Source organism: Phycodurus eques, chromosome 3 (assembly GCF_024500275.1).
Source record: "Phycodurus eques isolate BA_2022a chromosome 3, UOR_Pequ_1.1, whole genome shotgun sequence".
Taxonomy (NCBI): Eukaryota; Metazoa; Chordata; class Actinopteri; order Syngnathiformes; family Syngnathidae; genus Phycodurus; species Phycodurus eques.
Window position 1 is genome coordinate 16266367 of NC_084527.1, and position 116812 is coordinate 16383178.

Genomic DNA, 116812 nt, shown 5'->3' on the forward strand with positions numbered 1-116812 from the left:
ACTAATGAGAGGGAGCGAAATTAAATTAAATGTGCACTACATAGGGAAAAAGGCAAAGCACCTCAGTTCCTCCACAAACCACAACCGCATGCTGGGAGAAGTGACTTTTTTTCTGCTTCGCATCATCCAGTGAATGCATACCTTAATCCTACATACATTTCATCAATATATCACACGGTATTCTCAACTTTTGTAGCTAGATATCAAATATGCACAGATGGTTTGGGTTAAATTGTAAATATAAAATGTAACATCAACAATAGCAGGCAAGCTGGAATTCAATTGAATGTGATTTGTGTTCCTTTGGATGCACAATGAGAGAGTCACTGCAGGAGTCGTAAATATATTAGCAGTGCTCTGCAAGGCAGAGGCCAATTTTCCAACAAAACGAGTGTCATTCTGTTCAATGCACTCAACAGTTTCGCTGCCACTCGGCAAGGCGCGCTGACAATATTTTGCTACAATTTAATTACAAAAAAAATGCATAAAAATGTTTTCTGAGATAATGTCAAAGTGGTTAGGACTTAATCACTTGCAAAAAATTTGATTTTGTTTTTTTTTTACCTTGCCTTGTTTCCTGCTTGTACATTTAGTTGTCATGTTTGTGTTTAGTCCTTTGACGGTTCATTCTGTCATGGGGTCAGAATGAATCTGAAACCTTTCAGAAACAAAAAGATAGATTGGAAAAATTTGTTAGTGACAAAGAATACAAAGAATGAAGAATGCCATTTGTCCCACGTTTGTCCACCCCCCCACCCCCACCACACACACACACACACACCCATCCGACACATATTGAAATCCAGCCAGGAGCAAATGTTTGAGCTTAGACTTTGGTATGAACAACCTAACCCAGGGGGTGTAATACAGACTTTAAAGCTATGCTCCATAGCAGCTCTTGTAAAACGGAATGTACTTGGTATGTAAAATCCTATATTGAGGGAATTATACAGTTTAAAGATGAAAGCATTCTGTGTTCAAAAGTAAGGATGTGTATGTTTTGGTTTTTTTTCTCAGCAGACCTAGATTTCCTCCTTTCTGCGACATGTACAGTACAGCTGAAACCTCATGAATGTAGACAGGTCACTCCAGAGTTGGACATTTTCTGTCCCCACAATGCAATTTCAAATAACCTATGCACAAAATACAGAAACACGCACTTGTGTAAATTATGTAACAAAACGTAACTGCAGAATATGTCGTCCTAGAAATTGATTGAAGTACAAAATAACGCTTAAGTGCCCCCTAAAATGGCTGCTTTCTCATCCCTCCTCATTCATGGCCAACTTACAAATCAAATATAAGAGATAATATGTTTTAAATTAACTATTTTTTTTTTTAATATTGTCTTCCTTGTCATTGTTAAAACATTGTTTTGTCATATTTTAAATATTAGCAATTATGCTGGGAAATTACATTTCGCAACATACATGACACCTTGTTACTTAAACCTTTAAGCCATTTAGACTAGAGGAAGTGAAAACAGTGACCTGCGTCATTCAGCAGAAATGACATCAAGCTAATTACTCAAACCCTAGGGAGACCTAAGCAATGTCCCCTTGTGTAATTTTCATTTAAAAAAAATTCCAGCTGAAATGGAGTGTGTCATTAAAACTAATGCAGTTGTTACTCATGCTATCAGAAAAAGACAAAAATAATAATATATATAAGCAGTGACAAATACTGTAAATTGTTGTAAAAAGTGGCCAGTTGCTGGCTGAATTGGACAAATTGTGTTTTTCATGAAAATGACAAAACACTGAGATGGCTTGGACATGTGCAGAGGAGGGACACCGGATAGATCGGTAGAAGGATGGTGGAAATGAAGCTGCCAGCTAGAAGGCAAAGAAGACCAAAGAGGGGATTTATGGATGTGGTGAAAGAAGACAGGCAGACAGCTGGAATTTGAGCAGAAGAGGAGGATTCACCCTCAAATAGAGCGAAGCCAAAAGGGAAAGAACATAAACACCACAGTTATGTTTTTACTGTAATAAGAAATGAAAAAACAAATGGCATCATGACAAAAAGGAAACCTGGTCAAAGGAGATCAGCATGCTAAAGCTTGATCCTTCCATTGTAATTACTTCATCTTACCTTATAGTAAAAATAAATCAGAAATGTCAAAGCTGCATGAAATATTGCTGCATACTGCAGAATGGAGCAATTGGGTGTGAATTTGTAACCAAAAATTCTGAGCACAGCAGAGTGTGAGCAGTGTGGCCAAGGTTTCTGCCACTAACTTTATACAACTGAAAATTGCATATAGCATTTAGTACCAAACAATTCTCAATACAGGTATAACCAGTGACCATTTAAAAAAAAATTACCACGTTTGGACTGGCAATACAGTTATAGGTTGGTAGCTAGTTAAAGAATTACAAAAAAAAATAAATAAACAAACATCATGGTGTTAATGACTGGACCATTTGATACAGTAACATGAGTCACATCTGTGAAATATATATTTTTTTTATTATTGTATCAGTACAAAAGAATCACCTACATACAAAACACAAAGAGGCTCATATTCCAGTCCAGCACCAAAATACAAGTCACTAACAGTGCAGGTGGGAATCAACAAACATGGTGCAATTCATGACTATATACTTGTGAAGACCGACAAATTCAATATTGTGATAGAATCGTTTTTCCCCACAGTTAAAGATAAAATAATCTCAAACATCACATTCCAATGCTTGAATTCAAATTTAAATATTGAAATTGTTCGGACTAACATGGAAACAAAGTTGTGTAGACATGCCTAAGTGCTTGTTTGAACATTTTGGATTTTCATCTCTTCCTAAAAAGGTATTTTAAAAACTACATTGGTACAAAGAATAAAATACTGCTTAAGACCAGGGACACAATCTTAACATTTTCATCTTTTCTTAAAAGAATGTTTGCATTATGTCTCTTCCCTCCTACTACAAACGCAAATTAATGCAAATGAACACAAAGAAAGTAGCTTCATTTCAAGATCACACCAATCTGGCAGTTAAACTGTGGCGAAAAGTGGTACAAACCTGGTTTGATTTAGTGTCTATCCACAAAATGTGCCTAGCTGCTCAGTGCACTTGTTTTGTAGCTTCTTTCGACTTGTCGTTGGCCACAATGTTGGTGAGCCGCACACTCTCCTCTGCCTCGGCGTTCTTCCGGTCGCGTACTTCTCCCTCCTCGTGGAAACCAACCATAACTTGGTAGATGATCACGCCGATGATAGTGCCGAGGAAGGGGGCAAACACGGGTACGAGGAACCAACCATTTCTGACACTGAAAAAGACAATTTCAATGGACTGTGAGCATTTTGGAAGTGTTGTCAAGAAGCGCTCCAAAAGAAATGAGAATGATAATTCAAAGGAAAATGTGCACGCTTACGTGAAGACTTCTGTTCCCCACCCCGCCATTGCAGTAAAAATACGAGGTCCGAGGTCTCTGGCAGGATTGACCGCGTAGCCAGAGTTGAATCCCATAGACAAGCCAATGACCAGAACCACAAAGCCCACAGTGAAGGCCTCCAATCCTTGTGGGATGGGGTTATTGTAGGGATCAACAATGGCCAGGATACAAACGATCAGTGCTGCTGTGCCAATAATCTACAATTGAAAGGGAGAGATGGAAATTGTGAGTTCAAGGCATTCTGATGCATTTTATGACGGTCGTTGCTCAAAATCTTGCCTGATCAAAGAACCCATTGACGAGGGTGAGATGTTTTCCAGGATAGGTGGCAAATATTCCAGCTGTGGCATTTGGGCCAGTGACATTGAAAGCACCAGGACGGTCCCACAAGGCATCTGAATGGGTAAAGAAAATAAAACTACTGATTACCTCTGCCCAAGTGCTTTCCTTGTCATTCGTTTAGTTTGAGTGTTTTCCTTCCATAGCTCGACAAACAAAAACCCATGCTTATGGAAGCCGTGTATAAGGGTTTCTATAAAGATGTACAGTTTGGTGCTGATCCAAGTTAGGATTGCTTGGACGTGGCTGTGGTTTGGTATGTTTGTGTTGTTTAGTTTGTTTGTTTGGAGTGTTAGAATATGAAAAAAAAAATAATCAGGCTGGGGCATGGCCCAAGAAAAAAAAGTGACTCCATGGTTTAGTTAACAGTTCAGTCGGAGGATATCGTTTGCCATAGAATTATCTTTACTTTAGGATTTTGCTTTTTATTATGAGTAGTGTGGATAGTTTTAGGTATGTGTTGTAGCTTGCAGGGTAGTGAAAAAGAAGGAAGTATCCAGCATGTAGTATCCGATCCAAAGTTTGGTAGCACAGATGAGGTGGGTTTTGTCATTTGTTTTCCCTCGATGTGTTGAGAGACTTGGATAGTGTGAACTACATACCGCTTATTTAAAATATTTGTATGGGTTCAATATAGATTTTACGGGGAATATTTTAAAAGGCAAAGGCAGGATCCTTACCTACAAAACCACAACAAAGTATAAATTAAGGATAAGGAACACAACAAACAAACTATTCCATGAAATAAAAAGCCCTTTACCAATAAACACGTGCCATCTTGAAAATAAAACTTGACCTTTTGTAAACTGATAATACTGAATAACAAATCGGGATTCATCCTTACCATAGTACATGCCGAAAATGATGGCTGCACCGAAGAAACCGCCGATTGTCTGAAAGAGGAAGTACATGGGAAACTTTCTCCAGCGTTCCCTGCCGAGCAGGCACAGCGCAAACGTCACTGCGGGGTTCAGATGTCCTCCTGTGACGAGTGCATATACATAGTCAGTGAACAGCGGAGCTTAAGCTAACGCAAAACGTGAAAGACAAGTGCAAACCTGATATTTGGCCACAGACCAGGATTCCCAAAGTGGCGGCAAAGCCGAAGGCAAAGTTGACCGTCAGAAACAAACCGTGAGAACCGCTGCTCAACACCAACTGAGCCACGGCACCGCAGCCAAACATCTGCAAAACAAGTCGACGTTATGAACTACATCGTGTAACCTTTAAAGTCGAATAGTTTTACAGAATTCAATCAAAGACAAATTAAGGGGTTGTAAAATATGCAATTAAGGGTTACAAAGTTATGCATCATATCAAGCAACACTTAAATTTGCTGTGGATCAAATTGAAAAAAAAAAAAACATTGCGACTTAGCAAAGTGGTTCATGCATCATGGCTGCTTAGTATGTTGAGTTCCATCCATCCATCCATCCATCCATCCATCCATCCATCCATCCATTCATCTTTTGTACTGTTTATCCTCATCACTAGGGTCACGGGCGTGCTAACCCATCTGATTTTGGCCGAGAGGCGGGGTACACCCGGAACTGGTCGCCAGCCAATTTCACGGCACATATAGACAAACAACCATTCGCACTCACATTCACACCTACGGGCAATTTAGAGTCTTCCATCAACCTACCAACGCATGTTTTTGGGATGTGGGAGGAAACCAGAGTACCCGGAGAAAACCCACGAAGGTACGGGGAGAACACGCAAACTCCACACAGGCGAGGCCAGGATTTGAACCCCGGTCCTCAGAACTGTGAGCCAGATGTGCATACCAGTCTCCCACCATGCCGCCTATGTCAAGTTGAACAATATATATTAAAAAAAAACAAAAAAAAACTATGGCATCTACACACAAAAAAGTGTGCGCATCTCACATTCCCATACTTCTACATGTCCGGTAGATTCAAAATGCTGCTGTTAGCCTTTTAACTGGAACACGCATGAGGGAGCACATAACATATTCTGTTCTCCCTCTACTGGCTGCCTGTGCACTGCAATCTGTTTTCAAGTCTCTAAATGGCCTCGCATCATCCCTACACTCCTGCTCGGTGCCTCAGGTCAGCTGACCAGCTGCTCCAGCATTGAAAACCCAAGTGGAAGCTCAAAGGGGATAGAGCGTTTTCGGTTGCTGGTCCCGAAGTGAATGGATGGAATGGAATGACCTCCTGGTGCAGATTAGACAAGCCCCTTCACTTTTGATTTTTAAAACCTGCTTTTTAACCCATTTTTATTCCTTGGCTTTCAACAAACTTGAGACTCTCATGAGACTCTGCACTTGTTTTAGTGTCTTATTTGTTTTTGTTTTGATCTTTGTTGCCGTTTTTATTTTATGTACAGCTCTTATAGTTCGTGTGAACCCAAATCCTGCAGCACTTTATTTCCGCCGCTGTTGTTTTTAAAAGGGCTCTATGAATAAAATTGATTAATAAAAATGAGTTGAGTACATGTTCTTATACTTAGTATATACTTATACTAAATGCAAGCACATTTCCCAAAATGACTATTGCAAAAGCATATCAGTAGGGTAAAACTAACCTGGCTCATAATGGCGCTATGAATGCTTTGCCACCGCAATTAAAATAAGGGCTTAAATTTGTCCTGTGGTACAACTCCGTTTATTTCCATTTTTCTCATCTCCAATATCTGAGGCTAATCAGCACCATGGAATGGATTTTGCGTCTGTCTCTCTTCAGCGGTTCCACTCTATGTTATGATAATTTAGGGGGTGTTGCACTTGTGTAATTTGTTAGCCATTCAAGGTTAAGCCAAGGTATGATTATTATCAGTAAATCCAGAGGAACAAAAGCCCATTCAAAAGAGCCAGCTCAGCATTATAGAAGCTCCATTGTATCCATGATATCATGTCACGAACACCACCCCAAAAAAATTTCATGAATGTAAATTTGGTAGTGTGTCTTGAGCAGATTCAAAACAAGTAATTCACTGCGGATGAGGAAACAAACGCCTATAACTTAAAGATTGCATAATGAGAGTATGTCTCTTTACTGGTATAGTTAAAAGAAATGTGTGACAAGAAATTTTGCTAGAAGACTACAGGAAACATTAAGCACCCAGACTTGTACCACCTGGAGTTTATCATCTTAACAACCTTCTCCACTCTTTAAAAAAACAGAAATGGTGCCTCATTTCTGCTGCTTTTTTTCCCCAGTGCGCACAAAAGCAAGATTCAGGCTGCACTGGTGAGTTTTGAAAGTTTTTTAGTAAGTTTGAATATTGCACACAGGGTGGAATGTTTTCCACCCTGTGTGCAATATTCAAACTTGTTGTTTTCAAAATGTGGTTAGCTCAGAGCACCCCACCAACCGAAGTCGGCTGATTCAGCAACTTGTGCAGTGGTGCGGCTACAGACAAGCTTCAGCACTGGGGACGGACACACACACAAAAAAACGGTGTACCAAAACAAACATCTGGGAGTTTTTTTTTTTATATATATATATATATATATATATAAAGAGTACTTCAGCAAGTTAAAATTAAAACCCAAAACTGTTCATGTCAGATGCCGATGAAGGTCAAAACAAGAGAAAACAAACAGTGGAATTTTGTGTGCGTGTCAGTTTTGAAGTTCCTTAAATCCCCTAGCACAATTGATCAAGTCCATTTCCACCATTGAACAACATCGGTTGAAACACATCCAACATCTCCATATCAACTTGGTTGCCCTGAAGTTAAGCTTTTTTTTGGGGGGGGCAAACGGTCTTTAAGAAGGAAAAAAAAAAAAGTTCTGCAAATAAAGTACACTCACACCTACAGTGCCCACACCCTTACTTGTCCCCGATCCAATTGTTTACTTTGTCACCAGCAGATACTAAAGTTCCATCACAAGAGAGGATGTTAAGTGACAAAGTATATCATGCATAAGATGTTTCTACCTCCACTCCTCGTACTTCCATTGACGTGTATCACCGTTCAATGTGCGTACCACACCTTTTGTGTCATTACACTAATTATTTTTATTTTATTTTTTTTAATTAAAATCTAATCTCGAGTTTTAGTGTGTTTTAAATTATTAGGTAGGCCCAATTTTGGCACAAATAAAAGCTATTGTATTCCATCTTATATTGGTGATAGAATTCAAGACCTGTAAAGGACAGAGGGAAACAACAGAGTGAATAATTGAGAGCCTGTTTCATCTGCCCGTAAGCAAGGCACCTTACGTCCCAATTCAAGGTGAGAGAAATTGTCCAGCCCCCTCATTCTGAAATGTCCCCCCTCTAGTACGTGTCCATTCATTTTATTTTTTTCGCAACCCACTACTGATTACATTTGTACAATGCCTTGAAAGGTACATGGGGTGTGGTGGGGGGACTTTAGCCTGTAAAAGCTAGCCTGAATACTTTGAGCTGTTTGTGGTTTCCTAGTGATTAAAAAAATGTATAAATATAATTTTCCATAGTTGACAAGACAATTGGTGAAACACAGTCATGTGCCATCCCTTGGGATCCTGGTTTATTATATATAAAAGGCAGGCAAACCTAACATTTACACTGTTACAATAAAGAATGCTCGTTTTGTTGTGTGCGCTTGGCCTATACATAACTTGCAGTTGACTTTACAGATTTACATCGCAAATATTGCCACAGAAAATAAAGGAATTGATTATACTGATGTACAATAGAAAATGTACAAAGATGACTCTTGAGAGGAGGTGGAGCATACGGTTTAAACATTAACTTGATGTTCACCTTTCCATTAAAAGCCTGGCAGTGTTGATTACAATGATAAAATACATCCAAGTTGTTTTTCCTTCTTGTTTTGATTAATAATTATTTTAATGCTGCTCTTTTAGTATTAGTATCTATTAATTCTTTTTTCCTATATTATTAATACTAGTCTAGATGTATTGCTGCTGTGTCAACTTAATTTCCCTCGCGGAATAAAGTGCATTTATCCATACATAAGTCTATAAGCACTTATCACTTACCACAAGGATGAGGGTGCCCAGACATTCTGCCAAGGCCTGGCGAAGCAGTAGGTTGCGGATCTGGAAGGTCTTGGACAGTTTCTCCAAATAGAACTTTTGTCTGCCCATGTTGTCTTGTTAGCAGGCAGCAGAGAAGCAAGGAGCAGGTTTCACCAAAACAGATGTGAAGCTGTGGAGCTGGAAGGACCAGACTGGTCTTATAAAGAGCAGAGTCTTGGACTGGGCCACTGCCAGTCCTGAGGGCAGCCCCACCTCCTGCCACACACGCCTACATGCGGCACGTCACTATGATTCACAGACTGGTTTAGTGAACATGCTTTCACTCGCATGCATTTCCTATAACTGACGTTCATGTTACATGTACAATATTTCCTATGTATAGCTTTGTTATAAAGCAGTACGATTTAAGTAAATATTTGTTATACACCAACATACACTAATACACCGAAATCGATATTGGAGAAAAACAAAACACTACATTTTTTTTTTTAAACGTTTTAAAATAGAGCACAATCTGATTTCACAATTTCTAATTTTCCCCTATTTTTTTTCCCCCTCACCAGATTTATTCCTGAATATATTAATGGGGTTTTGTATACATCTTCATTTACTTACATTTTATAATCTGTGCCTACAAAATAAGATGTGCTTTCAAAAAAATAAAAATACATTGTTTAACTGACAGTATCCCATGTCAACAAAGCAACCAAGTGAGCATTATCACCATAGTAAGGGCATAATTCACTTGTCAGTATGAGGTTGAACAGGTGTTCCCAATGTTGTGGCCACTGAGTGTTTAATCCCCTTTGAGACATTCTTGATCAATCAGTATTTTCAATGTTGTTGTTCCTCAGCCCCCCGCCCCCCAATTTTTTCATTTATTTATTTTGTAATTTTTTTTTTTTAAATTGGAAATGTGTCTTTTACAGGGAAAGGAATAATATTTGCCAAGCAGACTCATGTACCTCATTGGAAGGCAGTAAATAAAAATGTAAATGCAATTAAAGACAACTTCAATATTGGTATGTACAATATTACATTTTAAACACTGAAAAAAAGTTTAGTAATGCACATATAATTCCAAGCCCCTAAATTTTAAACCTGTCAACATCCATTCTGCATGCTTCCTTCTCACCTGGCTTCGTCCAACCTGTTTTCTTTCCGGTCTCTGAAATTTCATCAGTTCACATTATCTTCCATGTTCTTTCTCTGGTTTCAATCGAGCTGTGAAAACATGTCAGGGTTTAAGCGCTCAATGTAGTTAATGTCTTGATCACCTGAGATCTTTTACTCTCTTCCCTTGTGTTGGATTGGCTGTGCCAATTTTATTGTCCCACACATAAAAGTAGATTAGGAGAACTGCAGCTTTTGTGCACAGAAAGTACACTGAAATATCACCACTGTCTGATGAAAAGCATTTCCAAGTTTTGGGATTACCCCCCACCCCCATTGGGAATTTTTTTTTTTTTTTTAAATAACATCCCACCCCCCCCCCCCCCCCCACCCCAAAAAATAAAATAAAATTTCAGTTGACTAAAAAGCTCATGTAATCAAAATTGAGAGTATATCTGAGGGTTTTAAACAAAATTGTTAAAGGGAATTATGAATGGAGTGACGTGCATCACCATTAAAAAGCCCAGAGGGCATATGAATCATCTAAATCAAAGCAGAAATGTGTCAGGCTGATTCAGTTGCAATAAGGCAAAGCAAGTTCAGAAGATTGTACTAAGTTCTTTCCCTGTCTGAAATATAACAACGGGTGGAATAACGAGAGCATGTGGATCTGAGGAAGTTCTGTGCAGGTGTGAAACCTGGCCTTACTTACAGACAAGTAAAAGCCTGTGACATAGCGAGCGTTTTTTTTTTTTTTTCCGTCTGTAAGGTAAACACAGATTGATTCTGAGGCAAAGGGGGTTCTGCCTCAGAGTGCGAATCGCACTGTTCCACCATGATTCACGTAAACGAGTCAATCTGAAAACTTCTGTGCAAGGCCGTGGAAACTTCGTGCTCGGTCATGTGACTGCCTGGCTCCGTTTTGATTGGTGAAATGGACCCAAATGTTGCTGGTGGTTATATTGGATTGGTTTAACAGTGGCAGAAGTCTCTCTGACAAACCAAAACACATATCGATCACGCAAAGATACAAATAAAAGTTGCGAGCAGAATGTAGCTAGCTTACTGAAACGGAGTGAAAGTCAAATTGCTGACACTACCTAATAACTTGTCAAGGATAAGCAGTGAATTATTCCATTGATTTACAGCAACAGAATTATACACTCTTTTTTGGGATGCACAGTGTGACATCATAAGAATCAGTAGGATAGCGCTCATGAAGATGTATGGCTGCAGTTACACACAAATGTTGCGGGGCAATAGAAGTACAGCAGGTGAAAAAGTGAATGGAAGTTAATGAATTTGTTAAGACTTACAAAAACGTTGACAGGAAACAACAGGAGGAAACATTCAAACGTGCACCAAGAAGCAGAAAACAGGTCAACTACTTGCAGTCAGCATAATTGCCAAGACATGCACAGGTGAGTCGGACACAAGGAAGAATCAGATTGGCTGACACAGAAGGAGCTGGGATGAGACCAGGTGTTAATAATGACACTGAGTCAATAGAAGGAGGAATATTTTATGATAGCGAAAAGTTGAGTTTTTCAGCAAATAACTTAAGATAGGTGGCCCCTCTCCCAAAAAGCAAATATATGGGGGAACAGTGTTGGCCTTAATTCATTGTTGTCTTTGTGCTCTTATTCAGCTAATATGTACTAATAAATACATTAACATTGGGTCTTTAAGTGCTGCTTGTATATACATCGCCTACTTTCAAGGTCAAACATATTCCATCCCGGAAAACCAGAGGAAACGATCTGATGGTTTGTTGTTTGCTCTTTTCCAGGAATAATTTGGCTAAACAAAGTACTACAGGGAATTTGAGAGTGAAAACAATGCTTGTGACCACAACTATTTTGAAAAGCACAATGTAGAACAATATGTCGGCCTAGGTGTTGCTTGTTGCGCTGTGAAAAGGGTTTCAAACGATTGATGAGCATGTGTCAACCAGATGTTTTTCTCTAGTGGGGGGAGGAGGGGGTACCAGATGTTTTCAATTGTCATAAAAATTCAGGTTGGCACAACCCTTCAGGAAAGGTAGACAGTTTGAGGAACAAAATGGCAACCTTTTTTGTTATTAGAATGCGTGATAAGTCTTCTTAACATAAAGTACAGCTTTACGTAAGAATTAATGAAATGTGGTTGTGTAATAGATGACAAAATATGACAACATAAACTGTGTAAAAGGGATCTCAACTTTAGTGACTAATGGCATCAGCAGGCAGCAAGGCCCACAATTAGTGGCTGCTTCTCATTCCCTTGACACATCTGCTTCCCGGTATAAAACATTGTTTCAACACTCACTCCAGCAAATTGGGAGGGGGAGGGGGAGGAGGGGTGTCAGGGTTTGTACTAATAAACACGTTAACATTGGATGTTTTAAGTGCTGATTGCATATACATTGCCCACTTTCAAGGTCAAACGCGTTTCATCCAACTTTGCATTAATATTCACACATTCTGCATTGTTGCCCAAGACAAATATATATTAAAAAAAAAAAAGAAGCAAAAAACGAGATCATGCATTGTGCAATTCAGCTATCGTCACACAACTTTATAGCATTGTTGATGTCTTTACTTGCGAACACACAAAGCATGCGTCTAGTACATTTCCACTTTCCCTATAATTAAGCAGGGCTGATGCAGTCAAAACAGACATTGCCCATCAACAGCTGTTACATGCTTTCACACCCCGTGACACCTTAGTGTCAGCATGATGAGAAACCCTCCTCTATATGCTGTTGACGATGTTGAACAATTAATGATTGGCCTAAGCAAGCAATTTGTCTGCTACTAGTCAGAAATATGCCAAGCATTTGTGATGCAATGCAGTATTTCATTCACATCTCACTATTGTACTGCAGGGATAACGCCGTTTTTTGAACACTTCAGCTGAACCATAAAGGCGAAACACAATCTGTTACATGTGAATGAAGTGAATCAATTAGTTCTATAACACCTGACGTTTTATCATTTTAACATGTTTTAAAAGGAAAATTAAACTATGCTCACCCTTCTTCGAAGACCTGACAGCCACAGAATAAACGGAACAGGAAGGTGCTTTCAGAGCAGCAATAAAACCATAGATCCGGGTCATGATCTTTTACTTGAAATTCACAGCTGTTAAATTGAACCCTCAGCGTCTAAAATTGTGTTGCCCTTTCACCAACCAGCAGTAGCTTTTCCCATGAAATCTGAGACCAAAATGCCAAAAGCTGTGCCAACCAGCTTCATATAGTCAAGCATAAGCTCACCCAATGCACACTTTAGTCCATTCGTCTATTTTTTTTGTACCACTTGTCCTTATTTTGGTCACAAATGAGTTGGAACTTATCCCAACCGACTGGGCGAGAGGCAGGGTACACCTCGGATTGGGCACCAGCCAGTTGCACACTCACACCTTCGTCTCATTCCTATTTATTGACAGATATTTGCAGATTTACTTTAAGACACTATCCATCCATTTTCTATACAGTTTATTCTCATTAGGGTCAATGGGTGAGCTAGAGCCTTTCCCAACTGACTTTGGGCAAGAGGCAGGGGACACACCTCGGCTGTTTGGGGGACTTCTGAATTTATCATCATCTGTGAATTTCTGCATTTGATGCAAGTAAAATGTTTCATCACCTTCTGATACCACAGTGTTGTGAAATATCACAACCGTGTTTTGTTTCCAAGTAGAGACAAAATGCTGGTGAGGTTTCAAGAGCTAAAAGGAAGAGAAATAGTTTATATTTATTAGATATGGTTCAACATGATCAAAACATTACAAATGCATGATTGCTTTATTGTGTTTTCCAAATGTATGGAAAATGGAGTTGAGAATTAATGTCAAACTAAAATGACCATCTTTCAGTCCTGGCCTCCACCGATTTGACCAAATCCTTTCCAATAATGCGGAAGTCCTCCAGTATAGCTTCCACATTGGGAACCGTGTTTGCTTCTTCGCCAGTTTCCTTGACACTTCTGGCAGACAACTGGGACGTCTACAGGAGGTGGACAGAAGAAACATTTGTCTGCAATTGTCATCCTTTTTGGCTGTGCTAAGAAGGCAGGAAAAAAAATACTTCTGCTGATCCAATAGGGTTTCCTCAGAAGATGCTATTGATGCAAATATGATTAGGGCATATCATTTTCACATGACTGATGATAAGTAAAAATGTATGGTCGTACCACAATGTATCCCACTGGCATCCTCCATTGGCTTTTGACACTGGAAATGTACAGTCCATTAACTGTTTATTGGGCCAAGACACAATGTAAGGTTTATGCCAAAGCCCCTAATAATAAATAAGCAGCACTGGTAATAACCAAAATATTTTTTTTTTACATTTCTATGTAGAAGCTCTTCAGCCGAAATCCTATTTTTATTATTATAATTATCCACCAAGTAAAACAGTCTTTATTATTAAGACGTATAATTATAGTTGCATAATATGCATATCCGAGCATAATTAGTTTTTAGTATTTTATTTATACACCAACTCTAAACTTGGACAGGTTATGAATCATTCTGGGCTTAAGTTAAAATGTCCGCCTTCTTCATCTTCAAATGAGAGTACTTTAGGTGTGAGAGAACATGTTGAAGATCCTCTTGGGGGTGTGGAGCATGAACAAAACCCCGTACAAAATCCAACTTAATACTCAGTTCTTCATCAGTTTACATGAGCCAGGAGCCACTGGCAAATAAAGCAGCCTGGATAAGCCTTGCTTCTGAGTGTTTTACCTTGAAGGGCAGAGGGGCGAAGGCCTTGGGCTTCCATAAAACGGCGATCACTGATCCTCCATAGGGATCGCAAAAGAAAAGGGCCAGGTCTCCAAATGCGTCCTAAACATGCAGTTAGATGATGAAAAGGGATATCATAATACAAAGTGAGTGTGCAAAAGTGAAAGAGCAACAAGTTATCAACCTTATACCACTAATTCAATTGGCATTAGAAATGTAATCTTTTGACCATGCAATCCTTATTGTTTAAGTGTTACTTTTGTTAATGTGCAGCAAATGTATCAGGAGTACAATGCAGCCTTCAATCTATGAGAAGGGAAACGTGAAGGAGAATTGTAATTGTGGGCAAAGGCACCTAATTGGTTTGTGTAATGTGTATTTTTTTATTGTTTGTCGTTCAGTTTGTTGGCAGGAAGCCGCTAGCAGTTGCCAGAGCTCAACTTTCATGCCGCCCCCTTCTCAGCACATGAACTCAAATCAGAATCATCTTTATTTGCCAAGTATGTCCAAAAAACACACAAGGAATTTGTCTCCAGTAGTTGGAGCCGCTCTAGTACGACAACAGACAGTTAACACTTTTGAGACATAAAGACTGACAAAAAAAAACAGTCACTGAGCAGTAAAGGGTTGCTAGTTATCTGGCAATGCCGTACATTTTTTTTTTGGACAATTGTGCAAAAAGATGCAGAGTCCTCTAGCACTTAGAGCAGTTCGAATGACTAATATTGCAATAGTCCGGTGCAATGACCATTGTGCAAAGCGCGCCGAGAATTCAAGGAGTGTATGCGGTTTAAAGTGACGAGTGGTGCGATAATCTGGGACAATGTTGGTTGTGCAAATGTTGCAGATAAGAAGATGACAAGACCAAACTCACCCGCAGCTCTGCCAGGTAGAGGGTCACAGGATTGTAGTCAGTGACGGGCATCTTCCCTCCCGATGAGACCACGTTGCCGGTGAGCACGCCCCTGCTGAAGTTGACGGTGGGAGGGTCCACTGCCTGGCCGAGCAGGGGAACCTGCTTGGGGTTTAGGTGGATCAGTACATCGTAAGCATCCAGAGGAGGACGCATGGCCACCTGTGCATTTAAATGCATGTATTAAAACATGATCTCAAACATGGTCTCTTTACTGAGTGTTATTAACCCCCCCCCCCCCCCCCCCCCCAACTAACCCTAACATCTTGGATCTGACTGCCATCCATCAGCTGATGTTCCAGAACCTTGAGACTTTCAGCAGCCACCATCACCACTCGCTGGAGTATCTGAGGAAACGCACATACAAAACAGGCATTTAGAAGATCAACTATAATGTGTCTGAATGCACAAGTTGAGACAGGTGATTTCTGAAAGGTTCCCAGGATGAATAAACTCTGACCAACGATTACCTAATTTGTTTCAACTTGTCTAGTAAAAGGAAACGCGCAAGCATTTGAAGAGGTGACTCAGTTTGTGCTTGGGGCCAAATTGAATAGAGGAGAAACTCTTAACTCAAATGCCTCTTAAGTCATACAATTGAATAAAAGGTTTTATGGTACGAGATGCAGTGACAAGTGTTTCTATTGGCACTGCTGGCACATGGCAAGCCTAACCAAAGGCAGGCGAGCTACAAATCTTCTAGCGGTTATTTTTAATACTACCACAAAACCTCCACTGTGCACACGCCAAAGTAACTGCCTGATACAACCACAGCCAGTTGCGTGTCGGTGATTGAAGGCTCCATACCATGCATAGCATCCAATCCATGGAAGCGAGAGGGCCTTTTTCTCTTTCTGCCCTCAGTGCTTCTCCTTTGTCTCTTCATCTCAACCCACAGGCAGTCACAGTTCCACACGGTTCTGTTTAAAGTTTCTTCCTGAGTGCTACTTTTTTCTTAACCTTGGTAATTTGGGGTTCATTTGGTTTTCTTTCTGTGAGGAGTGTAGTTCTAGACCAGCTCCATATGTATAGGTCAGATATTTCTGTTGTGAATTGGCAATATATAGTGTTGACACAACCCTTAACCGCCACCTCAGACAGGAACGTGACCAAACACAAAAGTTCCTGCCTTCTGGCACACGTATAAGAGGAGGCTGCTCAGAGGCTCCTTGTTATGTTTTGGGGAAGAGTGAGGTGGAGCACATAACGCTTATCTAGGTCAGCTACACACCATGAGAGGCTGCTCTGTGTACCTTTTCTGCACGTTCGTGTGCATCACCAAACGCTTTTACGCCGATTCTGTGATCCAGACGGAGGAATACAAAGCGAAGGAAAGACATTTACGATACTTCGTGACGAGGGACGGCAACGAAAAGCAACTGGTGAGAATAACCTTTAACCGTTCTGATCATGCTCAGAAAGGTTCTCTGCACATGGAAACTGTGGAGCTTGGTGTATGATAATGCGAAAATGGTAATTTCTGAATTTCCAGATCAACGATTTACATGAAGTTCTGGATAGACTTCAGAAAAATCAACTTTCCGCTCTGAGAAAAAAATACGGTCACCTGCCCATGGTATGTGATATGATGAAGCCCGCTAGAGAATACCTGTAAGTAAAACAGTACAATAATTAAACTCTGGCTATATTGTTTATTTTCTTTTTCTAAAGTGTGATCCGGGAGAACAGTGTGCACTGAGGAAAGGCTCCAGGATTGGGAAGCTGTGCGATTGCTCGCTGCCAAGAACATGTAACTCTTTCTTCCATCGGTGTTTATGAGCTGATCACATCTAACGTCTAACCTCGCGAAAATAAATAAATAAATAATAACTGAAGCTTAAAGCTCACATTAACTTAACGTATTCAATTGAATGTTTGACGTAGCTATAAATCCATAAACAAAAACTTTTTGTTTTAGTTTTATAGCGTGAATGTATTTATGCTTCATTTAATAAATGATTTCTACTGAGTAAGTGTTGGTTGCACTTGTATTTGTTGGTCTACTGACCTGGACAGTGGGGGCTCTCTTGGTCCACATCGAAAGTTTTTTGTCTCTAGGCGTTGCTATAAACATGACGGGTAGGTACTCCCTGGAGGCCATGAAGTCATTCTTGATCTCTGTGTAGTCGGCCACTACACGTGAGGAGAGGCGCACAACAATCACAACGAGCAGGATGTTAAAGTATGTCAGATGTGTAAATAGAAAGAGATCAGCAACTGTTTGTTTTGCACGGGTATGTGTGCGAGTGCTTGCCTGTGAGCTGCTTGTTGAGGTTGACGACCAGCGGGTTGTTCCTCCAGTCAAAGGAGGAGAGCAGATGAAGGAAGCGGAGGAAGCCCACCTGAGGAGAACTGAGGAGGATGGGGAAAACACATTCACATGACCAACATAGCAAGAAAGAAAAAAAAGAAGAGCAAAGAAACAAACACGGCTCATAGGGTCAACACGATTTTTGTTTTAGAAAAAGTTACCCAGGAGGGGGGAATGGTGCAGGCTGCAGAAAGAGGGACGCCACCAGGAGGTCCGCTGTGTCCTCTGTGATGTCTTCGCTGAAGAGTTGGGCCCCCAGCCAACGTTTGGCCAAGCGACACACTGCTCCGAAACACGGGTGTTGCTGCTGAAGCCTGAAAACAAGGAGAAACAGTACATTTTCTCATCTGCTTTAGGCCAAACATGCACCGGAACATAAGTCATCTTAAGGTCGCCACACACTGAGGGACACAGCCCAACGTGACTGCACTGGACAATCACAAACAAAATACAGTTGGCGTATCCCCGCCGCACACCTTGCACACCTCTCTGCAATAAAAAAACTGCAATCCCTGGTTTTCATATCAGGAAACATTTTGAGGTGCCACAAATTTTATTGAACCACACACAAAATTCTGCGATTGTCAAGGTAAAGGCGTGTTTTACTGGCTGCTGTACCTACTGTATATTAATACAAAGAGAAAATGGGCGAGAAATAAAGGTGAGATTGTGGATATTTCACAGGCTATTTGGAAATGATAGACCCAAACGTTGACTGCATTTATTTTGGCGACATAGCCTCTCCGCACTTTTTACCCAAGGGTACATATTAAACTATAATTATAGTTAAGTATTACTGCAAATCTAGATACTGTACTGGTATGACTTGGTAGCATCCGGAACTCACTTTGTATGTCATGTGATACCACATGGCATTTTTGATTAGGTGTTAAATCTGCAACATTATGACGATGTTCACCTGTGATTGTACTTTTGAATCGCAGCACAACTACTTGGCCACTCATGAGAACTAGTTACACAAGCCCGCACTGTGCGGTACAGTTCAGTAGCATTTGGTTATGTCGCTTTGTGTGTGGCGGGCTGAAGTCCTGCATTTTCCAAAACATTTGAGGCGTACTGTCTCACTTTTCAGCAGATTTTGTTTGGGTATTGGTTGCAGTGGTATGATACAGTATACTAGTATATGGTGGAACTAAACACACTGCTGTCCATTGATTGCTCCAAAGAGAATGTTCACAATTTAATGTCACAAAGGAATGGGAAGAAAATAAACAGTGCTATTTAAGCAAGAAATGCAAGGTCATAGATGACCACAATGGACCAGGCATTTGTTTATGATACCGTACATATAAGGTGATGTGCACGTGGCTATTACTTTACTCTCACCTACAGCTCAAATGAAACGTCGCATAACTGTCTGTTAAATTACTCTGCACCTAACAGGTTGTGTTTATTGTATTGAAATTATAACAGCAATGTCTTGTAACATGTTGCCTTCCTCTACTGTCTGTGTTTAATTCAATGGCAAATTACATTCTGCTGTGCTTCTATCATTGGACACTATTTACATCCCCCACCCATCCATCGCCATCCCACCAACAGGCTTTACCTTTAAGAAAAGAATTGAACGGTGTCACTTGGTGTGACATTAAATAGATTAATTTGACTTTTCTGACCCCCCGTGCAATTGTTTGTCTTTTAAGCAACTAGCCACTTCAATTCCTGCTGAGAAACAGACAACATAAGTGGAATCATTTTGGCATTGTGTAGGTCTATGACAATTTTTGACGTGATGAATACAACTTATTATGTTTTGATGATGGGGCATTTCCATTTTCACAATATCTATAAAGGAAAAATATTTAATTCTATTTTTACTGTGGAAGTGGGTGCAAGTTTATCCTGGGAAAAAACTCTTTCAAAGCTTATTTAGTATTAGGGGGAATAAAGCAAATCCCAGGAGGGGGTAAAAAACAGAACAAAACCTTAGACACTTCTTTTTCTGATAAGCGAAGGAAAAAAACAAAAAAAGACTAAAATCAGAAATCCGGGACATTTTTATTTTAAGGCCATATCGCGCAATCCTAGTGGGAAGAAGCCGGAGTAAGAGACTGGAAATGTGTGTGTGTGTGTATATATATATATATATATATATATATATATATATATGTTTTACCCATGCAGTGTGCTGGTTAGTAGAGGCTTGTGTATGGTGCTCATCTCCAAGCTCTGAGCCTCCTCGTTGTCCCTGACGACCAGCAGCCCCTCAGGACTTACGCTCTCTCTCAGTATCTGGGGCTCTCGATGGTATGCCACCTGGATGCGGAACACAAAGCCATCCTGGAATAGACAAATAAATAAGTTGACGCTACAAATTTCCAGTCGAGTTCAAGATGATATCTCAGCGATGCCTGTTCCTCACTAACAAATAAAAAGTACCTTCCAGACGTCCAGGTGTGTGGCGCAGGGTTTGCACGTGTAGTCATGCTGCACCTTAAGTAACTCTCCCAGTCGAATGTGGAATGCAGCTCGGATGTGGTGAATGGCGAGGCGGTCGTGAGGCCACTTTCCACTTCCCTCCATGTGACAGATCACTGCAGGTTACCATAGCATCAATCATATCTTGTGGTGCTTAGACAAACCAGTAACCAGGTGACAGTGGTGATAATATAAATCAGTGGTGACCATATAAATCTTGCTGAAACTAGCTTAAATCTTGTTGAAAGCATTATGATTAACACATACCCCGACAAAAAAAATAGCTTGGATGACATACTAACCTGTGATGGGGTTGACATAAGCCGGGCACGGTTTACCCTCCTTTGGTACCAGTAGTTGGAAAGCCTTTCCTTTGTCAAAGAAGGAGTAGTCGAACTTGAGAGGGAGAGGAGGAAAAACCTGGAGAGCACAGGGTGTCAATTTAAGAGAGAGCACAGGTTGTCAATTTAAGATAAAAACCACGCTAACAGCCATCAATGCGATTGTACTCAGTTGCAATTGTATTGCGGTATGGATTCCTTATAATAGGGGTTTACCTGTGTGTATCTGAGTGACGGGTGGGCTCCTTGCACTGATGTAATAGAGAGCGGAAGACCTTCAAGTTTCCAAAGTTTTCTGCTCAGGTCATCATAGGACTGAACCACACGCAAGCTTTCCTCTTCTCCAGTACTTGGCACCTAAATATAATGAGAGTGAAATAAACAAGATTAGGTACAGCGCTTTGCAAACGGTACTGCTTCATACAAAGAGTGAGATGTGTTTTAACATTTTCCCCCTCTTGTTGCGATTACTGCCATCGAAATGCTAGAAACTGCGCTCAGCAGTGCAGTTCTACATCAACACAAACTACAAGCACAACAAAGACAGTGATGGTTATTTATTTATTGCTATATTTTTAAAGGCATGACCATAAAATCAACACATGCACGTTTATAGATTGGCTTTGTCAGTGTGTAATGCATGCACATTGATTATCAATTATTATTATCAAATTATCTAATCAACAATTGTCCTGGCATTACACCGACATTACAGTATAAAGAAAGGCAAAGCGTTTTGACTAATAATTGGATTTGATGTGAAAACAAAAAAGAATGTTCAGAAAAGCCATAATTTATTTACAAACAACAAATCAAAAAACAGTTACTGCGGTTAATTTTTAAAAAGTTTTAATTTAATTCCTAGTTACGATATCAGATCACCCCACATTACTCTAACAAATTTAAGGAAGGCTTGCCCATAAAATCTATTTGTCCCTGTAGGTTGGATTTATAATTGTATACTACAGCAAGTCATTAAATTTAAAATCCAAATTAACTGGTAAATATTTAAATAAAGTTTTTACCTGACTTCTCATTTTGATGACGTCCTCAACAATTGCCCCAACGTGTCGCACACAAGACTCAGGGATGTCTGCATGGCTGTTAGAAAGGGTAATACATTTGGGGCGTGTGGGGAGTGAAATACTGTCAACATTTGGTTCATTTTATACTAAACTGTATTTGATGTCATTAGGCCTTTTCACACTGGAGGAACCACAAAACCACGAACTTGGAGTTTTCACACCACAAATAAAAGGTTCCTGGTCATTTTGGTGTGTAAGGGCCTTTTGTTGTGCCTCCACACTGGGGGTGAAAAAGGACTCATTCCCCTTGTACCAGTCAGATTCAACATTAGCTAGCTTGCTCATTAGCAGCAGAGAACACGTTTGGCCAAAAAGAAGAGGAGATTTGTGAGGAAATGTGAAGTCACATGGGTGAGATGAAACACGGCAACCTGCTTACACTGTATGGAGAAAATTCTTGGGAATCGTTGTCATTAACTCTGTACAGGGAGTAAAAATGCCATTGTCTTCTACTCCTTTTGATACATGTGCAGGGTTTATATGAAGGAGATTTTTATTCTATGCATCCAAAAGAACATTTAATAAGTCAGACATCACTGATGCTGGAGACTGATGATGGAGGGCCACAACGTCTTGTTGTTATATGACACTGAATTATAAACCTAATAAAAAAATATCTGACCAATCAGATGCAAAACTAACAATGGCTGAATTAGCAGTGCAAAGTCATGGTCTTAAAACAATACAATACGCACAGTTGTAGTAGGTATGTGATGATCTGTTGTGGTACCAGCCGTTTCTGGCACATGCTGTCTCCTTGCCACAGGACAGCTTCAGTGATGGCGCCGTCCTGAAAACGACGGAGCTCCGAGCGAGTGCCCCAAAGCTGCCGAAAATCAGCAGCCTAACAGAAGAAACACCAAGTGGGAAAAGCTTTAAGCATTATCATGTTGGGAAAATACACTCTGAGTCCAATTCAATACAACTCTGTTGTCAAGCCCATTTGTTAAAATTAGAAATCTACAAGATTTACTGGAATTATTTTGTGTTTCTTTTAAATATGTGGAAGTGTCCTAATTATTGAAGTGAGCAAAGTTACCTTAGGGCTGTCTGCTGGAGGTCCTCGTTCCAAGACAGAGGTTGCCAGCTCAGGCCACAACAACAAACCAAAAGTGAGAGGTGGCTGGGCTTTGTGCTTTGGGGGTTCGCTCTCCAGCGACCACTATCACAAAATAATTACAATTACCCATCATCAATCATTTTTTTTGTTTCACCAATCAATCACAGGACACAAAGACAAACATCCACGCATTCATATGGTCGCCAAGTGGGAATTGAATATACACTGCATGCGATTGAATTGAATATACACTGGGCGATTATGTGATAGCGATCGAGGATCGTGCTAATTTTCTCGTCAATCTCGATTATCAGCTGTGTGCGTATTTCCTCAATCTAACAAGGCAGAAATGTGCGTAAAAAAAGCCAATCAGTCGTCTTTGAAATTAGTAACAATGTTAACAGGGTATGTAGCTTCATAACTAGAGAATGATAATGTTTACAATCCAAGGTGTCGCCATTATCTCCGAAGGGGTAGTTTGTTTATTTTGTATCTTGTACCTCCAAAAATACTCAGGAATTCAAACTAGTGCACTGCTGTTATAATTTTCTAAATTCGCAGCACTGTTAACTGAAAATTGTTCTGATATTTTTCTGTATTTATTTTACTTGCTTTTTATGCCAATATCATGTTGAGGTTACTGTTTTAAATATTGACTAAGAGTGTTGTTAACAAAAGCCATGAATACAATTTTGAACTACTCCCTAGATTCTTTAGTTTTCAGTACAGATGCTTTAAAACTGGCAATTTAAAAACGTTTAAAAAGTATATCGTGATAAAAATTTAGATCCAATGATCTGAAAAAATGTATGGTAATCATTGTTTTTTTTTTTTGCCAGATCGCCCAGCCCTAGCAGTAACTATATCATCAGTGGCTCTATGCGTATCATAAACTTTGATCATGGCTTTGTGGACAAATGTTTTGTACCTAATGTAAGTCCCATTTCAACAAGTACATTGTACACACAGACACAACAAAAGCATTCAGAAACAGATACCTCAGTTTTTTTCAAATACCTCATATTAGCTGTTCTTTCCCACTTGCTCACACTTTTTTCAGATTTTTTTTCCCCGTATGGCAATTATAATGGGTGTCAAATATTTCACTATTCGCGGTCGGCCCGGTGCCTATCCACCGCAAGTCGTGGGGGTCCACTGTATGTAAGATAAGGTTTTCCGGCCAATGCTTCGCTAACTTTCTTCCTCCCGTTCCAAGCAGCTCTCTCTTTAAACTGCACTGGAAATATCAGATTTACAGAGGTCATGTCTGCGGCGCAGTTTATGAGTATTTTAGTACAGACATGGACCGTGACACATGAAGGTATGTATCTGCATGTGTAAAGTTATGCTTTTCGAAGAGGAAATGCCAATTTGACATGCTGCATTTTCAAGGTTTTGTACAGATTTTCAATCTATTAAGAACAGGATAGGTTACGATAGGATAGCACTTTATTGTCAGACCTCAAATATGTCATCATGTGTTCATGTATGTACATGCACACAATTAAGCACCTAATAATAGGATAAAGACACATCACCCACCTCAGGTTCAGGGGAAAGGGAGTGGGTGAGAAGGCTGATCCTTTGGCCGAGTCCTCTCTGAAGCAGCGACAGTATAAACGGGAGAGCTGTGTGCACGTAGTTTCCACTGTTGTCCATCAGCTCACTGAGGAGGTTCAGCTTCTTACAGCTGGCCTGAAGCTTTGAAAGTTCACATAATCTGGGTAGGATGTGAAGAACATAGAGACTCAACACGGGAAGTTCAGAAAAAGAGTTGAATATTTGGTATTTTAGTTATTGATGGACAGCTATACTGGAAGACGTCGTCACTGGTCCTCATCATAGTTTTGGGGGTCATGAGGAGGCTGTGGAAACCATCCACAGTGGGGTCGTCCCAGAACTGCATGGACACTGACGCCTCATGCTGCAGCTAAGAGATTTGTTTCAAGTGATTAAAACATATTGGCCCCTTGAGCAAAAAATAATTTTAGTGTACAAACTGTACCTGCTTGTAGGTGCATGCCGTCATGTCGGCACACATGTTGAGGTGTCCTGACGGATCAATGAATACAACCTGGAATGCATCGTGAAAGTCTGCCAGCGATGGCTGTGGGACACAGCAATTAAAGGGACACAAATAGCAAGTGTGTAGGGTAAACGCATGAATATGAGTGTCGTAAAAGGTTTATATGCTTTATGTTCAATCTAGCTAACTCACAGCTGTCGAGTCAGGTTCTTTGGCCAAGCTGATTCCATTCACTGTCATGTCTGTCAATGCTGGGAATTAAAGAAAAATTAATTCTGCTCTAAAATCTTATTGATTTTAACCAACCCTCATTGATATGCTCAGATTACGGCGTTGCATTAAAGGTTGTCAGCAACATACCCAGAAAGTTTAAGGTGTTTCGCAGTAGCTGATAGGCAGTCATGTTGTTGCTGATTCTGTGCATCGTCAGAAGGTACGCCAAGAGCATGGAGGCCAGAAAGCCATTAAAACACCCAGTGCCCTTAAAAGGATATGAAAGAATAGAATTTTGTATAAAAATGGGTTAGATGAGTAATGACAATGTTATTGTTGTATTTGTTATTGTTGCAGTATATTCTTCTCAACTGCAAAAACATCAGAAAAAGTAAAATTGTTGCAAAACTTTCTGTTGTAGTTAAGTATTGGTTATTAGCTATTTACAGCCATAAATTTTCTTAGCACTTATCATCAATAGGATGGCTGCACAATTAATCACATTTTAATGGAGACTATCCTTCTGGTTGGTGAGAGACAGGGTACACCCTGGACCACTCACCAGCCAATCGCATACAGGCATATATAGACCGACAACCATTCACACCCACGTTTATTCCTAAAAACAATTTTTAGTCTTCAATCAACCTAACATGTTTTTGGAATGTGGGAAGGAAAGCAGACATGCTAAACACTTACCATAAAAAAATAAAGCACTTGCCAGATGTTTAAACATTAAACTTGCAAGAACGAAACAGAATCTCAAGCAACCATGTGGACCCAGAAGAAAACACACCTGGTCAAGCTCTCGCTGACGGAGCCAGACTTTGAGCAAAGCCACCCCGTCGGGAAAAGCGGAGCACCGAGTGCTCACAGCAGACAAAAACTGAAGATGAGCCCTGGGGAGCAGATCACCCAGAAGGGTGCTATTGTAATGTGGAGTGGGAGGCTCACTGATCTCTGGGGGGGGGGGAAGAAAAAGAAAAAAGAAAAAAGAAAAAGGGGGACGAAAGACTTTTTATGACCCGACTCCACATGGCAAATGTGATAATATTCAGTAAAAAGTCACATATCTCACCAGATTGTGTGTTGTTCACCCCGGTGTACCAGCCTGTCCTGATGTTATTCACCTGAGGGTGGAAACGCTTGGGCTTGAAAAATCCAGGAGGTGGACAAGCATGAAGGCGGACAATCAAGGCAGATGAGTCTTTACCTGAAGGATGCGACAGAATGGATCACTTAGTTACATAATGCATATGCTGAGACACACAAAAACACAAACTGTAACTTCAAAAGTTGCACGTACAGGGATCCCTTGGTTTAATGATGGAGTTCTGCTCCTATGGCAGCCACGTGACTCAAATTTGACGCGAGTCTGGTCTATTACTAACTTACGCAAATGCAAAATGAAAGTCATAATTACAGTAAATTATTATATGGGAACACTAATACGTCAAATATATATATTTTTTTTTAAATCAAGCGAAAAACAGTAAGTACAGCAATAACTGAAAGTGCCAGGTGCTGCGTTACAAATGACGCTGTGGTCTATCAATAACCTACGCTAACACAGAAGTAAAAAAATAAAGTAAATATTAAAATCACTAAGCCATGAATATTGAACAATCAAATAAAAAAAATAAGTATGGTGGTAACAGAGCAGGCCTTTTGTGTTAAATGATGAGGTAGCTCTTCACCTCTTGAGGACCTGACTGCACACTGTTTGTACCTCCAAACCTCATACGTCGGGACTGTTGTAAACCATGTACAGCAAATAGAACAATGAATAGTGAATCATTTTGACTTTGGAAAAGATCATTTATATTTCCATTATTTGCTATGGGAAACTTTTTTTTTTTTTTTTTTTTTTTTTTTTAAATAAATGGAAAAACAAATCTGCGATTGGTGTCCTAGAATGGATTGTGTTTGATCTGAGAGATTATCTGTATCCTATGATATAAACCATTACCAGGAGGACTCAGCAGCAGAATGGGACGAAGCCGATTCCCATGAAGGCAAGAGTAGGACATGGATCCTATATCTGAAGAGGCTCTCAGATACTGAGCCAGACCTGCCAGGTAGATTGCTTTTTTCCTGGGATACCTCTGGTTTAAGAAGTCTTTGTGGTAGAGGATACCCTAAAAACAAGAAACCATACGTGTGACTGTCCATAGTCAGACATTTAAAACTGGCTGTACTGCTCAACTCTGAAACGCATGTGTGACTTACAGCTGGGATTGTGACAGCCAGGTCAACCACGACGCGTGGTTTGGTACAGGTTCCCAAGGGGTAACTTCCAATTAGATCAACAGAAGCGGGAGGCGCTATGTGGAACTTGCTCTTTTGTGTTTTTGGTAACAGGAGGATAGGAACCTTCACATCATTGGATAGCCATGACAGGTCATTTACCTGAGACAACAAAAATATTATGCAGTCACAGGTGTGTTGCTAATTTAGTAGGGCTACAATGGGGTGGAAAATTTCATGTAAACTTCCATGGGAAGTTAAAATTGAAAGGATGAATCGAAAAAGTAATATATTTAAGTATAAAAATAAGAAAATGTGTTTTGTCATAAGCAGTCATGCAAAATACCATTAAAATATTTATTTGTAAGTAGAACTTGATCAAGTTTAAAATATTTAATTAAACGGGCAATTATTTTATGGTTTTAACTGTACTTGCATGAAATCTGCTTGTTTTAGTCAGGATTATGCTAAAATATATTCCATCCAACTATACTTCGGTTCCCTATTAGGAGCCAACTTTCAATGTTGTAAATTCCTAGTTCAATCCAACTCAGAAAAGTCTTGGACTTTTACAACCCAAAAAATAACTTTACAAAAAGTATTACACACCTCCACGTCAGGTGACCGTGGTACAGCCTTCAGGAGCTTGGTGACCATCTCAACAAAAGCATCTATTAGCAGTTTCCTGCGTTCACTGAGGGCAATTTCTTTCAACAGTTCCTCCATCTGTTAGAGGTGATAGGGTAGAACATAATCTAATTTTGTGAAGGTTTTAAACATCACATTCATGTTATTGAGAGATCTTACCTGCATTTTGAGCAAGCTGCAGTGAAATAAGCTCTCAGCCTCTTTCAGCTGGTTGAGTTCCTCCACTGTTGGGGCTCTGTACAGGTCACTTCTGGACAACTTGACAGGGTGGTATGCCACCTTCTCACGATTTCTCTTTTTCACTTTAACAGGAGGCTCATTTTCCTCCTTCTCCAGGTCATTGGTTAATTCTGATGGAGTCATCTTGTGACAAAAACAACACGCATATCGCTATAAAACCAAATTGCTTCCGAAACTTCCTTAAGTGATTTCTATACGATATGCACGTTAGACAATTTTAATGTTGTGTAAGTGGTGCTTAAATTAAAGCTTATTGACAATTACAAACCAGTTCACCATCTAAGTATTACATTACTTTACAAGACACGCGGGAGCGAAATTGTGAAAATTAGAAGGCAGGAAAGATGTGTGACTACTTTTCGTTATTAACTGGCGGTATTAAGATTCTAAATTTGCAGCAATGCCTGCGGGCAGACCCTCGATAATGATGGCATTGCCAATACGGTACATTTTCCGTGTGTCGAGGGGCCAATGTTGACATATTAGTAAGTCTCATGAAACGTGGGCTTACCTCAACTGACTGCGCATTTACCCGTTTCTTCTTCATGTCGAATCACACCAGAAAATTAAGTTGAATCTTAAATTTCTTTTGGTCGAATCGACAATGTGCGATGTACTCCAACGTACTCACACATGTGCAAGGGTTAGTGAAACTTGCTTGTTGCCAAACCATTATCCGATTGGCCTATAGTGGGAAGGCGTGAATGACGATTGGATTGATGCAAGTGAGCTTCCGGTTGACATTCACGTTAGGTTGAACCAGCTACGTAGTGACGTCATGCCAAAATATTGTTCACTATTACAAACAAATACGATAAATAAAACATTTGAGTTTTGTATTTTTATTCATAACTTTCCATCCAATAATATTAATCCAGCCGTACATAGTCATGTATCCATAGGGGATTAATTCAACTAATTAATACAATTACATGCCATTTACTAATAATTATTTTCAGTTTCTGGACACTTTAAAACAATGCTCCTCATTGGTGCATTTTAGATTTTAATTACTGAGCCCAAATTTGGAATAATTCACCTTCCTCATTTTCAAACGTTAAAGTAATTTTATCGCTTAACAATGAAAAAGGTGAATTTATTCCAAATTTGAGAACAAACAAATTTGAGAACAAAAAATTTTAAATCAAAACTTAAATTTGTCAGATGGCAACAGTTGGGTGACACGAGGTGGACGTCCTGTCGTCAACTGATTCACAGGAAAAGGTGACTCTACAGACTCACTATTTATCGGCTTCAGCTTGGCAGACTGAGCCTGTGATTTGAACTGGAGTGGGCCAATTTGTATTCTCTGGGGATCCGTGAGAGAAACACCTTTGGCCAAATCTATGGTGTCCATCCTCAAAGCTCTAGCCATCATCTTTTCGTCCTTAATGGGAGACAACCTCTCTGGCTGATCCCTGTTCGCAGGATTCCATGATGTTCCCATCGTACCAGTCTGCTGGTTACGAGGCACTGGCACTAGTTTGGGTTGTCTAGTTGAATTTTTCATGCTAGACTTTGTGCTTTTGTCTATCTCATACTGAGGAGTGATCCAGTGTCGAGGCAAGGAGGAATGTTCAAGCTTACGTTTAGTTTGAGTCTCCTTTGGTTGTTGTGATGATGTAGTTGCATGTTTAGAACCAGAAGGGACTTTATTTTCACCCTTGGTCTCCATTTTTTCAGCTGAACAGGACATAGGTGGCAAAACAGTACCTTGTGAAAGCTTTGGGGGTAAAGAAGCTTTTAATTTTTTCTTGGTGGAAGTGTTTTGTTTTTGGCGAACACTTGGTTCTTTGCAAATCTTTTCCCCAACACGCCTGCTGGGACTTATTTTCTCTTCAGCTTGCTCTGGGGATTCGGCGTTTTGTGGTATGAAATCATTTGGCTGGTTTTCTTCAGGATGGGCTGGTTCAAGGTCCTCACAAATATCAGCTTCCTGGTTGATCTGAGTATAGACAGTGTGACATTAATCATAAAGGATAATTCCTTACAGTGGACATCGAAAGTCAAAATCAGGCACAATCCTAATTGACTTATGAGTTGTTTAAGAGCTGAGATTTAAAAAAATTCTTCCCATAGGAAATGATGTGAAGTGAATTGTAATCATAATCATAAAACCATTATTAACCTAAATGATTCTTAACTGTCATACAAGTATAAACGGACGTTGACCACAGTACACGTAATAAGACTAAAGGAAAGTAAATTAAAGTACGGTAAAACTACTCAATCTTTGAATATATCTGAGAGGCATGTAACTGAAAAAGAACAGGAAAGTGTTTTTAGAGTAATACTGTCATCTTGGGGCATGTTGAAGCATATTTCTGGAATCAATATGTTACCGTGATATGTAAATACATAACTTTATAATAGCCTACCAGAACAACTGCACTTTATATGGGGTTAATCAGAATCATTTTAATTGGTAGCAGGTGTGTGCTGACTCCAATTTAACACGAGTGTGAATACGATTGGTTAATTTAGAACACAGCCACATTGGCAGTTATAAGACGGTGAGCAAACTTGTGCAACCACATGATCTTATGTTTATTTTTACTTTCCCTGTCCATTTTTTCCCAATTGAGTTGTACAGGTTATATGTCCCATTATTGGTGGAATTTTTTAAAAATGATTTATTATGGTCTGATTTTTCATATAACATAAACCTTTTATAGCTACTGCATATATATTTTACCAGAGACAATGACAAGGTACCTGCAGTGACTCGGGCTCAGATGGAGGTGCTCCATGTATAACAGGAAAACATCCTTCTGCCCAAACATCTGGAGTAATTGGTATTGGTTCTGAGTCTTCTGTCACAGACAATTCCATCGCATCTTCACCTCTATCTCGGCACATGATTTTCTGCTCCACAGTCTGTATGAAGTAACCTTTGGCCCAGTATGCAGTGAAAGATGGCAGCTGGAAGAAAAAGATGAATTGTAGTTGTGTATATTCAATATTGTGTCCAGACATTTTTAAAATATGTATCTTTTATCCTACTACATTCCAAAAACGTGCGACGCTGGTGAGGATAAGCGGTATGGAAAATGGATGGATGGATAGATGTTTTACCTGTCTTTGAATGTGCACACTGTAACAGCCTTCCATGACATTGCTCATCAGATCAGCCATAATTTCCCCTACTACATCTTCTGCCTCCTCTTGGACCAACATGTCCATCCATTGGCTCTGAGTCAGACAACCGGGGATAATGTCTTCCTCTTCCGGTTCATGGGACGGTGGCGGGGACACTCGGGGAGGCGCCTTACCTTTGTCAGCTTGGGCTTTGGATGTAGAGCGAGACATCTTGATGGTGTTTGGTTACCTTATTTTAGGTAAATAGGAGAGGCAAGATGTCAGAAATACTGCTCAATATAATGCAGAACAGGGTCTAAAAATATATTGTCTTGGGCTGACTGCATGTACTTCATGTTGTGGTAATTTGTGTGTCAATTATGACAAAGCAATAGCTTCAATTAAATGATAAACACAGAACAGTGTTACATGCTGTTGTGGAAGTCATAAAACAAATAGTAGCACACTCTTGTGGCCGCCCCAGTTTTCATTATCGCATACAGTATATTAACAGATACACATGTTAACCATTGCATTCTGTCGTATAAAATGTGTTTTGCATTTTCTTTGTAGTTAGTTGAAGTGGGGGAAAAGTCGCCCAGAGGTCACTCTTCAAACACTGTGGTATTAATAAGACAGGCAAATGTATGTCGTGGAAAGAGTATGTGTCACTTGTGGCACATTTGAGAATAACTATTTCATGTATTTTATGGAAATAAAACGTGTAGTCTTAGTTTGGGTGAACGAAAATGTGTGTTTTGTGTGTGTGTGTGCTTTAGCTTTTATTTAGCTATCCAACCAACAAAAAACGACAGACAGAATATTCCGATTATTAGAATCCCGATCTGTTAACGGTTTTCATGTGTTCACTTATTAAAACCATTACTTAAAACAACATATCGTTGTCGTGTGGTTGTTCCTTACTTAAAATACGATGACAAAGGAACAAACCTTGAATAACTCGGCTCACGGCAGTACTAAGGATGTTGTTTTTATCTTCATGTTTTCGACTTCTTATGCGTCCACTTCCGGGTTTGGGCATATGTTGCCTGGCAACTGAACACGTGATGTTGACGTCACACGTTGTCTCTATGGCGGCGGTCGACGCCAAGGAAATCCAATTGGGATTAGCGCTTGCTAGCAATGGCAGGGACCAATACTGTAATTGTTATATAACTGGTGACCGGTCGCATGTATTTTTTGTAAAAATCAAATAGTAATTATGGTGTTAAGTTTTGAAATATTTGACTACGTAGTTGCAGGTGACTTCACGCTAACTGCTGCCTAGCTATCCGAGCTGCTAATGCTAAGTACCAAACTGAACGTATAATGCCGTTTTTTTTTTTTTTTTTTTTTTTTAACGAAACAGCTCATTTCACTCGAAGAGGGAACACGTTCAGGTTGACACACTTTCTGACCAATAAGTGATATTGAATCAGGCCTTTCGATGTATCACAAAGAGAAGAACATCCAGATGAAGAGCAGCGCGTCAGCGTTGTACAACAACCTGAGCGTGTTGCGCATCGCCCCGCGGCGCCTCACCTACTTCACGGTGGTCCACGCCAATGTGGTCAACATGGTCAGCGCGTCGTGGGACATCCTCAGTGACTCCCACCGTCAGCTGCAGTCCAAGGAGCCCAACGTAGCCACGAGCCCATCCCTCATCATGCAGGTGAGGCATTGTGCAGGGGCATTCCAGGAGGACAGCTTTTGTTTATACAATTAAAAAATATATATATATACATATATAAAAAAAAAAAAAACTGTAATAAATCATCTTCGTTCAGCTCAAACTATGATATTTTTTCGGGGGGGGGGGGGGGGGGTAACGTGTTTTGCTCTGATTAGCGCTACCCTGATCAGGAAAAATATAGTATTACAAATATATTGTTGAATTGCTTGAGAAGTTAGTTAGTTAGAGCTCTCAGGCGTTCTCAGGGTACCGTGCAGAGCTTCAGAAGCAGTCAATTTTTTTAATACCAATTTAATGTTAGTATAGCATTAAAATAATGCGACTATACTACTGAGGGATGGCGGAACATAGATTGAATATTTTGTGTCCGAAACCAATTGTTGACGGGTGGGGGATGCTGATCAAAAAATTTCAGCACTTTCGCCGCTCAAAGGCAACTCATGGCTGCTCTGAAGGCACTTTTTACCGCACCCATAGGGGCACATAGGGTAAAAAAGGGGCACCTAGGATTCGGGTTCCACTGCCTCTGATACTACTCAGAAAACGCCAAATCGCGTCTGATCTCAGGAGCTTAGCAGGGTAAGGAATGGCTCGTACTTGGAAAGGAGACCAACTGGGAATACCAGGTGCTGCATGCTTACTGGGCCTCTAGGGGCGCAAGCCTACCAAGCCAACTTCCACACCTGGAAAAATAGGGAGTGTTGAAAGTCTGGAAGCGCATCTGTCTATCAAAAACAATCTACGCTAAATTACACTAATGTCCACTCCACTCTTCCTCGTTGTATTATTTCTAACTGAACATTATACAGTATTAGGACTCATATTTCTCGATGTTAAACAACATTTATTTGTGTTTTCTTGCAATAGGCTGCATTTTGTGTTTTGCCCTCTCGCAATCTGCTCGTGGTGACTTCACAAAAAGGCATTCAGGTGACACATTATTGAGTACATGTTAGACTAGCCATGAAAAAAACTTTGGTATCGTCTAGTAGCATCATCTTTGTGTTTTCTTTTTAAGATGTATGAATCAGATGGCTCCATTATGGTGTACTGGCATGCACTGGATGTTCCTGAAACACCAACAGGTAAGATTAACACTACAAAAACCTGTTTCACTTATTAGACGCTGCATTAGGTACACATGCACATTGTCATGTGGTCTAATACAAGATCTGCAGGTGTTTTTACTAGTTCGCCTCATACATTTTCTGTCATATATGTGTCCTTTGTCCTCAGCTCAGGCCGTGTTTGCTCGGGGGATAGCTGCTGTTTGGGATAATTACATTTGTGTGGGTAAGTACGGAGTGATAACACCTATCTTTAGAGCTAACAAATCATAATGTTTTGAACTATGTTATGAAACTCAACAGTAGCATGGTAAACTTGTGATTAGTATGTCTGCCTCACAGTTCAGAGGTTGTGGGCAGAGTTTGCATCCTCCTCATACTTGTGTGGTTTTTCTATAGGTAGAAAAATAAAACATCCCAAAACTTCCAAAACATAAATTTTTAAGTTCATTGAAGACTACAAATTGTCAGTGAGTGCGAATGTGAAAGGTTGTTTGTATATTGTCTTTTCCTGTCATTGCAGGTCTGTCCTCTTGTGGAATCCTGGTGTTTGATGTTCCCAGTAAAGGCAGTAATATCACCTTGTCTGAGGTCCTGGAGGTGCACAAGGAGCCCATCACTGACTTAGCCCCAGAGTGCTCAGGCATCAAGGTATTGTCAAATATTATATTGTTCATTGAACTGCATCATACTGTGAGGTGTTTCAAACACACCATTCTGTTTACTTCATTTAGCGACATTGAAGAGTGACTATTACTCTAGAGATATATTTATGTTGGCAGAATTGTTGATGTAGCTCTTTGGCTCTTACGTTGTGCAGTTACCGTGGAAACCTAAAGCAGTGTTTTCCCAACTCTTATTGAGCCAAGGCACATATTATACATTACAAAAATCTCACGGTACACCACAAAACAAAAATAGACTGAAATAATGTTGGCCTCGTCTTGATTTACTCACATAATTATTACCTTAGTGTAAAATCTGGGCCTCTTTAGTTGAACGTAAAATTTATAGTCTGCTGTATAGTCTGCTGTATGAGTGGCAACTGTTGCACATAGCTAGATGAGCAAAGATACATTATTTGTAGTAAATAAAGAATAATTTCTCGATCAATTACATGAAATTGGATAATATCCTGTGGCATACCGGTTGATCTCTAATGGCACAGAGGTTGGGAATCACTACTCTAAAGATCTGCTGTCAAGCAAGACCTTAGTGAATCTTGGGAGACTTTCTTAAATCTCGCAAAACTTCAGGAATTCTCACAAGACTTCAGCTCAGTGAGCATGTCAGATTCCGCTTAACGTGTGTTCACTGTTCAGCGTTTTCTTTGTTTTTTTTGTGTTACCCGCAACATAATGGTATCAGTGACCACCACATAAAGGAACTAGTGATTGCAAAGTTGAAAATTGTCATGAGGAATAGGGCAGCACGATATTGGAAAAAAATGGCGTTGCAAAACGTTCATGGTAGGTTAATTGACAACTCTGTAACTGACAACTCTGTCTTCCCTTAGGAGTGCATCGCCGACCTGGTCAGTGCTGATGACGGCGGCACCTTGTGTGTGTGGAAGTCTGGGGAAGAGTTTCAGCTTCTCAACAAGATCGGTGGATTTGAGTAAGAATTAAATGTACTTTTCTTGTCTAGTAGTCCTCAGTTGTGTCACTGAGGAGCTGTGAGCTGTGTGACTCATACATCTGACTTATTTCATTTAATCACTGGATTAATTTAAGGAGAAATATGCTATGCAAATCCGCATAGGTTGAATCGAGGCAAACAGGCTCTTCTTGGTTGTTGAAGATGTTATACTGTACCTTTAATCCAAAAGCCTCTTTCAGTTTGAAATCTTCCCCTTCGTTCCCCTTTTTTTGTCACTGGTGGGTGTGTTCCCTGGTGATCATATTGTACTTGTGCAGATTACCATGACTGTGAATCCACTCAGACATGTAATGCTCATATTTATTTCTACTACTGATTGAGCTCCATTATTCACAATAAAAAAAAATTAAAGCTGCAAATTAGAAAATTCTATCTGAAACTATCCATCCATCCATTTTCTGAGCCGCTTCTCCTCACTGGGGTCGCGGGCATGCTGGAGCCTATCCCAGCTATCATCGGGCAGGAGGCGGGGTACACCCTGAACTGGTTGCCAGCCAATCGCATTCGCACTCACATTCACACCTACGGGCAATTTAGAGTTGTCAATTAACCTACCACGCATGTTTTTGGGATGTGGGAGGAAACCGGAGTGCCCGGAGAAAACCCACGCAGGCACGGGGAGAGCATGCAAACTCCACACAGGTGGGGCCGGGGATTGAACCCCGGTCCTCAGAACTGTGAGGCAGACGCTCAAGATATCAACATAGCCCCAAAATATTGTAATTCTTCAAAAGTCAGTAAACAGTTTTGTTAGCATTTTTTTTACTTTTACATATCATTACTGGTGGGAAAGAGTGTGGTTGTTGTCAACCATACATTTGTAACATTCATACATTGTCCTCATCCTCCTACGTACATCGTTTTGCGTCATAAATTGATCTGTATATCATTCCACTGTCTTCTTTTCCTTATCACTCTCTCCTCTAATGTAATTGCTGCTTTTTGTTTCCTCATTGTAATGATCCTCAATCTTCTTGTCAGTATGACCTGCTCCTCCGTGAAGTTGTGGAAAGGTACAGTAGTGGCAGGTTACGGAACAGGCCAGATCCGTCTGTATGAGGCTGTGACGGGAATTCTGCATGCTGAGGTCAACGCCCACGCCCGCTGGATCTACTCACTGGACATTGCTCCTTTTTCTGGACTGGTGATTTAAGAAAAGCAACACTTTATCGGCATGTTATATTTCAGCGTGTGTCATTTGGATGTGCATTGTGCACCATAGCTCCTGTCTGCAGCTGAAGACTCTTTTGTCAGGGTGTGGCACCTGACAGTAACCCCAGAAAGCAACAGTGTGGAGGTAACCTCTCCAAAAAACACAGCTAATTTTCTAGATTAAGTGCACAGTTTCTCTCTAAATTCATCAATTTATTTCATTTGCTCTTAGGTTACGCATCTACACGTTGAGTGTGTGACAGACACACAAATTTGCGGCGCCAAGTTCTGTGATGGAGATGGTTACGCCTTCGCTGTGACAGGATATGACCTCAATGAAATTATACACTACACGCAGACATAGGACATCACCTTTGCCATGGCTGAGTATATGGATATCTAACGGATGTCACACAATATTTCCGCAATGCGATCCAGATGTAGCGCAGTCAGAAGGTCAGATTATACAAGGACGGGGGGTTAAATTGCATCATTTTTATGATGAGTACATATTTTATAATGTCAGTCGTTTTGTGTGTCTTCAGATGTGTGTTAGCGCATTGAAAATGATTCAGATGTTTTTAAATATTCTGTAGATATTTTTAACAGCAAATATTTACGTGTTTGTGAAATCTAGTGCAAGTGAGTGACATCTTTGATCTCTCACTTGCACATCATTTTTGAGTAAGAAAACCATGTATTGGAAAGAAACTCCACCAGAGGGCAGCATTATTTTTTTTTATAATTTAATGAACTGAAACCAGCCAATCAATATTTGTGGATAAGCATTGGTACATTTTTTGGTATTTTATTCTAAATTGAATTCAAGACAAATGGAACCTACTCACTGACAAACTTTCACAATTTATTTTCAAAAGAAACACAAGATGCGAGTGGTTTATGTTTATTCAAATCTGACAATACAGCTTTGCAATGAGTGCATCCTTATTGTGGGTTTATACATTCTTTATACATAGTACTACTGCATTTTTTTTCCAGTTCCAAATGGTAGTGGCAAACAAACGATATTCCTTCCACCTTACCAGTTTGGGATTGATTGTAGAACCAACGGCAGGATCAGAGATTTAACAGAATAGATAACTATAAAGTTTAGTAGTATAGCAGAATTTCCAAAATTAAACACAAATTATTTGTTGTCCCTGGTTGACTTCCAAATTGTTCTAATTTTGTTTGTTACTGTGTGAAAATTTAATCCATCATCAAAAACAATTAACTGTCAACATTAATTAAGTCATTAACCGCTATACAACTTTAAAGAGAAGTGAACCATTGTAATAATAAAATTCAGTGGAAATGATTATTTACCTTTTGTTTGGACTTTATTTTGACGATGTGTGTAGGGGAGAGATGTGTGATGTCACCCACCATAATGGTTTGACTTTTAGGTTTCGTCTTTAGACTTTTGAGGCATATTTTCCCCAAAATTATTTGTTGTACTCCAAATTCTATAACTTTTAGGTAGTTAATAACACTTTTTTATTTTATAAAATGGTAGTAACCTACCTTGCTAATTTAGTGATTCTTAAAGTGTAAAGAACCAAGTAAGTAAGTGAGAAGTTCTGTTATATTTAACTTTTAAGTTCAACACATTTACATTTGATCTTTAAGAACTATATATTTTTGAACATTTAATTTGATACAAGTTAAACTTATTAGTAATACATTTTAATTGAATCGTTCAGTACATTTTAATTTCCTATATGTAAGCATGACTTAGGTGCAGGCAGAATGGGTTCAGTTATCACTCATTGACAGTGTGAATATGGCTGTGAATGGTTGACTAACTGTCGACTTTTTAGGAATAAAACCTAAGTCTAATTTTTTATGGGCATATTATGCTGTTGTATTTTAATTTTGGTCTTGGATAGCATAGTACTTTTTAGATGGTGCTTGGCGTAAAAGGTTTGATAACCACTATGCTTATCCATCATTATCTATGCAGTCGCTGATATGGTCTCTTGCAGCGTTATCACGGTTCTCATGCAATTTTTATTTTTACTCCTATCATGCGGCGAGGTATCACGGTAATCCGTCCACCTTATCGTGACGAGATCAGAGGAATCAGGTCAGGGAGGAATTGTATGCTGTTTGTCGGTCTGTGGCTAAAATAAATCCCGGAGATGTAGTCTTTTTTTTTTTTTTTTTTTTTTTTCAGTTTTTCAGTCAACACTGATCACATAACATCAAGTGACAAGACTTTTTGAAGCCACCCATTCATGACATGTTATGTAACGTAAATTTGCGAGGTGCCAGCTGACTGTGGGGTCGATGCGGATGCCCGGGCCACGTAAATGGTGGACGTGTGCCGAGTGGAGTCGATACATTTTAATAGGTTGTGTTGTGTCACACCTCCCAGTCGACTGATGTGTACTGGGTTTGGGGGACAGGAACAGCAGAACAGCTGATGGCTAAAATGAGGTCCCCATTGACACAGACGCTGATGTTACATAACTTTCTGGAACAGTACAATACACATAGGGAGAGATTTCTGAAAAGCAACTGATGAAATAAAAGATGGGTTGATGGCGCAGGGAGCAATTGGACCTTGCCAAACAAAGGCTTTTAAAGTAAAAGATGGGACAGTGATGTCACTTCTCAGAAAATGCAGCGACAAACATCAGGATTTTGTCTTCATTGGGTCAGTCAATAACACTGCGTGACACTCTGGTCCTTCTTCCCAAGCCTGGGGCCACCTCTGCAATACTTGTTGACTCTTGGCTGTTCCAGCTGAGCACACAAAGAGGAGAGATTAGAACATGAAGTGCAGTGAACATATGCTACTTTGCTTATACACAGTCCCTCTGGAACTATAGAACTAGTGACACACATTATTTTTGCAGTAAACTGAAAACATTTGGGATTTACATCAACAGATTAATTTGAAAGAAACTTATTTCCAGTTATTTACATCTGGAGTTGATACACCACTTCAAAGATAGCATTATTTGTAAAGACACACAGTATTTTAGGGGAAGAAAGGTATTGGAACAGATAGACATACAATAGATTGACGTGAATTATTTTTTTGTTTTAAATCCGGTGCTTGTAATAATTGAATCAAGCTTGTGTCCCATTGACATCATCCAAACCTTTGCATTTTTCACTCTTAAGGTTTAAGTGTGCAGATTGACTCGGCCAGTCTAAAACCTCATCCTAATGAATACCTTTGTTGTTTTGGCAGTGTGCTTTTGAGTTATTAGCTTGCTGTATGGTGAAGGATAACCCAATCAGTTTAGTTGCATTTTTCTTTGTTAAAATATTTCTATAGTCTTTTAGTTTGTTTTGCTGTGATGCATTGATGACAATTAGTGAGCCCATCCCAGAAGAAGCCATAGAAACCCAAGCCATGACATTGCCTTGCATGATCTTGTAAATTTGGGATTATGAGAAGACCCTTTCTTTCTCAAAGTAATACCCTTTGGCCACTTTGGGAAAGATTAATGTTTGCCTCATCAGTCCCTAAAACTATCATAACTATCTCACAAATGAGTCTCATTCTGTACTCTTTTGGCAAATTCCAGTGTGGCCTGACTGTAAATTAGTGCTCTGCACCTTCTAGCGCAGCCTCTGTACTTTTTGTGTATGAAGTCTTGTGAAAACAGTAGATTATGAACATTCACACCTGCCATCTGGAACTGATGTCATCAACAGTTGTTTTAGGGTCTTTATTTACAGCTCTCGCATTTGACATGTCTGTTACCTAGCACACCAAATGTTTCTTCCTTCTTCACAACATTCCAAATTATTTCTCTGACCAATGTTGGTGGACTGGCCCGGATGGAGTTTCCATCGTCTCTCACCTTCACAGTTTTTTGTTTTTCATAGACAGGTCTCCGGTTTTCTTGTTGGTTACCCCTTAAGGACCTCTCTAATGCTGTGAACATTGGCACTTATTCTATAGTTCTGCTCTTAAAAACAATGTCTGCAGAAAAGAAAATCACCCCAAAATAGACTCAGTAGTAACTTTAGGCTTGTTTTTTGTTGATATGTTTGATTTTCTGCCAGAGTTTGTCCTACCCACATTGAGGTCCAAACCTGCGTGAGCCTGCTGACATCACCGACGGAGGACAAGGACATTTCCCTATTAAACTACGTGTTTTGCAATATAATGGTCACCTATATTGAAAGTCTGGATGTTTTTTTTTAGTCAGTAACGAGTGAAAATAGAGAGGTTTGATACATTTGAGTAGGCTTGTTTTGTAAAACTTGTTCGCTGTAATGCTTTGTTACAGAAGAAAGGAAAAATGAGTGCGTTCAGACAGAAGGTAGTATTTTCTTTCCTGTTTACTTTTGTATTGGGTCCAGATGTAAATATAAAACTTTTATAGATGAGATAGCGGCTTATAGAAGAGATAGTGGCACGGTGGACGACTGGTTAGAGCGTCTGCCTCACAGTTCTGAGGACCGGGGTTCAATCGGTGAATGTGAGTGCAAATGCTTGTTTGTTTATATGTGCCCTGCGATTGGCTGGCAACCAGTTCAGGGTGTACCCCGCCTTCTGCCCGATGATAGATGGGATAGGCTCCAGTACACCCTAGTGAGGAGAAGCGGCTCAGAAAATGGATGGGTGGATATAAGAAATAAAAGCCATAATTTTAATCTCTTGTTTCATATATTAATGTTTTGATGATGCAAATGTTTTTAGTCTATAGAAAAATTCTGGGACTGGCCTTTCTGTTTCATTGGGTCTGATTAAGACAAAAGTACAGAAAAGTTCTCTCCAATTGGTTCGACAAAATATACAGTGAAAACTCTAAATTCAAATGCCCCTGAAGGTTATACAATTTGGAATTTGACCAAGATATACCCTAAGTTGCTAATGACTTCAAAGGTTGAACACCTGTTATGCATGACATCATACAGTACAAGAACTTGAAAGTTGATTTCCCCTTTGTGAACATAAAACAATTAACCCCGCAATATTTTGTGTTTGTGGTTGCAACGGAGGGCTCCAGTGTAAGGCTGGGAGTCAAAGGCAGAAGCATGTACAAAGACACTACCAGTCTGTCCTGGCTGCTCAGTAAAATACAAGCATGATAACCGTACAATATCTACATGAAGAGACTACTCCCAAGCAAAAGCAGCTGAATGATTATCACAGCAGCTTCAGAGTTAGTGGTGAGTAGATTTTACTATTGCTATGGTTAGTTGGGATAGGCACCAGCACGCCCGTGACCTTGGTGAGGATAAGCAGTACAGAAAATTAATGGATGGAACTTGTTTTTACACTTGTAGGCCAAAACAGTCAGAAATGTTAAAAAGTTTACTCCCCTTCGGCAATCCTCGCTGTGATGCACACTTGTATATCAGTGAATAATTAAAGACAAAAAGTTTCATAAAGTGTTGAACATTGCCTGTAAAGTTGAAAAATGTTTCGTGAGGGTGACCGTTTGATCCTACACAAGAGTATACATACTTTGAGAACTATTATTTCAAAATCCCCAAAAGGCAGTGGTTGACCAGAACTTGGAGGTATCACTGTATTGGCCTTCTACTCAAATGTCAACAGAAAGAAGTAAAAGTTTCACAAAGGCTCAAAAAAAAAAAAAAAAAAAAATTATTTTGCAACAAAACGGGTTTCAAGTGTGGAGAAAACCTGTTTTTCCAAATGTAGCACACTGACAGCTTAAGTATGGGATGACTTTATGCTATATAGTATGTCAGAAAATGTGGTAGATGCATGCATGTTTGTATGTTAAACTTCATTATCGTGCTGAAGAGTGAGCAGTTTATCCCATGCCCGTGCATTCTCATGGCAGCAGCTGGGCCTGTGTTGCTAAGCCTGCTGGGATAGAGCCTCACCATGGGGGATGAAGTGCCTAAAGCCCCTCCAGTCTGCTGCCATAGATGGACCAGCTCACTGATAAAAACAAACAGCTAAGCAGCTCCCTCTTACTTGTGAAAGATAGATTGTGAAATTGGGAAAGAAGTAGTTTTAACCTGACAGACCATGATCATTGCGGCCAAGTGTATGATAAAGCCTCAACTGTCCAAATCATGTTACAAAGACGCTGAGAATCGTTAACTTTATAATGCTTTGTGAAATACCTGTTTCTTACTAAAGCAGTTTGTGCACCTGGATTACATACTGTACAAATGGACGATGAAAAGCAGAAGACAGGCTTGAAGCAAATGTGAGTGCTGTTCTGTATACATTACCAAACTCATTCAGTCTATAGGCCACTCCATTATTAAAGGTAGGAATTCTCACAAGTGATCATTATCTGAAACTACCTATATATATATATATATATATATATATTTATGTATATATATATATAGATATATATGCTTTGCGATTGGCTGGCAACCAGTTCAGGGTGTACCCCACCACCTGCCCGTTGATAGCTGGGATAGGCTCCAGCACGCCTCAGGAGAAGCGGCTCAGAAAATGGATGGATGGATGGATATATACATGCTGTGCTGAGTTGAGATTAGGCCACTGACATCACAGAAGACAGTCCACTTTTCTTTCTTTTTTTTTTTGCCTTCAAAAACTCCTTAATTTCAAACCGACATTGTCCAAATAGTTGTAGACTGACTGTATATTCCCTGTTGCGTCATTTAGGCGGCATGGGTAGGAAATGGAACTTAAGTGCATTAGATTAGAGTAAAATAACCATCAGAGCCTGCCATCTGGGATGGCATTGTTGCCTAGCACTGGGCACTGTTTGACGTGGATGTGCTGACGTTAGCCAGTGTACAGGGTGTGCTTAGGCCTTAATGTTTATTTAGCCATATGTGCATGGCACCACTGAAATGTTGATGGATTCATGTTCCAGACCCGTACACTCAATCAAGCCAGATTCAATTGTCTCCAACCCCCACCCTCTCTCTCTCTCTCGCTCTCTCTCTCCTTTTCTCCTCTCCCTCCCTTTCTCTCCCCCTCTCTGTGTGTAAGAGTGAGTGACAGAGATTCTCATAAATTAAGACAATATGAACATGTTAGGGGTGTATTGTGGTGTGCTTCTATTTTTATTAATCACTTACTATTGTCTGTTCTCGGACATCAAAAGCATGTAAAGTTCAGATATTCCAACAAAACATTATCACTTTTAATTCGCTCTAAACTCTCATTTTCAGCAGCGTGCAAAGGGAAAGTTCATGAGCCTCAAAATCGAGTGGATAGCCACAATAACAGCATTATACTGCAAGCCTTTATGACTGTGAGTTGTCAATCAAGTGAGGCTGCTAATATGAGTGATATACATTGGCCTCTTCAGGGTGTTATAGGAAGTCAAAAACATCTCTGGCACGGATTTAATTATGTCTTCTTTGTTCTACTGATCTTTTTAAAGACATTCTTGGGGTGTTTCGGCGGCTCACTCTGACATGCACCTCTGCATACACTATGACAGCTATGAACAGGACACACAACACTGCAGAGACATCACACCAATTATCCAGTTCACCAATAGGAGAGTGGCTAGCGGCAAAATATGATATAGAATCATCTTGGGATAAAACAACTGTGCTTGCATCTGTGGTAAGAAATAAATGGAAAACTCTGTAACTGCTGCAAAGTAAAACCGTTAGCAGATGGTCTCCGTTGCACCCTTAGTATGCATGCCAGTATCAAGGCGCGTTTTTGTCAGCAAGTGAGTGGTGGTAATGGACTGTATGCAGAGTTCAAACGTGATGAAATGTGGCAAGGTTTGTTTGGACTTGTTAAACAATGCTCCAGAAAAAGGTAAGTAATGTTTTTTTTCCCGCTAAATATGTAATTTTGACAGATAAATGCAATTCCCATACTTTTTTGCGTGGGAAATTCTAAGAATACCAGCCAATGTCTGCGTTTACTAAGAAAACCTGCAAAATTTCAAACACTATAATGTGCACACAAACTGAAGTACTTTCCAGCAATATGAGCCTCATTCATCCTGCACAAGCTCTCTGTCCATGTGCCATCCCCGCAATGATACGTTCCAAAAACGTCCCCCAACACACACTCCATAAAAGTTGTAGTCATACCAGCCAGCCATATTTGAAAAATGTCTGTGGATTACTTATTTTATTCTATTTTTTTTAGGAAGTCCTACTAATTTTGTTAATGTAGGCCTACTAAGAGTTACGTGATTTCCACAAATATGCACATTTTAAAAATACTCATCAAGCATCAATATCAAATGAGAATCTCACATTTTCACTTTCAATATTTGTATTAATTTATGCTATCAAACATGGCGTTAAAAATACATTCAATTTATTTTGTTGTAGTTTTAAGTGTTCAGACGAATGGTGAAATAAAAACTGCTGAATATTCTTTCCCACATTCCCCCGCTGTTCTGTCAGTCATGCATAGACAAATGTATCCACCGTACACATCCATGCTCATATCTACTATTTTTGAAGATGGCCAAATGATTTGGGTGGAGTTACCTTTAATCAAACTGATCCTTACGATTGAGAATTTTTGCATGAAGCTGGAAATTGTCACAAAAGTATCTCTAAAAGCCTTGGAATTTATCAGTGCAAGGTGAGACTGATTGTCTATGAATGGAGAAAGCACAGCACTGTTGCTACTCTCCTTACGAATGACCTTCGCCTAATTATGACTGCAAGAGCAAGCCACATAATGTTCCATGAGGTGTAGAATATTCCTCAAGTGTTGGCTAAAGACTAAAGACGGAACTCTCTGGCACATGCTAACACCTCTGTTGACAAATCTACGGTAAGTATAACATAAAACAAGAATGGATGTCATTGGAGGACACTGCTGTCCAAAAAGAGATTGCTACAGGTTTAAAGTTATCAGAAGAAACAAATGAAACCAAAATTGTTTTTTTTTTTGTTTTTGTTTTTTTTTTTTTAGGTGGGACGGGACGCACAATGCTATGTGTGGATAAAAAAAATGGCACATAATCACCACCATCAAAACCTCATCCCAGCTGTGAAGTATGGCGGAGAGCGCATCATAGTTTGAGACAGTTTTTCTTAACTCAGGAGCTGGACGCATCGCTAGCATTGACAGGGGAAAAAAATGTCTCGAGTTTATCAAGAGATTTTGCAGGAGAAGTAAATCCCAAACTGTTGGCCAGTTGTATCTTAACAGCTGATGGGTGATGCAACAGAAGAACAATCCAAAGGACAAAAGTAAATCAACAACTGAATGCCTTCTAGAGTGTTCCAATAAGAGTCCTGACCTCAGCCTGTTTAAGATGCTGTGTCAGTGATTCACACCAGACATCCCAAGAATATTGCTGAACTGAAATAATTTTGTAAGAAGGAATTTTCCAAAATTCCAGGAAACATTAGGTTGAGGTTATTGCTGCCAGAGGAGGCTCAACCAGTTGGAAGAGATCAGATCACATTTTATGACCAATTTATGCAGAAATCCAGGTCATTCCAAAGGGTCCACATACTTTTTCTTGCAACTCTATATTGATCACATGCTCTCAGGTGATGAATGACAAAAAAAAAAAAAATAACAGGCCAGGGATGGAGCTGAAGAGTACCGTCTGCCTTTTGTTTTTTGTTCATTTTGTTAACTTCCTACCTGGCCTGCCATATGGTTGCATGCCTGCCCATCAGTGCAGAGTAAATTCTATGTGATCAGACACAAATTGGTAAATGGAGCAGAAGTACAAACACTGCAATCTGCTCATTTTGTCCTGTGAAGGCTACGGCCTTTTGTCAATTAGGCGGTGACCCACACACCTCTCCATTAGTCTCTCCCACACCACACACGGGGAAAGAGAGAGTGATTTGTTGGAGGGGCAGAAGACACACTTTCACTTTACCTGAAATGACTGGATTGACACAAAATTGTAGAAAGGGGAAATAAATTCTTTTCTTGAGAACAACAACCAACGGATGTCAGGGCAGGGGTAGATGTGCTCATTCGTGTTTCCATGGCAACACCAATGTGCTGCCAGTGCAGCGACACCAGTCAGGAGTGCTGCGCTGTGGTCGTGCTGACATGAGACACACGTGCCAATGCCCAGCACTGACGGTACACCAGCGTCTATTCATAGCACCTCAGTCACGCCAAACAGGGACACAGGCGGCCCGTTAGCGGGCCAAAGAGGCCGGGTCCGCAATCTGGGCGGGAGCGTGAATGGTTACCTCTTGATGAATTTTGACAGACAGACAGTTTCTCTTGGAGAAAGATGTAAGTCATCTTTCTTCTGATCATTGTCCAGCCCGCCAAACAGACACCTGATCCTACAGCACACCACTTCTTTTGAGGCGCCAACACCATGTGAATGTCTAGATACGTCAAGGATGAAGAGGAGATGCGCTGGAGCCTATCCCAGCTGACTTTGGAGGCGAGGCGTAGTGCAACCTGAACTGGAAAAACAACCATTCACACCCACGGACAATTAATTTAGGGTATTCAACCTACCATGCATGTATTTGCAATGTGAGAGGAAACCGGAATACCCGGAGAAAACCCATGGGGAGAAGATTAAAACTCCATCTCGGAAGGCCTGATCCCATGACCTCTGAACTGTGAGGCAGATGTCATCTTTCAGTCGTCCACTCCCCTGCTTTGCAGTAATCAAATCAATACACTTATTTTCCCTGATGATCTTTATTGGTGAGCACCACAAGTTTTCTTCTTTTGATACAATCTCTTTTTTTTAAATCGTGTTGCTCTATTTGTTTGCTTTTGTGTGTTTTTTGATTTGGACAAAAAAAATGTTTATCCGGTTTCCACCTAAATGTGTGGAAGGTTGAAACATAAACCAAGGAAGAACCCAGCAAATTTTGGTCTTAGTGTTTGCAAGAATGTTTGGTTTTCCTTTAAGGAATTGATTCCATAGAGCATCTGCAACATCTTCACCATAATTTTGGGGGGAATTGTCATGGATAATGCACATTACTGACACCTACATGCCTGTGAATATTTTCATTCATCCAGGTCATTTCATTCTCAGGGCATTGAATCGATCACAACTGGACTGTTCTGGTTGTCTTAGATGTTTCGCCACTCATCCGAGCGGGCTTCATCATACTGTCACCTACAGAACTGGCATGAAACATTGTCTCCAACATTTACAGTTTAGTTTTTACTTCTAACATCAGAACAAGTTTCCCAGTATTGAGATGAAACTGTTTACATAGAAAACCATGATCAAATACCATACCATTTCATTTTATTTATTTATTTATTTTTGCAGATTGGGAGGAAATGTCAAATTTTTTGAATCATCTCTGTGATCACCACCCTATTTTGCACACAACGCAGGTTTGCTGTTAGTTGAAGATATAATTTTAGTCAGTCATTTTTGACTTGGAAACATGCATCCATTTTTTTTTATACTGCTTGTCCTCAGTTGCGGGCATTTTTTTTCTTCTTTTTTTGTAATTTAAAACAGTTCCCAGGTGTCTTACTAAAAGGTCTCTTGACATTCTTCAGTCGATGCACACAACGGATAAAGGCTTCGACTTGGACCACCCTAGTTGAAATCATTCAGTTTCGAGGGGTGGTTCTGTCTCATGCAAATGAGACTGCTCACCCTGCCCTCCTGTACAGCTTCTGTCACCATGACAACTGGGGTTTGAGCGAGGGGTTGCAACAAGGCGAGGGCAACTACTAGCCAAGAGTGTGATGAAAAAAGCGAGTGCCCGTAAAGATTTTCACTCGTGGAGGCAGTACTTAGTTTCCAATTGCACTTGTTAATTACTGTAGCGGATCTTTGCATGTGCCACATGCAGCGAGCACATCTCCAAACACAAGCCTTTTCGGATGGTTTTCTATTACTTTGTTTTTTTTTTGCTCTTGTTAACAGCATAACAACTTTATTAAAACTATCTTTAACACGACTGCTCCCTGCTCTGTTTCTGTTTCTCGTACAAGGCAAAATTACAGACGCTGCATTGTTAAACAGGAGCATGATGAGCTTCTATTTGGAATTATTTGGTCCTCTACTGAGTGTCATTCAAGTTTGTTTGGTTATTTGCAATACAGTATTATGCTCAGACTTCTTAGCTGAGAGCCTAAAACATTCTTGGAGGGGTGGACATGATCTTGGTGAAACCCATCCAATTTCTTTTTCAGTTTTCCCTGTGATCTGAATTTGACGACATTTAGTTATGCATTCAAAATTCTTAGTTTTAAAGAACAAATATGCAGGAGGTGAATATTTGAAGGGTGAATCCAAATTAAGATAGTTCTTTGCTCCTATATTTTCGTTGTAGATCGCTGCGTTTTTTCTTAAAATCCTTTACCCACAGAAACAGGTGAATCCCATGCAAATGTGTTATTAAAAAAAAAAACGATCGAAATTCCATGATCAAAACGGGTATATTAAAACTTCTCAGGACTGTGAGAAGCATCACTGACTGATGACTGCACGTGTTGTCAGTGTACTGTGACACACTGACCATGATGTACAATTGGCAAAGAGGGCCACAGACACCAAGTCACTGGCTGCTTTGTGAGCAATTGTTCAAGCTCAATTGGAACTTTTGTCACACGCTTTGTTCCAGCGATCAGAAAGAATAACGGAGGCTCCGAGGCAAATAGAGGCTCATTGTGGCCGCCCAGCTCCCGAACGTGTGTCATTGTGGCGGCTCAATGGCTGGTGTCAAACACCGCTTTGGCTCCTCACGTGCATAAGTGAAAGTGATCCAAACGAGACCGAGATCGCTGCTTTGTGTGTGTCAATATTGTGTTGTGTCTATGGTAAAGGCGCTGTGTAATCGCCAACTGTTTGTTTTTTGTCATTCTGCTGATGCAACCATTCACACCCATGGGATCAGCAGTTTGCCCACTTAGAAGAGAGACTGATCGAGAATCTGGTTTATGTGTACATGTGGACACCCTCCATTATGGACCTATTGTGCCCTTATTGCTACATCAATAGTGGCATGGCATAGAAAAGTGCTGCCTAAGACATTTTCAGATAAAGGTGCATTACTCCTGTGTACATCGAGGAGGGATGCGCGCATACTCTTATGACCTTCAGTGAATTGGGAATACCTATAGACTACTGTAATGTTGATTTAGTTCCCCCCCCCCCACACCCCAAACTTGAAGTGTAAGAAACTGAACTCCCAGTTGTCCGGCGTTTCCGCCAATGGTCTTTATTAATGATCAAAGTGTTCCGTCCACATGCTTGCGGCTGCACCGCTTGATGATCATTGCCTCGAACCTGGTGGATGCACACTGATATGAGAGCAAGCCTGGGCACGTTGCTCCGTTCCCTTCTTGAGACAGCAACTGTTTCAACGCTTGGAAGGACAGGAGTTATGGAAACGCGTTAAGTCGCCTGATGTTAAAAGATAAACGCAAACATTGTCAACTTTGTTTATTCTGATCGACCTTCAGCCATTGCTAAGACTTAGCCCAAATACGAATGTGAAGATATTAAACATGAGGTATATATACATTTCTATTACTTTTTATCCACTTTCCCAATGAGCTTTTTGCTCTATATCTCACCACGAATTGTCTGAATAACAAATCAAAGCTGTTTCTCATTGGGTTCATGAGTGTAGATGACACTTGCATAGATGATGTAATTGTCTGCAACTGTATTGTAGCGCTAAAGGGATATTGCGAACACTAGGACACCCATTGAAAAGGTCACAGCTTTAATAGATTGAAATGTTTACTATATGTGCTCACTGTAGTCATTTCATTATACAGGTATGGTGCACCTGCACAATCTTATAAAATCCAATGCAAGAGCTGTACGATCACAAATTCTGATATTACAAAGATAAATTATTGGCGAGATGTTAATTTATCTATGTATGTTGTTGGTTTTACTCCATTGTACCATACTAATTGAATTAATCACATGACATTGTGCAGGATTTCTTAATAGTACATGACATTTACAAGATATGATGTGATTCGGTGTCAGCTGTTGTACGTATACGTGCACACGCGCATGCACAAGCACCGGCTGGCACGCTCTTCACTTTATGAATGAATGGGTGTGGCTCTGAGCACACGAGAAATGAGGCTGCTGCTGAAGGCTGGCCCGGAGTGGAACATCAACATAAGTGGGCGCGACCACCGTGGAGAGAGGGCACGGAGCGCAGGAGAGGAGGAATTCATTCCCCACAGCAAGGACTTTTAACTCGGTGAGGAGAGAGGACGCACGCACACGCGCGCACTGTAGAACGACGTACTGACTTTGTCGCAGCTTGTGATCAGATGCGTTCAGGGTAACTGGGAAAAGATAACTGTTTATTTAACAACATATGCGTATTTAAACACTAAGAAACAGTGGCGGCGTGTGTCCACTTTCCAGCTTGTCTGCTTTGTAGATGAAACACAACAGACGTGGGCATAAAAACTCGCATCAGGACCACACCAACCCGGACGGAGATCCATGCGTGCACAATAGGGTTGGACTGAGTGGGGGGTGTTTGTCTGGAGACAAACAAGATATCATACTTGCGTCTGTTTTCTTTCTTTTTTTTTTTTTCAACTGATTAACTAAAGAAGGTCTCCTCTTAGTTGACAAATGGATAAAACGTTCTGATTCGATATCATCATCATCATTATTGCACCTGTGTGGCTTGCAGGGAGAGGCAGAAGAGCAGCCGGGTGGTGGTAAACTGTAAGTGGACGTCGAGGAGAAAGAGACGCGAAAGATTCCGCGAGGTGGCTATCTTTTGAAAGGTAGGAATCTTTTGGTTCTTTTATTTTGTATTTTTTTTTGTAACAACTTGTTATTGAGTTCGTGTACGCAGCAGAACTTTGCAGAGGGCGGGTGGGAGTTGCGTAACGGTTTGGCTCGTGCACCGCTTGGGGGGAGAACACTTAACAAAACATCAGTTCTATACGTGTATGCAGCGTTATAGTGCTCATGAATCGTGATCAAGAATTGTGTTTTAGATAACAAAAAGAATACGTATTTCATCAAACTTTGGTGGTGGGTGTGTCACTTGAAGCAACTGACTAAATATGTCTGAGTGCCCCTCAAGGGTTTTATTTAGTCTAAACTGAACATCGCAGCAACAAAGTTCGTCTTACGTCTGACTTGCTGTGCATGATTCACATAGATGAGTTACTTTGTTTCTGAGTTATTGTGCAAGCTTTTATGTAGTGCATATGAAATAAGATGTGAGGGGAAAAAATCGTAGAGAAGATTTAAAAAAAAAAAAGAATAAAAAAGTGCGTCCTCGTATCTTTCGCACTTTGGGTTGTGGGGTGTACTGGGGGGTGGAATTTCTAAAGTCGAATACAATTCATTTCTGCACACTGGTCAACCTCTTGACTGTAAGTGGGGTTGTCACTATATTGTTTGACTTGTTTTCAATATTGTTTGACTTGTCAAAAAAAAAATCTTAATATCAAATTTTGAAGCGATAGCATGTATTACTTACTGCTAGAATTGTGAATTCTGCTTTGATTACATAACCTATGGTCTTATCGTCTTTTTTTTTTTTTCTTCTTTTGTGTTCTTTCAAACTCCTGTTCGCCTAACGCCCCATCTTGAGGTTGCTCCTTGTTTTGGAAAGTGTTTCAAATAAAAGCCAATGAGAGCCGACGGTACACTGACATCTTGTGGATTGTTTGCTTAAGTTTTGTGTGGTTTTTTTTCTTTTATTGTTCAAAATCCAAATTGTTCGACCTTAAGGGCGTTAAACATGAGAGGTTTTTCTGTATCTCAACCTGAGCAGAGAACAGATGGAGAGGGGTGGTGGTGGTATGCTGGTCGGATGAAGTTGACATCAGTTCCTCCATTCCGTCTCGCGCCTGTGTTTTTGTGTCAGCTGTGGAATTTGAACCATTCTTCCTTCAGGGTGAGGCCTGTCAATGTGCAGTAGTGCAATAGGTTCAGGAGGCTGTTTTTGTATGTGTGTGAATGCATGTATGCAAGGACAAACGATTCAAAGTCAAAAGCAGGGTCACTAGATGCAGGACATTTGCACATAAAGAGAAGAAATAACAAAGACGTTGCACAACATGAGATCCTCTTCCCAGAACCACATGATGTTTATCCTCTTGGGAAAGTTTTGCAGTGGGAGAACATAGTGCTGAGTGAATAAAGAGAGAGGGAGAGAAGCAAGTTATTGTGCTTGGTCGTTGGCACCTCCCTCTCACTGGTTGCATAGTTTTTAAAAAGACTGTCGATGAGCACAGATTCAGCAATGGGGGACGTTAAAGAGATGAGCATAATTGAGGGAAGAAGCATGCATAAGCAAAGCGAGTTTTGGCTGAGGTCAAATTACAAGGAGCAATGAATTTTGTGGGAATGAGATGGAGGAGGACAAAGATGGGAGAGGAGGCGGAGGGTGTCAACTGCTAGATTACACATGGGCATAGACACATCCAAACAAATGGGGATTAAGCTTTACATATGCTGTAAAATGTAACCCATTTTGACATTTTCCATCAATTAAAGAAAAAAACCACAAATGTCATTCCTTCACCCTGAAATTTGATGACATTTCCTAAAGCGACCCAAAATACATAAAATTTAAGATATTAAAAAAAGGCTAACGTTAGTGTAAACTGAAGCTGGACCGGCTCAGATTTGACCCATGTCTATTAAAATGAAATTTAGGTGAAACTGTGCATGTCATAAATGTGTCAATTTTTTTACAGGACAGTGGTATCGGTGTTCAAGAGAGAGCTTCAAATAGTCCAGAGAACTGTCTGTGTTTCCACTACTTATACAAACGTTTCCCACAGAAACATGTACCTGTTGGTCTTTGACCAGTCATGCGGGAATTTCAAAAAACAGTGAAAGCGTAAAACAGCATAAGAATGATCATACATACTAAGGAACGTAAGTCACAGGTCAGAGTGTTCCTTGACACAGGCGTGAGATCTGCACCTGCATAAGCAAGTCCCTACAAAAATATACTTTCCCTTCTCTCTCTGACACGTTGATTAAGGATAAATCATCCATTAAAGGACCTATAGCAGTCAGATGGCCTATATTTCACATGTATGTATTTAAATTTTTTTTATTTTTTTTTTACTCAAGAAAGTGTAACTGACAATCATTTCCAATAGCAGTAGTCCTCCATTCTGGAGCAATCGGTAAATAATTAATTGCCCCTGGAAACACATTTTTCATCGCCAAAATCAATATGCTGTGTGACGTCACCAATGGAACTGGAGACTAAATTTGGAAATAATGTAAACAATGGAATGTACTATTATATAAAATGACAGTATTTAATCATATTTTATATAACGTCGCTGTCGGGCGCAATCCACCCACCTCCAAACTGACAACTTCTAAGGAAATTAATAAAAATAAAATCTTGAGTTTCCAAACACTGCTTTATTCAAGTTGGTGTATTACCTAATATTACTATTATATACAACACCCCAAAGTTATGTTCCATCACATACAGTATTTAATATGCTAAAGAATCACTAATTAATTATGGTGTCATTGATTAAAAAGGTTCAAACACGGCGCTAGCCAGCCATGCCCATCAAAGTTAGCCACTGTCACACGACGGCACTGACCATACAAAAAGGCTGTAATACTTCACAAAGGTGTGTCTTGTCATCTTCCGAAACTCTTTTTAAAAGGTCTTTGTTATGGTTTGAAACCAAAGATTGGACCCAAAATCAGACTGAGACAGAAGAAGTCCTGGGAAGGGGTTTTATTTTGAGCAGAGGTGGGTAGAGTAGCCAAATATTGTACTCAAGTAAGAGTACTGTTACTTTAGAATAATATGACTCAAGTAAAAAGTAATCATCCAAATATTTACTTGAGTAAGAAATTACTCAATGAAAAAACTACCCAAGAGTAACGTGTGAGTAACTTCTGATTTTTTTATTTTTTTTTTCATGACAAAGCTGTTGGGTTTTTGGAGTCTGTAAAGTAAACACTCGCGCAGCTGTTTCCCCCCCCTCCCAAAATGAGTCATTATGATTGGCTCGCGAAGGCTACGTGCGGGGTCGTGTGACTGCCTTGTGTCATCTGATTGGTGACTTGGGAGTCAAATTACATTCGTGATCATGTTGGATTCGCGCAACGGGCGCTCTATGTGGAAGTCAAAGATGGAGTCTAAAAGTAGAGGCGCACACGCAAGAATGGATAAATAAAAGTAGCGAACGGCATGTCGATCATTGTAACGCAGTAAAAGTATCAATCCTTCTTCACATAAATACTCCAGTAAAAGTAAAAAGTGTATTTAAAGTACTCTGACAAGTACAGTTTATCAAAAATGTTACTTGAGTAAATTTAGGGCATTACTACCCACCTGATTGTGAGCTGTGTGAGATCTAGAATCCAGAGGCGTGAGGGTGGTCCGTGGGAGCAGGAGAATGCTGGAGGCTGACGAGTGAGGAGATAAGTAAGCTTGGCAGTGTGGTGGACACTGGCAGGCACTGGTAGTTAAATAACTTTCTTCAACAAGCGATACTCAAGCAACGAGTCGGCGGTTGTACCACGGAGGTGCGGGAATACTCTGGCGCTGGAACACTGGGACTGCCAGGCTTAAGTGCAGGCTGTGATCAGTGCTGATGGGGCGCAGGCGAGGAGGTGATCAGTGCTGGAGAGGGAGGGGGAGAGCGGAACAGTGCGCCTCCCATGCTCTGCAGAGGAGGCTCCAGAGTGGTGATAACCACAGTACCCCCCCCCTTCAACGGACACCCCCTGGCATCCTCCCAAGCTTCCACAGATGAGTCGCATAAAAATCAGTCATCCAGGATGAGCTTACGCGAAATCCAGGAATGTACCTCCCGACCATAACCCTCTCAATCCTGAAGGACTGAGAACACTGGCGGAGATGGGCTTGAGCAGCGATACATGAAACGTGGGATGGATCTTGAGAGACTGTGGTCACTTTAACTGTACAGATGGAGGGTTGATGAACTTGGTAATAGGAAAAGGTCCAATGAAGCGTGGTGTGAGCTTACGTGACTCAGTCTGCAGAGTGAGTTCCTGGGAGGAGAGCCACACCATCTGACCCACCTTGTACTCAGGTGTAGGGGAGCGATGGAGATCAGCCAACCGCTTGTTCTTTTGAACCTAATGAGTGAGAGCTGCCCTGACGCTCCTCCATATTGTCCGAATGCATCGCCGGTGCTCCCTCACCGAAGGAACCGCCACAGGATGCTCCTGCTCCATAAACAGAAGGGGTTGAAAACCTTGCCATGAAGGCAGAGATACCTGTGGCGGAGCTGGTGAAGTTGCGGGCATATTCGACCCACGGGAGAACGGTGCTCCAGGAGGCGGAATTGTGTGCGGCAACACATTGAAGAGCAGTCTCTCTGTCTGGCCATTGGTCTGTGGATGGTACCCTGAAGACAGGGTGGCTGCTGCACCCACTGCCTTATAAAACTACTTCCAAACCTGGGAGGAGACCTGGGGGCCTTGGTCAGAGACAATGTCCATGGGTATTTCTTGAAACTTGAACACGTAGAGGACAAGAAGGTCAGCGGTCTCGAGAGCCGAAGGAAACTTAGGAAGGGGCATGTAGTGAACAAACTTAAAGAAACAATCTATGATGGTAAGAATGACAGTGCTACCTTCAGAGGGGGGAAGGGCGGTAACGAAGTCCAGGGCGATGTGGGACCAGGGCTGGCTCGGGATGGGTAAGGGTCCGGCCTTGGGGTCCGGTTGGCTCCTCAACCACCCATTCAATCTCCCAAGTGGGGGCCCCAACAAAGCAGGAGGAGGGAAGGATTGGGTCAGGTTCCACAGAGCTGGAGGGAAGTGAATGGAGGCGAGAGAGGGCACCTCAACCAGTGCCACCACTCTTGCAAGGCAAGCACGACTGCTAGTAGCTCACGGTTTCCTACGTCGTAGTTCCACTCAGAGGGTGACAGGCGGTGAGAAAAGAAGGCACAGGGGTGGAGTTTTTGGGTTCTGGGGTCCCGCTGGGAGGGGATGGCCTCGGATCCGGTGTCCGAGGTGTCAACCTCTACAACAAACTGTTGGAGGGTTTTGGGTGTTTTTGAACCGGGGCACTGCTGAACAATTTCTTGAGGCGTTTGAAGGCAAGGGAAGTAGCCAGTGTCCAGCAAAAGAAGGATTTGTAAGAGGTGAGGCTAGTGAGAGGACCCGCCACTTTGCTGTAGTCTCGTATGAACCGGCAGTAGAAGTTCACGAAACCCATGAAGCGTTGCAGCTCCTTGCGGGTGGAGGGGATGGGCCAGATGGGCCTGATCACCACAGTCTCGAGTGATTCAATAAATGAAACGATGAGATGACAAAACCAATGTATACAGGCAGATATTTTTAAAATGTATTTAAGTAATAGAGCGATCGATTTTAAAACAAGCCGACTCAAATGTATCTAACCTTACTATTTTCAGTCATTGTCTCGAAAAAACATCCAGACTTTCAATATAAGCAAGAATTATGCTGCAGAACACGTACTAGTTTAATAAGGAAATGTCCTCGTCCTCCGTTTTGGACCTCAATGTGAGTGGGCCAAAATTTGTTAGAAGGTCAAATATGTCATCAAAAAACAAGCCTAAAATTACAACGGAGTCTTATTTTGGGGGGATTTATGTTTTTTCTGCACACATTGTAAATTCAGAACTACGGAACAAGTGCCAAAGTTCACAGCATTAGCGAGGTCCTGGAATTAAAGTCAGACAGGTTAGCAATACATTTGGAAAAGATATGGAATGCATAATTTGATAGACTTCTATAATGAGAATACAGTAATACAAAATTGACCCGAGAAATACAGTGTACATGTGTCAAAATTGACAGGCAAAATACTGTGTGCATGTAAAATAAACAGTATGTAAGGGTTAAATCTTCTTACACCTCAGATCATTCATCTGACTTTCGGACTTGTGTGAGAAAACTTGTGGTACTATAGGCCTCTGCTGCTCTGGATTGTGCTTACATGTACAGATCACTCCATTAACAGCTCATGCAGTATCGAGCTGTGTGTGTCGAGAGATGAGGATAAGAAGGTGTCCACAGTGAAGACAGGCGAGGGCAGGGCTGGCCAGAACCAAGTGGCCAAGGGGAGATAAGAAAACCCACAGGGTGCGTTAGCTGCACGTCCGCTGAGCCAGGTCCAGAGAAAGAGGAGGGGGACCTGTAATGACAGAGGAGCATATTACACAACTTCACCTGTTGATAGAATGTGGTGAAAGAGGGCAAGATTCTCGGGCCAGACGTTGGGCGCAGCTGGATTGATCCACTTTATTCACAATTTAAAGCTTGTTCTCTTGAAACCATGTGATTGGGGAACATTTTACCAATAGTGTCTATGTAGCATAGCGGACAACAGTAACGTTAACATCAGTGCTAACACAACATGAAAGGTGGCCTCGCTGGTTCGTAAATTTTATTGATAACCAAGTTTGTACTGTACAAACTGCCACCAGTAGAGACGTCTGCTTTGGCTTTGACATTGCTCAGCTTCAAATGATGAATAAACAAAACCCGAGGTGGGACAGGGTCAGCTAAATTTGCAGCTGAGGAAGTTGGGCTGGATTTTTATGCTTGAATTGTTGTATGTGAAGGTGTATCTGTAGCTGTGCTCTAGCTCAGGATGTTGCAGTATTGTACTCTACAGTCTCTCCACTTTGATGCCGTCGTCCATTTTCTTGCTTTACTCTTAACTTAACTTTGTCTCCTTATCAAGGCCAACAGCTATCCATCTCCTCCATTATTGTTGTTTCATCAGTTACTTGGTCACAGTTTGTAGTTTTGCAGTGTGTTACAGTGCAAGATTGGGTACACAAAGCACAGCATTCAGTCCCGGGGTGTTTCCTTCTTGAGCATCTGCTCATCTCGTTCAGGCCTGAAAGCTGATCTTCTTGGCCCTGATGTCTGAATGTATATATGCTCCAAACTGAGACTACATTCATGTCTTACTGTGAGATCTGAATCTTCTCAGGCTTTTGTCATGTATTGTTATCAATTTGTGGTTGAACAGGTGGGTGTTAGTCTCAGACTAAACCACACAATGACCACTTCCCTTGTTTGTATGATCAGACAGAACCATATGGCAGTTCCTGTGTTTACCAATGTAGTCTGTGTGTGTTTCTCTGTCTTCCAGTGAGTTGTCATATCTTATTTGCCCATTAAATCACTTGCTTTCCCCACAATGACAATAATCTCCAATTGTATTACACACCATCATCACTGGCTTGCAAGAATTGAAAAATGGAAATCCACAGTTAGAACCTTCATCGACATCACACACTCCCAAGGCTTATATCGGAGCGGGGGTGCTGTAAGGGGGAGAAGGGTGGTGATTATTCTCATGGTCCGTAGAAAATAGTATTTTCAATTTCCAGTCTTGAAATGGTAGGGCCCAAAGTCAAATATTTTCATTGGGCTCCAAATCTCTGGTCTTTCCCCTGAATAAGAGGAGTTTGAAAGTTTTTTTGAAAGCCAGTAAGTGCATCAGTAACCGTGTGTATTCTTATACTTCTGCGCAAACTAGGTTATTATCATTAGCAGAAGCACTGAACTACATTTACATCCATCCATCTATTCTCAATACTGCTTACCCTGTTCAGTTGCTTGTCCCAGCTGACTTCGGGCAAAAGGCAGACTACACCCTGAACTGGTCACCAGTCAGTCGCAGGTCATATACAGACACGGACAACCACTCGCACTCACATTCAGACCGTCACTGAGTGGGATCTGTTCCGAAGTCAGGCGAATGCACCACTACACCATCAGTGACTCATTTACAACATAAATGCTAATATTTTTTTCAAATTCAATTGTTTTAGTTCATTACCAACAGTCTCATATTAATTTTGTAGTGTTTCTCTTGGCTGCACTGTTTCCATTTTTTTGTGAATGTTTATTACATTTTGTCCAATGAAATTTCAGCCTCTTGGCAGTGCCATGTCAGTCTACAGTGGGTACGGAAAGTATTCAGACCCGCGTAATTTGTCACTTTATTTTGTAGCCATTTTCTAAAATAATTTAAGTAAATTATTTCCTCATTAATGTACACAGAACCCCATATTGACAGGAAAAAAACGGAATTGTTGAAATTTTTGCAGATTTATTAAAAAGACAAATTGAAATATTACACAGCCATAAGTATTCATACCCTTTGCTGTGAGACATATTTAACTCTGGTGCTGTCCATTTCTTCTGATCATCCTTGAGATGGTTCTACACCTTCATTGGAGTCCAGCTGTGTTTGATTTTACTGATTGGGCTTGATTAGGAAAGCCACACGCCTGTATACAACCCCAATTCCAATGAAGTTGATACGTTGTGTTAAACATAAAAACAGAATACAATGATTTTAAAATCATGTTCAACCTATATTTAATTGAATACACTACAAAGACAAGATATTTAATGTTCAAACTGATAAACTTGATTGTTTTTAGCAAATAATCATTAACTTAGAATTTTATGGCTGCAACACGTTCCAAAAAAGCTGGGACAGGGTCATGTTTACCACTCTGTTAGATCACCTTTTCTTTTGACAACGTTCAATAAACATTTGGGAACTGAGGACACTAATTGTTGAAGCTTTGTAGGTGGAATTATTTCCCATTCTTGCTTGATGTACAGCTGTTCAACAGTCCAGGGTCACCGTTGTCGTGTTTTATGCTTCATAATGCGCCGCACATTTTCAATGGGAGACAGGTCTGGACTGCAGGCAGGCCAGTCTAGTACCCGCACTCTTTTACTACGGAGCCACGCTGTTGTAAAACGTGCAGAATGTGGTTTGGCATTGTTTTGCTGAAATAAGCAGGGACGTCCATGAAAAAGATGTTGCTTGTATGGCAGCATATGTTTCTCCAAAACCTGTATGTACCTTTTCAGCATTAATGGTGCCTTCACAGATGTGTAAGTTACCTGTACCATCACAGATGCTGGCTTTTGAACTTCACGTCCATTACAGTCCGGATGGTTCTTTTCCTCTTTGGCCCGGAGGACACGAAGTCCACAATTTCCCAAAACAATTTGAAATGGGGACTCGTCGGACCACAGAACACTTTTCCACTTTGCATCAGTCCATCTTAGATGAGCTCGGGCCCAGAGAAGCCGGCAGCGTTTCTGGGTGTTGTTGATAAATGGCTTTTGCTTTGCATAGTAGAGTTTCAAGTTGCACTTACGGATGTAGCGCCATACTATATTTACTGACATTGGTTTTCTGAAGTGTTCCTGGGCCCATGCGGTGATGTCCTTTCCACATTGATGTCGGTTTTTGATGCAGTGCCGCCTGAGGGAATCGAATATGTTGGTTTTCTGCCCTGCAGGCCGTCCGGCCAAACTGAGTAATCGGGGGAGAAGAGCCTTGATGAGAGAGGCAAAGAAGAACCCAAAGATTACTGTGGCTGGGCTCCAGAGATGCAGTCAGGAGATGGGAGGAAGTTCTAGAAAGTCAACCATCACTGCAGCCAATGCAAATTGGCTGACACCCTCTGTCTCGCCAATACGCGCGCATACACACACACACACACACACACACACACACACACACACACACACATATGGAAGAATCTGATAGAGCAGGATTGGATGCAGTGTGGAAATTTTAAGTAAGCTATGTCATGATCTTAGTCACTATTTGTCTCTGTGGTTCTTATCCCACATGGAATGTGAAACTGACTCACCGACGCAGTTTGGTTTGCCACTTTCAGCCCATGTGGACATATTTAGTCTCTTTTATGACGTGTACTTTACGGAGCTGCATGTAAAATAAACTGCACAGTTTTTGTTCAGGAAATGCCTGCACAGTCTAATGAAATTCAAACGTAATGAAATTCAAACGTAATGCGATGCATGTGTTAAAATCCATGACACACAACAATAGGCATCCATCCGGTCGGCAGTCACAATCTGTGCGAGTTGGCTTGTGTGCTTATTTAATGATTGTAGTCCATATATATAAATAAAATATAAATATTCAAATTTGAAGGTGAGCCTCCTCACGTGAACTGACGTCACCTATGCTACCATCGCTTCTAGTGCATGTATAAACTGCTATCTACAGTCATGAAATTGGATTGATAGTTACCCAGTTGAGCGGGGCGTGGTTTTTTTTCCATTTATTTTTTTTCAATTATTCAGATTTGGCACAGTAGTTAACAACGCTCTTCTCTGTGTTCTGTCAAATTTACAAGACATATTTATTTTTGGTTTACCAGGTCTTTAAATGAATAGAATAGTCTTTGTCTATCTCCCTGTCCCTCACGCTCTCATTTTACCATTAATAATTCATATCATCAGCATTATTCCAATTTATGAACCGAGGGCTACTTAATGCTAATGGATTTTCAACATGAGTCACATAAAGCCTAAATCTCTGTGTTGTTAGGCCCTATTATTGTTATTTCCTTATTTTTATTGCCTATTACGTTGCTCTTGATGCAATGATCAATTTTGCAGGTGGGATATAACTTGCAGCATATTTGGACTCAAAATTGCACACAAAAATTGTGCATGTTATCTTGACATAAAGTGGTGTACTTTGTGTATGGTCTGAGTGACCTCTGTTCGCTAGTGGATTAGCTTGGATCATGCACCATCCCAGAGAGCCTCTACTCACTTGACCATTGACCTTACTCGGATACTTTAAGCCTTACGTGGTGCAGCGAGGCCAGTGAATGACATGCAGTCGCACGGACTGTTTGTAGTATGCCAGTTGTTTGAACAGGCCACAGTGCACGCAGCAGTAGAACGGATATAACCGGACACCAGTATAGATTTTTCCATCACTCTATTTTTGGACACCTACTGTGCGTAGATATGCTTGTGTGTTTAATCATATTCTGCATGTCCTGGTACAGCAGATTGAATATCACTACATATCTCTAAAATTAGTGTCCCCCCCCCCCCCAACCTTGCAAAGGGATTACTGTACGAGGTCCCTGCCTGGCTCTCGAAATTCCAATATTAAACACCCTCTCAAAACTTTGTTAGATCAAATTAAAAGTGCCATTGGGGTATTGGTCTCTCTCGTCTTCTCTTTGGGGAATACCTCTATTTATTTATTTATGTATTTATTTTTTGCTTATCAGAATTACAATGTGAGGAACAAACAACACAGGTGGATAAACAACATGCTATGAGGCTATTTGAAGTTAACACAAAGCAGCAACTTCCTGCAAAGCCTCAGCTCGCTGTAATGTGATTTGTCCATCTGTGTCACGGTATGAAATTTTTGCTTTTACACTCACGCTCGTTCCCTCCCTTCCTTTCTCTCCTCGCTATTTCTGTACGTGTGAGCAATGTCTAAATAGAGGCAGACACACACTTCAAGTCAAAGCCTGACGAATGATAGATTTTAGCACAAGGGAATGAGGCTAAATTGGAAAGCACTGTATATAGAGCAACACAAGATGTCCACAATCTGGTGGTCAGACCCAAAATAAAGAAAAAGATGAAGATAAATAGATTAAATGGTTCAGCTGCAGTTTGGAAAGAAGACTCTCAAAGTGTAATTTATTACTGAAGAACAGACGGCGTTTTCCATAACTTGCAGGGTTATTTATTTTAGGACAGTTTAAATTGCAATTAGAGGTTGCGCCTGTCCCTAAGAGCATATTTTACTCTTTATGGGAACATGTTAAGATTATGAAGGCAATATTTTCTCCCTGTATGTTAAGTCTTGTTCTCCTTCATCTAAAATCTAACATTAAACATGTTTTATGAAACTCAAACACCCCTGAGGTGATTAACTAATGTGGCAGTGACTGTAAAAATGTTTTTATATTAATTTTTTTTAAGTGATGTATGAGAAATATCATGATTGAACTACATAATATATTGAGTTATATAATACAGCACTTTGGACTCTCACACAGTTCTTGTTTTAGGTGCATTCAGACATTCCAAAGAAGTTTCTGATTGTGCTTTTAAAATGGCCCCAAGGTAACACTTCATCCAGTTTAAAAGTACACTGAAAAAAGGTTTCAGGTATAAGAATAACAGCTAAAAGCAATTTCCAAGAATTCAGTTTTTTTCCTGTGTGCTTGGAATGTGAGCATGATGTTGAGTGCTCACCATGCAAGCACTCAAAGAACTGATTAAAAAAAAAGGACAATTTACCGTCTAAGGCTTTTTTTTATCATGAACAAAACCAAGAGCTTCATAGATATTTCATAGTATATTTGTGTCCTTTCCTTAGGATCCCGGAACAGATCGTGTTCAACTTTAGAGGTACCACTATAACCTGTAAAATATCACACACCTATGCAAACCATAACCAGGGTGCAAAATCGTGTTTGTTATTTTAGGGTGTCCAAAGTGGAAATGCAGGCCTCCTGTGCTACATGCAGGTAGGATGTGTGTGGTAATGTATGAACAGAACAGCTGGTCTGAACCAGACTGAAGTCCAGAGGTGTTTGACTTGGCGTCCCTGTTTGTTTGATTAGGCTGTTTCTGGAATTCTGACTGACCTGCACTGACGACACACAAATCTCACTCCTCATTATAAACTCTACTATGATATACTGTATATTATATAATAAATAGAGTTCTTTGTTAGGCCAACACCCAATTAAAGATTCATGTGAAGGCTACCATAAATGAACAGCATTTGTAAATGTCTGTGATAGTTAGTACACCAGTGGGTAGCAGCTTTAATCCAAAATGACATTTTTTTAAAATGATAAAATACATAGGAAAGTTTCCTGCCCCTGCCCTATTGTTTAGAACGCTACATACAACAATAGACTATCAAAAGCATAGCAAACATTATGACGCTAATGACTCCGTTTATCCTTGCTGACCTTTTTCTGTCTGGTCTTAAATCCTTCCAAAGTTTACGATGTGACAGTGGCTGCAGTGTGTGCAAACCACCATTATCACTAATATTGCCACAGGTAGTGGTGAAGTGTCAAATCCTGTCAAGACATTACCAGAATAAAAAATACACATGACAAATGATCACTCACCAATCTGCCACTGATGGCCTTGTCTATCGCTCTATAATAAAACTACAAAGCATTAGTCACACTAATTCTATAACATTGTCTTACTTTTACCTGACAAAATTGTACAGGAACTTATTAAACTCATTCACTGCCAGTCCTCCACGTTAACATGGATATTTGAATTAAACAGCTGTCAATGGCAGTGAATGAGTTGTAAGAAATTAGCCAGGAAACATGCATTCATCTAGTTCCAGATAGCATCACTTAACATATGTTTGTCTCCACTTTACATTGATCTTCAAAATACATGCTAAGATGGTTATAAATGACTATATACAAATATATTGCCTTTTTAACCATTTAAGTAACTTTCATAATGATCATTGCTTAGACTTTTTCATATAGATTCTTCTATATGTTTGATTGTGCCGAACTCCTCAATGTTAGACTGATACTTTGGTATGAATAGTTTATTGATCAGCTTTATTAGTCAAAGTGAATAACCGCTTTAAGAGTTTGGAAAAGCATCAGATCAGCATTGCCACATTGCAGCGAACGCTTGAGGCACACCTGTACCAACCCCTGTGTTGCTAGCCAACAGCGAAAGTAGTATTGTAGTGTGTGTGAGATTATTTAAGCATTTGATTTGTGCATTTTGTGCTGTGAAGCAAAGCGCAGTAGGGTACACTGAATAGTTTTTTTGCATGAGAAATTTAGTAGGAAGTTGCAGGGAAAGTTAAGCATCAGTGCACCTGTGCAATCTCAATGTAAATGCACAAACCTCTTCAGCAGGACACTCCAAAACGAGAATAGCAGTTGAGTACGGACGTCTGCCAGATCTGCTTGATCAGGTTAACCCCACTTGGCCGAAGTAAAAATGTTGACTCCTAACCTACTCCGCAAATAGTAGAGGTTTACCAAATAGCTGTACTTTCAGCAAAAAAAAGTTTGTCAGGTTTTTATTTTATGAAAACAAAAGTCTAAAAATAGATCACGCACGCAATTATTGATAAATGAAAGTAGCAAATGCCATGTAGAATTTTATCCAAAATGTTACTTGAGTAAATTTGACAGAGTAAATGTACCCACCGCCAGTTAAATCCATGTCACATGGTTTATAGATGCGATATTATCAACCAGGGTCTCCAGCCTTGCTCAGTTTTTGGCAAAATGGCTTGTTGTGTGGGTGTACTGTAGGTTATTGCACTCGTTCTGGACAAGGCGTGCGGATGCATCATCTATATCCAAGGCTCGCGGTTACCGAGCTGTGTGCCCGAACAAAGAAAGGGCGAGGGGAGGGGGGGGGGGGGGTGGCCAAAGGCCAGCCTGGCTGGCGAGCTGCCAGCAAGACAAGAGGAGAGAGAGAAAAAACACACCAGAGCAAAAACGGGAGTTAAGAGTTAAAATACCCCAGAGGCGGGGCGTGGTCAAGAGGAATTGCAGACTTGGAGGAGACCACACCCATCAGCTTGAATCTTGCTGACAAATTTGATAAAATGGGTTTAAAATCATATAGTAATATAAAATAACCTCTTTACTCAGAGGTCAAGCATATCGGACTGACTGGTTATACTTTAGTTTTGGCAAATCACCTGCTTATGGTTCAAATCACGTTTCATGTTGTCTGGAGTCACATCAAGACACACAATCCTCAAAATCTCACAATTGCTCACAAAAAAAGTTGAAAAAGCTTAAAGTTGACACACTGACACAGACGACAAGGCATACATTTGGAATAATTCTGCAGAGTTCATGAAATATTAAAACAGACATTTATCCTTGGTTAAACATCAAATGAGAGTCTTCCTGATTCGACTTTGCAGTTCCTCTCGACGCCTGCGGGTTACGCCTTGTCCCAGCAATTGTTCCTATTCCCAGACAGGTCCGGTGGAACATCTGGCCTTCGATGCTTGGGAGTTCAGACTTCGAAGGTAGATGTTAATTAGTTTAGGGCCCACGAGGCGTCTCCTTGGGGGCAGTCTCACAGCAGGGCCGCTTGGAAGAATGCAGTTTACCAAGGTGTGAGGAGTCACTGTCGCACCTCAGTTTGCGGGGCGCATGTCCACTACAGTGGAAACCGGAGTACCTGGGGAAAACCCACGCAGGCACAGGGACAACATGCAAACTCCACACAGGCGAGGCCGGATTTGAACCTGGGTCCTCAGAATTGTGAGGCAAACATGCTAACCAGTCATTCACCGTGCCACCTAATTTCAAATTGACATAGAAAATATATATTCTTAAGTATCTGGAAAATTTCCCTTACCTATAATAACCTTAGGAAATAGTCAACTATGTTGCATTCCATTGCATAGTGGGGTTATGTCAACCAGGTGACCATATGGTGCCAGCAAATGTCACTGTGCAGACTGTTTTCTACGGCTTTGGACCCGATGCCTGCTGTGATTTACCTTTCAACATGTAAGTTGATTAAAAAATAGAATTACTTTTAAATTAGTTTGAATTAAAATTCAGACATAGTTAATAGGATCATTGAGGGAATGGCTAGTTAATCGACTTTTCTGTTGCTCGGATTAATAGTGCGAAGGTGCTCTTTTGACTGCAAAATGGATTTATTTCATGATGACTTACTCAAAGGCAAACCACCCAACCACTTTTTATACACCTTTGAGAAAATTCCTTCCAAAAACCGATTGGTGATGGTTTGTTTCCCAATCCTTCCTTTTACAAATGGCTACTGACCTGTTTTATTCACCTCTACAACCATCCACTCTATTTATCCTCCTCCACAACCATTGTTTTCAGTTCAGGTCAGCCCCTGGCATTTTCACACCCGGAAGTACCCTGTCGCCTACTCTTTACACAAACATTTGAAAAGGTCTATACAACCCCACATCTGCAATTGTACTAAAACGACTATCTTTGTATTCTCGGACAGAAAGCAGTTAAACAGAGATACTGTACCAACTTCAATTTCACATCCCAGACTTCCTCATTTCCTCCTGTTCCGTTATTACCTCCTTCATCAAGTCTTTGCCCCAGGAACCACTTAACGTTCCTGACATTTCCTTCCATCACGGCCAATCATCGCCCTGATTGTCCATCCTTGTGTCGACAGTTCCCAAGAGTGCTTGGAATTCTTGGAACTCAAGGCTGTTATTGCCCCCACCCTTTGCCTTTTACTCACCTCAATGAGCAAAACAAGACAAAAAGTACTTTTATTTTGAATCCTGCATATGGTTAACTTTAATCTGTGCTAATTGCAGACTGCATTCGTGTTAGAGGCCATTTATGCATTTTGACTGCTCATAACAACTAGATTTGAAAGAAAAGCGTATGCAGAAAGCATTTCCCTGTGCCACATTTTACTCATGGGCCTGCTTCGTAATAAATAATGTTTTTTCACAAGCAGGAAACAAGCATCTCCGCCCCACAAAGAATTAAATCCTAACAAATAGTCCATTCAGGAGCTCACTGGCACTTGCGTCACACTGCTTTTTGTTTTGTCTGGAATAAGATAACACAGTGATATATCTTCATTAGGTTATAATGAGGAAACAACATCTGGCTACACACAAGATAGGACAATCTACAGATAACACAACAAGTCAACAATACTGTATCTTCTCCTCTGTTACTTTCTCACAGGCCTTATCGAGCCTCCAATGTTTTCCCACTTAAACTCACACTCATGACCAATTACCAAATAGGCCAGACATTACAAAACACTCTCTGCTTCATGCCAGCGTGGCCACTCTGAAATGTACCTCTCCGAGCAACTCAATGTTGGTATTTGTGTTTGAGAAAGATGAAGAGGAAAGGCAAGAGATTCAGACATTGCAACAGATGTGCATATTTTAGGGATGCCAGTATCAATGTTTCCCACAAGATCACATCTTTGTGTTGCCCTTCAGCCATTCCATTCATACCCTTGAACTTTGGCCCTCTTGGCCAGGGGAAGACATTGAAATTCCAGTGTTGTCTGTCCAAAAACGACAACAACACACACCAGTCAAACTCCTCCTGCAGAACAAAGGAGCAAATGATCTCAAACTATAGTTATCACGTAATCTACAACATGTACCATGTAATGTTTTGTAGTGTGTCTGATTGTGTGTATTAGAATTTAATCCTTGATACTGTTATCACTAACATGGTGCTGGGACTGTTTTGAAGACCCACTGCAGCTCTGACCTACTTGTCAGTGGACAAGGTATACATGTACACATTTTTCTTCTCCTCATTGAGTGTGTGTGGAGTGTGTCTTATGTTTGTTAGTGCACTCGATGGTGTGGGTTCAAGGCTAATTCTCTCTGGACACGTGCGTTGTGAGAAGCTGACTGTTTGGACAACTTTAGGACCACTGCAGGCCAATTGGATATAGAGGCAATGACATGAGTTGGAGATGAGAGTGAAGTGGTCCATTTGTATCAGGGGTCGTCTATGCTTTAATAGTTGTTTTCGGCCAGTGGGAGGAACAGGCCTCAGATGGCAGTACATCAAGTCTATAAAGAGGCCTCATTAAATTTCTGCATGGACCCCCAAAATACTTAAATAAGAATGGTTTCTAGTTCCCTTCCCGAGCAGCATCGAAGTGATCTTTAGCAAGACCCTTGCCTGCCTGCCTGGGGCACTCTTTTATGTGCAGCCCCCTCACTCTGACATGTCTCCAGTAGTGCATGTAGGCTATACAGTATACAGTGCAACCGATGAGGTCGAACACAATCCATTCAGGGATTCTGGTCAACCTCCAATTTGGAAACCACGTGTTCGCTGGAAAATAATAGAACTATCAATAAATTCTTCCAGGGTCAACGCGTCCGTATAATAAAGGCTTTGCTAATTGTGCAGGTTGTGTTTTAAGTAGGGATGCATCGAAACCATTTTTTTACCTTTGAGTACTCGCCGATGCCAACTACCGATACTTGATAATGACATTTCGTCTTGTAATTGTGATGGAAATGTTTTATTCTTATTAAATATTGTTCAGAGATGGAAACCACAAACTTTTCTTGAGCATGGAATAAGTTTCACTCAAATACAACACTTTAAAAAGTAACAGCTTGTCATTACTGACATTTTAACATCCAACTATGTCTTTCCATACATTTCACTAAAATATAGTAACAAGGCATTTCAGTTTTCAAATAAAACTTGTAGCAGGACAACCTAAGTGATACTTTATCACCCCATTGTAAAGTGGTATCGGTGTCATATCTGAGCTTATTTTTAAGTGCGTGTACAAGTACAGCTGTATAGTAATAGCACTCGTTAGTGCATCACTAGTTTTAAGGACCATTTTAATATTCTATGCTGTCAGTCTTAAAGTCTAAACATGTGTTAATAGTAACGCATAAAAGCTTGACAAATGACAGTCAACTAATTTTATAGTTGTATCAGTTGTATAAAAACAGTTAACTATGTAAGGAGTTGTGAGCAACTTAATTAAAATTACAACAAGGGACATGCGGGTCACTGCGGCCGAAAATGTTCTGAGGTTGTGCCTGGAGGGGTTTTATGCATTTACCTAATCGAAAGGACACACCTTGTTGAAGACTGAAGCCCTACCGGACCAAACTCCCCACACGTTGGATAAAAGAGCAAGAAAGTTCACAATCGCAAGTGCGCATTCCACTGTTGTTGTAGCGCCGTGGCTGAAAAGGCCAGATGTCCCATCAGACTGGGCTGCTTGATAGTTCTCTCACAAGTGTCCAAACAAAGGGAGCAGACTCTCCACATTTCTAAGCCCTCGCAATGCCAGTGCTCTTGAAACCCTACTTTATCCCATGGCATTCCACACCATCTTTCACGCTGCTGCTTTCTGCCCATGCCAGCCGGGTCAGGGGGCACTGTTTTCTCAGGGCGCCAAAGACCAAACTGGTCACATCTTTAAAAAAAAAAAAAAAAAAAAAAAAAAAAAAAAAAACACACACACACACAAAAAAAAAAAACACTTACTCACAGTGTGTGCCTTCTGAGCCACATTTTGCATTCTGAGCCACATTTAGTTGGGTTGGTGGTGGTAGTTGTTGCTTGTTGTGTGATAACAGCAGGAAAATTGTTTAACCCTTTCACTGGGAAATGTGAGTATTTTTAAACACCCACATCCACCACTGTTGTGCTGAAAAGTGCGGGTGTTGAAATTTTCTCAGGGTAAAAGCATGGGTGTTAAAACACATGGGTGTGGCACACCTTGCTGGGTGTCCTATCCACTTAAGATATATTACAAATAAAAATACAAAATAAAAAAATAAATAAATAAAAATCCCTCAACTAAATGCCTCCATTTTCCTATCAAGAAAAAAAAACAGGTAACAGGTCATTCCAGAAATGGAGAACAACTTCGGCACCAACATTTTTGAAATATTTACCTTTTTTTTTTTGATAAATAGTTGTTCTCAAGAAAAGCAGGTTTCATATAATTATATTATCGGATTCATCCAGCTCAACCATCAATGTTACACTTTTTACAAAATACTTATTTATGACATTATATATTTTGCTGCATTTGGCCCAACCCAGTCACAGATACTCAGGCACCAGAAAATCATAAACATTTCCAAAATATTGCTGAATAATTACAATTAAATAAAAAAATAACTTATTTTGAATACTAATTTTAGTATTACTCCATCTACAGTAACAGTGTTGCAAATCAATGCTAGAGTTTTTTTCTCAAGCATATATGCGAGCTGTATTTGCTGTTATGCTAACCGGTCAAGAACAAACAGCCCTATAATAAAAGAGAGAAAACCTATGATATTAGAATATATTTTTAAGAGAAAGCATGGTGGAGGGCAGGGTTTCTGTGTAAAGTTCTTTCTTTGTAAAGTTCTTTCACAACAAACTCATCCAAGCATGCCTTTATGGACCTTGCTTTGTAGGGCCTTCCCCCAAATATTCCCACACAAAGTAGGACACATAGCTGTATAATTATTCAAAATGAAGATTGAAGAGAGAAGTTAGATGTGGAAATGGATGCTTGAATGACATAATAATCAATTGGGTTGTGTGTCCCAAGTTTTTTTATTTTCTTTTTTTTTTGTCCGTCTCATGAGCGAGAGCAGACGTCATTAACAGAAAGGTCAGATATGTATAATCTCACTCTTGGCTTTAGGCACAGTCAGACAGACATTCCTGCTACTCTGGCCTTGAACACTGCATTGACATCATTGCAGGGTGAGGGAGTTTATTGTGTCCTTTGTTTTCAGAGCTCAATACCAGCACCTGCCAGTAGATGTCTGTCTTCAGTCTTCCACAGCACAAAGGAAATTTCATTATGAGCAAGGGGGGCGGGGCGCACAATGTCTCAGTTGAACACCGAGATGAAATACATTTCACCACAAATTCCATCACAAATTAAGTGACTGAATTGTATTTTGAGTGACTGAATTGTAATTAAGTGACTGAATTGTATTTTGAGTAACGTTGTTCTTAAAGCTGACACACTCTTGTTTCCAGTTAACCTGATCACCTGTGGATTGTTCCAAACAGGTGTCTTTTGAGCATTTCTCAACTTTTCCAGGCTTTTGTTGCACCTGTCCCATCTTTTTGGGAACGTGTTGCAGGCATAAAATTTAAAATTAGAAAATATTTGCAAAAAAAAACCAAAACGACCAAAAAAAACACTAACCTTCACCAGTTTGAACATCAACGATATCATCTTTGTAGTGTGTTCAGTAGACTATAGAGCAGGTTGGAAAGGATTTGCAAATCATTGTTTTCTGTTTTTATTTACGTTATACAAAACGTCCCAACTTCATTGGAATTGAAGTTCGTAAATAAATATACATATATATTTAAGGCTGTGTGTTAAAAGTTCAATTTGAGTGTAATGTTTTAGTGGCTTACAATAATATAAAATATACTTTTTTAGAAATGCAGTGAAAACCCTGTTTCGGGAGAACCCACACTGTATAAAATTATGCAGGTATGCCTAATGTTGTGGCCGTTGGGTATATTTGTACGTGGCGAAAGATGACGTTCAAATCCACTGTGTCTGTTTTTTTTCCTGACTGAACTTGAACGCCCCACCCAACTCCTCCCACGGCAGGAGTTGGGTGAGTAGTGTCCGTGACGACACATTACGGGGGCGTGTCCTTTGATGAAATCAGCTGGGGAAACAACAACAGAAAAGGAGGTGGCTCAGACTGCAACCGAGTGTCTGGGCCGGTAAATGTGTACATTGCAACCCATAAAAGTATTCTCTCTCGTGTATTTTATCACCGGTGGATGATTTTAAACTGAACCGAAGCTCGTGAGGCTCCGAGAAGGCGGCCACGGGAAGCAGGAAAAGAGGGGAGTGTGAGAGGGCAGAGGTCCTTTTGGTCCCCTTGCAGATCCATGCTCTTTGTGTCAAGTGGACCCGAACACGACCACCTATTTGTTCTTCCCTGCGTGTCCTTGCCTGGTTTGCGAGACAGGCACACCGGCAGAGTGGCATGTGGGTCAATTCCGGAACCGTCGGAAGGTAGGGACCCCCCCCCCCTTCACCTTCTCAAAAAAAAAAAAAAACCACGACCACATGCTCCCAATTCCATCGCATCCATCTGCTCTTTTGCTCCTAAAAGTTGACACCGTTCTCTTCGGGCCGTGCTATTTATTTTATTTTTGTGTGTGTGTGTGCACTTATACTTTTATGCTCTGCTCCTTTCGTCACTAATGGCCTCCCTCGTAGATGCATCGCGTTTTATTGTAAACTGATATGTTTACAGTGGTGGGATTCTTATTCTTATTATTGCCCTGCCTGCTACAACTGAGGTGTTACGTGTCTTCGTGCAGTGGATGGGCTTGGCGTGTTATGCAAGATTTATCAGCTGCATCTTTCTGGGATGATACCTACCTCGTATTACTTACACGTGCTGATTTTTTTTAAATTTTGAACGTTTTTTGTTTGTTTGTTTTTTTTTTTTTTTTGCTCTACGCACCCCAAGATGTATTTAGCTTGATGTGCACGCTCGATTTCCCCCAAAATATGAATGAATCAGGTGCTTGTGAATGGGAGGGGGTGCTTCATTCAGTGATAAGTGTCATCTCAAGAGCTGGGTGCGCGTGCACGTCCCGGCTGTGATGTGACGATGGCAGACGGTTTTCTGCAGGGAAAATGTTAGTTTGACCGCACGTGCGCGCCCACACGCACGCGGGTAATGCTTGCCCTGTGGCTATGACGTCAGCAGAGGGGTTGCGTTACGCAGGTGGCACAGTGAGGTTGACAGGGCGTGCATGCTGATCGGAATAAAATCCATCTAATTTAAAACAACAACAACAACAAAACAATCAGTAGTCAATCATATTCACGTTAGGTATTTGTGGAAATAATGCATTCATATTTTGCAGTCTTTGTCTTTTGACCAACGCTTATATTTGCAAATAATCCTATTTTTACATGGAATGGTGCTCAGCTGTACCAACCACAACATTAGGTACAGTGCATAATCTAATGCAGTGGTTCTAATCTCAACCAGTGTGCCATGGCACATAAATCTTCTGTGAGAGATCATTAGGTGTGCCGTGGGTTTGGTCTGAAAAGTATTCAATACAAACAATGTATCTTTGTTCATCTATCTATGCCAGTGATGTATACTGATTGGAAGAACAATTACATGTTTTCCCACTAGATGGCAGTTAACCTATGTAACAACTTTTTGTGACATTTTTGTTTGGTGTTGCGCTTTGAGATTTTTTTTTTCTAAAGTAAAAAATCTGCCTTGGCTCAGTAAATAAAGGTTAGGAAACGCAAGTAATGATATCCAATACAAGAGCTGAATCACAAATTCTTTTGCCTCCCACTACTTGTACGAGTGAACCTCATGCTGCCGTCATATGTAGAGCAATACCCAGGGACTTTAGTGTGTGTGAATGGCTTTAGATAGCACAGCCCTGGCACAACCCTGGCAGCCTGCATTTATGTGACTGGTGTGGATGCCCCCGTATCAAGTCAAGGTGGAAGGTAAACCATAAATAAATGGAGTGCATGTTTTATTACATGCTGATGTCATCTTTTGAATGAACGTGCCTTGTTGGGGTAGGGATACATAAATAGTGGTTTGATATGGGGAAAACTAGCTCCCTTGTTGCATTCTTAAGTGCCCATGGAACAATTGGCCAGTTTGGCACCTTGCTTAAAATCACTCCTGCTGTGAGTGTCTCTGCTGGTCAGTCACAGGCCGCATTCTTAACCAGTTGTCCACCAATTGTCCCATCTGTTCTAATATGGTAACCGCCGCTCTACAAGACACCATGCCTCAATTAATTGCCAGCTGCGTGGTCCGTTATAATAAATAAAACACTGCTCCCAAAATAGATGGCCCCTTTCTCCCCTCTGGAAAAAAATCAATAAAACAGATGGTATAATTTTACTCCCCCTGGTTTGATTCCTCCTTTCACATCTGTTGTTTGTTGTCAATAAAGAAAATGTAGTCACATGCCCATTCCTAAAAATATACGTGTCCAATACAGTTCAGAGGTTCATAGCTCGAATCTCTGCTCTGGCCTTCCTGTGTTGAGTTTTGATGTCTTCCCTGTGATTGTGTGGGTTTTCTCCGGGCACTCTGGTTTGCTTCCACATCCCAAAAACATCCATTCCATCCATTCTCAACACCGCTTATCCTGGTTCGGGTCACGGGGCGCTGGAGCCTCTCTCCGAGCTGGCTTCAGGCGAAAGGCGGACTACACCCTGAACCGGTCGCCAGTCAGTCGCAGGGCACATATAGACATGGACAACCATTCACACTCACATTCACACCATCACTGAGTGGGAACTGAACCCACGCTGCTCACACCAAAGCCAAGCGAGTGTACCACTACACTATAAGTGCAGTTACAGTTCAGTTATCTTTAACTTTTAAGTACAAAACATTTGCATTTAATTTTGAAGAACTGTTTTTTCATTTAAGGTACACTTTTACCTAGCTCATGTGCAACTCATTTTTAATCATTTAAGTACACATTTTGGATTTTCCTCCGTTTGAGGGCAGGGGTCAATATTCTAAAAATGCATTTCTTGTAAATAAGTTTCCCCCATAATCTCTCTCTCTCTCATCAACACTATGAGGAAATTCAGCGGGTCGGGGCAAAACAAACACTCTTTACGTGTTGATACTACAATAGCAATGTTAATATAGTGAACAGAGCATTTGGTACAAAGGTTGTAGAGGGGAACAAGCTGAGAGGTGGACAAGGAGTAGGTGGCAAACATGGTCAGTGAAGGAGGAATGAAGGACAAGAAAGGAGGGCATGAAGAAGAGCTTAGTATTGTTGCCGTGAAGAGAGGAGAACGTGGTTGACACTGTCGTTCCTTGAGATGTGTGCATTTTCTTCATCCGACTGAGTGTATATGAACACCAGCGCCCTCAGCAGCGGGCGAGGCAAGTTTGTGTCGGCTTGCATGTCTGTGCCGTGTCTTTTGAGGTCTACCGTCAGCCATCGGGGGAGCCAAGCAGAGGCTACAGACCCGATTATGTAAGCAGTCTGTGCCAGCTGTGCCTCTGGCACTCACTGTCTCCAACACCTAGATAACACAAACAAAGGCTAGTAAAACACTTGTCACCAAATTAAGAAGAATACGTTGCGTGTGTGATAACACTGTTTAACCCATTTCCTAACCCATTTCCTCCAACAATGCTTACAAATCAAAGTCGAGCCTGGGTTATTTCAAAGCTGTGGTGAGAGAGTTTTAACATAATGTGAGTGATTGTTGAGGTCATGACTTGCCAAGCAGAGAAACAAGAGACTCGCTCATGTGATCTGGATGAACTCTAGGCCAAAGAGATGGGACTAAAAAAAGGGGTGAGTTTTGGGATAAGGGTTTTTGCTTCCATGGGTCCCAAAAGGTGTTACATAACAGAAAAGCAGACAGACAGGGGGAGGGGGGCACGGGAGGGCGTAGGCGATGGGTCTAATGCTGCTTCTTACTGTCATTCAGTAAGTTGTGACGGCTATAGATAGATGTATACATCTAGTTAGTTAGATGGATGTGAGTGACCATGTATCGGAGCATTTCAGTGGGAGAATATCTTAATGTTAGAAAGGAGGAGGGGGAGTTTTAGTCTGTGGGAGAGGTGGTGTGGTTGAGTGGGCACAGCTGGGAATAAGCCAGACAAAGCTCAGCAGCAGTCAGATGAATGAAGTGTCTTAACAAGTAGAAACACAGGAGCAAAAAGATGCACAGCTTTGTGACAAAATGTCTGTTTCAACGCATTTTGCATTCACATTTACACATAGTGTTAATGCTGCTGTAGAGTGAAAATAAATGTCAGAAATTGAACACGCCACAGAGAAGAGTATTGTTAACAACCCTGCCAAATGATTAAAAAACAAACAGCCAATTATATAAAATGAGGCTTCAAAATCGTGAAAAAACCCAAGCCCTTGTCTCCGTTTTCAAACACTGTGGGCGTGTCCACTGAATGCGCTGAAACCACGTCCTGCTCAACTGTCAACTGTCCATAAAATACCACCGCAATGACCTGGAAAACTCGATGCTACTTTATCTAGCATCTCTCTTATGCCTCCACATATGTTTGCGCTGTGAAAATACAACACTTGACCCTCTGGTGGCTGGAATATGTTCCACCGGTCATCGCGGGAGTTTCCACGCTGCGACAACAAGGCGCTCGAAATCAGCCTCGTTGATCCACAAGCTGGCTGTCAGGTCGGAAAAAATTACTTCGCTCTTCTACCTTCTCTCCGTGACGTGCGCACACCCACGGCCGACAACGAGGCACTCTATCGCTAGCTCATTATGGCTGTAAACTTTAAAAACAGGAAATACTCTGAATTCAAATTTATATACAATGTTTTAAAAAAAGATGCATGCATTGACGCTGTTTGTTAACAAAATAAATACTCTGCACATTTGTTCCGAAAGTTGAAAACAAAATGAATGCACATTTCAAATCAAACTTTATCAATCGGATACAGTTGTAGCATTGTAGAAAGTGTGAAGATTGAGAAAATGTTCTAGCAACAAATCAATAAAGTTGAACTATGGTATGATTTTGAGTGTAAAATTGTAGAATGCAAGCAATCACAGAATGTTGAAACTGTACCCTGTATGCACATTTACATGAAATTTAAAGAAAAAATAAAAGGCTACATTTAAAATTTTGACAGAATATAACAATTTGACACTATTCATGCATAGTATTACAGATATTTCAGCGATTAAATTAGCGCAATGCAGGATTGCTGCTTGTTGAGGAAGAATGTAAAAAAAAAAAAAAAAAATACTATGCATGCAGCAACCCAACAACGCGGGGCACTTTTTGTGATTACCCACCCTCATTTTGACATCACTCCCTTTATGCATGTCCACAGGCTCTTGTTTGTGCATTCAATATAACAAAGCGAAAAAATTGAATTTTCCCCTATTGGGTACGGCTAAAAAGATTCTTCTTTTTGTTGTTCCTTTTCCTGCATACATTCCAACAGTCATCTTTGCTGGCATGCAGGGGGGATGATTGCAACACAGATCAATTCTAGACAATTGTGTGCAGTTAACAATAGGTCATTGGCTAAAAATGAAACGTGAGCTTAGCAGCTTCTCTTTCCGTTCCTCTGAGCTGCACTGCTGCACCCTTATAACCGCAAGGCTTCTTCCGCAACTCTCTATAAATAATTGTGGTAGCCTGGATAAGCTCATTACAATTCAAATGCAGACCAGATAGCAGGTGCTTTACATGTCAGTAATGCGTGAGGAGATAATTAGGTTATGGCTTATGACCGACACGCGACCGAGGCCGTTGTAGGACCACAGATGGACTGGTCGCTCTGGATCGCCCTGAGTGTCTGTCCACACCAGCAGCTGCTCCTGGTTATATCGCTGCTTATCACTAACCAGCAGGCACTAAACATGCACAAACAGTACATGCTTCCGGTCTTTTAGCCTTTTGTCACTCTTAGTTCCTCTCTCCAAGAGCTAGGATAAGGGCCAAATTCTTACCATGCATGTACATGTTTGGTTATTTTTGGTTTTGCACTTTTGATCCCTGTGGCATGACCGACTGATTGTAATACCGGGTGACAGTCCTCTCCTCCTCCCTAAGACTGAAATAATCCCTCCCTGGCTCGTCTCTCTGGAAATCCCACTCCCATATCTGATTTTACATGGGAAGCACTGAGTGCTAATAACGTCATAACCTCAGGCTTTTTTAAAATTTTATTTTATTTTTATTTTCATCAGAATCCGTACAGTCCAATTCATTTTAGCCTTATTTTGCATTTTTATCATGTCTGTAGATGTTTGACATTAATACCAGAATGTAAACAATATTTCAGCTCAAAGTGACAGTTGACATGAGCTTGTTCTTTAGTAGTTGAGACTTTGGTATCTTTCTCAAGGGCACTTTGACAGTGCTTGGAAAGCAAACTCTTCTCAGGCCCTAGTTACCTTTTTATTTCCTCCAATCTTTACTACCATGAGCACATGACACTCTTGTCCTCATAGCAAAGTTTTTACAGACCGAGTTACTGCCTCGAGGCTACCAAAATACAGGGTATCAACATTAGTACAAAAGGGTAAAGTGAGATACAGTCAGGGTCCTTGGATTGGTCGACTGAGCGTTGTCACTTCTGTTTGACAAAGCACCTTTTCTCAAACATAACTGATGTTGAAATAAACCACCAAGTTTTGGACAAACAAAAAAAAATGCAAAATGCTCTGTCATTAAAAAACACAAGCTTGGTGAGGGTTTACCATTTCAAACTGTGCTTGCGCAAAAGCATCCACAGTTCATTGTAACTCTCGATTGAAGTGTAGCCTCCCACTTGGCCATCAAGCAACCTTTTTCCTAATATGTTACCTAATATGTATATGAGGTTATTAGAGAGAGATTATTGGATACGTTGGATTCATAGTTGTCCCTCCACCCACCGCATCTACCGAAATTCTTTGTGAACAAAGTATGAGTCACCGTATTTAGATCATGTTAAAAGTGTGGTTTTAGTTGTACTTGAGATCTTAACACACTCTATATACTCTCTATAGTTTCTTTCAATTTCCGAGACGTTTTGCTCATCGGTTAATTGTGATTCAATACAGAGTCAAATGTTTCATTTAACTGACCCTATTATTGAAACCTGGTTGTTTTGTTCAATTGTTATGGCACATTTTCATTTTATAAAAGTAGAATGGATGCCAGGTGGAAATAATTTGTGATTGTCTAAAACCATGCCTTATTAGTTCTAAAGATCTTAGACTACAATGAAAAATCTATCACACCACCATTGTCATTTAGAGCGTGAAGATGACTGGAACCTCAAACTAGGCTGGGGGCTACATGTTAGTAGAATGCAGATTACTGCATTTCTCCCTTACATGGAGTGTGTGTCACAGCCAGACAGGCATTAAGGAAAATTAATTAATACTAATTTGTAACATTGCAAAGACACTTGTGTTATCAGCATATTTAATTCAGGGAATTGACTCGTTTCTCAAACTCATACAGACAAAGGTTGCCCACTGTCCTGACTGATGTAATCGGTGTCGCTTTTGCATGTTAATGAGGATGTCTGTGGGGTGTTTCAGCACAGGACCAGTTGTTGGTTGATAAGCAGGTTGGAGATGTGTGACGAAATGAAGTACAGGTCAGGCCTCATAGTGCGGCTCATGTCTAGCGAATGGATGCCATATTTACCTGATGGTATCAGTTGGTGCCGGAGTAAAGACAACCACGTCAATGGAATACCAAGCAGGGGCCTTTTATGAATGTTTCATAGGCTCTATTTATGAGTCTGCCGAGTGGTTCTTTGAAAAAGTTTCAGGGATTTTTGGATCGGTAAAACTGTGTGCGGGGGATGGTTATGCAATAGAAAAGCTTGTACAAGGACTCTTGTGTGTAGAAATTTGGCATTCAAAACTGTGCTTTGTGTTTGGCCAAATAAACAATGGTAATGCTGTCTTCCGAAAAAAATATTCCAACACTGATATTCAGTACGAACATAGAAAGTCCATAGAGCTGTACATCTGATCTCCTGCGTTTGCCTATGTTGTTGACAGATGGTCAGTCAGACACATTTTGTTAATATTGTGGAATTGATTGTCTTTAAAAAACTCATAAAGTGAGTTCAGAGATTTTATTTTTATTTTTTTCTGAACACGTTATACATGTTTGAAGATAATTGCTGAAAACGTGCAAATAATGAACTATGGAGTACTGTATTGTGGCGATATAGCGATAAACTGAGGTTTCACGCATGAAGCAAACACGCCCACAGTGTTTGAGAGTCAAAACATCTTGATTTTGAAGGCTCATTATATATACATGGTGATATTTAAAAAACTTTTTTTTTTAATTATGATGTTGTTTACAGCAGTCTTCTCTGTGGCATGTCAAATGTACACGACTTACTTATTTTCACTTTACAGGGACCTAAAGCAATCATTTGGGCAAAATGGAGTACATGACTTTGCTGAAACCTGCAGAGGCACTGTGATTCAGTCCTAAATAGTTCAACATGAAATAGGAGTTCAGAACATTCAGAGAGCTTCTCCCATCCGATTTATTAAATAAAAAAAATAAAAAACAATAAATTTGCCAATTTTCCTCTCAGTTCATAAGGACGTTTTGTCAAATGCCCTATCCTATGTTCTACCTAAGTAAGGTAACTAAAATAGTCAAAACACCACGGACTAGGATGTAATACTACAATCCGGATTACAACCCAAATAATAAACATATGGTTAAATGACTACCACTTTGATTGTGTCACTCAATAGAGAGCATTATCTTTGTTTAGATAAATTGCTTTTTATTGCTCTTGTTTTGGTGTTTGCTAAGCTTCACGTCATTATATTTTTACTTCTGTATCATAAACAATTCTGAAAAATGCTGTTGAACATGCACAAAGTGGCTAGATATAAGATTAGATATGCAAGGTGAGAAAAGACATCATCTCTCTTTTTCTATGTCCTTTTCTGGTTACTGTAACAGAAATAGCTCTGCAGGCCCTGCACGTGTTCTGTAGAGAAGTTGGCAGAGTCCTCGAAATTCTGGTCAGTGACGCTCAGTGCCCTGACAAAGCCTCCCTAGCCTGGCTTGCAGTTAGAAACCACTGTGCCGACATGCCAAGAGCTTTAAGTGTCCCACTGATGACTCATTCCTCTTGGAAAGCCTTATCAATAGAACTCTTCATTTTTCATAAACTGACCTCTTAATTTCTCTTCCCTTCTTCCTAGGGCCCTCTCCATGGATATAGACACAGACTATGAGCGGCCCAATGTGGAAACCATTAAATGTGTGGTGGTAGGGGATAATGCAGTGGGCAAGACCAGACTCATATGTGCCCGGGCTTGCAATGCCACCCTCACACAGTATCAGCTCCTCGCCACCCACGTGCCAACCGTCTGGGCCATCGACCAGTATCGTGTATGCCAGGAGGTGGGCACACACATACACAAGACACACAGGATAATGTGTGGAGTAAACTAAATGACTAAAAGAAAAGTTGCACTTAAAGCAATAGACTTGTGTTAAGGCATTTTTGTGTGTTACAGGTTTTAGAGAGGTCCCGGGATGTTGTGGACGAGGTCAGTGTGTCCCTCAGGCTCTGGGACACCTTCGGGGATCATCACAAGGACAGACGATTCGCCTATGGCAGGTGAGCGCACTCACACACACACACACACACACACACACACACACACACACACACGCACACAAATCCAAATCATTGGCTTGACCACAATCCTATTTTTCTTTTTTTACATTAATTACAGATATTTTAAAGCCTAGAACTTTTAAAGTGAAAAGAAAAAACACGCTGGCGGGGTTGAGATTATTGTGACATAACTCACCAGTCAATCCCACACTAACAGGGCCAAAGAATTTATAAGGTTTTTCCTCTGTGACCCAACCACCAGCGCTTTTTAGCTGAACTCTGCCCTCAGGCTGTTACACCCTTCCTTCCAGCAGACATGATTGGATCATGGGTTGATCCTCTTACTCGGCATGCCTGGTTCAAAGCTGCTTTATTGGCATGAAATGCAAAAATAATTAAGCAAAACGGGCAAAGAGAATGTCAAATTATATAGAGAAAAGTATTTTCAATTTGTCACTTAAACTGCTGTTGACAAAATCTGTTAGTGCCAGAATGCTGTTGTTTACTGGCACTGTGGCAAAATGCAGCCAATTCCAAAAGATGTGCCAACATAGCAGCCATGTTGAAAGTGGCATGATGACGTGGCGGCCATGTTAATATCTATTGTGTACTGTACGTAGAGCACTAGCAGAGAGAGAGAGGCATGGCGGCAGTGTTAACTGAGGAATACAAAACACAAGTCCCTGGAGTCTGGAACATGCTATTTTTGGTACAGTAACATTCGTTCGCCTTTGGCAATGGATTTCGGACTAGGAAGTACAATAATTCCTCGCAGCTCTTGAAAGCAACTCTGTACGTCAACAATGCCACCATGACCAAACACACAGGCGTGGTAGGTTTGGATAAAATGTGAAATTTTCAAGCTTTTTAAAAATATTTATTTACAATAACCTTGTACTGTACTGGGTGCTTTAGGCCACAAAAAAACCTACAAAACAATAATTTTGTACTGTACAGTAATATGGGTGCTTAAGGTCTAAAAAAATAAATAAATAAAATCGCTTCAATGTAACGGACAATCGGCTATACTGGACAGCCCACTGCCCCTATTAGTGCATTCTATCGAGGTTTCATTGTATGGTGTTCGAGCATTTTTTTTCGAGCAAAGGTACCTGCGTCTTGCATTTTGACACTATGCAAGTGCCCGACTTTACAGATAGATGATTAAACAGAAGTTGCAAAACATGTTTCCCTGCCTAAAGGTTTAGAAAAAAGAGAGCTTTTTAAAATAAAAATATGCCGTAGTTCCTACTAATCCCAGTGCATCAGCTCTATTTTTGTACCAAATCCTACTAAATTCAAATGAAAACAGGCTCCAGACATCCAGTAATAGAGCTCTTTGACAACGTAATTTTCATTTGCTTATTTCGATTTTCCATCATCTTAATGAGCCTGTTGATTTTCAAAGTCACAACAACAAGACTCAAGATCGCACAGTCATACATGTACCGTGGATATCAAAAGTCCCCATACCCTTGTTCAAATGCAAGGTTTTGTGATAAAATTCTAAAGGTTCCTGCGTCCGAACTGAGCCGTGCTGCATGAACTGATGAAGCCTGCTTGGATGAGAGGTGAAACGTCTTTTAAGACAAACAGAACAGTCCAACTGTCTCCTTGCATGCAAATTTTTATTAAATTGTCTCTCATTTGCTCTCAATGTGCTTGTCCTGTTTCTTGTCTATTAATCGACATAAGTTTTATCTGACAGAGGGATGTCCAGTTCTTGGTAATGTCACTTTTGTGGCATATTTTCCCCACTTAATGATGACTGTCTACACTGGGTACAATGGTATATTTAATGCCTTGTAAATGCTTTTGTACCTTTCTCCTGACTGCTACCCTTGAACAATGAGACGTCTTCTGATGCTGTGGAAGCTCTCTGCGGACCATGGCTTGTACTGTAAGATGTGACGACAAGAATGTGACGAAAAGCCTACTAGAACAACACAATTTTGGGTTAATCAGAGGCACTTTAAATAGTGGCAGGTATGTGTTGTCCCATTTAAAAAGAGTTTGAATGTGACTCCTTAAATCTTAACACAGTCACATCCCCAGATGTACGAGGGTGTGCACACTTGTACAAGCATATTAGTTCTTTTTACTTTCCCTCTCGAAAATATTTCATTTCACAGGGTGGTTAGACATAGTGTATATATATCCACTGTACAACACTATGCAGTGGTTCAGTTTTCACAACAGAAGGTCGATGCATTTTGCATCGCCTTGACACCTTTTGGTGTAGCCAAGCAACAGACATGTATTTGCGTATCTATTTGTGGCACCAAATACTTCGCCTCTGTTGTGTTATTACATTCTTACTGAGTGTGTGTTTACTCAGTTGTTTTTCCCTGTTTGTGTATGTTTCCACACCCTTCCTAATGTTCCGGATGCTTTGTCAGCCTGCAGTCAGCTGATAAAGATGCAGCGCCAGCTCAGCTGTTTTCTGCCTGCCCGCTTGCCTGATGTCTGCAGTGGCAGGCATCAACCTCTCCTCCCCTCCTCCTACTCTTCCTCCTCCTCCTCCCCGCCCATCTTTGTCCATTCACTTGTTCATAGCTGCACATCTCACCTCTCATGGATGCATGGCTAAGCTCACATCACTGCCCCTTCTTCTTCCACTCTTTGTTGATCCCAAAACATGACATCAAGCTTTGTCACATGCTTTATTAGGATTGGAAAATGCAGGCTGGGAAAAAAAGCACAATCTTATACTGAAAATAGGCTAAGTCACACTTAACCTCAGCCTCAACTATGTTTTTTCTATTTTCAATCTGATGCAATGTACTGTAATTAAAAAAGAAAATGTTTTTCCTGCTAATTAAAGCCATTTCTAAAGAAGCATTGTTCTCGCAAACTGATTTAGAAGCTTGTCATATTTGTGCTACATGGAGAGGTACTATGTGACAGTAAGCTAATATACTTATTTCATTTTTGTTTAGAAAAGTCTGAATTATGATAGGATATGTCTAATGTGCTTGTGTGTTTGTGTGTATATGCATGTGTGTGTGTGTCGCGTCTTACATAATCAAGAAACTGGTGACCTTTGTACCGTGGATGCACCACATAAACGCATGCAACGCTGGCAAGCCCATTTATATCACATAATAGCTGGCTGTCAATTATTAGCCATAACACAGTCTTTAAATCCACACAAATCATTCACATTATATCTAGAAAGTCGCAACCTGAACAGTCACACCATGCAAAACACGCAGAAGCAAAGATAATCCTCGATAAACTTGATTTCATGCATAACATTTCTTATTGGATACACGACAGCCACTGTGACTGTAGTGTAGTTAGGATGGCAAAGCAGTGATCCTATTAGCATACTTGTTCAATCCATGGTGGTAACACTTGGCTGTGTGTCCAAGTGTGATGTAATGGCTTGCTAGCGTATTGTACTGTATGTCAAAGGGAACATTATTAGCGTAGGTGAGATTACAGTAGGAAAAGTAAGCAAGCAGTGTATGCACTGCAAAAAATAAATAAATCATGCTTTTCATCATGCGTTCATGCAACTTGTCATGAGGCACACTTCAAACACACGAGGAATGTTAGCCTGTTGGTTGGATCGAGCAATACCTATACATACATAAACACAGTTACAGCGGCTGGAATAAGTATTTAACACGTCAGCGTTTTTCTCACTAAATATATTTCCAAAGGTGCTAGTGACATGAAAATTTCACCAGATGTTCGGAACAACCCAAGTAATCCATACGTACAAAGAAAGTAGAACAAATAAGCTCAGAAATTAAGTTATGTGTAATAATGTGAAATGACAGAGGGAAAGCGTATTGAACACGCCAAGTGGTATTTATTTTATACTTTGTACAAAAGCCCTTGTTTGCAATGGCAGGTTCAAGACAACTCCGGTATGGAGAAACTAGTCACATGCATTGCTCTGGTGTGATTTTTGTCCCATTCCGTCACACAAGCAATCTTCAAAACTTGAAGGTTCCATGGGCTTCTTTTATGGACATTGAGTTTCAGTTCTTTCCATAGATTTCAGTTCTTTCCATAGATTTTCGATTGGCTTCAAGTCAGGTGATTGGCTGGGTCATTCTAGCAGCTTTACCGGTGTCGACCTTTCGGCTTAGCTCCTTCTTTACGACAACGGATCGATACAAAGTCCGCATCACTGCAGACGCTGCACCGATCCGCCTGTCGATACCCGTTCCATTCTTCCCTCACTCGTGAACAAGACCCCAAGATACTTGAACTCCTCCACTTGGGGCAGGATCTCATCCCCGACCCGGAGAGGGCACGCCACCCTTTTCCGACTGAGGACCATGGTCTCAGATTTGGAAGGGCCGCTTCTCATCCCAGCCACTTCACACTCAGCTGCTAACGGCTCCAGTTGGAGGTCACGGCTTGATGAAGCCAACAGAACCACATCATCTGCAAAAAGCAGAGATGCAATACTGAAGCCACCAAACCGGAACCCCTCTACGCCTCGCCTGCGCCTAGAAATTCTGTCCATAAAAGTTATGAACAGAAACGCTGACAAAGGGCAGCCTTAGCGGAGTCCAACCCTCACCGGAAACGAGTCCGACTTACTGCCGGATATGTGGACCAAACTCTGACTCCGGTCGTACATAGACCGAACAGTCCGTATCAGGGGGTTCGGTACCCCATACTCCCGAAGCATCCGCCACAGGACCCCCCGAGGGACACGGTCGAACGCCTTCTCCAAGTCCACAAAACACTGGTTGGGCGAACTACCATGCACCCTCGAGGACCCTGCCAAGGGTGTAGAGCTGGTCCACTGGTCCACGGTCAGGACGACAACCAAACTGCTCCTCCTGAATCTGAGATTCAACTTCCCGACGGACCCTCCTCTACGGCACACCTGAATAGACCTTACCAGGGAGGCTGAGGAGTGTGACCCCCCCCCCCCCCCCCCTGTAGTTGGCACACACCTTCCGGTCCCCTTTCTTAAAAAGTTGGACCACCACCCCGGTCTGCCAATCCAGAGGCACTGTCCCCGATGTCCACGCAATGTTGCAGAGGCGTGTCAACCAGGACAGCCCTATAACATCCAGTGTCTTGAGGAACTCCGGGCGAATCTCATCCACCCCCGGGGCCTTGCCACCAAGGAGCTTTTGAACCACCTCGGTGACCTCAACCCCAGAGATAGGAGAGCCCGCCTCACAGAACCCAGACTCTGCTCCCTTATGGGAAGGCGTGTCTGGGGAATTGAGGAGGTCTTCGAAGTATTCTCCCCACCGGCTCACAGCGTCCCGAGTCAAGGTCATCAGCGCCCCATCCCCACTATACACAGCGTTGATGGTGCACTGCTTCCGCCTCCTGAGACGCCGGATGGTGGACCAGAATTTCCTCAAAGCCGTCCGGAAGTCTTTCTCCATGGCCTCACCGAACTCCTCCCATGTCCCGAGTTTTTGCTTCATCGACCACCAAAGCTGCATTCCGCTTGGCCAGCCGCTACCCATCAGCTGCCTCATGAGTCCCACAGGCCAAAAAGGCCTGATAAGACTCCTCCTTTAGCTTGACGGCATTCCTCACCGTTGGTGTCTACCAACGGGTTCGGGGATTGCCGACACGACATGCACCAACCACCTTACGGCCACAGCTCCGGTCGGCCGCCTCGGCAATGGAGGCGCGGAACGTGGTCCACTCGGACTCTATGTCCCCCGCCTCCCCCAGAACATGAGCAAAGTTCTGACATGAGCAAAGACAACTTGGCTCCTAGGATCATTGGGACACACAAACGCCTCCACCACGATAAGGTGACGGCTCAAGGAGGGGTTATGGCATCCAAAGTGTTCAATTTTGTTCTCATCAGAACAGACTATATTCTACCAGTATTTAACTGACTTGTGCAAATGTTGTTCAGCAAACTTTAATCGAGCTTTGACTTTTTTTTTTTTTTTTTTTTTTTTTTTTTACAGCAATGGGGTCCTGTGTGGTGAGCGTCCATACAGGCCATGGCGGCTGAGTGCATTAATCACTGTTGTCCTTGTGACGACACTACCTGCTACTTCCATGTCTTTTTTAAGTGCTTCACAAGTTGTTCTTGGCTCTTGGACAACTCTTCCGATTATTCTTTGCACTCCTCTGTCACAAATCTTGAGAGGCGCACCTGATCGAGGCAAATTTACGGTGGTATGATTGGCTTTCCACTTACGTATTATGGCCCCAATCGTACTCACTGGAACGTTCAGAAACTTGGATATGTGCCTGTAACCAATGCCATCATTATGTTTTAGTTAGTTTGCGATGGTCTTGAGACAGCTCTCTGTTCTTAACCATCATGAGATTTGTCTTGACTCACGCCTTGGCAGTGAGACCTTTTGGTAGCCCATCAGTTAGGACTGAACCAGCTGGATTGCTGTTGATTATTGACAGATTTTCGACGACGTCTTGGCTTTCCATGCCTTTTTGAACCTCCCTTTCTTCATGTGTTCAATACTTTTTCCCTGTGTCATTTTACATTATTACACACAATTTAATTTCTGATCTTATTATTTCTACTTTCTTTGCATGTATGGGTTACTTGGGTTGTTCCCAACATATGGTGAAAATTTCATGTCAATCGCACCTTGAGAAATATATTTAGTGAGAAAAATGGTGACGTGTTAAATACTTATTTCAGCCGCTGCATATGGATATTTTCCTATGCAGTTTGAGCTTTTATTCACATAAAACGTGTTCTGGTCACAGAAAATTAACATTTTGGGAAATACTTAATAAAGCTGTCACCTTTGGTCACCTTGCTGTTATCGCATTACTGATCTAATATTATTATTATATTATTGTCTCATATTGTTTTTATTTATTTTTATTTTTTATTTTTTTTACTTCATATTCAAGCATGACATTCAGGAATAACTCCACTTCTGTCAACTATATGTCCACACGCAATATAAGATTTTCTTTTTTATTAAGCTTTTTCTGCATCATGCGTTTGAGTGGCTGAAATAGCTCCACTTTGAGACCTTATAGCACCACTCCGCTTTGGCATGCACATGACAACCTCTGAGTGCATCATTATATACTTTATGGACTTAGCCCCAAACATGTCTATACAAATACCTCTTCACATGTGGATATGGCCTGAAACATACAATTGTACGCTATGATGTATGAAAAAAAAAATATATATATTAATTGATAGTTGATGATTAATTGTACTATGCAAAAAAAAATAAAATAATAATCGAGTCAAACTGATTCACCAGTTCGAGTAATTGCAGAATGTGATACTGTCTGCCTTGTAATGGTGTTACTAAATGATCTGAATCACTGATATACAGCTCTTTTAAACATTACCAAGAAGCATGTACAAACATAGCACTGCTTTATTTATTAACAGATCAACCAGATATGTGTTTGTGTGTATATTTGTGTATGTACATGTTTATCCTTAGTAATCAGCCTTCTTTTTAAGAGAGAGAATACAGATGGGTCATCAAGATCAAAAACCTTCAGCTCGTGTATAGACACACACTGTACCTAGATTTGCCAGAATTACTTTTTTTAATGCTAAGTAATAATGTGCAGCAAATCAGTGGCGTCCCTCCCTCATGTGTTCCCTTGACTGTATCAAAGTTCTCAAACACAACCTGCTTTCATCTGCCCTCGTGTTTCCTGTCTTATCTCTGATCCCAGTTCAGTTTAAGCAGATGAAGTAACGACTGTTTATCTTCCTTCCTGCTCTCCAGGTCGGATGTGGTGGTGCTTTGCTTCTCTCTGGCTAATCCCAATTCCCTGCGCCATGTCCGCACCATGTGGTTTCCGGAGATCAAGCACTTCTGTCCACGGACGCCTATCATCCTGGTTGGCTGCCAGCTGGATCTCCGCTATGCTGACCTGGATGCAGTTAATCGTGCGCGTCGACCCCTTGCCAAGTGAGAAGCCTTCCATATCCGTCCTTAATGGACAGATTCTGATCTGAATGTAACTTTTTAGGACTTTTTAGCGGTTTTAGGGAAGTAATCCCACCATCATTCATGTTGCATTACGAGCCTTAATACCATCATCATCATCTTTTCCACTTCACAGACCCATCAAACCGACGGATATCCTCCCTCCCGAGAGAGGCCATGAGGTGGCAAAGGAGCTCGGGATACCCTACTATGAGACGAGTATCGTCGCCCAGTTTGGAGTCAAGGATGTTTTTGATAATGCGATCAGAGCTGCCCTCATCTCCCGCCGTCACCTGCAGTTTTGGAAGTCTCACCTGAAAAAGGTGCAGAGGCCCCTTCTCCAGGCACCCTTCCTGCCTCCTCGCCCACCACGTCCCATTGTGGGAATCCCAGACCCACCTCCCACAGATGGCGAGGGCCCCGACTCCCTCTTCTGTCACCCACTCTGTGCAGATGTTGTTTTTCTGCTACAGGGCAGTGGCACCCGTGTTTTTGCTCACAAAGTCTATCTGGCTACTTCCTGCTCCAAGTTCTATGACCTTTTCACTCTTGAGCTTGGTTCATCCTCCTTAGGGCCACAGGGGGAGCAGGACAAAAGCAAGGAAAGCTCGGACAGTGGGGACGAAGATGAGCTGAGCAGAAGAGGAGCCAAGGAGCAAGCTGGGCGCACTAAGAGCCTAGACATTGATAAAGACGGGGTTGGTGGCAGTGTGCGAGGCCTGAATCGACCCCCGCTGCTCCAGCGTGGCTCCTTACGGACTTCCCAGAGTGATAATGCACTCCCCTCTCAAGCCCAGTACTCTTTGGGAACTCCTGTGAGTGGTCGGGCACTTTCGGGATGGGGAAGAGGGTTCTTGAGTCTTTGTCTGGAGCATGTTGATGACCCCATGACTGGACGACCACGACTAATGACTGTGGTAGTCATGGATGCACTCATACAAGAGGAACCATTCAAGGTGATGGACATCAAATTCAGTTTATGTGGAATTAAATACATTACATTACATTTAAATGCGAACTCAACTCAGTTCACTTAACAAAAAGCATCACTTTGGGAAATATTGAACAATTCCTCAAAAAAGGGGGCTTCAAGCTGTTAAGTGCCTCTCCCATTTGAAGTTTACGGTCAAACTAAACAACCTTTAGTCCACTAGCTTAATGCTAATGCTAACACATAATGGGAAACACATATATAGCCCTTTAAGCAACTTATGTTTGAACACAAATGGTGCAGCAACACATTTAGACATTCAATATAACTACTCAATCATGTATTCTTTATCCTCTGCGAGGAGCTGAGACTAGCTGAGAGGAACTGAGACTCTATAATGTACAGATGTCCATGTGCAGTGTATTCGTCTTATACTGGCCTCAGGTGGCCAAGGCGGGCAGCTGCATAATGGCCATTCAATTGATGCAGTGTGACAAAAACTGTAATTCTTTTTAATTCTATTTATTTATTTCATTACTGGCGGCACGACTGGTTAGAGCGTCTGCCTCACAGTTCTGATGACCGGGGATCAATCCCCGGCCCCGCCTGTGTGGAGTTTGCATGTTCTCCCCATGCTTGCGTGGGTTTTCTCCGGGCACTCCGGTTTCCTCCCACATCCCAAAAACATGCGTGGTAGTTTAATTGACAACTCTAAATTGCCCGTAGGTGTGAATGTGAGTGCAAATGGTTGTTTGTTTGTATGGGCCCTGCGATTGGCTGGCAACCAGTTCAGGGTGTACCCCGCCTCCTGCCCGATGATAGCTGGGATAGGCTCCAGCACGCCCGCGACCCAAGTGAGGAGAAGCAGCACAGAAAATGGATGGATGGATGGATGGATGGATTTCATTACTGTGCGTTTTTAGAAAGAACAATTTTATAGTTTGCTATTTTTTCTCATTTAAAAAAAACAACAACACTTTTTGGGGGGGAGGCTGTAATGGATTAATGGAATTTCCATTCCTTTCATTGGGTAAAGATGATTTGAAATACGAGTGATTTTAGTTCCAAGCATGGTCACGGAACAAATGAAACTCATATCTCAAGGCACCACTGTATATATTTTGTGAGAACAGTCCTGGAACCTTTCTGACACGCCTTGTGAGTTGTAGTTATATTGTTTTGTAAACTGAAGTGATGGCATACTCTATGTAAATAGTCCAAAGCTTAGTCTAACCCAGTGTTTTCTTGGGCCATGCGTATCAACTAGTTTGTTGAACAAAAGACATCAGTCTTGGCATCATTTGAGATGCATTTATTTGACCTCCTGCTCTTGTTCCAGGCCGTGCTGCAGTACTTGTACACTGGCAACCTGGATGAAGGTCGAGGAGACCTAATGCAGGTGGCCACCATCGCTGAGCTACTTGAGGTGTTCGACCTGCGGATGATGGTGGCCAATGTTCTCAACAGGGAGAGTTTCATGAACCAGGAGATAACCAAGGCGTTCCATGTCCGCAGAGCCAACCGCATCAAGGAGTGTCTCAACAAAGGCACCTTTGCTGGTAATCCCCTGTGCTAACTAGCCCTCCAGTTGCACTGGTGACATTGCAGATGTTTTCCATGTATGCATCAGTTAATGTTTGTGAGTGAAAGATGCAAATGCGAACTCCCAGCATTCTCTTTCAGTCTCTAACAATGTACACTGCGTGTACATTTTGTTCCACTGTTTATTTAACATTGTATTTCGACAACAGAATTTGCATTTTGGATTGTATAAGTCATCATCTGACTTGATGCCTGACTGACACTTCAGTCTGCTTGGTTGCCTTGTCTCAGTCCTTCTGTGCCTCTTTGTCTTTGTGTGGTAGTGTTGTCTGTCCCCATAAGCTGTGTTGTGTTTGCATGCAATCACAGCCAACGCCATGCATCTACTGTGTCTCAAGACAGCTTGTCTCCCATTCACTCCTTTGGGTTCATTCTCAGTCCTCGTAATTAACATAATGACGGCAGTCTTTCTCATAATGCTAATAAGCGTTTCCCTCAATGAAAAGTTATTTGATGAATTGTTCAAAGATCTGCTTAGTATTTAATTGACCAGATCAAGGAAATTATTTTCTTCGCAAACAATGCCACAATTAATGGAAGCACTTTCACAGTTGTTTTGATCGATATCAGCACATATGTGGTTTACTCCATTTCCTATACCTTATGTCTGTTCTCCTTCCCTTACTTTCAAAAGCTGTTTTGTCCCTCTGTCAATTTACCTCTCTGTCTACATGTGTCTATGTCTCTCTGTGTGTCTGTCTGTCTGTCTCTGCGTTCGTCTGCCTTGTCCATCTTTCCCCCTCTGTAGCTTGGGCTTCTCTGGCATTCCACGAGATGAATGCTCTTTTCCCACCCCGGTTTTAGATGTGGTGTTCCGGCTGGACGATGGCTATCTCCCGGCCCACAAGCCCCTGCTCATCTCCAGCTGCGACTGGATGGCGGCCATGTTCCGTGGCTCTTTCATGGAAAGCTACATTGAGGAGGTGAGTCCCAACAAACTTACTAGAGTTGCTTTAGTCACATTTAAGCCATCATAGACCTGAATTTGTTCTGTTCATTTTAATTAGATGAGAGGTAACAGTGTCTTCAAGTGTTGGTGAAACATTGAAGCACATACATATGCTATCATATACACTATAGATATTACTTAATGGTTATTGGATATTATTTAATAGTTATCCACAAATTGTGTTAAAATGAAGGTAGCTTGAGACAATCTATTTTTTTCTGAGGGTTAAAAGGAGGCATCTATTTGAGGTGTGTCATGACCGCGTAAACACACAGTGAATCAAACCCCAAAGCAAACACCACACGCTGAGCAGATTTCAACAGTATTTATTAAAATAAAAGATGCACGCAAGCGTAAAAATGCTAACAACAAAAAGTGGCAGAGCAAAAGGTTGACATGAAAAACAAAAGTACCAGAAGAACAAACTAAAACAGGTGGACCGAGTGCCACAGGAGGAAGTTGCACTTTCAGAAGGAAAAACAAAAAGTCAAACACTTACACAAGGCGGACAAGGTAACAAGAACAGAAAACACAGTGGAACTTAAACCTGGAAGACGGGTGGTACTACTGGCAGAAAAACACAGACACAAGGAAGCTCAAGCAATAGTAAGAGGGCTCATCTCAGGTCTCTTAATTGCATCATTCCTTGCTCCTGAAAACATTGAAGGGGACCCGGAAGTTGTTCTCACACTGCCATATTAAGGAGCATCTCTCTTGTCTTAAATGCACATCAAGGAGCGAGGAGCTTCCACGGACTAGCTTAAATCGAGGGACGTCTGATGTATTCTCTGCGGAAGTCTTCTACTTCCTCGATCGTGACGTATGAGAATGGGAATGCAAAAGCTGGATCGTAAATGGAGCACAACCTCAAATTAAATAGTTCATCTTCTGTTTTTGTCATTCCTTCATTATTTTTCCTTCATTACGTTGATATTTTGCTAAGTGTTCTATTTTGGGCAGTATTTGCTATCAAAATGACTTCATTACACTGGCTCATGGTTACTACATACTCCCAACCAGCCTATTTCTGCTTGTATAGCAGGCTGTCATTTTCTCAAATGCATTTGGCCACCTAGAGAAAATAAAGTTCTGTTCGTTCTTAATACATAAGCAACATAACAATTGGTACGTACAGTATTTGTGGGTCATTCCAAATATGTTCTGTGCAGGGGAGGGTTCACCGGACTGACTTAGGATAGACCAATCACGATCGTCTTTGCATCTGCAAAGTTATGAAGCGTAACAACATTGATTATATTTGACTTTAGAGTAATCCCACTTGAAATATAAAGCATAAAGTGGACATTTGTGGTGACAGTAATAATTTAGCCATGCAGACGGTTCATTTGTGACACGTCAATGACTTGATGTCCTCTTTAGTTTATAATATCGAGGGACGATTGTCTCATTTACCCACAATCGTTCCTGCCTCAGTCCTATGTTAATATCCTTGCTCCTCGAAGGAATTTCTGGTGGGAGGAACTAGCATGTAAACAGAGGCTCAACGAGCTAGGACCTAGAAAGCTGCAAATCTACAAATTAGATGAGCCCACAAAGTTGGCACTAACAATGGCGACTAGCAATGAACAGTAACACAGCAACTTCCTTTTCCCTCCCCTGCGTCTAAATTGCCTCACTGATGCTTATGGCTGGCAGGTGCGACGCAGGGGACTCCGCCCATTGAACACCTCCAAGAAACTGCAACACAAAGAAAAAGCAAAACAGGATATGACAAGCTGAAGTTGTGGTGGGGATTTTTTTTTTAATGGACAAGACACTCGGATTACCTGGGACCTGGCGTTGTTTAGACCTGAAGCCAGACCTTAAGAAGAAAATGCTGCAGGGACAGGGAGACTGTTTACAATCGAAGAAAAGATTGCGGTCAAGTACAGGGATATCCTGGACGCAAACCTTCTCTAGAGTGCTCGGGACCTCAGACTGGGCCGAAGATTCACCTTCCAACAAGATAATGACTCTAAGCACACAGCTAAAATGACAAAGGAGTGGCTTCAGAACAACTCTGACTGTTTTTGAATGGCCCAGCCAAAGCCCTGACTTAAACCCAATTGAGCATCTCTGGAAAGACCTGAAAATGGCTGCGCACCAACTTTCACCATCCAACTTGACAGAACTGGAGAGGATCTGGGAGGAGGAATGGCAGATGATCCCCAAATCCAGGTGTGAAAAACTTGTTGCATCATTCCCAAAAAGACTCATGGCTGAATTAGCTCGAAAGTGTGCTTCTACTAAATACTGAGCAATGGGTCTGAATACTTATGGCTGTGTGATATTTCAGTTATTCTTTTTTTCATAAATTTGCAAAGATTTCAACAATTCTGTTTTTTTTTCTGTCAATATGGGGTGCTGTGTGTATATTGTGGGGGGAAAATGTACTTAAATGATTTTAGCAAATGGCTGCAATATAAAAAAAAGTGGAACATTTCAGGGGGTCTGAATACTTTCCGTACCCACTGTATATTTGTCACATTACATGCATGTTTTTTTCCCATTTTATTCCATGCAATGCCAGCTGATATGATATTATACAATATTTAAGACAGAGTGTCTATTCTCGAAACCACCCAGACTCTGTTGTTAGTGAAAGGGCATGCAAATCAGTAGGTGACATGATAGCAAATTCTGCTAAAATTCTCGGCGGAAGTAGAGCAGCCCCTTAGGAAAAACTCCTCAAACTGTGAAAGTAGCATGTGATCAGCCAGCATTTGCTCTATTTTCATGCTCATGTCACACTTCCTTCCTTATATTTTTAGCTTCACATATTTCACTCTGCAATGTCATGACTTTACACCATCTGTGCGCAATAGTGTTAACAATGGATGTGTATTCTAAACCAGTGAATTGCTGGTGATTATCTGTAGACAGAATATATGAAAATGCAGTTAACTGTAATTATTCATTTAAAGCGGCCATTTAAAGGTAATATCTAGATAAGATATATAGATAATAAAATATATAGATAATTTAAAAAAATATGATTTTTCACCCAAGAACTATAACCCATACAAATCAATTGAATACAAATGTAATCTTTTCAAGGGAATGGAAGTAAAAAGGGTACACACCTTCTGCCACTGGGGATGTGGCTGTGTTCAGATCTAAGTACCTACGTTGAACCCCAAATAAAGTTAAGCTGTTTTAGTATTCAGAAACAGCCATTTTTGTAGTCTGATTTTACAGCACAAGCCATGGTCCGCAGAGAGCTTCCGTAGTGTCAGAGGGATCTTATTATTCACAGCTGTCAGTCAGGAGAAGGGTACAAATGAATTTCCAAGGCATTAAATATACCATGGCGCAGTGAAGACAGTCATCATCAAGAGAAGAAACTATGACACAACAGTGACATGACCAAGAACTGAACGTCCCTCCAAAATTGCTGAAAAGAGGAGAAGAAAATTAGTTAGGGAGGCTGCTGAGCGGCTGAAAACAACATTGCAGGAGCTGCGAGATTTTCTCAGTAGTAGTAGTGGTAATGGCTGCTCAGTACATTTCCAAAAGGTATGCTTTGTTCCAACACACTACTCACCAGTCAACAAAAGAACCCTGTACATGTGTGAAACATGGTGGTGGCAACATCATTAACAGAGGCTGTTTTTCTTCAGTTGGAACTAGGGCTTTTGGTCAAGATGGAGGAAATTATGAACAGTTCCAAATAGTGGTGAGTGTTAACACAAGCGTCAAGCTTCTGCTAGAAAGCAAAGGAATGTCAGGAAAAGCCTACTGGAACACAGATTCCCATTTAAAATAAGTTTCAACTGAACACAGCCACATCCCCAGTTATTAAAGGGTGTGCACACTATCTCAGTTGTTTATTTTTATTTCCCTTTTTGAAAACGTTTTTTCCCCCCAAGAGTTGTACAGGTGTAGGTCACGTTAATAGTGGATTTGTTTTTATTTTTTTTTAATTATTGAAATTATTTATCTTGGTCTCGTTTTTTTTGTTTCACAAAAAACCCAGCATTTGAACAGTGGTGTGTAAACTTTTTATATCTACTTTTTTTTCCCCTCCAGTTTTTGCTTTAGCGGACTGTTTGATTCATAGGATTTGGCGCACAGCGCACCTATCAATATAGTTGTTGTTAGCCATGATTGTGAACGTGACTACTCAATGTTCCATGCCCTCAACTGGTGCTCCAAGCTCCTGAGACCAGCCTGGTCTCAGTGTTGTGACTTTTAGTTGTAATGAGAGGTCTCGCCACGCTGACATTCTCTTAATTGCTTTTAGAAGTGGAAGTTGAAGAGCGCCTCATTGGGTACACTCAGTGGTCCTGGTTAGGGTTCAGTCCATCTCTCTCATCAGTAGATAGTTTCCGGTCGTACTCCATGGGATGTGACTGCATAATCTGAGTGGCAGTAATTAAAAATGCCTTTCCTCTCATTTGTATGCCTATATTTGTTTAAATGGGTTATAAAATGGGAGTGACATCCAGAAATCACTAAATGTGTTCAATTTTACAACAATATCCAGAAATCACTAAATGTGTTCAATTTTACAACACAATCTAATAATAATAACTTTGCGAAGGCAAATCATGCGTGTCAACTTCCGTGATTCTTATCTGTATCAAGATTTCAAATTGTCATATTTTGTAAATAACAGAGAGAGATTGCAAGCTTTTTTGTGTTACCAAATATGAACAATAGTTGAAAAACCCCTTACCCTTGATTTCTGATTCCAAAACTAGTTTATATATTTCGGGTGTAATAACATGAAGTGATTCAGCTGTTAGGCTGTTACAGCCGAACAGGACAAAAAATAAATAAATGATGAGGTGATTTAAAGATTTTTATAGTTTGATGTTATGTTTTAATGGATGGATGTTCTGTTTCATACTATACTACAAAATCTACACAGACATGTACTACAAAATTGGGCAACAAAAATAGCCCATTGATCGCAAATGAGATTCTAAAATAGTCACAGTCATTGAATGTCATTGAAAATCTAAAATAGTCATTGAATGTGGCAAAAATGAGTACTGCTCACAGCAATTAAAGTCTAGCAAAGCTAAAGTTTAGCTTAAAAAATGTCTAATTGAACCACAGGTGAGTCTTCTCCGCATTAAAACACTGAACATTGTTCTTGTGTTCACTGAGAAATGGATAAAAAGTTTACTTTTTGAAGGGGACATTCTCGATTATATTTGGTCTCTCTGAGAGGGGAAATGTTCATGATCTCCTCTTAAAAATGCACATAAGTCTAGCATAATAACACAATCAGGATTCTATGGAGTAACACGAGCATTAGTGAGCTGCACACAAACCTCTCCCGGCAAAGTTAAAGTGACATTTTGGGTCCGTAGTGGGAGCAAAGTCTTTAAAAGGTTGAAATAATTGCTGCCTCCAAATTCACCTTTATATTTATCTTGTCATCATGCAGGTGGCTATCCCTTCCACAAGTACAGCATGTATGCGAGGTGTGCTGGAGTACCTCTACTGCGCCATGCTGACACCTTGTCCAGACCTGGAGTCCATTGAACTGATAGTGGTGGCCAACCGTCTTTGTTTACCACGCCTGGTCGCCCTAACCGGTAAGGATTCTCTGCAGTGATCGTGGAAGTTATGAGAAGGCAAGAGACAGCAAGTACTGACATGATGCTTACGTGTGTGTGCATCTTCAGAGCAGCATGCTGTTGATGAGCTCCTGCAGATGGCAGTGAAAGGAGTTGACGTTGATGGGCACGTCTTGGCCTATTTGGAGCTTGCACAGGTCTGTGTTAATGGAATCTTTGAGAAGTGCATAAACTACAACTATATATTGGGGTTGGTTAAAGTTTTATTTGTAACATTTTCTACCGATCTTGGTCCTCTTTCAGTTCCACAATGCCAAGCAGCTATCAGCCTGGTGTCTCCATCACATCTGCACCAACTATAACAGCATTTGCCGCAAGTTTCCCAAAGACATGAAGGCCATGTCTCCAGGTAAAAACACCAATACTTCCTTCCCTGCCTGAGATCTCTTTGATTAAAATTGGCTATGCTGCTTCATAATATTCTTTAATAATAAGTTATGTTTTATTTGTTGCGGTATTTGGCGTTTAAGAGTCAGACTTAAGTTTCATATCAGTTGTTACCTAGAGGGCTACAGTAAGGCTGGATTGCATGGTTCAAGAGACACAGTAATTCAGATTTTTCTTTTGCTCTCAAATTAGGATATGCGTCATGACAGTATAAATACAAAACAAAACGCGTGGTGTCAGATATCTTCATATTCTAATGTAGATCAAAATCTGATATGTATAGAATATGTGCCCATGTGAGTGCAGCGTAAACGAACAGGTTAGATAAAAATAAAAAGTATAGCCCATTAAATGTGGTACATTTAGAGGTGTGTCCATCATTAAAAAAGAAAATAATTGCTGACAGTAGCCTGCGTTGTAATGTGAAGGTTACGCTCACTTAAATCAACGGGGGGGACAGTCAGCCCGGGTCAACTAATTTGTACATAATGTTTAATATAATTATTATTGATGTACCTGTGGATAAAAAGCAAAGTCTGGAGAGTCTTTGTTGCTGATATACACAACCGCAGTCAATGAATGAAAGCCTATCAAATATCCACTCTTCTTTAATTCTCACCAATGTCCTCTCTTTGTATTGTTTTAGTATAGCTTTGTTGGCATGGCAATCCGTTTCTTCCTTGACAATAACGCCATGTTGTTTGTGGTTCAATAAAATAAAATAATGCAGTACACTGTATGCGGAGCCTCAAAATAATGTTATTCAGGATTAACCATCCATTTCTTAATGCCAGACAGGCTATCAATACATTTTGTTAGACAGTTATTATGAGTGTATTCTTTGTCCTGGTCAAAGCTGACCCAGAACATACTAAGTGTGCATGGAAAATGATGAGTAGTTAAGTGTTCACAAGATCTCTCTTTACTTGTGGCCCCGTGCAGAGAACCAGAGGCACTTTGAGAAGCAGCGCTGGCCTCCCGTGTGGTTCCTGAAGGAGGAGGACCGCTACTTGCGCTCGCAGAAGGAGCGTGAGCACGAGGAGGAGATCTTGCGCAAGCAGCACACCAAGCGAGGCTGGTGCTTCTGGAGGCAGTCGTCCTCTTCGCCGCACGTCTCCTAGGTGTCCACGGAAGAGGTCCCGGTTGGGCTCTCTCTCTCTCTCTCTCTCTCTCTCTCTCTCTCTCTCTCTCTCTCTCTCTCTCTCTCTCTCTCCCCCCCCCCTCCATGCGGACCTCACTCAGTGTTAATTGGGAATGTACTGTTGTGTGCCTCTTTACAACCGCGGGAGTGCAGTTATGCCTACGTAGAGCTAAGTGCTTCCCTGATGCCCACACCCACGAGGGCCTGTGGGGGGGCCAGCAACACACCTCCTTGTCCCCCCCACCCTTACAAGAGCTTCATCCCATCCGTTGAGTGATTGGACTGGGAGCAAGGGCTGTCAATCTCCTAGTCTTCACCTACCGTCTTGATCCGCTCCACTTTTGTTTTCGTTCAAATTGGTGGGGTGGGAGGGGCTCACTTCTGCCTTCACTTCTACACAAGACTGTTAGCTCTCACACACACAGACCCTTTGCCCAAGATCTACCTGTCTACAACCAGCACCGGATATCCAGGAAGTGACACAATCTAACTAAGTATTTTGATATGAGTTTTTGTAAATCCCTTGCACCTTTTTAAACGACTCTCACCCGACAGAAGTCGATCGACCTTCTCCGAGGAAGTGTCCGTGATTGTCTTGACTGTTGGATTGGAGCACATTCTTTTTTTTATTCGAGGGCAAAGCAAACCCTGCTGTTAATGACACCCAGCCCAGTTTGTCTCCATCCTGCACCTTCTATTCCTCCCCCCCCACCAAAAAAAAAAAAAAAAAAAAAAAAGCTCACCTTGCCAAACTGCACTTCAGAGACTTTCCAAGTGACCACTCAATAAGCATTGATGGCGATAAGGAGCCTTACTTGACACCTCTTCCCTGGAGGAATGACGGGACGGATACAGTATTAAACAAAACACATTGGTAACGTCCATCACCACCACTAGGCTGCGTGGAAGCGCCTCAGCAAGCCTGCCTTTACACCACTGCACCACTGGGGGCAGCACTGCTCAGGGCACTACACGCTAACACTTTTAATGCCTGTGACTTATACGTTGTTGTTTCTCCTTTGTACAAAGGAGTATTAGGGCCACCCTGAACAAATAATTAAAGGAATAAACTTGAGTAAAGTCGTAATATTCACGCGCCTGAACATGTATATAAAATTATTACTTTATTAGCACCCTGCTGCGAAGACTGAAAATCCATGAGTAATTGACGCAACCCCAAATGGTTTCAAATTGCCTATAGACAGCACAAAATAGCTTATGTCTAAATTAATTTGCATCTATCTCGACTCACTTCAATGTATTTAATTGACACCAAAAGGCCACCAGATGGCACCTGAGCACAAAAGCTGTGAATAGGCAAGTTTTTCAGCAAATGAAGGAGGATATGTTACAAAGAAAATCCGTAAATAGGCAAATTTACAAATGCCGCACTGCAAAGATGAGGGGGTTAACTATTTTTTTACACTTTTCACCTCATACGACTTTATTTTTGTCGCCTTACACACTTAAAACCACTTCATTATCGTATGATACAATATGACTGACGTTGTAATAGTACGAGAATAATGGTTTTTGGCAGCATTGCACACTTTCTTCAAAAAATGACTTTATTCTCATAGCATTCCGACCACTTTCTCACTTTTTTCTCACGATGTGACTTTACTCTCGCATTTTTTTCTTTTATTCTCATAACATTGCACAGTTATAATATGACTTTATTCCAGAGCTCCCTCCCCTCATATTACACTGTTTAATTCGTGGCCCAAGTGCTCCTTTGTATTTATGTATTGTGAGGAGTGTTAAAAAGAGTACATGAGTACATGAATGCATTTATGAACTCTGTCCACCTCACTCGGAATACCAAAGCTGTGATTCTCTTTCTTCCTCGCTTTGGGTAATTTTTGCTTCCCTTACATGTGTGACGCGGTGATCAAGTGATTTGTAGTACAAGGCATGTGATGTGTTTGAATCCCTCCTCGGGGAAAAAGGAGAAGAAAAAAAAGATTCACTTTGCCTTCCGTTCCTTTCGGTGGAATCCAAAATGGTGCTCACGACAGACAGACAGACACACACACACACACACACACGCACACACACGCAGTTCTCAGTTTCCAAGAAAATCATTCAGTTGAACTTGTGCTGTGTGTAAGAAAAAAGGTAATTAGTTTTTAGAATATGTAGCATTCAGATTTTACACACACATGCTTTGGGAGATTGATTTTCATTGAATTCGCCACAGATGTGTTTCTACGCATGCTCGAGGTTGGGTGCCAATTTCTTTGGGCTTTCAGTGGTCATGTGAAAACAAGACTTGCTGGTTAAGAGTTCTTTCCTTCACTTTAGCTTGGAATGGGATGGTTTGAGTCATGTGGGTCGCATGTCCCTGTTCTCCGCAGAAGTTGCGATAAAGTCCTGAAATAGAAGTCTGATTGGATCTCACGAGAGCAAAGCAAGATCCAAGCCAATATTTCAGTGAGGAAAAAAAAAAAAGCAGTGTAAAAGACTACACATTGCCTGGAATTACTCACTGTCAAGACCAGTTGAGGGCTTTTGGGAATTTTGAAAGGTGACTCAAAAGAGGTGAGAATTGAAGAACAGATTTTGATGGCTACTATTTGTCTTATTAATTATTGGTATGGCCCAATTAGCCTCTTCTGTCAGTTCGTGTGCCTTATATCAGGAGAAACTGAGTCAACATTTGGGTTGCCGGCTATTTCTGTAAAATAGGTTGTGGTTCAGACGTTAGCCCACGCCAGAACTAGAACTTCAGCAGCAGATGATTTTGAATTAATCTCTGCTGTGGCCACATGGCCTCAGATTATTGTTTTTATGTGGATTATTTGGATGGAGAAAGACTCACGCCATGGACAGAAGGCCATAAAACGGCGGTGATTAAAAAAAAATTATAATAAAAAATGCCAGATTGATTCCTGAAAGTGAAAATAAAATTAAATAGTTTAAAATAATAAACACTGTTAAAATTGTAGGTGGCAGCCACTTCATATTATACAGTATAATGTCACTTTGCATCGGAAAGCATTTTCTTTTGACCTTATTTGTTTTTGTCAATGACCTTTTCTGTGCTTAGCATGACCTGTTCCGGATGATTGTAGCACCCGTTTTACCTTTTTATTGACCTAAATTGAGCCCCTTTTTTTTAGAAGCGCTCTGACTTTTGTACACAAGATCACTTTCACTCGGCACCGTTTAAATACGTACTCACCTTTGTCATAATAATAATACAAATAACATGCAGGGACATTTATAAACATGCTGCAAACACTATGTAAGAGGCAATCATAAGGGTGTGTGTTGTAATACAATGAGTAATATTCATGGGGTTTATACACTATTAATACAGGGTGTTAATGTTTTTCAAAGCAACACTCGAGGTGGTTTGTGATATTAAAATGCACGTTTGAAATTGGAGGTGGGGAACAAGCCCATTTGATCTGGTCAGCCATGCAATGTTTTTCATAAATTATGTGCTCTAGGGATAATTCCCCACCCATTTTGTAAATGGTTGAATGGCAAGTACAATTGTATTAGCATGAAATCAGTGATATTGGAATTGGGGGTGGGGGAACATTATGCATGATTCTGAGTCTGTTCTGAGTACGTCGGAGCATATTTATTTCTAACGGGGACTGAATATCACTTAATTATGCTCATGGGGAGATGTCCACTGAAATTAAATGCGTGATAATCCTGAATTGCAGGACAAAACAAAAAGTCAAATATTGTGAGTTGTCAGTCAGCCATCACTATATGGTGACCTCTCACAGGCCAAAGTTATATTGTACACTGATGTCATGTTTAGTTGTTTGTTTATCTTCATCGAATACTTTTTACGGTCACATTGGAGTCTGAGAGCGAACACGTTGTGTCTCTCCGTTCATGTGCCTTTAGTGAAATATTCACACTTGTAGCCCTGTACAGGCTGACCACTACCATGCTCCACTTCAAGTTAATTAAGCCAAAAAGTAACCATACGCAGAATTAACATTTGGCAGCTTTGAGTATTTTTTTTAAAGCAGCAGTGATGACACGAGTTTTGTTGTTGTATTATCAGCTTAAGTTACGCAACAGTTGAATTGTGAAGCAACCCTGCACACCAGCAGTTCTCAAATGAGGTCTCTGCACTCTTTATTAGGTGCCTGCACTTTCTATTATGTAGCCTAGATTGAAACCTTTCGTGATCAGTACGCTGAAGTCTTTATATTCCAAGCGATCTCCATCAGAACTCATCTTATTGTTTTCACTTTGTCATTATGACTCCACATTCAGTATTATCCCACTTCCACTATTCAGATGCAGTGTGAAGAAACATGTTTGATTTAAATGCAAACATTCAATGTGACAACTGTGTAATATCATGCTTTAATGATTTAAGATGGTTGTTATCCAAAGTTAAGTCCAGTATTTTGGAGGGTGGATGTGATGTCAGCTGCGGAGGATTGCTTGGACTGAATAGGTATAGTTGTGCACTTTTGTTTTCATGTGACTTTTATTAATCTCTACCGCTCGTGTATTACCATTAAAAACAAAGAGCACATGTACCACCTTCACATATGACTATCAAGGGCTTTCAAAAAGGAAAAAAAAATAAAAAATTCAACAATCAGAATGTTTGCTGCTGTTTGCAAAGATGTTTTGAAACAGTTTGTAATATTTTTTGAACTGCTATGATTTGTACAAAATTTCCTCTTTTTTTTTTTTTTTTTTTTTTTGCCATTTCAGTATTTTGATGTTTGACATGGATTTTATTAAAATGGTTAATCTTTTGACCTTGTCTCTTGTGCTGTTGTTCTGCTACGCACACAATCCAACAATGTGACTATACTGTACATATAATTTATGGGAAATAAACAAAATATATTTCCTGACATTATTATTAGAACAATAATGTGCCACTGTATAGATTTTGTTTCTATTTTCTCTAAATATTTCATTACTATACTCTTAAAGTTCCATAGTTGTCTTTCAAGTGAGGTGTCTGGCATCGTTTTGACATTGGACTTACAATTAAACTTCCATTTTATTACCAATATATATAAAGGGTTACATTTAATTATGTCATATAATTAATCATGATACTGTAATTTGAAATAAAAATGTCTAATCTCATTTCAGACGCTGTCAATTGCTGCTGAAATTGTGGACCAGCAGCAAACTCTAGTGGAGAAAATGAGTCAATTCCTTCTGTGACAGGACACAGGGCAACTTGAAACTGTAAAACCCTTTTTTTTAACACCGCTTGGATATACTCTTTCTTATAATTATTATTATTATTACTTAGTTTGAACGACGACTGTCACTCATTGGCCACAATATTAGGTACAATTGCCTTCTGACAAGAGTTTATCAAAGATTCTGCCTCCCTCTCCAACAATGATAATTGCCAGTTCCGAATGCATGGTGTCATGTTTGTTTTTTGTTTTGTTTTTGTATTTGGGATCTGAGGTCCTGAGCACTCTGGAGGAGGCTTTCATCCAGGATATCCCTGTACTCGGCCACATTCATCTTTCCTTTGATTGCAACCAGTCGACCTGTCCCTGCAGCTGAAAAACACCCCCACGGCATGATGCTTCCACCACCATGCTTCACTGTTGGGACTGTATTGGACAGGTGATGAGCAGTGCCTGGTTTTGCCACTTAGAATTAAGGCCAACCATTTCTACCTTGGTCTCATCAGACCAGAGAATCTTATTTCTCACCATCTTGGAGTCCTTCAGGTGTTTATTAGCAAACTCCATGCGGGCTTTCATGTGTCTTGGACTGAGGAGAGGCTTCCGTCGGGCCACTCTGCCATAAAGCCCTGACTGGTGGAGGGCTGCAGTGATGGTTGACTTTCTAGAACTTTCTCCCATCTCCCGACTGCATCTCTGGAGCTCAGCCACAGTGATCTTTGGGTTCTTCTTTACCTCTCTCACAAAGGCTCGTCACCCCCGATTGCTCAGTTTGGCCGGACGGCCAGCTCTAGGAAGGGTTCTGGTCATCCCAAACATCTTCCATTTAAGGATTGTGGAGGCCACTGTGCTCTTAGGAACCTTAAGTGCAGCAGAAACTTTTTAGTAACCTTGGCCAGATCTGTGCCTTGCCACAATTCTGTCTCTGAGCTCTTCAGGCAGTTCCTTTGACCTCATGATTCTCATTTGCTCTGACATGCACTGTGAGGTGTAGGGTTTTATATAGACAGGTGTTTGGCTTTCCTAATCAAGTCCAATCAGTATAATCAAGCACAGCTGGACTCCAATGAAGGTGTAGAACCATCTCAAGTATGATCAGAAGAAATGGACAGCACCAGAGTTAAATATATGAGTGTCACAGCAAAGGGTCTGAATACTTATGGCTGTGTGATATTTCAGTTTTTCTTTTCTACTAAATCTTCAAAAATTTCAACAATTCTGTTTTTTTTCTGACAATTGGGTGTTGTGTGTACATTAATGAGTGGGGAAAATGAACTTAAATGGCTGCAATATAAGAGTGAAAAATCTAAGGGGGTCTGAATACTTTCCATACCCACAGTAATTACCACATCTTGCAATAAAAAATAACAAATATGCATTATATATAAACTTTGCTTATGGGCTCAACCATTATTCTCAGTGATTGGTGTTTAACCCTTATTTACTGTTTGCATGAAATTTCTCCCGTTTTGATATTTTACAACAATAAAAAAACCCTAAATATAATTCTTTCACCCTGATATTTTATGACTTCTCCTAAAAGATACACAGAAATTAAAATATCTAAAGTAATTATTTTGTACAGGAAGTCCTCGAGTTACGACGCACACGACCTACGACGTTTTGACTTTACGACGCCCGTGCCTCGTCCGCCATTTTGTCCCAGCACCACAGTGTTTCTGTTTAGCTAGTGCATAGTGCTTGTCTGTGTTTGTGCCCCGGGAGTATCTTTGCCTTTTCCGCCCTCCTTTTTTCACACCCTCAGCAGTAATGGTAAGTACGACATCTTATTTTTCTATTTTAATGTATTTTAGTTTCTTTATACGAAGTGTTAACCTTTCCTGCTACGGTCACCTGACCGTGGTCTGTAGACGCAGGGGTTAACTCCCTTCTCTCGTTGCACAGCTGAGCTGGGTGGCGGCAACAATAAAGGCACAAAGCACCGATTTGCTGCTTTAATGGCTTTATTAGCTCCTCTGCACATTCAACGTCAACGGGTCCTCCGCTCTTCGCTACTCTTCCCCGGTCGCCGTCACTAGACTTGCTACTGTACACACTCGCACCGGCGCGCACTCCTTCCTCCTTCGCAGTCCCGTCTCACTCACACATAGACGCACACGCCCACACACACTGAGCTTGCTGTCACAATCACGTGGGACAATACCCGTAACAGAAGTATTTCGCCGTAGATTTCGACTTTAACGGTGAAATCCGACTTACGCGGAAAATCGTGTGACGTCGCTGTACACTGGGCCCAACCTGAGATTATTAACATTTATTTTAGATTAACCAGTATGTGTTAAACCAAGGAAAATGGACTGTGAAACTTTAGATGCCATAAATCTGTATATCTTTTTTATGGGATAGTAGAAACAATTTTCAAGAGCGAGCTTGAAACATTCAGCAGAACTGTACCATTTACTGTATACCCGTGTGTGCTAAATCATAGAAAATGGTGGTAACTGTGAAACTGTGCATGCCATAAATTTTCTTTGTGGAACAGTCGAAACAGTGTTCGAGAGGGAGCCTAAAAGTCTTGAGAACTGTCTGTGTTCCCCATCACATTTGCACAGGTTCCCACAGCTGTTGGTCTTGGAAGTCTCATCGGGAAATCTCCAAACAGGGAAAGTGTAAAATACTGTATGAATGACAATACTGTACATAAAAAGGACTACATGAAAAAAAAAACAAAAAAAACACTTTCCCTTTACGCTGAAACATTGATTAAGGATTAATCATCCATATTGTCAGACAGGCTATAATACATTTTGAAAAGATCTGTAGTAATTCATAATTTGATATATACAATTATTATGAGGATTTCCTTGGTCCAACTTACAATTGTGTGCATGGAAAATGAACAGTATGTCAGGGGTAAGTGATTTGTGCAAGAATCTGAGGAGATTGGAACGTGGTTAAGGGCCTCCACTGCCATTGGACATCTGTGCACCGACGTGTGTTTACATTCACTCAAAACTGGATTAAGATTCAAATGTCAGTTCTGATATTGTGAAAGTGTCCAAAAAATACCAATCATAAGAGTCATATACTAAAGTTCAATGAGTGACAGCGACTCAGCAAAAAAGCGATTCCCTGAAGTCATGACTCATCGAATTAAGCGCACGGTGAGCTGGAACTTTTAATGAAGGTGCCCTGCTGAGGGATCAGAGGAAGCCACATGGTGAATGCTGTGTAGCGTCGCCATGGTGACGGCTAGTGATGTGGCTGTTGATCATCATCTTGAGACGGGTGACGAGGGAAGGTAGTAGTTGCGGGATGTGGAATAATTGCCATCCTGATGTGTTCCACATGTTTGCAGTTAGTGACACTATCAGGCAGTCAGTTTAGACAACTGTACTTAAGTAGATTTTTCAGGTATCTGTACTTTACTTGATTTTTTGACTTTTTGCTTTTACTTGTACTTTCTCCTCTTTACTTTGTCAGGAAAATGACCTGATGTACGAGTGTTTGAGTTGCGAGCTGTCATTTGGCTGACTTTTTTGCTTTGACCTCAACTCAACTCACTTCACAACGAGCAGCAGTTTGGCCAATAGGGAACAATTCGTCAAAGAAGAGGCTTCAAGCTGTTTCATGCCATTCCAGGTTAAGGTTTACTATCAAACTAAATATAAAGTAAAATAAAGAGAAATCATATTGTGTATTTAAATCGAGAAAATAACTTTTTTCTTAAAAAAAGTCCACTTAGCTTTGTTCTCCACAAAATAATAATAAAAAATGCTAATTTGCATCAATGGACTAACAAATAGAATACATTTTGCAGTCTTATAACACTTTATGCAACGGATATACACTATAGAAGGGCTAAACAATGGCATAAATGTCGCAGTATAACCTTTCAAATAACAAACATTCAAACACAAACTGTCCAGCAGAACATGTAGATAAACAATATAACAATATTTTCAGGCATATATTTTTTATCCTCTGCCAAAGCGACTAATATTACTGCAGTACACTCACTGACTTATTGTATTGTTTGTATCTGCATGACTGCATTATATTGCTGCCCCAGTGGCCAAGTGGCACACATCAGAAGGCACTTTAATGAATTAATCATGAGGCACAAACTGTTTAATTCTTTACATTCTCTTTAAATGTGTTGTTACTGCAGTGTATGTTTTCATTTCAAAATAGGCTTATGGAGTGCTGTTCTCCTTGTTGAAAAACATCTGGGAGTTGGGTTTTCTCCGGAAGCTGGAACGGATAGATGGTATATGATTTGAGATAACGACTGTTTTGAATTACGGGTGTGGTCACGGAATGAATTAAACTCATATCCAAAGGCACTAATGTAATGTTTATAACTCACAGTAAAAGTTCGTTTTTACGTTTGTACAGAAGTACATCCCGGACTTTTTTACTTAAGGAGTTGAATCAGTACTTTTTTTTTTTTTTTTTTTTTTTTTTTTTTTTTAAATAAACATAAGTCTCTGTACTTCTACTTAAGTACAGTGCAAGTACTTTTGCCACGTCCGAGTTTAGGCAGCTAAAAATGTTGATCATTATTTACAAGCTATTGTTGCTCCCAACACAGCCTTTCACGCATCTTTTTTATGAAGATGGAGTGACTCGTCACAATGTCAGCTGTCCCATCAGCGGCCACGTGTTCAAACGTCTTGCCCATATGTGGGCTTGTGCGATCATCACATCTGGCTCACATTGCCAGTGGTTGCCTTCGCATGAGATGAAAATGTTTTCACATTGAGGGCAAAGAATCAAAGAAAATGCATGATGTGAACGTGTACAGGACAACTATACAGTACACAATATGGATACGCGTCCAACTAAATGAAACAATCCAGTGTTTTCCAACCTTTATTGAGCTAAGGCACATTCTGTATTCTACGTAAGACAACTCTCACAGCACACCACTAAACAAAAATGTAAAAATAATAATAATACACAGGTTAATTGTGTACCTTCTGTCATGGCGTAAGAACAATTAATTGTTTTGCCTGTCACAAACCGATTCCGATACCAGTATCGATATTGGTGCCAATATGTCGACTCTGTGCTCGTACTCAGATTAAAAAAAAACAAAAACAAAAAACTCCGATACTACACAATCAGCCTTCTGCAAATTATGCTCTTCTGCACTTCAGTTGTCCTGTCAGTTTCTTTTTTTTTTTTTTTTTTTTTTTTTTTTAAAATAAATAACCTTTGGTATTCTCAAGAAATAGTCTTCTTTTTTTAACACTTTATCCTATCAGACTCAATGTTTATCTTTTTTCCTCTTCATCTCCTATCTCGATTCAATTTAAACAACTTTATTTATCCCCAAAGTGCAATTCAGTTCACCAACTACCAGTGGAGTAACACACAACAATAACAAATAAAGACATACAGACACTCTATCAGTGACAATCAATAAACATCAACAGCAGACCAAAGGAGCGAACATACAGGATGTCACGAATGGGCACACAAAATGCCGCAGTTAAAGAAATAAATAAGTAATAATGATTAATAAAGTACTCAAAGAACATATACTTTTACATAGTGGGCCTTAGTGTTCAGACTGGACATGATACATATAACTGCGACGCCTTCTGTTACAGGCTATGTTTAAGTGAAATGAGTGGCAAGAGTGTTTGAAAAACATGCAGTGAGATGTTAAAATGTCAGTAATGACAAGCTGTTCCTCTAAAAAGTGTTAGATTTGAGTGAAAATTATGCCATGTTCAAGAAAAGTTTGTTTTTGAAAAATAATGGATTCAAACAAAATACATTTTCATCACAACTACAAGACGTAGTGGCAATATCAAGTATTGGTACTCAGTATCGGCAAGTACTCAAATGGAAGTAATTATAAAAGTAAAGAAGAAAAAAAGTGCATGCCTACCTGTCACTATACGTTGCTGTCATAGGTAGATGTCATCAATCAATGTAAGGGCGGTGCCATGTTGGGCGAAATCATTTTCAGCTGCAGACCGCAAGTGACGTCGAAGAGCAAGTAGCGCCTTGCTTGCTAATACACGGGCTATTGAATTGTGTCAGCTGAGAGATTTTTGAGAGCGATGGACATACACTATGGCTGGATGGAAATCATGCAGAGGCTTTTTTGATCGTGGTTTATCGTGTAGCTTTTGTGCATGAAATGAATCAAGTAGGAATCTTGTCATTGCTGAATATTTACTAATTGTATAGCTTTTGTAGTAAATAAAGCGGGCATGAATTAGGGAACAAATCACAAGTTCCCAGTATCGCAACAGTGAAGACTTAAAAATGGCTGCCCCCATAAGCGAGTAGATGCGATGTTTGAAACATATTTTTTAGAATAAATTCTTTGTACATTTGCATCAACAGCAGCTGATGAAGAAGATACGGGCATGTAAATATATAACAGAATGTTTTAACATCTTGGGTTTAAGTTCCCCTTTAAGTGAAATTGGATAATTTCCAGCAGCACACCTGATCATCTTGGGAGTCACTGAATTCATCCACTAGACCAATTCGCTGTTGTTGGATCTTTCTTCTTCATCTTACTGAGATATTTGGACATTCTATACTTCAAACTATTGTTGTTACTGCGGTTGCCATGGAAATGCTCATCTGAGCGGGGTGGAGAATTTATTTAAAGGAGGGAAGGGATTAAGCTTTTGCGAGGTTCATTCATCCAGCTAGTAATGATCTGTCTGCGAATGGCTGATGATAAATTTAAACAACACAAACACACTCTATTGTGTTATTGGACTGATCATATACTGTAGTCCTTTGCATATGTGTCTGCGTAAATTGGCAGGACGTGCGCGCGCACACACACACACACACACGCGCACACACACATACACACATGCATGGCCCAAGGGGAAGATATCTCAAGGTTGTTGTCAAGGCACATAGCTGAGCAGTCACCTCATCTGGCGGCCTGCTGCGAACACACACACACATTCACACGTGTTGGCCTCTCTCGCTCACATACACAAACACTCACAAACAGCGCATTGACATATACGCACTCCTTGCAACATCTACATTCTATTCTCATGTTTGCAACGTTTCATCATATATCAAAACAGCTGCTGCTGATGATGATGAGATGGTAATGACGTACAGACCATAAATGACTCCCACCGTCAGATGAATGTGTGACTTGTTGTGACTAATATCTACTACGTATATTCCTTCTCTATCTTAAATGTATGTCTTTAAGTTTGAACTTACACTTATGTTCACAGTGTTCAAGTATGGGATTTTTAGATTGAAGATGTTTTATCTCTTTGGTTTTTTTCGTACTGCATGTTTCAGATTAAAAAAAAAAAAAAAACGAACTGCAATCAATCATAACTGTATCTTTAAATGTCACTATAATAGCAATTATGATTAAAAAGATTGCACAAAATACAGCCAGTGTTCCAGTGATATGATTTGATAGCACGCTGTGCTCTTTGACAAAACAACAGCATTATTTTGTTTGACAACTTAGCGTTAATAAGAATCTGCATGTTGTGATACTCTTCAATATTCTCTATACAATAGTAGACAATATCATACCATACCTTTTGCATACAAAACCTCCCCATACCATAACATCATAATGCCCCATAGGTGCCTTAACATAGCATACCGCAACAGCAGACATACTCTATTATACTGTTCTATACTAAATACATGCATACACACTACTGTAATACATTACCATACCATGCTAGACCATGTAATACAATACCACACCATACCATACGATGTAATATGATGCACTACAATACAATAAAATAATGATACACTAAATTATAAAGCTAAAGCAATTGCTACATCTAACCATTTTACAGATCTTGTTATTGCTGCTCTCGATGATGATAGATGGCATATATAGCAAAGAGCTATAGCGAATACTGTAAAAGTACCATTTTCCATTAGATAATGCCACAAAGGGGAGGCTACATTTATACAGGAGATTATACAGTATAAACACCTCACACAAGCAAAGATGAGAGCAGTGATAGCTTGGTGCAGGCTGATGGAAAACATTATTAGTGAAGACTAATGACAACAGCAGGACAGTGATGAGACCCTGACCTCTGAGCTTCAACACGTCTTTGACATTTTCAGTCACCCCTGAGTTGCGATCACATTACGATGCCATAAAACACTCAACATGCCTCAGAAAAACTAGATTTGGGCCTCCAAGGAATTGGTCTATTGAGCTCGTAGAGTTGGGTGTTCCAGTTTGAAGGTACAAATCCACCCGTCCTAAACTAAAGGACGTGTATCATCCTGATACAAGTCACTGAACGATCAAAGAGACTTAATGGTGAATGGACAGTGAATTAAGTGCACTCTAAGAGGCTAGGAGAGGATTTTGTGAGTTAGCGGAGCTCTCGACAAGCTGTCAAGCACAGTCTGTTAGTCTAGACTCTCAGGAAGGCAGGGGGCTGGACAAAGAGTTTGTGGCAATTAGCGAAGGACAAAATTAGGAGAAAATGGCCTTTGCAGTACACACACAAACATGTACAAAGCCCCACTGGACAGCCTTGTACATTCCCACATTTAGACCCCATGGCCAATAACACCGCACCCTTGCAGAGGAAATGCCAGAGTCCTCTAAAGTGGAGTCGAACAGGGCCGCAGTTGTCCAGATATGGACGAAGAGGCTTGGAGGGGCAGGAGAGCCTCTAATAACAGGAAGTTGTAAGAATAATAGCAGCATGAGGATGTCACGGACGCCCCCCACCACCAACAACCCCCACGAGCTTGATTCAGAACAGCAGCACACATGTGGATTATGCTGCATTATTTGTTTCACATGTTCAAGTACCACACAGCTGTGAGGAAGAGGATTTATTATTTATTTTCTGCATTATTACACAACCCAAAATCCTGTTTTCTCAGAAGCAAAGCAGCATTTGAAAATGAATTTTCATCGTTGCATGCTCTCCCTGTTTTGAAGCGTTTTCTGTGGTTACTCCAGCTTCCTCTCTCATTCTCAAAACATTCACGTTAGGTTCATTGAAGACTCTAAACTGCTAAATTGTCCTTAGGTTTGAATGCGGGTGTGAATGGTTGTTAGTCTACAGGTGGTGTGTGATTGGCTGGCGACCAGTCCAGGGTGTACCCGACCGCTCATGTCTCAGCTGGGATGGGCTCCAGCTCACCCATGACTCTTATGAGTATAAACTGCATATAAAATGGATGGATGGCGGCATGGATGGATAAAGACGCAACTAAATCTGTTTGATTTTATTTTCATTTCTTCTACATGATTTTAAAAATGCTACTCGACCTGTTTCACTGTTTAAAAAAAAACACATAACGCTTATCCTGCTCATGGTCACAGTTCAGCTGGAGCCTAGCCCAGCTGACTTGGGACAAAACGCAGGGTACACCCTAGACTGGATCCCAGGCAATCAAAGGGCACATACCTGTACTGACAAACAACTACTCGCACTTTCATTTCCCAATCTCAACTCTTCTCAACTCAACTTTACTTATAGAGCACTTTAGAAGACAACTACACCTGGAACAAAGTGCTGTACTTAATAAAAGTTGAAGAGAAAACACGACAATAATAATAATCATCATCATAAAGTACTATTTTCTGATGAAAATATGCTTCTTTAAAAACAAACTCCTGCAGTTCCACATTTGTGTCAACGACCAAACTTTCACAGTCTTTGTTCGTCACCTGCTGTTCTGCCAGCAGCCTGTTGATGGTGTCAAGGTGAATAAAGATGTGGTAACCCTCTCCAGAGGGTGCGATGACAAGGGCGCCCCTTTACGTTGGCATTCAGCATACATCCGTTCCAGAGTTTTATTCCCTCCCGTTTCATATTGTAATTCATGTTGTGTGAAGTTGTAAATAGATGAGATAGATTATAGGTGTCAAACTCAAGGCCCGGGGGCCAGATGCGGCCCATCACATTATTTTATGTGGCCCGCGAAAGCAAATCATGCTCGTCAACTTCTGTGATTAGAACTAAAATCTGTACCCAAATTCCAAATTGTCATAATAATAAACAATAATGTTGAGATATTGCATTATTCTGTTACCAAACCCTTCTTCTACAGTAATTTAAACAATACTTGAATAAACTATTATCCTTGTCTTCTGATTTCAAAAGTTGTTATCCCTCAATTTGTCGTGTAATGGTACTAATATGATTTGGTGATTAAACATTTATATGGTTTCACTGTTCTAACGGCCCTCTGATGGAAATCATAACTACAATGCGGTCCGAGACAAAAATGAGTTTGACACCATGACTAAAGTCTTCACTGACCAGTAGAGGGCGCTGAGATGCTGAAAATTGTAATCTCGAGATCACAGTGTGGATGACGTCACTCGTGTTGGGTGCAGCGCTAGCAACTGCAGGTTGAATGTAAACAAACAACTGCAGTTTTCCAACAGCGGTTACGTCATCCGTTGGTGAGTAATCTCACATTCCCCATAATGATGAATGTTAGGACCGGTTCAAAATCTCCTGTGACATGTAGTACTCTCTATCGCTTCACTTACTCGTGGGTAATGTATTCTTCAATTAACCTGTAACATGTATGGTTTTGGAATGTGGGAGGAAGCCAGAGAAAATACACACAACCACGAAACACTCCATACATTGAGATAATTTGTATTTATTATCTATTGGTCAAGTTATGTCATGTTAGTGCATTTTGCACTAACATGACATTTGTTTTAGTTTAGTTTAGATTATACTTGATGACTACCAAAACATGTATTCAGGTACCACAAGGTAGGTACCCCTGCACAATCTAATGAGATCCTAGCCAAGAATTGTATTCAAAATTCTGCTTTTAAAAAAAAATACTGCTGTCAAGTCAAGGTTTTTAGATGACTCGTTATACACATGATAAAATAACACATCTGTGACTTTAAATCTTGACTACTGTCCTAGATTATACAAGAATGATCTGAATAGAGTTCTGCAGCTCATGGAGGTACGTCATCATCCACAAGGCCGACATACAGGCCCATGCAGTGTTCCTACAGTAGTGTGCGTGATTGTGTGTTTGCATTACTTTGTCTAGCGTTCAGTCTGTGTGCTAATGAATGCATGTCTGAGCATCAATTCATGGCAGTGTTTGTGCGAGATTGTGCAACCAGTTTTCCTATGCATGATTCACAATCTGACAGCAACACAAACTCCCCTTGCTCTTTGTTTTATACCACACACAGGCTTCCTCATACTC

The 116812-nt window shown here is 40.8% G+C and overlaps 6 protein-coding genes across 8 annotated transcripts; 3 read left to right on the forward strand and 3 right to left on the reverse strand.

Annotated features, from left to right (window-relative positions):
- Positions 1-2451: 2451 nt before the first annotated feature.
- On the reverse strand, positions 2452-8907 carry aqp3a (aquaporin 3a). Its single transcript, XM_061672254.1, has 6 exons — positions 8696-8907; positions 4794-4920; positions 4580-4717; positions 3676-3791; positions 3376-3593; positions 2452-3270 (listed from the first exon to the last, which is right to left on the reverse strand). The coding sequence occupies exons 1-6, from the start codon at positions 8801-8803 to the stop codon at positions 3066-3068; spliced, it is 912 nt and encodes a 303-aa protein (XP_061528238.1). The 5' UTR covers positions 8804-8907; the 3' UTR covers positions 2452-3065.
- A 4619-nt stretch (positions 8908-13526) lies between these two features.
- On the reverse strand, positions 13527-28702 carry nol6 (nucleolar protein 6 (RNA-associated)). The gene is made up of 26 exons (XM_061672249.1): positions 28571-28702; positions 27979-28182; positions 27781-27897; positions 27154-27333; positions 26894-27062; positions 26003-26137; positions 25721-25884; positions 25072-25192; positions 24904-24962; positions 24691-24792; positions 24500-24615; positions 24228-24405; positions 22665-22787; positions 22321-22469; positions 21566-21641; positions 20757-20897; positions 20502-20619; positions 20161-20315; positions 19898-20061; positions 17922-18074; positions 17704-17801; positions 17458-17582; positions 15707-15796; positions 15411-15611; positions 14537-14638; positions 13527-13796 (listed from the first exon to the last, which is right to left on the reverse strand). The coding sequence occupies exons 1-26, from the start codon at positions 28604-28606 to the stop codon at positions 13647-13649; spliced, it is 3426 nt and encodes a 1141-aa protein (XP_061528233.1). The 5' UTR covers positions 28607-28702; the 3' UTR covers positions 13527-13646.
- On the forward strand, positions 16604-17422 carry LOC133400059 (cocaine- and amphetamine-regulated transcript protein-like). Its single transcript, XM_061672255.1, has 3 exons — positions 16604-16831; positions 16942-17025; positions 17121-17422. The coding sequence occupies exons 1-3, from the start codon at positions 16682-16684 to the stop codon at positions 17226-17228; spliced, it is 342 nt and encodes a 113-aa protein (XP_061528239.1). The 5' UTR covers positions 16604-16681; the 3' UTR covers positions 17229-17422.
- Positions 28703-28919: 217 nt separating the features above from the next.
- Positions 28920-32177, reverse strand: LOC133400056 (uncharacterized protein C2orf81 homolog). Its single transcript, XM_061672250.1, has 4 exons — positions 32089-32177; positions 31135-31387; positions 30775-30981; positions 28920-30004 (listed from the first exon to the last, which is right to left on the reverse strand). The coding sequence occupies exons 2-4, from the start codon at positions 31366-31368 to the stop codon at positions 29204-29206; spliced, it is 1242 nt and encodes a 413-aa protein (XP_061528234.1). The 5' UTR covers positions 31369-31387; positions 32089-32177; the 3' UTR covers positions 28920-29203.
- A 30-nt stretch (positions 32178-32207) lies between these two features.
- Positions 32208-38026, forward strand: wdr54 (WD repeat domain 54). 2 transcript variants are annotated; one of them, XM_061672252.1, is made up of 9 exons: positions 32208-32809; positions 33698-33760; positions 33849-33915; positions 34067-34123; positions 34421-34548; positions 35414-35514; positions 36538-36700; positions 36779-36853; positions 36941-38026. In XM_061672252.1, the coding sequence occupies exons 1-9, from the start codon at positions 32585-32587 to the stop codon at positions 37070-37072; spliced, it is 1011 nt and encodes a 336-aa protein (XP_061528236.1). In that variant the 5' UTR covers positions 32208-32584; the 3' UTR covers positions 37073-38026. The 2 variants fall into 2 exon arrangements, with proteins under 2 accessions (XP_061528236.1, XP_061528237.1); XM_061672253.1 differs by having other exon boundaries at positions 36792-36853; positions 36941-37029.
- A 12635-nt stretch (positions 38027-50661) lies between these two features.
- On the forward strand, positions 50662-105241 carry rhobtb4 (Rho related BTB domain containing 4). Of its 2 annotated transcripts, XM_061672258.1 has the most exons (12): positions 50662-50769; positions 51217-51313; positions 81579-81780; positions 81897-82000; positions 89689-89874; positions 90029-90848; positions 92163-92382; positions 93230-93348; positions 98773-98923; positions 99014-99102; positions 99209-99314; positions 100295-105241. In XM_061672258.1, exons 3-12 carry the CDS (start codon positions 81589-81591, stop codon positions 100471-100473), a joined length of 2166 nt encoding a protein of 721 aa, XP_061528242.1. In that variant the 5' UTR covers positions 50662-50769; positions 51217-51313; positions 81579-81588; the 3' UTR covers positions 100474-105241. The 2 variants fall into 2 exon arrangements, with proteins under 2 accessions (XP_061528242.1, XP_061528241.1); XM_061672257.1 differs by lacking the exons at positions 50662-50769; positions 51217-51313 and adding an exon at positions 72486-72872.
- The last annotated feature ends 11571 nt before the right edge of the window (positions 105242-116812 follow it).

Coding starts and splice junctions, on each gene's coding strand:
- LOC133400059 (XM_061672255.1), top strand. CDS start 16,682: ATGAGAGGCTGCTCTGTGTACCTTTTCTGCACGTTCGTGTGCATCACC. Junction 16,832..16,941: donor ACGGCAACGAAAAGCAACTG/GTGAGAATAACC, acceptor CTGAATTTCCAG/ATCAACGATTTACATGAAGT. Junction 17,026..17,120: donor AATACGGTCACCTGCCCATG/GTATGTGATATG, acceptor CTTTTTCTAAAG/TGTGATCCGGGAGAACAGTG.
- wdr54 (XM_061672252.1), top strand. CDS start 32,585: ATGTATCACAAAGAGAAGAACATCCAGATGAAGAGCAGCGCGTCAGCG. Junction 33,761..33,848: donor CTTCACAAAAAGGCATTCAG/GTGACACATTAT, acceptor TTTCTTTTTAAG/ATGTATGAATCAGATGGCTC. Junction 34,549..35,413: donor CAGAGTGCTCAGGCATCAAG/GTATTGTCAAAT, acceptor GTCTTCCCTTAG/GAGTGCATCGCCGACCTGGT.
- aqp3a (XM_061672254.1), bottom strand. CDS start 8,803: ATGGGCAGACAAAAGTTCTATTTGGAGAAACTGTCCAAGACCTTCCAG. Junction 4,921..8,695: donor TGGGCACCCTCATCCTTGTG/GTAAGTGATAAG, acceptor CTTGTTTTGCAG/ATGTTTGGCTGCGGTGCCGT. Junction 3,271..3,375: donor TGGGGAACAGAAGTCTTCAC/GTAAGCGTGCAC, acceptor TGTCTTTTTCAG/TGTCAGAAATGGTTGGTTCC.
- rhobtb4 (XM_061672257.1), top strand. CDS start 72,844: ATGTGGGTCAATTCCGGAACCGTCGGAAG. Junction 90,849..92,162: donor TACAAGAGGAACCATTCAAG/GTGATGGACATC, acceptor CTCTTGTTCCAG/GCCGTGCTGCAGTACTTGTA. Junction 93,349..98,772: donor TGGAAAGCTACATTGAGGAG/GTGAGTCCCAAC, acceptor GTCATCATGCAG/GTGGCTATCCCTTCCACAAG.
- nol6 (XM_061672249.1), bottom strand. CDS start 28,606: ATGAAGAAGAAACGGGTAAATGCGCAGTCAGTTGAG. Junction 20,898..21,565: donor TCATCAAAATGAGAAGTCAG/GTAAAAACTTTA, acceptor CATTATATTTAG/GTGCCAAGTACTGGAGAAGA. Junction 17,583..17,703: donor CCTCAACAAGCAGCTCACAG/GCAAGCACTCGC, acceptor CCTCACGTGTAG/TGGCCGACTACACAGAGATC.
- LOC133400056 (XM_061672250.1), bottom strand. CDS start 31,368: ATGTCTCGCTCTACATCCAAAGCCCAAGCTGACAAAGGTAAGGCGCCT. Junction 30,982..31,134: donor GTGTGCACATTCAAAGACAG/GTAAAACATCTA, acceptor TTTTTCTTCCAG/CTGCCATCTTTCACTGCATA. Junction 30,005..30,774: donor CTGAGCCCGAGTCACTGCAG/GTACCTTGTCAT, acceptor GTCTATACTCAG/ATCAACCAGGAAGCTGATAT.